Source organism: Mytilus galloprovincialis, chromosome 7, assembly GCF_965363235.1.
Source record: "Mytilus galloprovincialis chromosome 7, xbMytGall1.hap1.1, whole genome shotgun sequence".
Taxonomy (NCBI): domain Eukaryota; kingdom Metazoa; phylum Mollusca; class Bivalvia; order Mytilida; family Mytilidae; genus Mytilus; species Mytilus galloprovincialis.
Window position 1 is genome coordinate 73,846,405 of NC_134844.1, and position 142,718 is coordinate 73,989,122.

The 142,718-nt window shown below is 32.4% G+C and overlaps 4 protein-coding genes and 1 non-coding gene across 5 annotated transcripts; 2 read left to right on the forward strand and 3 right to left on the reverse strand.

Annotated features, from left to right (window-relative positions):
- The first annotated feature begins 13,037 nt into the window (after window positions 1-13,037).
- Window positions 13,038-29,155, forward strand: LOC143083635 (uncharacterized). The gene is made up of 9 exons (XM_076259911.1): window positions 13,038-13,708; window positions 14,434-14,615; window positions 15,391-15,467; window positions 16,426-16,503; window positions 21,079-22,240; window positions 23,078-23,361; window positions 24,613-24,808; window positions 25,481-25,818; window positions 26,992-29,155. The coding sequence occupies exons 1-9, from the start codon at window positions 13,470-13,472 to the stop codon at window positions 27,763-27,765; spliced, it is 3,330 nt and encodes a 1,109-aa protein (XP_076116026.1). The 5' UTR covers window positions 13,038-13,469; the 3' UTR covers window positions 27,766-29,155.
- A 21,803-nt stretch (window positions 29,156-50,958) lies between these two features.
- On the forward strand, window positions 50,959-60,542 carry LOC143081940 (regenerating islet-derived protein 4-like). The gene is made up of 6 exons (XM_076257577.1): window positions 50,959-51,125; window positions 53,881-53,999; window positions 54,962-55,046; window positions 57,119-57,229; window positions 58,771-58,883; window positions 60,442-60,542. Exons 3-6 carry the CDS (start codon window positions 54,974-54,976, stop codon window positions 60,454-60,456), a joined length of 312 nt encoding a protein of 103 aa, XP_076113692.1. The 5' UTR covers window positions 50,959-51,125; window positions 53,881-53,999; window positions 54,962-54,973; the 3' UTR covers window positions 60,457-60,542.
- Window positions 60,543-67,083: 6,541 nt separating this feature from the next.
- On the reverse strand, window positions 67,084-113,623 carry LOC143083636 (myosin light chain kinase 3-like). The gene is made up of 11 exons (XM_076259912.1): window positions 113,473-113,623; window positions 97,809-97,888; window positions 96,005-96,098; window positions 90,808-91,011; window positions 89,007-89,148; window positions 79,976-80,175; window positions 73,015-73,167; window positions 70,734-70,779; window positions 70,178-70,264; window positions 68,220-68,299; window positions 67,084-67,359 (listed from the first exon to the last, which is right to left on the reverse strand). Exons 2-10 carry the CDS (start codon window positions 97,852-97,854, stop codon window positions 68,246-68,248), a joined length of 1,026 nt encoding a protein of 341 aa, XP_076116027.1. The 5' UTR covers window positions 97,855-97,888; window positions 113,473-113,623; the 3' UTR covers window positions 67,084-67,359; window positions 68,220-68,245.
- Trnap-cgg (transfer RNA proline (anticodon CGG)) lies at window positions 83,072-83,143 on the reverse strand. Its single transcript has one exon. It is a non-coding gene; the product is annotated as a tRNA-Pro (tRNA).
- A 14,243-nt stretch (window positions 113,624-127,866) lies between the features above and the next one.
- LOC143083637 (uncharacterized) lies at window positions 127,867-140,216 on the reverse strand. The gene is made up of 6 exons (XM_076259913.1): window positions 140,026-140,216; window positions 138,734-138,868; window positions 136,897-136,976; window positions 134,740-134,837; window positions 129,953-130,002; window positions 127,867-128,515 (listed from the first exon to the last, which is right to left on the reverse strand). Exons 1-6 carry the CDS (start codon window positions 140,143-140,145, stop codon window positions 128,387-128,389), a joined length of 612 nt encoding a protein of 203 aa, XP_076116028.1. The 5' UTR covers window positions 140,146-140,216; the 3' UTR covers window positions 127,867-128,386.
- Window positions 140,217-142,718: the final 2,502 nt, after the last annotated feature.

The window sequence follows — 142,718 nt, forward strand, 5'->3', positions numbered from 1 at the left end:
AAACATGTCAGAGTTATCTTTCTCTGCACTAGTATAATAGTATTTTATATTTTTATTTGTAGCGTTGTTATTTGAAACTACCGTTATTTGTTTTTGAAGTCCTAAGACCTCTAATTAACAACCCTTACACTATTTACAACCGAGTGCTGTTATATGATGCCTTAGGCTACTTCCACCCGGTTTTAAATATGTATTTGACACACCTTGCTTAATGTGTGTCATACCACATTATATTTACACTTAACAGATTTAAAAGGCAATACCAAAACTGTATCTGAAATAAGCAGCTGGATCGTTATTCGTTATTCGATATTCAATATAGAAGCGGATGCTAACAGTCGGTTTCGATTTTCAAATAAATTAAAAATCAACAAAAAATACATGTATATAAAATTTGATAACATTCAAAGCATGTTTTTCATAGGTAACTGGAGTGAAAAGATACATAGAAAATCGTTTAACGTCCCCTTTAAGCTGTCGTAAATTCTCGTTGTCCTCGAATATAGACCATTATGTAAGTTGTATATTTGTATTTACACGTTGGGTATGGTTGTCCTGCGAGAGAACGTTCTGTGCTGGTGATTCGGTCCTGACGGGTGCTGGTGATCAATGAAAAAATGTAAACAAAGACGAAAATGATGATTTTTGACGTTTTCACTCATAAAAAATGGAAGAAAACAGTTGAGATTTTTCAATTTTGTTTCTTATGGGTTCCTATGTAAACCATTAAAAAGTTGACCCTTTAAACTGTTTCAGTAAGCGTAACACAAAAATGCTCATTTTCAGAAAATCAAGAACTGAAAAAAAGAAACAAAAATGCTCATAAAGTCCGCTTTCTATACCGCAATCCACAGGCCAAAACTATTTTGTGAAAAAACATTGCAATTTATTAAAATTTAGCATTTTCTCAATTTATTCATGTCCTGATACTGTGCTGGTGGGTCCTGTCATTGTGCTGGTGGGTCCTGATACGGTGCTGGTGATTTTGGATAAGAAGTTGGTCATATTTGAAACAAATGTTACAAAATCAATAAAATTGGGCAGATAATTGTTGCCAATAGGATCTATGACTCCTATTTTAGCTCTTGTGCATCCATTTGGCTGTTTAATATGTGTTTTCAAATGATCGTAACTTTTATTACATAATTACATAAAAGGGCAACATCTTTCGTCCAATATCAGATAACAATATATAGTATCTAAAATAAGAATAGTTTTATTAAGATATTAAATGCCCCTTTCATTGATGCTTCAACAATGATCAAAGCCCATGCCGCATAGACATGTTTGTTAGCGCTCCGCATACCCCTCCCCACTTCTACCCAACCAACCCTTCTCATTTCCTCCTTCATTGTTACAGTGGTGTACTAGTAACACAACAATTTATCACATAAAATAATAACACAAGACACACATTATTGAACAACGAATGCTCGCAGGTACTGAAAGCTAGTTCAAAGCCGCATTTTCAACACAATGAATTGAACACATGTTAAAAATTCCACAATACTATATAATTCATTTTATGTGTCAATTTGTTCGAAAAAAGTCGAAAAGAAGAGAGTTTTTTTAATGTCATGATTATCTGTCGCTTTCTAGATCTATGCTTAGCATTTATTTCAGATGACATGGACTCCTCACCCTGGTGACCCTGCTGCCTTTCATAACTTTATCCGTATACATATATTAATAGATAAACAAAAGGCTGCAACTGATATTTTTGTATTTTTAAAAAGTGATTCGTTGTAACGGGAATATTTGTGGTGAATGGGAACTGTGTGGGTCAAAATCTTAAATTGCTTATACATGTTGCTGGACCCAGTTTCTTTATCTGATCTGAATTTTCTGAAATGTGCAAGGTAGATAGACATTTTGATTTTTTTTACTCGGTAAGTTTTGCCCTAATTGCTTGAACTTATGCAATATTAAAGCCGATTTCAATGAGTGTGAAGACAAAGGGAATATCTTTGGTTATCTTGCTTGCTGAACAGAAAAGTCATTGTTAGGTTATGTAAACTACCCTACTTTAAGAGTAGACTAGTCTGGCAAATGACACATCTTTCTGTCTGTAGGACCAGGCTACTTCGAAAGGAGGGTAGTATACCTTACCTAACAATGACTTCACGGTTTAGCTAACAAGCAAGCTAACCAAAGATATTACCTTTGCCTACATTCTCAATGGAATCGGCTGTAACTAAAAACTCGAATACATTTTAACAGACAGTGGTCATGTTTGTTGATGAATATTGTATTTTCTAGATTCACTCTTGATAAATCATTTGGTAACATTTGGTCAAGTAATTTCAGAAAAGATCTTTTTGTAATTGCGGACGCCAAGACAATAAATGAACATCACACGACCCCTCTACACAGGTGAGCTTATATATTATCTTATAGCGATTCGGGTTGATAACCAGTTGAAATTAAGCCAGTTTTTTTTTTTGTGTGTGTAGCTTTGTATTGTTTTGAACTGTTCAGGCCACAGAAGGGGTCATAAACCATACACGAAAAGATAAAATATTAGTTTAAACATATTTATTTATAGTGGATTGGGAAACAAGTTTTGCAACTTATATTAATCCCTTTCCACTTGGCGGGTGCGAGTGCTGCCTTGTAGCGGCATTAGCCTACTCTTTTTTCGAAATCTACAAGGGTGTCTTTAACGTGATAGATGGAAACAAAAATGTTTGATATATCTGGCTTTAGATTCGGTTTTTTTAAATATAAATTAAGGCTACATTTTAATATAATAATACTTAGAATTCACAATATAAAAAAATGTAGAAAAAAAATGGATGAAGTGAAATATCTTAGTAAAGAGTCATTACTACAGAGATGGTGTGTTTGACACACAAAACTTAAAAGCTTAGTGATATTATCAATATTAGAATAAAAGTGTATTTTAGTTGGGTATTTTTTCCATTTACTCATTTTCAAATATAATTATGGCACATTTGATTTTTATTCATAAAAATATTTAAATATAGAAAAGTAGGACACATTGTTCACTTCCTCCCCCGTAATTCTTTATCAAAAATATTTATTTATTTTGGAATTTTGAAATGAAAAAGCGAAGACATCTTAGTTTTGTTAGTGTTCTCTAGGTGATCTCGTCTTCATTCTCTGACATATTCTAGTCTGCCCTTTCATAAAATAGTGATTTTTTTTAGTGTTCTATCGAACTTTCGAAAAAAAAAACCTGATAACCGTTCAGACAAAAAATTATGTTGAAAAAATCTTACAGATACAGCAAATGATTCTTAATAGCTATAAAATACATTTTTCTTTTAAAATACAACTTTTAAATCTTACGGGAAACTATTCCAAGCTTAAAACTTTAACTGTAACCTCACTCTTACTTATCCCCCCCCCCAAAAAAAAAACAAACAAAAAAAACCCAAACAAACAAACCTGCAATACAATTGTCATTCTTATAGTCAGCACTCAAACTCACAAACAAATGTGTTTTAAGCTGCTAAAGACATATGATTCAAACGCTTAGAAAGTCCTTTGTTCTATATTTTTGCTCTCCATTTTTATGCAAAACCTTTTACATTTTTATTTTATGGGTTATTGTTGAAGGTCGTACGATGTTAACACATACTTCCTTTGGTTTCTTATGAAAATTTGTCCATTGACAACAAACATACCACATCATCTACTTTATATAAGTATTGTATAAATTACAACGTATTTTGGTGATCTTGCAAAATGATCGTAATCCCGAAAATCGTAAACTTATTTTCTTATCTTAAAAGGGGGCAAAAAGGGTTCCTTTAACAGGCCAATAAATAAGATTACAGTTAATGTTAAAAAAATAAAAAAAATAGGGGTATTTTTTCTCTCATAATAACAGTAAACAGATTCACAACAATGTCAATTTCAAGAAAGCAGACAACAGTTAATTAGTCAATAACAGTACAGCATCAATGATCTTGAATATATGCCACTTTTAACTAAAATATAAAGGCTCAGAACCAGGACATAGGAGCACAGAACCAGGACCGTTTTTCTTATCACCAGCACAGCGTCAGGACAATTCCGTTTAACGAACTTGCACGACTTTTGCAATATATTATTGTTGTAATATACTTTGCATGGTACTTATGACGCATCAGAGAAAAATTAAGCAACAAAACAGTCGTTTTATTGCCGTTCTGATACAATGTAAACAAACCAACCAGCACAGAATCAGGACCCACCAGCACCTGACAGGACCAAATCACCAGCACAGAACGTTCTCTCGCAGGACAACCATACCCACCGTGATTTAAGTTATATATATTTCGATAAATAAAACGACATCAAATATGTAATTTGATATTTTATACATTGTACAAAAACCAATGAGAATGGAAATGGGAAATGTGTCAAAGAGACAACAACACGATCATAGAGGAAACTCCAGCCGAAGTCCAATGAGTCTTCAATGCAGCGAGAAACTACAGCACCCGGAGGCTTCCTTCAGCTTGCTTCCTAAACAAATATGTATACTTAGATATTGTAATCAAATACAAGTCCTGTAAGTAAATCTCAGACTCAATTCAATACGTTCAAATCCACCAAATCCATCAAGTATCATCAACCATACTTGATATTTACAGTTCAAAGAAAGAAATTCAGTAGTAAGCTCTCTTTTATAATTTAAAAAAATGTTTGTAGAAACATGAATTATTGTCATTGGAGAATAAACTAACAAATTAGTTATTGAGTGTTGTATAATTGTCTTTTGGAGTATTCATAACATCTCAAATATCTTATATAGTTTATAACATATAGTTTATAAAATATCTTATATAGTTTAACACTATCTTATATAGTTTAACACTATCTTATCTAGTTTAACACTATCTTATACAGTTTATAGTATATAGTTTATAACAGATATTTTAAATTAGTCTAATAAATTAAATGAGATATGTTATATAGTTTAAAGTTTCCTTCGGACGTTTTCTTCTCTTTGGTTGAGATGTTGTCTATAGTGTTGAGTTTAGAAAAGAACCAGTTCACCTGTTATTTAAGACTCTCACATTCTATATACATTTTAACATGTTTAAACAAATATAAAAAAAAACTTGCTACTGAAATCTAATAAATTTGTTAATGAGGAAGTGATTAATAAACATTGAATAATAAATTACAGAGTTACAATGGCAATATAAAAATTCATAATCTGCATAATCAATTTGACAAGACAAAGACTGCTACAAATCACATTCGGCAATCCTCGGTAGAATCCGCTACTCTCTAGCAATCTCCCATGCAGAGTTGTCGGTCCTTGCTCTATTGAGAGAGAGCAAGGACCGACAACTCTGCATGGGAGATTGACTCTCTAGATGAGGGTACGGAATCGGCCGAGTTAAGACGAATGCTACAAATCAATAATGCATACCTTGTCAATATGATTGAAGTAATTTAATTTCTGTTTACATGTGAAAAGCTGTAGTTTCTTTTCTTTCATAGGTTACTCTTCTTACATTTTCAAAAATGCGTCGGGGTTAAACATAGTTTTTAAGGTCTCAGCCCTCCCCTATACCTCTATCCAATGTAGCAAAACAATACGTACAACAACACTCAGTTCAAAAGAAGTCCGAGTCCTATGTCAGAATAGGTAACAAAAGAAACTAAACAAAATGACAATGATACTTGTACGACTTTGCCCCCGCAGAGCTATAGAAAAACAGTACATTAACGGGTGTTACACGGACTCTTTTTAGATGATACACGGACTCTTTTTAGTTGTTACACGGACACTTTTTATGAATAGAATCACTCGTGCATGATCAGTAAGTTCATGGGCACTTTACCTTTCAATTAGATTTGAACTTTTTGGTTCACCGACTTATTTCCTGTCTTTTTATTGAACAAAATATTTACGTTAGCATCAATATCTTTTTCAAACATTTCCAGTAAAATACTATTTCATATCAGTACACTAGGGATTAGACATTTAACTTCAAAAGGGGGGGTATGGTTTTCTCCTAAAATAGATATTTTGATCCCAAATTTTATGAGAAAAAAATTATTATGGTCAAGCAGATGACAAATTAATGTTTTCCTTTATTCCTGATTTTTCGAATACCGTAAATAGTGCTAATTTAAACAAAAACATTTGGGTGATTATACTAAAAAAAGAACATACCTTCCCCTTTATGAAGCAAAATATTCGGTCAATAAATGTTTTCTTCGATATATGGACATGAATAGTATTTTGGACAATGCTGAAAGTAAAGAAATGATGATACTGACGTGTATATTTCAATAAAGATAAGACAGGAAATAAGTAAATAAAAATCAAATCTTATCAAAAGATAAAATCCCTATCAACTCACCAATGCACGATTGCTCCTATAAAAAGCGTTCATGTAATACACGTCCAAATAAGCAGCAAATCTAGAAGAAAATCATTCAAGACCTATTCAACTTATGTCATCAATTTTGGGCGGTAAGCTGCGATTGGATCATAATGTAACACGTGTTTAAATCCCGATCAACACTATTGCAGATCTAGAAACGAGCATGAATTTAAAAAAAAATTAAAGTATATGCCTGAATATATATAATATTAAGACAAAATCCATTTTTTCATAAACATTTCATTCACTAATGAAGTAGGAAATTCTTTTTTTTTATATATTTATATTGTTATCGAATTTATATCAGTGGCGGATCCAGGTCCAAATCCAGGACAAAACAGAGGGGTCCAATTTTATGTTCCCATTTAAATGCATTGATCGTCCAAAAAAGGGTTTTTCCAACCCCCGGACCCCCCACCACTGAATATTAAATTCATGTATTTGGCAACAAACGCTCGATTTTTACGATTTTTTTTAAGGGGGAATGGGGGATGGAATGGCACATCCTGCATTTCTTCATCAAAAATAAAGATCACAGCCTGTTTGTTTTAAAATGAATAAGCCCTCCCCCCCCCTTTTTCCCCCGCTTTCCGTTTCATCCATAAAAATCAAACTTTATCCTACATACCACTAAAATATTTCTTTGATATATTACTTTTTTACAAAGTTGAGTTGCATTCTAAAAAGTCTTAAATGTGTACAACATTCATCTTACTTGACCTGACTACTCGTGCAGAAAAACTATCCGGCAACGGTTGTTACCGGCCTGTTTCTTTGTTACCTTTGTATTTTATCTAATACATAAATCAACAAAGTCTACAAGAAGTTACTGACATGCTAGCTCCAGACCGCAATTAAAGTGATCGAAAGATAGTCTTCATCATATGAATATACGTTATGTATCAAATACAACTTACATTTAAATATTAAGAATGAACACAAACGCGGCCATTTCCATTGAAGTCGGAAACCGTCTAAAATAAAACTCAAATGGTAAAGTTCTGAAGATTTCAGTAAAAAGCATGACTAAATGATGCTAGTACCCGATATGTGTGCATAGTATTGTCAAAACTCGCCCATATTTATGTAGCAGAAGTATTTTACTTTCCGATAAACAGCTGAAAGTTTACATTTTAACACTTTTGTAAAACTGCTAAATGTTGGGTCAAAAAGCGGTCTTATAGGGCCTACTCTCAAGAAATTCTTTCAATATGTTTCAAAATGTATACTAAGGTACTTAGGGACAGGATAATTTATTTTAGTACGCCCCTTTCTTTTTCCAAAATCCCTCCCCCCCCCCCTCAATTATTTTCAATTATTTTCGTGTTTAACAGTTTAATATGAACATAACTACACTAGAAATAACTTTTATTTGTTTCTTACTATCAATTTAAAGTTTACTATTCACAGTGGTCACTAAAACATTTTATAGAGAAAAGATATATTTTTCTTCTCGAATTCTAGGAGTAATCTTTCTAATTTATCGGGCATTTGATTTCATTTGGGTCTTAGGTCATGAATCGTTTCCTCTAATTTTCTCTGTTTTAAGTGTCATCATTTTAAATGTATTCGACGTTTAGCGACAGAACGGATCAGTTTTGGTCGTCGTCGTATTTTGATTCTTAATTTACGGAAGAACTGTATGGGCGACAACTCTTAAGGAAAGCAGAGTCTGTGACAAATCATGGTTGCATACCTTGCCAGTATCATTAAAACACTTTTATTTGAGAGTATATCAAAATTCTTGATAATGATATAAAGACAAAAAGACTTTTTAATAAATACAATAAAGATAACAGTTTTGAATGACTTAAATGCGCCAAAAAAAATAAAAGACTTTCGCGGAATTTTATTTTATTTTTATTTTGTTAATTTCTCTGAGCTCTTGTGCATTACTTCTTTATATTATGCATCCGAATAAAAATAATAGGTATTTTGTCTTTTTTTAATTGCACATTTTAAAACAATAAAATTGGCAGATTTTCATATGTATGTCTAGACTACACAGGAACATATATCCTTGCACATTACTCTAAAATCATGGTTGCAAATTTTTTTTTAAATGTTTTTTTTTTTTTACGGTGTTACATGTAAGATACTTGTGGTAGTTGTACATTCTGTTAATTTGTTTATGATATTCTCGTGATCATGTCTTTCATTTTGCCAATGTGCTTTGTCTATATGCCTTTGGGTGTTACTTCGAAAACTTGTTTGTTGCACGTCTTTTATTTTCGCTTTGAGTTTTATCTATATATGCATTTTTTAGTTTCTTCGTTACATATATGACGTTCCTTTGTACTTATACATCCCGTCATTGTATTGTTGTACTGTGGTAGGTCTGTGTATTATTATCTTTATTTGTTTTCTAATATGCTTGATCTTTATGTTATTTTGTGTTTCTTTGTTACAGGCTTGTATGTTTTTGTTAGTGATTGAGGTAGTGGCACAATGTTAAACTGCCGTATTTTTATTTTTTTACCTGTTAAGTCTGTTTGTTTTGTTGGTGCATCGTTGTCAATGTGGTGGAATTTGGTGCGGTTGCATACATGTGAGCAGTTAAGCTATCTAAAAAACAGTTTCTACATAAGAAAATGTCTGTATAAAGTAAGGAATATGACAGTTGTTATCCAGTCCGTTGATGTGTTTGAGCTTTTGATTTTTCCATTTGATTAGGGACTTTCCTTTTTAAATTTTCCTCGGAGTTCAGTATTTTTGTGCTATTACTTTTTGATTTGTGAGTATTACAAAATAAGTTATTAAAATATCAAGGCCAAATGACATATTGATAAATAAAAGAGCAATTACAGTTTAGTTACTATATCCATAACAGGCAAACATATTTGTTTTGATGTTTTAAGAAATTGAGAATGGAAACGGGGAATGTGCCAAAGACCCAACAACCCGACTAAAGAGCAACTAACAGCCGAAGGTTACCAAGGGTCTTCAATGCAGCAAAAAAAAAATCGCATCCGGAGGCGTGTTTCAGCTAGACCCTAATAAAAAATTATACTAGTATATTGTAGCGATCCAGGGGTGACTAATCCAACAGAAAACAAAAATGTAATATCTAAATTCCAACCACTTGGAAAAGAATAAACTCAAGACTATTTCTGACAAGATTATACTTTTTAGGTTGTTCTCCTGCTTTGATAAAAATCCGGACAATCAGATTATGCATGCGTATCCTGGTGAAAAGAACATCAAACAAGTTTCCATTTTTATTTAGTTTTATATACTACAACTCATCATCAAATATGTATTCCACAATACAATATAAGTAAACAGTAATTACATAATAATAAAATTTCTAGCACCTCTCTCAACATCTCTCAACCAGTCTCAGAGCTCCCAAAAAAAATGTCGGAACTCTTATCTTTTGAAAATTTGTCAATTCTAAATAAGGTACACCAAATGCATTATTAAATGTGTTGAAATTCGTGGAAAAATAGCAGGTTGTGATCTAGTCCCACATAATACTGTGTGTATTAAAATATAAAAATTTGTACTGATTTATATGTGAACTTTTACATGTTTGAGTCTTGCTATATAAATTACTAATTTAACTAACATTTCTATAAATATAAAGTTTAATAATTTCAGCAGAAGTTAATCAGAAACCTTTTCTGATTTAGATAAATACGTTTAGGAAAAAGATTCTTTATCAGTTCAAAATATGTTTAATAACTATAAGGCGCTTCCTGATATAGATACAAAAATGTTGTTTAAAGAAATACTTTTCAAGTCCTTCCTTATACAGTATTCCATAAAATCAAGGCAACTAACAGCCGAAGGTTACCAAGGGTCTTCAATGCAGCAAGACAATTCCGCATCCGGAGGCGTGTTTCAGCTAGACCCTAATAAAAAATTATACTAGTATATTGTAGCGAGCCAGGGGTGACTAATCCAACAGAAAACAAAAATGTAATATCTAAATTCCAACCACTTGGAAAAGAATAAACTCAAGACTATTTCTGACAAGTCTGAAGTCTGAACATTTATTTGTATGACTAGATTATAGGTTGTTCTCCTGCTTTGATAAAAATCCGGACAATCAGATTATGCATGCGTATCCTGGTGAAAAGAACATCAAACAAGTTTCCATTTTTATTTAGTTTTATATACTACAACTCCTCATCAAATATGTAATTCACAATACAATATAAGTAAACAGTAATTACATAATAATAAAATTTCTAGCACCTCTCTCAACCTCTCTCAACAAGTCTCAGAGCTCCCAAAAAAATGTAGGAACTCTTATCTTTTGAAAATTTGTCAATTCTAAATAAGGTACACCAAATGCATTATAAAATGTGTTGAAATTCGTGGAAAAATAGCAGGTTGTGATCTAGTCCCACATAATACTGTGTGTAGTAATATATAAAAATTTGTACTGATTTATATGTGAACTTTTACATGTTTGAGTCTTGCTATATAAATTACTAATTTAACTAACATTTCTATAAATATAAAGTTTAATAATTTCAGCAGAAGTTAATCAGAAACCTTTTCTGATTTAGATAAATACGTTTAGGAAACTGATTCTTTATCAGTTCAAAATATGTTTAAATAACTATCAGGCGCTTCCTGATATAGATACAAAAATGTTGTTTAAAGAAATACTGTCAAGTCCTTCCTTATACAGTATTCCATAAAATCAAGGCAACTGCCAGGTCCTTCCTGAAACAGTACCTATTTTAAGATTACTGTTAGATCCTTTCTAACTGTTATCGAATTTAAATATGGTTTCCAAACCTTATGGAAACCGTAATCCCTAATTCCAAATATTGCCTATTTATTCCTTTTTAAAGTAGAGTGTTAAAATTGCAAACATCAAATAAATAACTATTAAACAGATTAACTTCAATATAAACTCGAACTATTATAACTAAACCATTGCCTGCAAAATCCGTAAAATTAACTAAAAAGGTTTGAAAGTATTTGCTACAGTTCTTAAATTTAACTTAACATGACTGATGAGATCAAAAGATCAAAATCTTAAGAAAGCCCGGCTCCTAAAAGTCCACTTAAATAAGGTTTAACTTTAAAAACAAAAAAAACATTGTTTTTACCTTTCTATATTAAATAACTATAAATTTTGTTAAAGTAAATTTGGAATTTTTGTCTTAAATTAACTTGAATCAAACATGATCTGCCTTAACAAGCCAAAGTTTAAATCAAGACTAACGTTTTTAGCGTTTTTAACGTCACTGTTGGATTTTGTTGGAAGTTGGATTTTTAGAGATTGGAACGTAAGAAATTACCGCGGAAGTTAGATTTAAAGAAAATAATTATTTATAAAAAATAATTCGTAAATTCAAATAAAATATATTTCTCATCTTATTTTTATATAAGAGCTTCTACTGTGTTATTTTATTCAATTCTCCTTGGCAACAATAAATAAAGTTACAACTGCGCCACCGGAAGTAGAGGCTTGTCTGTGAGAACAAAATATGTGTGTGTTAACGGCTGACAAAATTACAAAATTTGCCGCTAAAACAACTTGACAGCTTATAAAAACTATGTGAATACTTTATATACAACTCATGGATATACGAAATGCCGGTGAGTACAACTGTGAAAGCGTTAAATTAAAAATCGAACTAATAATCATCAACGATTAGCTTGATATCTTATAACTACTACGCATGAGCAGGAATTTACACATTCATTCATAAAGATCAACACTCAGAACAGGTGCTCGTAATTTACATTTCATAGTCTACAATGGAAAACTTCATATAACAACGATTCAATCAAAAAATCTGATATCAGGAATCACATTTCTTCATACAACAACCACAGTTTATTAACAACACGCATAAAAATATCGTTTTTCTAACAGTAACACTATGTGGATTGACATCAGCACATGTTTAAAAATGCAAATTAATTTTGGAACGAGGCACTGGTAGCAGACGACACTTTAGCCTTATATAACAACATGAAGAAGGACAAAAGTTTCAACAATTTCAAATGAATTAACATGGAAGTTATGTTAAACAAGAGTTTGTGATATAATACAGATATTGGGAAGTATGTGATGCCACTTTATTTTTGTTAATAACAGTTTCAAAGATTTAAACTGTGAAAAGTTAAACTTTATGTGCCATGAATCATTCAAAATGAGAATATTACAGTGATGAAATTTTCTAGTCAATAATAAAATTAAATAAAATATGTTTTATTTCTGTTATGTCACTGTTTGTGTTCTAAAATGAACAATTACAAAAAGACTGGAAATACTTAAAGCTGCATGTCTAAACAACACATTTCATATGGTGAACATTCAAATAAATAACATCATAAATCTATGCACAATTCAAAATATACAATTCATCCACTGCGTGTACTTGTCATATATTACACATAATAATATCAACAACAAAATTCTTATATAAGAATAAGTAGGGGCTGGTGCCTTACATTTTGATAATGACGTCATACTTAATCCGAAATATATAAAAGAAAATAACATTAAAAATCGCACAAGACCAACAAATAATAGGGGCTCCTGACTTGGGACAGAAACAACAATTAGGCGAGGGTAAATAATGTTGAAAATATAGCAAGTTATATGAACAACAAACCGATCAACGTCAGGCCAAATATAATATTCATAAATAAAGGAAAGAACATACTAGTTTCTGTAAACCATACGCTATATCTATAGCAGACTTAAGTATAGTTCTTCCTAAGGACCATGCAGTCGTATAACAAAGGGTGGTAAAGTAAAAATTTCCAAATTTCTTTATTTTTGGTTATTGACTTCCTTTATTATTTTTAGAAATACAAACAATTTTTTTTTTCTTAAAAATGAGGTTTGTAAAATTTTTTGGTCTAAACTTCCCATTACTATCCATTCCAGAGTACTATAAATGCATAGTAATGTGACCCACTTTTTTCATTTCCAATTTTTTTTTTGCAACTGTTAATAAGAAAGTTATAATCTGTATATATAAGAAAAACAATATTTTTTTAAGTTTAAAGAAAAAAAAGTAATGATAATGATCGTGAAATATGAAATATAAGACCTCAGAATATTGAATTAATCATCAGTGAAATTATCCCAATTACCTCCCTTAGAAGAATGTTTACATAGAGGGCGATGTTTTAATGGCTGCCAATGTTGATAAACAGACGACACACTGCCCATTGCAGAAGTTTGCTGGGGGGAGGTGTGGGTTTTCTGCTACATTTTCTAAAGATGAAGAACATGTGAAACTTTCTGAATGTACCAAAAACATTTCAAACCATTTAAAGTTTTGCAAGTTGCCAAGTGGCCACCAATCGAAATGGGAGGCAGACGTATCCAGTGAAGGACATCTCATATCATACAGATGTGGACTTTTTAGGTAAGAAAATAATAATTCTCACTTTGAAAAACGTTATAATTAATGTTTATTACTATCTCCTTTCAGTTAATGCTCTTAAGATTTTTTGAACTTCTCAAAAATAAAAATGTTCCCCTTTTTTATAGATAGTAATATTATTAGTAAATATATATACTTTTGTTTATGCTGATAGTGATACCTGTTATAGGCTGTGTTACATGTATGAATAGTAAAAAAAATGTCGGCTTAGAATGGTTTAAATTCTGAACATAAATAATTAGCAGCTGATATATTGATAAGCATCTGCAAGAATAGATAGGAAAAATATATTTATAACTACATTTGTACATGTACAATGTAGCATCCATTTAAAAAAAATTAAAACGTGCAAAACAATTTTGTTTTCGTCTACTTGCATGTAAAACATGAACCTGAATGTAGGGATAATAACTATCCTTGATAGACAAAATGAGATTTATATTCTTGAATCTAGAGCAAATTTGGAAGAATGTTTACATTTGCATGCCTAGTGACCAGGTGACCAACACATGAAGAAAGCTAAATGATGTTTAGCATGCATAACATGCGTAATGAGGTTGATAATCATACTACAGGTGTTGTTTTTTTTTGTGAACATGAAACTTGTCCTCAACATTCATTACAGTAGTACAAAATGTAAAGTTGTTGTTTTTTAATGCTTAAGCCAAGTTTAATTTTTCTTTATAAAAAAATATTTGATATTGTAGCTTTCAACCAGACTTGAAGGTGTGCCCTGTACATAGGTACAATTTAGGGCTGTTATGGAAACCTTCAAGGTCCTGTGCCAATCCAGACCATAAAGGAAATAAGAAAGTGACCAAAGTGGTGATAACAAAATTAAGCAGGAATTTATTCAGCAGAGAAGGCATCTTTATTCCTGTTGGAGCAGGTAAATTATATTCAAGTTACATTGCTGGATAAGTTAAACTGATTATAAATCAGACCAGTTATGAATGGTTGACTGCAAAAATGGGTGATACATGTACATTTGAAGTCTAAGCATGGTCTTTGTACTTTGACTGAATTGGAATACATGATTTTTTCTTATCATACATGTAACTGTACTTTACTGTCTTCTTGATAAATATGATAAAGAATTGGTTAATGAGGTTTGATGTCCAGTAGCAAATATGACATTTATATCAGGACAAGAACATGTTTACAGTTAATCATGTTAGTTTGTACTAGACTGACAAGCATGACATTTTGAAATGGATTTTTAACATCCTGAGAGGCTAGGAAGCAACCCTCAAACCAAGACTACAATATAAATATAAGGAGGTGTAGAATAACTAACATTCAGACAACTATCAACCAGAGTTTAAATGACTCAAAGATCAGCAGTTTAAAGGTCACATAACAGAACCATTTTATTTGATTTAGTTAAATACATGTTCAAGTTTTCCCATTTTATTCCATTAACAATTTCAATATGCTGAAAAAGGATATTTCAGGGGCTCTTAGAAATTGGTATTGTATATAATACATGTATAATGCAGATATTTAGCATAACTGTTACAAAAAGTTTCCAAAGGAAAAGTGAATTGTAACTTTAACAACTGCAGAGTAATTTATTATATATGTACAACAGTTGTCTATATCATATATATTGTATAGAAATTTAGATGCATTAATGAATTTGTTTGCCTTCATGTATATTTCAGGCTTATGTAGTTCATGCTTTGTAATCTTAAATGGAAAGTACAATGAGGAGCAGATAGAACTAGAAAATGTCAGTCCAGTAAGTTAATAAATATTTGTCTACCATAGAACAAATTTTTAAAATTGCAATATAATCAAAATATATTCATTTTGTCTGTTTGTTGTGGCATAGAGGACTTTTACCTCATTTTCATGGTCTGTCACTAATTTAAAAATACTGGTTGAATTAAATTATTTGTATGGAATTGCAAAATGTAATGTACATTTTTGTTTGGTAGAGATCATTTGACCTTGACCTCCTTTACCTTGATCATTGATTATGTTTATTTGATGTTGGTAGAATAACCTTTTAACAAACAACCCAATCATAATCAGTCTACACCATTAGCCACTAGAATAGTAAAAAATAAAAAAAAAGAAGATGTGGCATGATTGCCACTGAGACAACTCTCCACAAGGGACCAAAATGACACAGAAATTAACAATTACAGGTAACTTTACGGCCTTCAACAATGAGCAAAGCCCATACTGAAGTTAATTTGGAATGGTACATATTTGAAAAATTTTAGTTAGACACAAACACAAAATGTCAGAATATAGCCATTGTTTGTCTTTTGGCTATACATGTATAATGTAGTACATGAAATTGGGAAATATTTTTGTGTAGACTGCTTGGCTTGGTTAGTAAAGTAAACAAGACATTTTAGTGTGTAACACTTTTGTAACACTAATTTTTTTATCTATTTGACCACTAAGTACTGCTTGCCTGGTCAATACTAGCATAGCAATCTGGTTTTTTTTTTAAACCTGGTCTTTAAATAATTCTCTTGTTACAGACTGAGGTAGTTATGAATGATTACAATTTTCTAGAAAAGTCTGATTATTATTTGAGAATTTTAAAATGCAAGCAATCTAAAAAAAAAAAGGGGGGGGGGGGCAACATAAGACCATGGCATAAGTGGTAGCTTACTTATTTCTACTCTTTGACTTTAAACAATATGTATACACATAATAATATTTGAAATTTTATTTTGCAGGACTGTATTGATAAAGAAGAAGAAGAAAGTTTAGACCAGGATTCTGCTTTATATTTACTGAGACCAAGGAAACAGAAGGTAAACATAAGAACAATAGCTGTCAGACATGACATATATGCCATAAAGAAGTATTTGTTCATATAACACAATAGCAAGCTCCTGAAAGTATGAACAAAAGGATAAAAAAATAAAATCAGCTTATATAATCAATTCCTGAAAAATCAAAATAAAAAGGAATTTAAAAGAAAAAATACTAAGAAACAAATAAACAAATACACTCTTGGCCTTTGACATATTCAATACGGCTGTTCCTGGTCTTTGCAAGGTCAAAAATCTTGTAAATTGTTTTAGGCATATAACCATATATGTTCAAAATATAAACTTCATTCTTGGTTCCCATTATATTGTGCTCTTTATCATTATTTGTCACAAATTATTTAAGCTGTATGATTTCTTAGCCATATAGGTTCTAAAGTAAAGGCTTTTAAAAAAGTAATCATTTTGAAAATATAAAAATGAGAGAAAAAAATTACTATTAATGTTACATGTACATTTATCAGAGGTAAAAACATGATTTGCAACCTACAATCTAAATAAAATCAACTAGATATTTTAAAGAAGATGTGGTATGAGTGCCAATCAGATAATTCTCCATCCAAGTCAAATTTGTAAAAGTAAACCATAAAGAGGCTGTATTACTGTCAATTCCTTGATCTAGTACAGTTCTGTGTCAATCACAACACTGCTGTCATATTTATATCACAATTTGGCCAAATAACCATAATTATTATGTCTGTCCATCTTTTCCTGACCAATCCTTTGTCTGACCAAAAACAGTTTCTAGATATTGTTTGCAAAAAAATTATAAGAGAAAGCATTTGGTGTAGTAAGAAGAGCATACAAATCTTAATTGTGTTGTCAGGATGGTCAATTTGGATTTTAGAATGCAAACACCATTTAATTCTGGTTTAAATTAAGAAATAATGAGCTATATTTCAGAGTCCATTAATTATAATATATATATGAAATTGATTCAGATCAGATTAGATAATAAAGAAATACATTTATGACGGTGGTATAAAAACTTTAAATAATAAATACATAGTATTTCTTTATTATTTAAAGTTTTTATACCACCGTCATAAATTTTATGGCCATATACATGTATTGGTATCACATTGTCGTCATCAACATCAGCATCATTTGAAGAAACTAAATTTCCTGACAATAACTTTCGTTTAAGTGAATTGATCTCTATTAAATGGAAACACAAGGTTTGAAACCACAAAAGGAAGGTTGGGATTGATTTTTGGGGTTATAGTTCAAACAGATAAGGAACAAGGGGCCCAAAAGGGGTCAAAGTAAGCATTATATTCTAAGTTTCCAGACAATTACCTGTGTGTAAGTGTATGGCTCTTTCTGAAATTGTACCACAAGGTTCCATACCAAAAAAGGAAGGTTGCATTTGATTTTGGGGGTTATGTCCCATACTGTTAAGGAATAAGGGGCCAAAAACAATACTTTTCTTATAGTTATACTTTCAACTTTGTATAAATTGCTTATTTCTTGACTAATTTCAATGGGGTTTTGTTCTTAAATTCATGGGGTTCTTTAATTTGCTGAATTTAACCGTGTTTCAAGTTTTAGAATTTGGGCCTATTTTAAATTGGTTTACATCAGGTCCAAAGGGCCCAAAATAAAACATTGTTTGATTTCATTCAAAAAATGAATTATAGTTGTTTCTTTTATATGCCGAATCAAACCAAGTATTTTGATTTTTAATTTTGGGTCCTGTTTTTGAATTAATCTACATTAAGGTCCAAAGGGTCCAAAATTAGACTTAGTTTGATATTAACAAAAATTGATTTCTTGAGGTTCTTTGATATCCTTAATCTATACACGTAATTAAAATTTTGATTATGGGCCCAGTTTTTAAAAAGGTCCAATTAGGGGTCCAAAATTAAACTGTTTATGTGTTTGATTTCAACAAAAATTGAGTATATGGGGTTATTTGATATGCTAAATCTAACCATGTATTTAGGTTTTTTCATTTTGGGGACCCGTTATCAAATTGGTCCACTTTCAGGTAAAAAGGACTAAAACAAAACTTTGTTGGTTTTCATAAAAAATAAAATTTTGGGGGTTCTTTGATATGCCAAATCTAACTGTTTTTATACGACCGCAAAATTTGAAAATTTTTTCGTCGTATATTGCTATCACGTTGGCGTCGTCGTCGTCCGAATACTTTTAGTTTTCGCACTCTAACTTTAGTAAAAGTGAATGGAAATCTATGAAATTTTAACACAAGGTTTATGACCACAAAAGGAAGGTTGGTATTGATTTTGGGAGTTTTGGTTCCAACATTTTAGGAATTAGGGGCCAAAAAGGGCCCAAATAAGCATTTTCTTGGTTTTCGCACTATAACTTTAGTTTAAGTGAATAGAAATCTATGAAATTTTGACACAAGGTTTATGACCACAAAAGAACGGTTGGGATTGATTTTGGGAGTTTTGGTTTCAACAGTTTAGGAATTAGGGGCCAAAAAAGGGCCCAAATAAGCATTATTCTTGGTTTTCGCACAATAACTTTAGTTTAAGTAAATAGAAATCAATGAAATTTAAACACAATGATAATGACTACAAAAGGAAGGTTGGTATTGATTTTGGGAGTTTAGGTCCCAACAGTTTAGGAATTAGGGGCCAAAAAGAGACCCAAATAAGCATTTTTCTTGGTTTTCGCACCATAACGTTAGTATAAGTAAATAGAAATCTATGAAATTTAAACACAAGGTTTATGACCATAAAAGGAAGGTTGGTATTGATTTTGGGAGTTTTGGTCCCAACAGAATAAGGGGCCCAAAGGGTCCAAAATTAAACTTTGTTTGATTTCATCAAAATTGAATAATTGGGGTTCTTTGATATGCCGAATCTAACTGTCATGACTGTGTATGTAGATTCTTAACTTTTGGTCCCGTTTTCAAATTGGTCTACATTAATGTCCAAAGGGTCCAAAATTAAACTTAGTTTGATTTTGACAAAAAATGAATCAGTTAGGTTCTTTGATATGCTGAATCTAAAAATGTACTTAGATTCTTGATTATTGGCCCAGTTTTCAAGTTGGTCCAAATCGGGGTCCAAAATTAAACTTTGTTTGATTTCATCAAAAATTGAATAAATGGGGTTCTTTGATATACCAAATCTAACTGTGTATGTAGATTCTTCATTTTTGGTCCTGTTTTCAAATTGGTCTACACTAAAGTCCAAAGGGTCCAAAATTAAACTTAGTCTGATTTTAACAAAAATTGAAATCTTGGGGTTCTTTGATATGCTGAATCCAAAAATGTACTTAGATTTTTTTATTATGGGCCCAGTTTTCAAGTTGGTCCAAATCAGGATCTAAAATTATTATATTAAGTATTGTGCAATAGCAAGTCTTTTCAATTGCACAGTATTGCGCAATGGCAAGAAATTCTAATTGCACAATATTGTGAAATAGCAAATTTTTTTTTAATTAGAGTTATCTTTCTTTCTCCAGAATAGTAAGCAAGAAATATCTAATTGCAAAATATTGTGCAATAGCAAGATTTTTTTTTAATTGGAGTTATCTTTCTTTGTCCAGAATCAACTTAAATCTTTGTTATATACAATATACAATGTATATTCACTTTTTACTACCAACTGATAAATTAAAATAATCTTTACCATTCAGTGATAACAAGCAGTTTTTTTACTTCTTAATATTTTATGATGTATTTAAATGAGTAGTTATTGTTGCAAACTCCATTAGAAATTTTAATTGAGATTAGTTTTGGAATAAGGGAAAGGGAGATGTGATTAAAAAAATTGGGTTCAATTTTTCTCATTTGAAATTTCATAAATAAAAAAGAAAATTTCTTCAAACATTTTTTTGAGAGGATTAATATTCAACAGCATAGTGAATTGCTCTAAGAGAAAACAAAAATTGTAAGTTCATTAGAACACATTCATTCTGTGTCAGAAACCTATGCTGTGTCAACTATTTAATCACAATCCAAATTTAGAGCTGAATCCAGCTTGAATGTTGTGTCCATACTTGCCCCAACCGTTCAGGGTTCAACCTCTGCGGTCGTATAAAGCTACGCCCTGCGGAGCATCTGGTTTTTTTTATGTTTTAGTTTTGTTTTCAAATTGGTCGACTTTAAGGTCATAAGACTTCTTTTGATTAAAAAAAAATAGAATTCTTGGGTTCTCAATTATTATACCACTGCTGAAAAAAGTGAGGTATACTCAGTCATCAATACTGTTTTATCTCTGGCTCAATATGTATGTCCATCCCATGAAAATTTATTGTCCAATCTTTCTCAGGAACTACAATATAAGGATTTCTGAAATTTGGTTTCAGAGGTTATATAAGTCAGTTATACTGTGTGATGTGATTTGAGATTCATCACTCAACAACTTCCTGTTTACGAAAAACTTGTATAATTTCTTGCACATGATAGCTATATATATAGCAAAGTTGAAAATTTTCATCACATCTTCTCATGAACTACAACACAAGGATTTCTGAAATTTGGTTTTAAGCTTTATATTTAATATAAGTCATCTATTACTGTCACTCAACAACAGAAGATCACACTTTCACTTGTTTTTAGTTTTTTTTTCTACATTTCAGGGTGATCATCAATCTGAGTTATTTGATATGGATCAATCTCAATCAACAATAGAAGATTTTGATTCTCAAGTGTCAAACTGGAGTGATGCCTTAACCAAGCCATCAATTGAAAGTTTAAATGAGGCTTTACAAATACTTGGAAAAGGATCAATCAGCCCTTTGAAGAGCCAGCTTAAAACTCCAATAGATGATGCAAGCAGCAGGACAGTAAGGCTGTATAAAAGAAAAGCAGTTCAAGGTATTGATGCATTGATTGAATGTATAGCACCAGGCCAAAGCAGTAAGCTTTTCAAGCATATAACTTCACATGTCAGTAACAATGAAGATACAGATAGTCAGCTGACTCAAATGATTGTAAAGCTTTATAACAGTTCCGATAAAAATAATGAGAAGTTACAGCTGCTCTCAATGATTGCAAATAAATACTCCAAAACACAACTGCAGAATTTGATACCTGGACTTACAGTATGGCGTATAGATCAAGCCAGAAGGCATTTTCAGTTTTATAATAATGGGCCTGGCAGTTTCAGTGTTGATGCAAAAGAAAAACTGCACAGATTGAGAATGGATCCTGTTAAACTGGAACATGCTCTGGATTTTTTTTTTGATCATCAGTTTATACAGGTGTCATCATTTGGAATGAGAACAGTGAAACTAGAACAAGAGACTGTATCTATTCCACAAGTCATAAGAACCTCATGTAACTCTGAGTTAGTCAATATGTATATAACCATTTGCAAGGAGCAAGACTTCTCTCCACTGTCTTCTTCAACACTTTTCAAAATTTTATCTTCATGTTCAGCTGCCAAAAAGACAAATTTACGTGGACTTGATAATATTGCTGCAGATGGAAACACAGCATTTGACCTTTTGATTAATGTAACAAAAGAATTGGTAAACATGGAGGTATTAGACAGAGATGATTCAGATGAAATATTGTCAAAGCTAAAAAAAAGTAAAATCTACCTGAAAACAGACTATAAGCTTCATGTACAAAAGAACGATAGATGTGCTGATCACTGCATTAACTGGGCATTAAGTGATACGAAGGAGAAAGAGTATGCTGTAGAGTGTGACCACCTTCATGATCTAGTGTGTGACAGATGTAACCTGCTACCTGATGTCTTGCAAATGTTGATCGACAGAGTGAATAATACTTCAGGTAAGTGAAAAGTAAAAAAAAAAAAATATTGCTTGAGTTTCAAGTACACATGACTTGCAATGACTTACTGAAAATTCTGAATTGCTTTTATTATGGCAAAAATGTGACCAGTTTAAAATTGTAATAATTTAAAATCACAGTTTGATTTTTTTTATATGAATTAAACAGGATTTTTTTCTCAATATCACAAAAATTTAAATAGAATTTTAATCTAAAATTACAAAATCGCAATAATAAATGCACACAGTAATTCCTGAATTTACAGTAACACTGATAGTACATTTACACACAAGGGGAAAAAGAAAAAGTCACTATCACTGAGGGTTTTGATGGGGTTAAATGATTAAAGAATAATGCCCTTAAGAAATGAAGATTAGAGATTCTAATGCAACAACGTTTGTAACGTTCATTTTGATTGGATAACGTCACTTATTTACATGGCATCAATTGACAATTGATGCTATGGGACGTACGCGCAAGCGCAGAGGATATATGACAGATTTTAAATACATGTTTTAACGTTGTTTTCTGTCAGTTTCATTAGAATGGAGATAACAATATTGTATTTTAAGCTCTGACGGCATCAATTGGGGATTTGATGGTTGCAAATACCTGTTTACTGTCTCCTCTAATGGGTCGCCAGTAAACTTAATTTGCGACCATCAAATCCCCAATTGATGCCGTCGGAGCTAAAAATACAATACAGTTATCTCCTAAATAACGGGCAAAAAAAATGAAGATTAGAGAAAAATGCTACTGGATTTAATGAAATTTTTGGTGTGTGTGAAGAACATATCATGTTAAATTTAATTTTATATATGGATCTCTTATCAACAGAGCTAACCAATGAAGACAAAGAAGAACATTTAAGAGATGTTGAGGCATGTAACTACAAGATAGAACTTTGGAAAGCACATTTATTGAAAACTGTAAACCAAGATGAAGCTAGAACCAAAATTTTTGATGATCTGAATGAAACATCTGCTGTAATTGTTATAGACTGGGCCATGAAATTTCTACCTGCACTACATAGAGAAAAGATGACAGACTTCTTTGGGCAGAAAGGACTATCATGGCATGTTGCTGTGGCAATTTACAAAGATTCTGAACAAAACTTGAAGGTATTATTTATACTTGTACCTAATGTGATCTTTTTTAGGAATTACTGTAATATTGTTTTTGTCTATGAAGAAATAACATAGGGGGTAAAAAGGTAGATTTTGGCTTATAACTCTGAAACCAAAACATTAAGAGCAATTCAGACAGGGGTTAAATTGTTTTGCAAGTCATGAATTAACTGCCCTGATATTTTCAGATGAATCCGACAACTGGTTGTTGGGCTGCTGCCCCCGAATAGGAAATTTTTAAGGAAATTTTGCTGTTTTTGGTTATTATCTTGAATATTATTATAGATAGAGATAAACTGTAAACAGCAATAATGTTCAGCAAAGTAAGATCCCCAAACAAGTCTACATGACCAAAAAGGTCAGTTGACCCCTTAAGGAGTTATTGCCCTTTATAGTAAATTTTAAATAATTTTGTAAATTTTAACAAAATATTTTCCTCTGTAACAAATGGGCCAAATTCATTATAAATTGAGATAATTGTAAGAAGAAAGAATGTTCAGTAAAGTAAGACCTACAAACACATCACCATCACCAAAACACAATTTTGTCATGAATCCATCTGTGTCCATTGTTTAATATGCACATAGACCAAGCGAGCGACACAGAGCCTCTATTTTTATGTTATTTCGAATAGACTGAAAAAATTATACAGTCATTCCTGATAATTTTATTCTAAATTCTATTTAAACCGGCTAAAGTCATGAAAAAATGTGGATGACGTCCCAGTCACATGACATAATTATGTCGATGAGATGATCAACAAAACACGGTCAGCCAATCAGGCGTTACATCCAAAATTAAATTATTTGTAAATGAGAAGTATTGTGAAGTATACATGTTCCATTGAATCAATAAACTACTCCTTAAACTTTTGTAATGCAATACAAGTACTGTAAATTTCAAAGAAATCATTTGGTGTTTTTTTTTGCAATCCTTCAAAAACTGATAAACCCTACAAAATTATTTATTGCAATTACAGGAAATGCTTAAAAAAAGGCAATTACCAACATTAAAGGAATAAAAGTGAACAAACATAAGTTCAAAAAAAGTTAGCTTGTAGGAAGTGATCATAGAGGCATTCTACAAACATTTCAATTTATATATCATCAGGGAACCATTCTATTAAACTAGTGGACATCACATGTTCTGGGAATAAAACAATAAAATCATAATTTAATTTACAACCAGTCACATTAAAATATTTTATAGTCAATAATAATTATAATTATGTTCAATATTTTTCAGCATAACACGTTTGTCCATTGCTTTCACTCTGTGAAGCAGGATTGGTTTACAGTTGCATCAATAATGGAACACCTAATTTCTCATATGAAATCAGTCATAAGGTCATTAAAGGAAGTGTCTGTTAGATCAGATAATGCTGGTTGCTACCATTGTGGTCACTTCTGGTTGTCGTTGAATGGAATAAGTGAACGAACTGGTAAGTGTATTTGGGTGTTATTGAACAAAATTTGTATATGAATTACATCTTATGGCTGTTACAGATTCCAACAGAAATATCGGGAAATTAGGCACTGAATGAAATTAATTTTGTAAGTTAAATTATAATGACATGGGTAAAAGGGGTCTTCCTGTTCTATCTGAGTCAATTAGCCTGGTCACTTCAGCTATAATATCTCTAACCACTTGGATTCAACTCTATAAATGTGCATGTACATTTGTAGTTGTGTTGAAGATAGTATAATGTACATTTTGTACTAAATAGTGCTAAATTAGGACTGTCACATGATCTTTATTTCATGGTTCATTGATGTTTAGGTCGAACTTTGTTGAGGTGAAGTTTATATAACCTCAAAAACTAAGTAACTTTTATTCAGTATATTGGGGGGGGGGGGGGGGGGGGGGGGAGAAAATAGTGCAAACATTCTTTTTTTGTAAATACTTTCCAAAACAAATTTTAAAAAAAAGGAGTTGGTAAATGTTTTTGCATTTTTTGTATGTTATAGTTTTTGAGTGAAAGGATATTATTTAGATGTGCATGGCACATAATTATTTATACACCTCATAAATAACTAAATGACATTCCATGCTAAGCTCATACTTAACTTCAAGAATATGAGACATAAAATATATAAACCCTTTTATTTTTCAGGTGTTAGGATCAGTAGTTATAATTATAGTGAACGACAGTCAGGAAAGTCATATTGTGATAGCAAGATAGCTCACATGAGGTGCAAGATGAGGACGTATGTAGCTAGTGGTGGCAACATTCAAACTGCAAACGACATGAGAGCTGCAATTTGCAGTGGGAAGGCTGTCACAGGATGTCAGTTAGCTGTTGCAAAAATAGACACGTCAAAACATGAGATAAAGAGTCATAAATGGAAGGGTGTCAGCCAAATAAGTAACTTAAAGCTGCATGAAGATGGAAGCATAACTGTCTGGAAAGCGTATGACATCGGAACAGGAAAAACAATATCAAAAGAAGAGGTAATTTTAATATTTGTAAATGTCCAAAATAAGTAGACACAAAGTTATTCATTTACCTGTTTATATCAGCATTTATCTGTTGTCTGAGAGAAGTCAAATCAAACCAGGTCATGGTCATATAAAAAAAGATGTGGTATAATTGCCAATGAGACAACTCTCCACAAGAGACCAAATGACACAGAAATTAACAACTATAGATCACTGTACAGCCTTCAACAAGGAGCAAAGCCTATACCGCATAATATTATTAATTCGTATATTTTAACAAATTTGATTTGTTTAGGGATAGTCACATGTTAAACTATATTTTCGAAGGTATAGAGAAAACAGCGGATAGCAAAACGCATATTGACCTGCAAAAAGCATATTGCACGGTTATTTTTAGAACATCTAAAAACCAATATACTTTGTGACGTCATGTAATGAATTTCAGGATATTGTTTAACGTTTTAAAACACATGATATCTGTGATCCATTATTTGACGTAAAAAATCTTCAAGTACATAAGATGTAAAAAATAAAACCAAGTAAATGAAATAACAACTAATATGTTGTTATTGTCAAGGAGACAATGTAATATCTATAAAATTCCAACAAACATAAATGACGATTTTGATACAAATATGATCAGAAATTAATAATATAACAAATATAGCCTTTGTATGAGGTCAAAACAGGATATATCGACCCAAAGAAGTATATCGACCTCGGACTTCGTCCTCAGTCAACATACTTCTTTCAGGTTAATATATCCTTGTATAGACCTCACACAAAGACTATATTTGTATAGTATTGATATATATATATATATAATATGTAAAAGACTTAACCATCATGAACTTCAACAGTTTATTTATAATATTAATTGTTGATAGTTGACATGTACATGTAATTGTACAAATGTGAAGTATCAACATATTCATACTTCATATTTAGGTTTTACCCTTACCATTCTGTACATAAAAGTATATCCAAAATTTAAATGATTCTTGTTTTGTGTTTATTTGGGGCTTAATGCTATATTAGTAGATTAGAACTTAAACATTTTCTGTTGCAATTAGTTTGAGGTTCAAACTTAGTTTAACTGGACTAAAAGGGATCTGTGTCCCATGACACAATCTTTATGTATTTTAACTTCATTTACATATGAAATTACATGTATATTTGTTTTAGTTGCAGACATATTCCTGTGAGCAAAAGAGTACAGATATCATCATTGAGGAGGATTTTTCAGGTTCTGAGAAAAGTGGAAATATCAATACTAGCAGGAAGACTAACCAAAATGACAATCAACCTACAGATCTAGCTTCAAGTGATTCTCTATGTGAAGGAAATCCAGTGATAACAAATGAATCTTCTTACATGTTTAAGTGCCCAGTAACAGGATGCACTAAAATGTATATGAAGCACCATTCACTAGAAATTCATTTGTTACTTGGAAGGCATGAATTCAAGTTAGAAAGGAAATCCACATATGATGAAATCAAAATCCGTTGGATACAATTATGTAATGATGTATCCACAGATGTAAGAACAACCTCTGAGGGAGCATCTACTGGAATTCAGTCCAGTCCCCTCACTACTTTGTCAAAGGGATGGGCCTTAAAGAAAGACAAGAAAGCTGTTAGATTTTCCTCTGACTTAAAGAGTTTTCTCGCTGAAATGTATGAACATGGAGAAAAAACAGGTGAAAAAGTAACAGCAAGTGATGCTGCTGTGAAAATACGGCAGGCTAGGTTGCCAGACGTTACAAAAAGATTTCAGGTGAATGAATACCTTGATTCATCTCAAATAACATCATTTTTCTCAAGACTAACTGTAGCAGGAAAAAGAACAGAAACAAGAACCGCTAAACTTCTTGTAGACGTGGTAGATGATGAGGATTTAGAAGCTGTTTTAGCTGAAATTGAAAATCAGGAGATAAGAAACATTACTATGTCTGATTGAATGAAATATTTTAAACAAATGTATGATGAAGTATTATTTAGAGACAATATTTTTGAAAATGTGGTTTATTCATGTATTGCTCTTATGGTTCTGCATCTTAATCTCCACTTTATTTTTCATCTATCTGTCTAATTGCCAATATTTATTACTGATAGTATGGGTAGGATGTTTGTGAAATTTCACACAATTATTTACATAATATTGATGTGCATACAGATACATGTATAACATTTCAATGAAATTTGTTAATTTATTTTTGATAAAATCAGGGTTTTTTTTAAATACTTTTAGTAAAGAAAAATCCATTAGAATATAGGGGATGCTGCAGAAATGTTGCATATTTGTTTGGAGCAATGATTTTTTTTTAAAAATAAGTCAGGGGTGTAGCTAGACTAAAATGATGTGTACTTAACACCGGGGAAGAAGTCATTTGGAGAGGAGCTTGGAGTAAATGGTGCGAAATCCTGCATTGTCACAATTTTCTTGAGCTTAAAAGTACCTCACAAAAATCTTAATTTCACAAGTAACCAGTCAAAGTTTTGAAAATGATTGAATTTGAAAAAAAAAGTTATTTAGAGATAACTAATTTCTAATGAGTAGTGGGTTGTGTTTGATATCCCAACTTCCAAAACGTATATGTTATAATTGTGGTCTGACAACTTGAGGAATCGGCCATCTTAATTGTTTGCATCAGCAACGTAATCATCATGCTGATTCTGTAAATCAAAAGACTACACTAGTTTTCAGAAAGGAATATAGCTACAAAGTGATAATTTACATATATTTGTAACATACCTTTTTAATTTTTTTTTATTACTTTAAGTAGCTTTATTCTTACTAGATTTACCATACTTTTATTTTTGTCAAATTCCTGATGTGTACTTAACTGGGTTTTGGCGTATGGGTTACAACGCGCCTGTAAGTAAGTTTTGTTTATAATAAATCATCATTATTAAACGGAACTATTTTTGTGCTATGTGGTTATTTCAAAAAAGATATATCAAATTAATAACTGTCAAAAATAGAAAGTTTTGATAATTGGGGTGTGGGTGGGATTTGCAGTAAAATGTATTTCATTTGTTGAGAAAAAAAAACATCTTTCTGGGGTACAAGTACAAAATAAAATGAAATTCAAGTACTGTATGAAATGCTAGTATAAATTAAGTTAACATTTTTTGTGTCAAGAATTATATTCTAGCTACCACTTTTTTTTTCAAATTGGTGCACATGCCCATATACATTTACAAACATATAGTGCTTTGATTCTTTTAAGTAAACTTGATATTTATATTAAACATATCTGGTGTCATTTATAAAACCTGATTTAGTGATACATGCATATGTATATGTTAATAGAATTTCATATTATAAAAGATCAAACTTGACTTAAGTTTCGTGTTGTTGATTTTTTAGAAGTATAAGTTAGAGTAATATGTTTGAGACGCTGTAGTTTTGGTTCTTATAAGCAAACTAAATTTCCATGTCTATCTAAATTAGAAATATGGAAACTTTTTTAGACACACCCCGACCAAAGAGCAAAAAACAGCCTTATACCATTAATGTGTCTTCCAAAACAGGTTAGAAAACCCTCTTGAAAACTGTGTTCAGCAAGCACCAGAACAACAATATATATACTAGTTCAGCAAATTAGGCATCACACTAAACTCTGAAACATATTAACATGACTAATGAACCAATATCATTATAAAACACAATAATAACAAAGGCTAGATATTACTGACTTGCAACAGGCGCAAAAATGTGGTGGGGTTAAACATGTGTTGTGAGATCTCAAACCTATACCTCTAGCATATGTGGAATAAACAAATACACAGATCTATTTGCACAGTAAAACTTATTTAAAGAAGGTAAAGTCCAATGTTCAAATGGGTAACAGAAGAAAATAAACAATTGACAATGATAAACACCAATTATAATATGACGACCTATTATCGTCAACCAGTATATTCAAAGTATATATCTTCATAAAGCACAAGCGCATAAATACACAACGTGTCACTTATTTATCATGATTTAAAATACTACTTGTAGCAGATAATCTAAATTTTCAACATCAAAACCCAGTTTACATAGGCAAATACTCAGATACAATGTAGTTATTTATCTCTATATATTCTAATGCCAAATAAAAAAATCCGTCCATTTCAATTTATGTTGAGTGGTAAATTTTCATTAAACGAAAATCCAGAGAAAAGATGTTATCAACTGCATGGCTAGGAAACAAGGTGACATTATTATGTACGTTTTGGTAAACAAAAAAAACAAATGTAAACATTGGGCATTTACACTAGAAGAACATATATGAAAATAAAAAATGTTTTTATTGAATAATATAATATTGCTTATATTATCATAAGTTGGGCATTTATATTCATATTATACCCCTTTGCTCAAAGTAAAATAAATGAATAGTGCTGTTTCAAATTGTCCTCCTCCCCTCCCCACCCCCCAAAAAAAGAGAACTCTCTTTTCTGCATTACATGACGCTGTTGCAAATTGACCCCCCCCCCCCCAAAAAAAAAAAATTTTTTTTGACCCCCACCCCCCTTTTTTCAAAAGATTTTTTTTTTTCAATTTCTAAAATAGTAAGGAGAAAAATTGTTTTTTTTCTATATTGTGCTTATACTCCAGGTTATCTGTGGATTATATATGTTTAAACTGGATAAAAACTGAAAAATAAGGAAAAAAATACCAAATTTGAGCCAAAAGTGAAACGGAATGAGGAACCATAAGACATGATTATCATTACTTTTTATTCTGTAATAATTCTAATCTCATTCTGGACCTTTAAAAAAAGTACACCTATTTCGTTTCCACGGTTGCAAAAAAAAAATTCAGTCTTTTAAAAAAATCACATTTTTTTCATTTTTGAGCTTGTTGCTATGGTGCTGATTTCGTTGCTATGCAAATTGTTTTATCTTTTTTCATTATCATGAAATAATTTTATTCAAATAAATCATTAATACACTTCTTTTAAAAAATACACTGTGTTTTATTGTACTCTTTTTTATATATCTACCAGAGCATATTACTTTCTATCTAATTATTACATCATTTTAGTGGTATTTTGAACCTCAAAAGTGTGTTAACATTGAGTCTTGTTGCTATGGCAACGCATGGGACAAAACAAAAACCACTTGGCAGAAAAAAGTTTTTTATCATATACTACAATATGACAATTGTTTGGAGTGATTTTGAAACAACCCATTTACCACCCCCTGCATGGTCCTTACGAAGAACTGTACTTAAGTGTGTATATCAATAGTAAAACTCGAAAACATCTTCTATAAACCACATGTCCTATGTAAGGACATCATATTATATAACCAACTATAGGTAGAATCACAAGTTCTGAAATATGTGCTCAGTCTATTGAAGAAGCGAATCGATAAAAACTTTTCTTATAACACATAGCGATATTGTCTAATTTCAATTGTATATATACCTGCCAGACATTCCTATTCGGAAAATGTTGTTTTCGAAAAACGAAAAAATAAGAAAATACTAACTTTAAAACTTATTGTTTAAATATAAACATCAATTGAGTCTAAATATACATTCAGAAGTTAGTTAGAAGCAAACGTGTATGTCCGTGTAAAATTTAAAGTGCTATCTTTTTTTCTTATATACATAGATATACAAATGCTAATAGTTCTAATATCAATGCGATACTTTTAAAATATCATAGCGGTGTTTTTGTTATATCAATATTAGTACTTATTAGTATAAATATTTGACTGCTGTACCCATATTTTTACAATTTTAACTATTATATATATAAAAGGAGATGTGGTATGATTGCGAATGAGACAACTGTCCATAAGAGACCAAAATGATAATTTGGTCTTGTTCACGCATCGTTGTAAATATGACAGAATTTGATGAGACTGTCATACACGTGAGAGGTTTAGCGCTATAAAACCAGGTTCAATTCACCCTTTTAAAATTTGAAAATGCCTGTACCGATGGGGTTTAATAAACATTGTCGTAATCAAATAGCTAAGTATCAAAATTATTGTTCACAAACTCATATAACATTTAGCAAATTTTATAATGAACGCACCGAAATAATATATATCTGATATGCTCGCAACGCACGCATGGAAGACTTTCTTTATTGACAACAATGAAACTAACTTGTGACAAAGATGAATCATACTGTCCTCGTTCAGATTGATTCGACAAAATCTGATCTGTACTTTTGAATCTCCCTTTTTTATACAAATTAGACCGTTGGTTTTCCTGTTTGAATGGTTTAACACTAGTATTTTTTGGTTCCTATATAGCTTGGTGTTCGCTGTGAGCCAAGGCTCCGTGTTTAAGGCCCTACTTTGATCTACAAAATGTATAATGGTTTACTTGAAACAAATTATTACTTTGATGGAAAGTTGTCTCATTCGAATTCGTGCACCATCTTCTTATATCTATAAATCTTTAAAATTTCCCCTTATTAATAACTGCCTTCCAGTCCTCCAAAAACGTCATTTGGGTGCTGAATCTTTTGTAAAGTGCAATATGAACTAGCATACTTCTAAAGCTTTAACGGTAACGACAGTTATGATGGTACAAGAACGATTAAAATACCAAATAAACTGCACTGAACGATCTAAATTTATAAATATAGAAAAAGATATATGCACATTTCTAACGTCAACAGACATTTACATCTTATTAATTTGTTTTCTCTAAACATTTTTTTAGTATTCAGTGAAGAAAGCGATTTATAACAAGCGATACGGATTGTTATTTTGCACCAAGAAATCTTCGCGTATTTATACGATCGATTACTAGTCAAAAACGAAAGTCAAATCTCTGTGGCAACAATACATCGGAATGCCCTTACGGTCATCGCGATGTAAAAGAGCTTCCACGCGGCGAGATGATTATGTTCATAGAGATATCGATTTACCAACGGGAAAATTCTTTGATATCCAAAAAGAACTGTTTTCCTTCTCAATATTTTTATTCTATGTTAATAATAAATACATTTTCTGTTAGACAAGATTTTTGATTTTCAATTTATAGTCTGAGGCTACTCAGTTGGTATCTTTAAACTTCGGGACATCAGCATTTGTACATTTTAATTTTTTTGGAATATTTGTTTTACCATTTGAAAATTCATTGTTTTTGGAGCTGTTTGAATGAATGTTTTTTCTTTTTCTTTTAAGTAATGATATTTTTTGTCTATTTCGATATTACCCATGTGAAAAGGCCATAGCAGTGTGACCTCAAGGGCGGATCCAGCCGTTTTCAAAAGGGGGGTCCAAACACAAGATAAAGGGGGGGGGGTTCCAACCACATGTCCCCATTCATATGCATTGATCGGCAAAAAAGGGGGGTTTCCAACATCCGCCCCCTCCCCACCTGGATCCGCAACTGGACCGATGTTAGAATCTAATAGGTCGGTAAACTATTTACAACCGCATTTAAATTCCGCCATTGGATCATCACTTCAAATAGAATTAGTCGGTTAAACCATGTGATTGAAAACAAAAGACTGAACAGGTTGTTAACACTTTTAACTATCAATAGAGTCAAGCAACATTTTCGAAATGATAAGTTCATGTAACCGTTAATTTTGTTACAGATACGAAATTTTAGTGATATTGATCCTCAAACATTAAGCCGGTCATGAACTAAGTTTGTGAATTATGTTTGCGGTTTTCTTGACATGCATTGTAACGTGTCATCGTATTCATTTTATATTAGAAAACTATAGCAGTTATATTAGAAAAGTATCGCATTCATAAATTTTTGATATGAAAAAAACATCGCTATGATATAAGACAAACATCGAATTGATATAATAAAATATAGCAGTATCTTTGACTTATAGGTGATTTTGGCTTAGCAAACAATTGAATTCATCTCTATTGCATTCCACTGAATTTGCTACATGATATTCATTGGATGTGTACATCTACAAATGATAAATCGTGCATTTATGTTTCATTTATTCAACAATTCAATTTTCTCGTTTAAATACACCTTGTTTTTTATTACATAAAATAATTCATGGAAATTATACAGCAGACGTATGTCGTGTTAAATTTCACCCTGTTTTACGAAAAGAGTCATTACTTTATACCGAGAAATCTGCCTTTCTTTGTACAAATGCTAACATTCGTCTAAAATTTCCCACAATGCAACTCGTTGATATTATTAGTTACATAGTGTGCTAGTGACCTAATACGGTATATATGGGGTCAGTAAATTCCATATGGGGATTCGAGCTATTTACTGACCCCATATATACCGTATTAGGTCACTAGCACACTATGTAACGAATTTATCTTACCGACTATCTTAACGTGTGAAAGTAAGACTAGTGATTCTCAAAATGAGCAAGTCTTCAATACTGTTAGCACTTAGAAAATACTTCCATTGATCCTACAAAAACAGATGCCAACAATAACGACTTGTAAGGTTTAAATGTGTTTTTATTTCAAACTTAATCATCAATTTATTCGTCTGTTGGAACTTTAAAGATTTTTTCTCAGTACCGTTTTGTTTTTTATAAAGGGACATAACACCATTACTAACCGTGTATGAAATAAGCCCCGCCCCCTTCTTACCTAATAAGGAATATAAAGGGACGTAACTCCACTACTAACCGTGTATGAGATAAGCCCCGCCTCCCTACTAACCTAATATCAAATATACACGGTTTGCACGCGGACGCTTTTAACCAATCATATTCCTGGAAATGTATAGGAGGTAAGATAAAAGACAATATCGCTCGTTGATATAAAAAAAGTTTATTTATCGATTGGCTTCTTCCATAGACTGGTGCTGTATACCTTGTATCATCAACAGACATTTCATTTCATAATCAAATAATAGAATATCAAAAATTAAATTACTCATTGCGTTGATATACGAATTAAAAGATTTCATATTTCACAGAAAAAAATATCATTACCCTTTACATATACATTTATTTTATTGACTCTTTAAAAGAGACATGTAAACATTTGCTGACTCTTTTCATCAAATAAGATATTCAACAATTTGTACTTGTCTAGACTATACTATTTGTAATTTGTAGTTGTAACAAGTGCAATGTCCGAATGTATATTATTTGCATAATCAATTTGATAAACGAAGAAAAACATATCATGTTACAAATCATATTTGAATTCCTTGTCAATATCATTGAAAATATTTAATGAGCTTTAATTCACAATTATAACAAAACACTCTATAAAAATATAAGGACACAATGATATACTACTAAATTAACGAAAGAGCACAGTTTCTGTAAACAATACTCAATATCTGTATCTGGCAAATACGTTTGTTATAATGATCAATATAAAATAAGAAGATTTGGTGTAATAGACACATAAAAAATATTAGACAACAATCAACCAGATACCAACATATATAGACGCTTACAACTAGAAGTCACCGTACAACCGTCCACAATGAGCAAAACCCATACCGCATATTGAAGCAGCTATAACAGGCTTTCAAATTTATTAAAAGAATGGTGAAAATTTGTGTAAACCACTATTTCCTATCCGTTATGGCACAATACATTAGGTTTTTTTTTTTATTTTCTTTAAACCCTTACTATAAGTAACAAAAAAGTAAAATCAAAAGGAACCAGGCTTATAATTTGATATTTATTGACAATTTAAGACGCGCGTTTCGTCTACATAAAACTCATCAGTGACGCTCAGATTAAAATAGTTATGAAGCCAAAGAAATACAAGGTTGAGGAGCATTGAGGACCCACAATTCACAAACGTTATACAAAATACAGCTAAAGTAATATTTGCCTAGGATAAGAAAATCCTTTTTTTTTTATCTTTTATTTGTTTTTCAATAGTCAGGATTTTACAATACCCCTACAATCACCACCTGACTATGGTTTTTGGGGTAAATATTGAAAGTTATATACAAGACTATCCATTTTGTTTTTTTTTAAATTTATCTTCATAATACAAGAATATAGTATTTAAAAAACAATCATAATTTTGTAAACAAGAAATTTATGAAAATGACAATATAAATATCATTCATGTCAACACCAAAACACTGACTACTGGGCTGGTAATACCTTCGGGGACGAAACATCCACCAGTAGTGGCATCGACCCAGTAGTTTTGATAGTTATCAAAGGTACCATGCTTATAATCTAATACGCCAGACGCGCGTTTCGTCTACACAAGACTCATCAGTGACGCTTATATATATACACATACAAACATAAAAAAATGATTAAATCTTTAAACATGTCAAATAAAGGCAAAAGTAGTATACCGCTGTTCGAAACTCATAAATCGATTGAGTGAAAAAAAAAATCTGGGTAACGAACTAAAACTGAGGGAAACGCATCAACTATATGAGGAGAACAACGACACAACAATAAAATGTAACACACAGAGAAACGATATATGATAAAACTATTGCCATATTCCTGACTTGGTACATAATGACTCAACACATAATGATGATAAATTCTACATATAGCATCATTTTCCCCAATATAAGGAAAAAATATTGTTTCGAAGGATAAAGGAAATATCAGTTTCTGTAAACCATACTCATTATCAATATCTGGCAAATATTTTTGTATTAACATAGAAAATGTTAAAAGAATGATCTTCACTTAACCCCATGTTCTTTGAATGCAAGCTCAACATATTATATTACTGAATAAAGTATGGTTCAGAAATATGTGGTCTATACCTTGTATCATCGACAAACACTTTTTGTCAAATAGGAGTACTAAAAATTGTTTGAACCACTACGTATACTAATTTGAAGACTTGCTATTGTATATCATAATGATTATTCAAGATTTTACATGTACAACATCAAAAAGTACATATTTTGCATAATCAACTTGAAAATCGAAGAAAGTCCGTTACAAATCATATTTGCATAACATGTCAGTAGCATTGAAGTACTTTATTGTGCTTTAATTTACGAATAAACCAACAAATTTACAAACATTTCAGGACACACTCATATATTAATAAAATCATAGAAGGATAACAGTTTCTTGAAACTATTTTCATATCTATAACAGGCAAAAATATTTGAATCGATGGCTAAACATGGAAACAGCATTACACAACTTCTATAAATCACATCTCGCTGAATGTAAGGTCAACGTATAATATCAATAAATAAAGGAAATATCTCTGCTTAAGAATTCCTTTGTGTATACGCTATGTATATCTACAGTGGAGATCACTTCTAACCTCTCATTAGAACTGTCAGAATAGTCTGTCATAGAACTGTTCTAACCTGTCCTAGAACAGTTCTACCCTAGAACTGTTCTAAGTAGAACTGTCAGAATCAGTTCTTGGTAGTACTGACTAAATCAGTTCTAGGTAGAACTGTCAGGATCAGTTCTAAGGTAGAACTGTCTAAAACTGTTCTAGGTAGAACTGTCCAAATCAGTTCTAACCGTAGAACTGTCAGCAGAACTGACTAAGTCAGTCAGGACTGTAGAACAGTTTTAAATGACGTCACTGCAGTAAGGGCACTTTAGAATTTAGAAGAAAAAATTAGTTCCAATTACTTTTACTATTTAATCATGTTAATAGCAGATTTTCTATATTTTTTACTGATCAAACGTTATGAATGTTCGTACAAATATCGAAGTGGATAGAAAGGTTATCCAACTCATCGGAGAAATATTTTTATAAGATTGTATATAAACATCGTGGTTTACGTTGCTTCGTTCCCCGTTTTTAACAGTCTCTTCCTAAAAATAACTGCATTTAATTCATGGAATTTTAATCGTAATTTGCCTTGTTTGCCTTGGATTTACATTCATGATTTAAGATTCTGTTTTGACAAATGTTCAAACGAAAATTGTACAATGGATGAATTATTGGATATTAATGAAAAAAAGTGTGGTTTAACGTAAAAAAAAACTATGTACATTTGCTCGGCCATCTTATCAATAAGTTATTAACGATTATAAATGATATCTGGGAGTCTGGAACCGTTACGTCAGAAAAATATACTCGATCTGATTATGAATGAAACATTTGCCCCTGGACGTTAGGCTACAGACAAAATCAATCAATTTTCGTTGCCTTCTTCAAATGATATTAACAGTATACATTTACTATTCCAAGAAGAAAACTTCTCATACATGTACATGATGTACTTTTCAAATAAAGTATATGAATCAGTCATGTGAGTGTTGGATGATGCTGTTGAATAGTTTTGTTTAAAAAAACAAACCGTCACGAACTACTGACTTAAAAAGTCATTTTAGTGACGGTTCATTATTATTGATACAGAGAGGAAATAATGGCACGCTAAATTGATGTGGAATTTTTTTTTAGATATGGTATACATTGTGTCCAAAGTTGGTGTCATTTTTATCATACGATCCGTCCTGACCATTGGCGGATCCAGGGGGAGGGTTCCGGGGGTTGGAACCCCCCCTTTTTTGACGATCAATGCATTTGAATGGGAGCATATAGTTGGAACCCCCACTTTACTCTAGCTGGGTTGGGAACCCCCCTTTTTAAAATGGCTGTATCCGCCCCTGATGACATAGAAATATGGCGCCTAGAAATATTATTGGTTTACAATGAGGCTATATATATTTACATGATAAAGTGTAATGTTCAGTTTTGCATGGTTGATGCGGTCAAATAATTTTGTTAAAACGACTCAATCTAATATATCGAAACTACTGAAATTTGTTTACGATTCAATATTTTGGATAAAAAGAGGACATGCTGGTACTCTAAATTGATGTGGAAATTTTTTTGTAGTCAATGTGTTCATTGGTGTTCCAATATTGCTGTCATTTGAATTATACAATCCATCGTGATATGTAACTATAAGTGATTTACTATGCGGCTATGTATTTATGTGAAGATTTACATAATAAAGTGCAAATATTGTCAGTTTTGGTTGATGCTGTCACATATGGTCAGTTTTGGTTAATGCTGTCAAATATGGTCAGTTTTGGTTGATGCGGACAAATAATTTTGTTATATGAGTCAGTCTGAGATATTAAAACTACTAAAATTAGTTTACGATTCAAAATATTGAATAAAAAGAGGACATGCTGGCACTATAAACTGATGCGAGCATAATTTTGTAGTCATTGTAGAACGCATCAACCAAAACTGACCATATTTGCTCTTTTTTTATGTAACTCTCATATGCTCATAGTCGCATAGTAAATCTGTAATATTTTTATGTAAGGATGGATTGTATAATACAAATGATAGAAATATTGGAACACAATGCTTTTTATTCAAAATATTGCTAGTACTATAAATTGAGTGCAAACAAAATTTTGAAGTCATTGTTTTCCAATATAATTGCTGTCATTTGTTCAATACATCCTTGCCTAAAAATATAACTGGATTACTGCAGTGTGCGGCTAAATGTATATAGATTTACATGATGAAGAGCAAATATGGTCAGTTTAATTTAGTTATTACATTTGGTTATTGAGGTCAGATAATTTTGTTATACTAGCCATCCTGACTCCCGTAATGACAAATATAAAACAATTCAAATAATAACCCCCCCCCCTTCCCTAATACTAACGGCCTAATTTATGTACAAAAAATGAACGAAAAACAAATAATATATGTAACACATCAACAAAAAAAAATCACTGAATTACAGGCTCCTGACTTGGAACAGGCACATACATTCAGAATATGGCGGGGTACGAGTTGGTAAAAATAAGATACGACTTGGTGGAGTACGAGTTGCCGAAAGTACCAGTTGTCGTGTACCTGTTATCTTCATTAAAATCTGAAATAAAACCGGCAAAATAGCAAAACTCTATATAATAATCATCGCTATTTTGCCGAAAGCTTATATTTAGACAAAGAGTTCTTTTAAAAAACTTATAAATCAATTCTAGCCATAGAATTTATAAATCAATTCTAGCCGTAGAATTTATAAATCAATTCTAACCGTAGAATTTATAAATCAGTTCTAGCCGTATAATTTGTAATCAATTCTAACCGTAGAACTGTTCTAGAAGTAGAACTGTCTAAAACTGTTCTAGGGTAGAACTGTTAGGATCAGTTCTAGGTAGAACTGTCCAAATCAGTTCTAGGTAGAACTGACCAAATCAGTTCTAGGTTAGAACTGTTCTAGCTAGAACTGACTAAAAGGTGTCAGGCTGAGAGTTCTACGTACTGTCCTAGAACAGTTCTCCTGACAGATTCTGACAGATTTAATGAGAGGTTAGAAGTGATGTCCACTGTATGTATATCTTCGAGAGGACTAACACTATTTATTTTAAGCAGATCTTAAGGAGCATAAGAAATTGAGTTCTATGCTACGTTTACTTTTTTTATACTTGAGACACACTATCAAGCATAAACAATTAAAGAATGGCGATTAACCAGATAACCAGATAAAGTAGTAATATTTATTTCGTTGTCGCTTATTTCAGCTTTTGAAATACATGGTAAATGGAAATACTATTGCATTTTTATATCGAAAATCATAACTAAGATTATCCTAGTTTTATCATATCTAACAATGTAGAAGATGTAGATCAACTACTGCATCAATAGCCTTTTAACATTGAATTAAACGTTTTGAGCTCAATCCCTCATGTGCCAGCTACGCTTGACTCCAAATTTTTCACTAGGACTGTCAGTTTTACATACCGCATGTCCATAGTCAAAAGCCACGATTAAACAAAATAATGTTGAAAGTGGAGCTGAATACCAATCAGACAATCACATTATGTAGAGAGGTAAACGTATTTTCAACAACGACCCTTAAAACGTAACATCGGTTACAATTGAATGCACATTTTATAGACATTGAATAAAGAATTTATAATTGTTTTTTTCTGGTTTGAAAGACTTCACGCAAAGGCAATAATTAGCTGATGTGAAATATATTTTTAGAAGTGCAAATGTTTAACTTAAGATGAAAGATTTTGCACGCCTTAACAATGTTTGCATATTCAGTAAAATTTAACAAAACAAAACACCGTATGTCAGGGAAACGGGAAAAAATTGGGGTGAAAACAGATTTGAGAAAAAAAAATTGAGGAAATTTTTTTTGGAGGAAAATGTTTTTTTCAGGAGAATTTTTTTTTTAGGATAAACAAAGTTTATAGCTGGGGGCCTTTTATAGCTGACTATGCGGTATGGCCTTTCTTCATTGTTGAAGGCCGTACGATGACCTATAGTTGTTAATGTCTATGTCATTTTTGTCTCTTGTGGACAGTTGTCTCATTGGCAATCATACCACATCTTCTTTTTTAAAGTTTTTGTGTTTCAATTTAGACTTATAATAGTTTTCTAAATCTGAAAATCGAATAAGGAAAAAGAACCGGAATAAGGAAATGGAAACCGAACAAGGAATGAAAATCAAAAAAGGAAATAGAAACCGAATAAGGAAATGAAAATCGAATAAGGAAACAGAACCGAATAAGGAAACGAAAATCGAATAAGGAAAAAGAAACCAAATAAGGAAATGAAAATAGAATGAAAAGAACGGGAAAACAAATTCGAGAAGAAAAATTTTGAGGAAAAAAAAATTATTTGGGGAAATAAAAATTTCAAGGAAAAAAAATAAGGGAAAACAAATTTTAAGGAAAAAAGGAAACGTATCAACTATAAGAGGAGAACAACGACACAACAGAAACACAACATTAAAATGTAACACACAGAGAAACGATCTATGATATAACGTTTACCATATTCCTGACTTGGTACATAATGACTCAACACATAATGATTATAAATTCTGCATATAGCATCATTTTCTGCAATATAGAAAACAAATATTGTATTGAAGGATAAAAGAAAAATCAGTTTCTGTAATCCATACTTTATATCAATATCTGGCAAATATTTTTGTTTAAAAGATGCCACAAAACCAGGTTCAACCCACCATTTTTTTCTTTAAAATCTGTCCTGTACCAAGTCAGGAATATGGTCATTTTTATATTAAAGTTCGTTTTTGTATGTGTTACATTTTAACGTCGTGTTTCTTTTGTGCCGTTTGTTTCCTCTTATATTTGAGTGTGAATTCACATTATTATAAGACGTGTAACGGTACTTTTCTATCTTAAATTCATTTATTAAGTTTTTATGTTATATTTGTTATTCTCATTGGATTTTGTCTAATGCTTAGTTCGTTTCTGTGTGTGTTACATTTTAATGTTGTGTCGTCATTCTCTTATATTTAATGCGTTTCCCTCGGTTTTTGTTTGTGACCCGGATTTGCTTTTTTTCTATCGATTTATGAGTTTTTAACATCGGTATACTACTGTTGCCTTCATTTAAAAGAATGATCTTCCATTAATCCTATGTTCTTTTACACCACTGGGTCGATGCCACTGCTGGTGGACGTTTCGTCCCCGAGGGTATCACCAGCCCAGTAGTCAGCACTTCGGTGTTGACATGAATATCAATTATATGGTCATTTTCATAAATTTTCTGTTAACAAAACTTTGAATTTTTCGAAAAACTAAGGATTTTCTTACCCCCAGGAGTAGATTACCTTAGCCGTATTTGGCACAACTTTGGAATTTTGGGTCCTCAATGCTCTTTAACTTTATATTTGTTTGGCTTTTTAACTGTTTTGATCAGAGCGTCACTGATGAGTCTTATGTAGACGAAACGCGCGTCTGGCGTATTAAAATAAAATCCTGGTACCTTTGATAACTATTCTTTGAATGCAAGCTCAACATATTATATTACCGAATAAAATATGGTTCAGAAATCTGTGGTCTCATCGACAAACACATTTTTTGTTAAATAGGAGTACTAAAAATTAATTTTTGAACCACTACGTTTACTAATTTGAAAGCTTGCTATTGTATATCATAATGATTATTCAAGATTTTACATGTACAACATCAAAAAGTACATAATTTGCGTAATTAACTTGATAATCGAAGAAAACCAAATTCTGTTACAAATCATATTTGCATAATATGTCAGTATCATTGAAGTACTTTACTGAGCTTTAATTTACGAATAAACCAACAAATTTACAAACATTTCAGGACACATTTATATATTAATGAAATCATAGAAGGATCAAAGTTTCTTGAAACTATTTTCATATCTATAATAGGTAAACATATTTGAATAGATGGCTAAACATGGGAACAGCATTACACAACTCCTATAAATCATATCTCGCTAAATGTAAGGTCAACGTATAATATCAATGAATAAAGGAAATACCTCTGCTTCAGAATTCATTGGTCTAAACGCTATGTATATCTATGTATATCTTCGAGAGAGGACTAACACTATTTATTTTAAGCAGATCTTAAGGAGTATAAGAAATTGAGTTATATGCTACGTTTACCTTTTTATATTTGAGACACACTATCAAGCATAAACAATTAAAGAATGGCGAATAACCAGATAATCAGATAAAGTAGTAGTATTTATTTCGTTGTGGCTTATTTCAGCTTTTGAAATACATGGTATGTTAGATATAGATCAATTCCAGTAAAATACCAATGAATCAAATTTCATGCAAACACTGTACCAATAGGATGAATTAAAACAACTCACTCACAACAAAGGTCAAGGACGACAGTAGTCCCGTCGATTCCTGAACATGTATAATGTAGATTTTACATAAATACTAGTGTAATACACATGTTACATGTGTAAGATTGCACAATGGACCAAACATAGAAATAAATATACTATTGCATTGTTGTATCGAAAATCATAACTCAGATTATCCTAGTTTAGTCTTATCTAACAATGTAGAAGATGTAGATCATCTACTGCATCAATAGCCTTTCAACATTGATTTAAACGTTTTAAGCTCAATCCCTCATGTGCCAGCTACGCTTGACTCCAAATTTTTCACTAGGGCTGTCAGTTTTACATACCGCATGTCGATAGTCAAAGGCACGATTAAACAAAATAATGCTAAAAGTGGAGCTGAATACCAATCAGACAATCACATTATGTAGAGAGGTAAACGTTTTTTAAACAATGACTCTTAAAACGTAAAATCGGTTACAATTAAATCCACATGTTATAGATATTGAATATAGAATTTATAATTGTTTAATTTCTGGTTTGAAAGACTACACGCAAAGGCAATGATTAGCTGATGTGAAATATATTTTTAGAAGTGCAAATGTTTAACTTAAGATGAAAGATTTTGCACTCCTTAACAATGTTTGCATATTCAGTAAAATTGAACAAAACAAAACACCATATGTCAGGGAAACAGGAAAAAATTGGGGTGAAAACAGATTTGAGAAAAAAAAATTTGAGGAAATTTTTTTTGGAGGAAAATGTTTTTTTCAGGAGAATTTTTTTTTTTTAGGATAAACAAAGTTTATAGCTGGGGGCCTTTTATAGCTGACTATGCGGTATGGCCTTTCTTCATTGTTGAAGGCCGTACGATGACCTATAGTTGTTAATGTCTGTGTCATTTTTGTCTCTTGTGGACAGTTGTCTCATTGGCAATCATACCACATCTTCTTTTTTAAAGTTTTTGTGTTTCAATTTAGACTTATAATATTTTTCTAAATCTGAAAATCGAATAAGGAAAAAGAACCGGAATAAGGAAATGGAAACCGAACAAGGAATGAAAATCAAAAAAGGAAATAGAAACCAAATAAGGAACTGAACATCGAATAAGGAAATAGAAACCGAATAAGGAAATGAAAATCGAATAAAGAAATAGAAACCGAATAAGGAAATGAAAATCGAATAAGGAAACAGAACCGAATAAGGAAACGAAAATCGAATAAGGAAGCGAAAATCGAATAAGGAAAAAGAAACCAAATAAGGAAACGAAAATAGAATAAAAAGAACGGGAAAACAAATTCGAGAAGAAAAATTTTGAGGAAAAAACAATTATTTGGGGAAATAAAAATTTCAAGGAAAAAAAATTAAGGGAAAAAAAAAATTTAAGGAAAAAAGGAAACGTATCAACTATAAGAGGAGACCAACGACACAACAGAAACACAACATTAAAATGTAACACATAGAGAAACGATCTATGATATAACGTTTACCATATTCCTGACTTGGTACATAATGACTCAACACATAATGATTATAAATTCTGCATATAGCATCATTTTCTGCAATATAGAAAACAAATATTGTATTGAAGGATAAAAGAAATATCAGTTTCTGTAATCCATACTTTATATCAATATCTGGCAAATATTTTTGTTTAAAAGATGCCACAAAACCAGGTTCAACCCACCATTTTTTTTTTCTTTAAAATCTGTTCTGTACCAAGTCAGGAATATGGTCATTTTTATATTAAAGTTCGTTTTTGTATGTGTTATATTTTAACGTTGTGTTTCTTTTGTGCCGTTTGTTTCCTCTTATATTTGAGTGTGAATTCACATTATTATAAGACGTGTAACGGTACTTTTCTATCTTAAATTCATTTATTAAGTTTTTATGTTATATTTGTTATTCTCATTGGATTTTGTCTAATGCTTAGTTCGTTTCTGTGTGTGTTACATTTTAATGTTGTGTCGTCATTCTCTTATATTTAATGCGTTTCCCTCGGTTTTTGTTTGTGACCCGGATTTGCTTTTTTTCTATCGATTTATGAGTTTTTAACATCGGTATACTACTGTTGCCTTCATTTAAAAAAATGATCTTCCATTAATCCTATGTTCTTTTACATCACTGGGTCGATGCCACTGCTGGTGGACGTTTCGTCCGCGAGGGTATCACCAGCCCAGTAGTCAGCACTTCGGTGTTGACATGAATATCAATTATATGGTCATTTTTATAAATTTTTTGTTTACAAAACTTTGAATTTTTCGAAAAAACTAAGGATTTTCTTACCCCCAGGAGTAGATTACCTTAGCCGTATTTGGCACAACTTTTTGGGAATTTTGGGTCCTCAATGCTCTTTAACTTTATATTTGTTTGGCTTTTTAACTGTTTTGATCTGAGCGTCACTGATGAGTCTTATGTAGACGAAACGCGCGTCTGGCGTATTAAATTATAATCCTGGTACCTTTGATAACTATTCTTTGAATGCAAGCTCAATATAATATATTACCGAATAAAGTATGGTTCAGAAATATGTGGTCTATACCTTGTATCATCGACAAACACATTTTGTTCAAATAAGAGTATTACAAATTGTTTGAACCACTACGTATACTAATTTGAAAGCTTGCTATTGTATATCATAATGATTATTCAAGATTTTACATGTACAACATCAAAAAGTACATATTTTGCATAATCAACTTGATAATCGAAGAAAGTCTGTTACAAACCATACATTTGTATTTGCATAACATGTTAGAAGCATGGAAGTACTTTACTGAGCTTTAATTTACGAATAAACCAACAAATTTACAAACATTTCAGGACACATTTATATATTAATGAAATCATAGAAGCATCAAAGTTTCTTGAAACTATTTTCATATCTATAACAGGTAAACATATTTGAATAGATGGCTAAACATGGGAACAGCATTACACAACATCTATAAATCATATCTCGCTAAATGTAAGGTCAACGTATAATATCGATGAATAAAGGAAATACCTCTGCTTCAGAATTCATTGGTCTAAACGCTATGTATATCTATGTATATCTTCGAGAGGACTAACACTATTTATTTTAAGCAGATCTTAAGGAGTATGAGAAATTGAGTTATATGCTACGTTTACTTTTTTATATTTGAGACACACTATCAAGCATAAACAATTACAGAATGGCGAATAACCAGATAATCAGATAAAGTAGTAGTATTTATTTCGTTGTGGCTTATTTCAGCTTTTGAAATACATGGTATGTTAGATATAGATCAATTCCAGTAAAATACCAATGAATCAAATTGCACGCAGACACTGTACCAATAGGATGAATTAAAACAACTCACTCACAACAAAGGTCAAGGACGACAGTAGTCCCGTCGATTCCTGAACATGTGTAAAGTAAATTTCACATACATACCAGTGTAATACACACGTAAGACTGCACAATGGACCAAACACAGAAAAAAATAGACTATTGCATTGATACATCGAAAATCATAACAGTTTAAGATTATCCTTGTTTAATCTTATCTAACAATGTAGAAGATGTAGATCAACTACTGCATCAATAGCCTTTCAACATTGAATTAAACGTTTTGAGCTCAATCCCTCATGTGCCAGCTACGGTCGACTCCAAAATTTTTATTAGGGCTGTCAGTTTTACATACCGCATGTCGATAGTCGAAAGCCACGATTAAACAAAATAATCATGATAATGCTGAAAGTGAATCTGAATACCAATCAGACAATCGTATTATGTAGAGAGTTTAACGTTTTTTAAACAACGACCCTTAAAACGTAAAATCGGTTACAATTGTGTCCACATTTTATAGATATTGAATATATAATTTATAATTGCTTTTTTTTTTTTTTGGTTTGAAAGACTACACGTAAAGGAAATAATTAGCTGAATGTGAAATATATTTTTTAAAAGTGAAAATATTTAACTTAACATGAAAGATGTTGCACGCCTAAACAATATTTGCATCATTAGTAACATTGAACAAAGCAAAACAACATATGTTGCTAATGATTTGTTTACACCTACAACATTCCTCGGTTGAATACTTTAATTGCCTGTGTTATTTAAGTAGCCACTTCGTTTAAAAAGTTATCTTATTATCATTAGGTCTGCTATTACAGAGTGTGGTAAGTGTTCATTTATTTTCATAGAAATGAAAATACGTCTGATCTGAAAATGTCAGCTTTTGTTGTTTGTCAATGAATTTAAGTTGTTTGACACAATTGATACTTTATTTAAATTGATGGTATATGTATTATATATAATCCATTGTGTAGCTCGTGGAATATGATGAATATTCCCAACTCTACTCCTCGACGTAGACGCAGTCATGGTCATCGTCATTATACATCACCTGCTCTGCATGATGTATCTATTAATGATTTGCTGCCATATGAATACAAGCGGTTAGATACCTTAATTATTACTCCTTTCAAAACATGTGTTTCTGTTGTGTCGTTGTTCTCCTCTTATATTTGATGTGTTTCCCTCAGTTTTAGTTTGTAACACGGATTTGTTTTTATCTCAATCGATTTATGCATTTCGAAAAGCGGTATACTACTGTTGCCTTTATTTATACCCTCTCGACATTTACCAAAGTGGAAATCCTGGATAATCATATGTTTGTTATATGTTCTTTTGGAATTGCAACCAAAGACAAAGAACTGGATCTTCCATCACTGTATTGAAACCTAAACAACTTAAATGTCCTTACAAACAACGGTATATTTCTGGTCTTCCAAGTGCTCCACGAAACATTTTTATCTAAATTGATAACATCTGTTTTATCAGTAATCAAAACTTGACTTCAAAGTTATTGTGAAACTGCCTATTCCAGAGGTGGCGTTAATCAGATACTCAAAGATCTTGTACACACAATCTAAGACTCTTTCATCTTGCAGTAGTAATAAAACTTTTGACTTTTCTTACCGATTCCAAACTCAAGGACAAATTGAAAGAGTTGGTTTTGCTGTTTTTCATAAAAAGGAAAGACCAATGTAGATACAAGTATCTATTCTTAAGGAGGGATGCATCCTACTTTGTACATGATCACTCTGATTCAACAAAATATTTTCTGAAACTTAAGTTATCAAGATGCTTGATTTCTTGATAGACAACATATTTGTTACTTTTGGAGGACATGTTTTTGATCAGACTGTCGGCATTCCAATGGGAACAAATTGTGCTCCTCTTCTTGCCAACTTGTTTCTTTACTAATCTACATAGGAAGAAAGATAAGAAGTAAGCAATATCCCTTAATTTTACCTTTCACTGTAAAGATAATGTTCTCTCACTAAATGATTCAAAAATTGGTGACTTTGTTTAACGCATCTATCCCATCGAACAAGAGATAAAGGATACAACTGATACAGTTAAGTCGACCTCATATCTTGACTTACATAAAGTTACGACAAAAGAAATGATTTCAGTTTCCCAATTGTGAACTTTCCAAATCTAAATAACAACATTCCTGCAGCGCCTGCATACGGAGTATATATCTCCAATTGATACGATATACCCGTGCTTGTATGTGCTATTATGATTTCGTTGATAGCAGGTTGATGCTCACAAGAAATCTATTAACCCAAGAGTTCCAAATGGTGAAAATGAAATCATCCCTTCGTAAATTATAAGGAAGCCATCACGAGTTGGTTGACTACTATGGAATAACCGTTTCACAGATAAGATCGGAAATGTTTCTCACGTCGTATTTTCACACCTCTCCCTCGTGAATGTGACCTACCAAGTAGACTATTTACCGGTATTGTAATAACATAAGCAACACGACGTGTGCCACATGAAAAGCAGGATCTGTTTACCCTTCCGAGCACCTGAAAACACCCTGATTTTTTGGTGGAGTTTATGTTGCTTAGTCTATCGTTTTCTTTGTTTTTTTCATGTGTACTATTATTTGTGTTTGTCTGTTTCATTTTTGGCAATGGAAATTTTCAATCTATGAGGTTGACCGTCCCTCTGGTATCTTTCGCCTCTCTTTGACTTCCAGTATTATTCACTGTTGTCAAATCTAAAGTTTCTCTATTTTGTTAACAATTTCTGTTTGTTTGATTTCAATGTATTTTGGTTTATGTACTGATGGTATCTGATTTCATTGGTTTGTATAGAAAGTTGATTTGACTCTTTCCTTTTTACACCTTGGTAGACGATGCATTATTTTCTGAACGTTCCATGATTTATTTGATTGTTTACAAGTGTTTATACTGAAATAAGAAGATGTGGTATGATTGCCAATGATTCTGTCCACCAACATTATCCACCACAAAAAAAAAATCCATACCGTATAGTCAGCTATTAAAGAATTCGAAATGAACATAAGTCAAATTTGACGTGTTTCGTGATTTGATTTTGCCATGTAGTTATGTACTTTTTTATTAGATTTTCCTCTGATTTGAGTATTTTTATGATTTTACTTTTTACATTAGAATTCTTTTACTTATAACAAAGATATAAATAAGAATAAAAAAACTCTAAGACTGATATACATGAACTAAAGTAGGTACATTGAAGAGAACTCAGGAAAAAGTGATTTTGAAATAATCCTACAAAATTACATCACAATGATTTTTTTTCTAATAAAGCGGACAGAAAAAAAAATAATTCAATGCATTTGTTTTAAGCAGTGAGTAATATGAAGTTGAAAAAAAAGTCAAATTCAAATTTCAGCAACAACATATAGTACTGTTCTAGGTATCCCTGAAAACAATGCAAATTCTGAATCAACTCCATCCTCAAGCATACATGTAAGCTGTCTTTTTAAAATACTAAACCTGTCTGTTTGGCTGTTTTCGAACTTATGTTTTAACATATTTTAGGAACCTGAAGCTTACAGTCAAAATTTATCTTTTAATGCATTCAAGTAAAAAAGCAAATGTTACTGAGTGCCAATTCCCCTCTAAATAACCTTGAAAATATAATCAATGTTTACAAATTGCCGTTTCAGTATTACAGTATCATGATGAAATTTTGTTGCTTGATTGTAATCATCCTCTGCACAATTCATGTTTCTACTGGCGAAAGCAAGTATTCTTTATGTTTTATGTATGAAATAAACTCATCATAGATAGCAGGACTAAATTTTGTATATACGCCAGACGCGTGTTTCGTCTACAAAATACTCATCAGTGACGCTCGAATCCAAAAAAGTTCAAAAGGCCAAATAAAGTACGCAGTTGAAGAAATGCTTGTATCAAGTCTGGAATATGACAGTTGTTGTCCTTCGTTTGATGCATTTTTTCCTTGATTTTGCCATTTGATTTTCGAATTTTCCGTTTTGAATTTTCCTCGGATTTCAGTATTTTTGTGATTTCCCTTTTTACTACTGTTGCATTTATTTAGTTACCGGTATCTGGATATGGGCCAGGCTGAATCTAAGACAATGAATGCTCCCTTAATTTAAATTCGAGTAAAATATATAAATAACTTTATCTAATGTTTCTTTGAATAAAATCTATTATATGAAACATTCACCTCACGTTAAAAATAAAATTCGGTTATCATGAGAGGTTTGGTTTCCAATTGATATGAACCTATTTTACTTTCCATAAACTCATTACTGCAATGAAGAATTTAACTTTAAGAGTATGACTAAATCAGGTTATTTTCCTAATAAAAGTTCTTATTGTATAATGCAGAGATTGGAGCTCATAATGTCACATTGTATTAAGAACTTTACTCTTTAGGACTTACTCGAAATTGTCTTGCTTCAAATGGGACATGTGGACAGAAAGGTCTTACTTGCAATGATACGTTTGGTAAAAATTGGATCAAAAACGGAAGATGTTGCAATGGAGGACCATGTTGTAAATGTAAGTAGACACATAAAGCATGATCGATAGTTCTTGTCCCTTCTATTCAAAAATGAAACATAGGCAAAAGATCATGTTGTAAAATAAAATTAAACAATTTAAAAAGTAGCATATTGTAATAAAATTCATAATATTTAATAAAATGTGTAGATTTAGCTAACAAAGTGCTTATATTTGTATAAAGTAACATTCGTTTATAGTGGAAAATTGTTTAAACGTTAAATAAGCTTCAATTAAAAATTGCTTGCTAGTCCATCTCTGTGATTACTATTAGATAACTCTGGCTAATTTACCAATGAATCTATCATGAAGGGGACTTTCATTTATAGTCTTTTTCAAAAATGATGAACGGTTCTTTATATTGGTATGTAATCATTTTAAACGTTTCAAATTTATGAAATTATATTCGTACATCAATGTTTTTGATACACCAATAACAAAAAATAAAATATACTGAATTGATACATTTTGTAATAATTCAAAATTATATCAGAAACCTATACTAAATTATAAAATAATGAACTTGTTAAAGGGAAACAATACTTGCATAACTTTTTTTCGAATCAGCACATAATTCAAGGAATGTCACTCTTGCGTACAAATGAAACATCAGTATAGTTAATTAATTGTGAATTCGTGCTCCACCTTAAATGAAGATTCTAAATTATAAATATAACCAAAAGTTGTTAATCTATAGGATAGTGAAGACGGATGAAAGCTAACCGACTGTAGAAAATATTTCTTTGAAATTTTTTTTAACTTCCTCAGAAAAATGCTCGAGCAATTTGACTTTCAAAGCTCATAATTAACGTTTTTACACAATATTTTAATAAAGTATTTGAAGATTATTTTCTTCTCAAAGTGTAAGACGCAATGAAAATCGTATGCTTGCATCATCTTACCAAAAAACAGATTTAAAAGTCCTGAACATTTCGACATATGTTTGTTTATTTTCATCAATACCAGTTTGTAAACAAATCACAATTACATGTTGAAATCCGACTAAATACTTATATCCCGTTATCGTCAGGTAAATATGCTATAAAAAGCAATATATTATTGTCTTTGAATAAAACGTACATAATTGACACCATTTGTCAAAGTATGTTAACAACAAAATATAATAAAATTATTAAGGTGCTCAAACAATGGCGATATAATACACTAATTTTTACACTTTTATGGAAAAAAACATGGGCGATAATGTATACACTTGCTTGAGAATTAATTAAATTGGAGTCATCATGATGGATACACCAGACGAATATAATTGAGTTGCAAGAAGTTAATTTCTAATTTCGGCTAAGTTTCAGAGATCAATGCCCGTAACGTTATAAACATATTTTTGAAAATAACGATTTAAACACGTCACGATTTGTTTTATGTGATCTTGAAAAAGTTAATAAATGGAATCATTTAGCAACTAGTCCTATTGTTGCCTACTTTTTCTGCAGTTTCGCCTGCGTGACAGATTTGTAATGTGATTCTTATGACCAATCTCTCGGTTCGAGACAACAGCCGACATGCTCTTTCCCAATAATATGTTTACAGTATGTTGTACAACTTTTGGGATAAATTATATCAAAATAATTGAAAATATCATCTGCTCTTGTTCAAAATATGGACAATTTGAACAGTTATGTTAAAGGGATCTAGAAAACTTTAGACAGCTTCTGAAATTCTTATTTTTAACCATTTTCAGCTGAACCAAATCACTACTCTTGAACAAAAACTTCGATATATAAACTTTAGTCATATCATTTTTATTAATTAAGTCTAAAAATAAATATTTTACTTAATATACATATCGATAACGCAGATACAAATACATGTAGTTTCAAAGCATGTCCACTTGACATAGTTCTTTTGTTTGTTGCTACTTAAAAATGAAATATAAAAGAATTTGAACATATGTATTCGTAATCTGACATTTAAATGCCCAATTAATTTTTTCTTAATACCAATATTAGGCAAAGTGGTATAGAGGGTAGAAAATCAAAAGTTTGAACAGATTCAAAGTCACCAATATATGCATGCAATTTCTCAAATACTTCCAACGAATTTTGTACACTCCAAAAGTAATTAATTCCACTATTTTCAAAGGCCTTCTTTGAACAATTTATTATCAGGTGTTTGATTGTACCAAGTGTACTTATAAGTAGAATAGACAATTTAGTACTGAAACAATGGCTTGAAGATGAAATTAATCTATATTTGTAAGGTGTTTTGTGTAGCTTCGGAAGCCATTCCATAGTTGGGACTTTCATTGTATTGGGTTCTGCTTGTAAAGAAGTAGCTAAATATTAGTGTTTGTTACAGATGTCTGTTTCTGAAAATGAAGTCATTTGGAATGTTAACCCACATATATTCTGCAATGAAAAAACCATAGATACAAGAGGTAAAACTCAAAGTTGCAACACCTGCGGCATTCTCTAAATTAGCCAATCCCGTTGCTGCATTTGAAATTTCACGAAATCTGATGACGTTTGTGGAAAAATAGTTTCACCGCGGTCCAATAGTTGGAAAGTATTCACCGGTCCAATAGTCCGACGCTTACAATTTAAATCAAATAATTAAAATGTTGTGTACTTATCTTATATATACTAATATCATGTGTTCCAACTAATAATCAACTCATATTGTGTCATATTAATAGTTTCATGTGTTCCAACTAATCATCAACTCACATTTGTGTCGTATTAATAGTACCATGTGTTCCATTTAATAATCAACTCATATTGTGTCATATCATCAGTACTACCATGTGTTCCAACTAGTTGCCCTGAAGGATACATCATTTCAAATGACTTAACAGCCAGTACTAATTGTTACTTCTACAGTGGAGATAATAAGCAGAACTGGACTAATGCTTTGGTGAGTATATTTTATCTGATATCAGATAAGATAATAAGTAAAATTACAAAAAAAACTGAACTTCGAGGAAAATTCAAAACGGAAAGTCTGTGGTAAAATGGCAAAATCAAAAGCACAAAAAACAACAAAAGAATAAACATCAACACCTTATCAGAGTATGTTTGATCTGAGATTATAAAAGATGGTTCACGAAATATTTACAATCAATTAATTGCAAAGCATCAATTATTAATTGAGGCATATTTGTTGCCGTTTTAAAGACCTTCATTTGATACACGACGGGTGCCACATATGGAACAGGATCTGCTTACCCTTCCCGAGAACCTGAGATCACCCCTAGTTTTTGGTGGGGCTCGTTTTGTTTATTCTTTAGTTTTCTATGTTGTGTCGTGTGTACTATTGTGTGTCTGTTTGTCCTTTTCATTTTTAGCCATTTTATATTTAAAAAAATCTTAAAATCTAATCCTACACATTTTTACACGAAGATAATTGATGGAGGTACTTACAAAGTCTAAAATACTTCCATGTCTAAGAGAAAAACTCACAAATCGAAAAAGCAATGGCTAGAAAAAAATACAAACAGACAAATAGACAAACAATAGTAAATAAAACTTTATATATTAAAAATAAAAACAATGCTCGATAACCCAACCAAATACTTGAGGTGATCTAAGATACTCCGAAAGGGTAAGCGGATCCTGCTCGATATGTTGCACCCGTCGTGCTGCGTTATCGTGCTTTTCTATTTTGAAGGCATCAAGTAAAATCAAATCAACAATTGTTGACGGTTGCTATTAGTCATAACTATTTTAAGCGAAAACAAAACACAGCAAATATAAGAGGGATATAACTTAACAACACAAACACTGAACTACTACAAAAACATAACGTATAATGGTATATTAACTAGAATTATGATATAAATGCAGATATTAGATATGTTTCTTGTTTTGCAATTTTAGAATATATGTAGGATGAAAGGTGCCTACCTATGGAAGCCAAATACCGCAGCAGAAGCTATTGCTGTTAAGAGTACGACGGGTTTCAGTAAGGAATGAGTTATTAAGTAATTTGTTATTGTGCAATGTTAAGTAGATATAGAAAGATGTGGTGTGAGTGCCAATTGGACAACTCTCCAGCTAAATAAAAATTTATAAAAGTAAACCATTATAAGTCAATGTACGGCCTTCAACACGGATCCTTGGCTCACACCGAACAAAAGGCTATAAAGGGCCCCAAAATTACTAGACTAAGTGTAAAAACATTCAAAGTGAAAAACCAACGGTCTATTCTATATAAAAAACGAAAGACGAAAAACACGTATGAATTACATAAACAAACGACAACTACTGTACATCAGATTCCTGACTTAGGACAGGTGCAAACATTTGCAGCGGCATTAAACGTTTTAATGGTACCAAACCGTCTCCCCTTTTCTAAAACAATAGCATAGCATCACAACATAGAAAAACACACGATAAAATATCAATTGGCAGGCTTAACTCAATCAAAAAACGTACATTAACACACTATGAACGAATAAATTTGATCTGTGATATCTGTATGCAAATGCACAGTTAATAAAATATTAGGGACAGACATTCAAGGATAAAAAGCAAACAAACAAGTTCAAACAAAATAAGTGCATTGTTGTAATTTAAAGAAAAATGACTATTCATTGACAAACACATCGGTTATTACTTGTTCTTAGTAAGCGTGTAAATTGTTCTGAATCCGTTTTGATTCGTTATTCTTTAAATAACATGTATCGAGACAAATATTATTTTATTGGCAGTGGGCAAAAATGCCATAATATAGCAGATAAAGATTTAGTTACCCTTTTCTTTAAAATAGTAGGAAAACTGTACGAACTTCAAAGGAGCTTTAATAATTAATAGAAGATGCAATTCAATTACGATATATGTTTGAGTTCATATCGTTGAATGTATCCTACTACTTACAGTTGAATATCTAAGCTAATGACAGTCTTTTTTTAATGTTGCAGTATGATTTAAAAAACTCAAAAATCTGGAAAAATCAGTATTGGACGCGCAATTACTTAGTATGTTTGAAGTTAAATGAATCATCGCGGAAAAGGGTGGGTTTTTTTGTAACAATTGGGTCTACCATAACAACGTCCGACCACCTTCCCGCCCTTTACAATATTATGTGCCGGTGTTGCATTTCATCCGATTGAAAATTCTGATTCTAGTTTTGATAGAACTACTTCAATAAAAAATAAGTACGTTAACGTCCCGATCCACATCACCCAAATCATACTTTCGTAAATCTAGAACCTATATTTAAACTACATCACCTCTGTATCGAAGGTTTTCAAAGGGGATGCGAAATTTCAATAAACAAATTAGCCATAACTTCGCTAATAAAAGCTCATAATCCTATCTGATAAAAAAATTGTGCAACTAAATAAAGCCATTTACAAACGAATCTCATAGCAAGATCTATTGATTCAACAGGCTAAGTGTCTTCTTCCATCAGAACCCATATTTAAGCAGAATTTTTCAATCGTTAATATGTGACATAACCAGTCACCGAATTTCGGGATGTCGGGATTTAAATTTATTTAAAATCAGGACCTCGTGATTTCGTGTTTTTGAGCCCGGGATTTCGGGAGCAGACCCCTCATACCCCCCCCCCTTTTCTCAGTGCAGACAACTTATACACTGATTTAAATGTGTATAATAACTCACCGAAGGATTTTTTATCCATTTACATTTCTAACTGTTTTGTCTGTTTGTTTTGGTCCCGCATCGTTGTCAATATAATGGAATTTGATGCGACTGTCATACAAGTGAGAGGTTAAGCTAGCTATCAAACTAGATGCAATCCACCTTTTTTTTACATAAGAATATGTCTGTACCAAGTCAGGAATATGACAATTGTTTTCCATTCGTCTGATGTGTTTGAGCTTTTGATTTTGTCATTTTAAAATGGACTTTCCTTTTTGAGTTTTCCAAGCAGTTCAGTTTTTTTGGTGATTTTACTTTTTACTGTTGTATTAAAATAAATAAACTCTAGCAAAATAAAATTATCACTCATAATCGAACATTTAAAGAAAGAAAAAAATTGACAGTGATAACAAACCAATTCTTTTTAAGGAGACAATCTAGAAATATGGACAGGTCTTTATAGTCCTACAAGTGACGAGAACTTTGAATTTGTCGATGCTGGTGGTGCTTTTACATTGGATACTCTCCCATTTGGATTACGTAAGTGTGTCCTTTTGAGATAGTTATTAGGTAGTAAATTATGACTGTAATGGGCTCTTTTGTAGGGTTGTTGTCTCTTTGACATATTCCCCATTTTGATTATCAATTTCATGATTTTTTATGAATATTTACCGAGTTTGCAATTACATGAGCAACACGAAATATATAGGAATCAAACAAACACTGAGAGAATCGAATGGTCAACAATGAACAGGCCGGTTGCGTGTACTACCATACATGCATAATCCATCGTGCAAATTCATACTCAGTTCAAATTCCCAACCGGGAAAATGACGAAACCGCTGAAAAACAGATTGGACGAGTATTTTGTTATTTAAAGATCAAAGATTACAAAGATATCGCTAATGAAGAGGTCCTCTACTGAAACACTGGTGCAGATAATATGTAATTAGAACTATCCTGCCAGTTCCTATACTGATATACTTGTGCAGTTTATATGCAATTAGAACACTTCAGCTCGTCCCTCTACTGAAACACTGGTGCAGTTTATATGCAATTAGAACACTCCTGCTCGTCCCTCTACTGAAACACTGGTGCAGTTTATATGCAATTAGAACACTCCTGCTCGTCCCTCTACTGAAACACTGGTGCAGTTTATATGCAACTAGAACACTCCTGTTCGTAGCTCTACTGAAACACTTGAGTGGTTTATATTTAATTAGAACACTCCTGTTCGTACCTCTACAGAAACACTTCAACGGTTTATATGTAATTAGTACACTCCTGCTCGTCCCTCTACTGAAACACTGATGCAGTTTATATGTAATTAGAACACTCCTGCAAGTAAATTCTGTAATATTGGTCGAGTTTTGAGAAAGAGGCTAGATACCAAAGGAGGCTTCAAACTCATCAGTCGACTATAAGTTGACTATGTCATGAAACAAAAACAAAAAAACTAACATCAAAATAAACACAACATTATAGACTAAGACGGAAAAACACGAACTCTACCAAAAATCCGTAGGTGGAGCCATATTCTGTACATATGTGTCTGTCCAAAGTCAGGAGCCTGTCACTCAGTGGTTGTCGTTTGTTTATGTGTTACATATTTGTTTGTCGTTCATTATTTGTACATAAATTAGGCCGTTAGTTTTCTAGTTCGAATTATTTAACATTGTCATTTGAGAGCATTTGATATTTGACTATGCGGAAATGGCTTTGCTCATTGTTAAAGGCCGGACGGTGACCTATAATTTCTTTTTTATTTGGTCTCTTGTGAAGAGTTGTCTCATTTGCACCATACCACATCTTCTTTTTTTATACATTTCCTTTTTATGAGTTTCCAAGCAATCGTGATTCATCAATGATTTTCTATTGAGTTGTTTTTATCATGACCTTCTATTCAGTCGTTATTTATCATTATTTTCTATTATGCCTGAACCAGTCAGGAATAATAAAAATTGTCTCTCATTCGTTTGGTGTGTTTGAAATTTTTATTTTGTAATTTGATAAAAGGCCTTCTGTATTTTTTTTTTTTTTTTTTTTTGGTTGTTATAATGTTATTTCACATTGATTTTCAGGTGATACAATAGATAACGACGACTGTGTGGAATTTCAGTTAAGAGGTAATCACTGGAGCTGGGATGATGATCCGTGTCGTTGGACACACCACTATATGTGCGAATTTCCAATGGTTAGTATGAACAACCTTTTGGGAATGTTGTTTTTAGAAAACTGCATACCTTTTGTAAATATCAAACCGAATCAATCAGAATCAAGTACGCGCATTTAAACTGATTTCAATTCTAATTTCAAGATGGCCGCCGGGAAGAAATACTGAATATGATGTCTACCCTTCTGATATGCTTAAGGACACTATAAAGAACGGTTGTGCCAAATCCTATGTGTGTATTTGCACGATAATGTCAAATCCCTGTACCAAGCCTCCACACTACATGACGAAAAATCATACACATCGTAATATTATTTTGTGTATTGTGTTTTTTGGTTGTCGTTTTTGTTAAATAGTACTTACGACAAAATTTAAATAAAACATCATTGCATAATAGAAAAAAAACCTTCACTGGAAGTTTTCTAATCAAACATTCGCCTTTCTTTTCTTGTGTACTAGCTTGATCAATCATGGAACCTCAACTTTCCAAAATATTCTACAGAAACACCAAATAAAAAAATGATGGTGCGTTGGAACACCTAAGATATATGTTTATGACTCAGCACATTTTCCTGCAATGAAATGTATGATTTTTTCTACAACTGTCAAATTCAAGGGCACATTTTTTCAACCCTTTTTCATTTGTAACCGGATGTGACGTTCTGTGATTTGTTGGTATGTAACCTATTACATTAATCAAATAACTTATATTAAGGATAACTAACAATTACAAAAACAAATCCTTTCATGTAATATTTTTGTGAACAGTTGCATTTTGCGTCTGTGAAAATAAAAAAGTCGAAAGGAGATTTTACGAATTCCAAACATATTGAAGCCACTGCTGGTGGAAGTTTTGTCCCGGAGGGTATCACCAGCCCAGTAGTCAGCAATTCGGTGTTGAAAGAAATATCAATTATTTGGTCATTTTTATAAATTTCCTGTTACAAATCTTTTCGAAAGACTAGGGATGTTCTTATCCGAGTAATATATTACCTTAGTCGTATTTGGCACAACTTTTGGAGTTTTGGGTCCTCAATGCTCTTCAACATTATACCTGCTCGGCTTTATGACTATTTTGATATCAGTGTCATTGATGAGTCTTATGTAGACGAAACGCGAGTCTGGCATATCAAATTATAATCCTGGTATCTTTGATAACTATTTTGGTTATAAGATTCGGGGGAGAAATTCCATAACAGCAAAAGATATAGAACAGCATACAAAACGTATAAGAAAACTAATTACAATACAATATACAATATGCTTTATTTAAAAAAAAAACTCCGCCACATTGACATCTGAAACAAGAGGTAAAAAGAGGTAATTAACATAAAACGGAACGATATATGATATTTCTTACGAGTAAACAGATCCTGCTCAACGTGTGACATCCATCATATTAATTATATGTTATTGATTCAGACGTTGCAGCGGTATATGCCATCGATTGGAATAAGTTTTCCAGTAAATTTTAGTTTGATTAAGTTGACCAAGCATTTAATTTCAATTTTATCATATGATCTTATGATATGTATTTTACTATATATATAGACTAATCTTTATCATGTCATTTTTTTAGAAAACTTGTCCGTAGAAAGAAACGTGGTATATATGGTTGTCATTATGTTCTAATGGATGGAGATTTCTTCTTCTTGGCGCCAAAAAAAAATTATAATCAAATTTGTGTTGTTTATTTTTTATTTGTTTTGGCCTTGATGGATCAAAAGCAGATATTCCTAGGCTCTCTTAAGAATAAGGAGATGTTGTATGATTGTCCATGCGACAACTGTCTACCAAAGTTCAAACCAAAAGTGGATGCTTGCCATAATAGACAACTGTAGCGCTTTCAACAATGTGACAATATCCGTACCGTATATTTAGCTATTATAGGTATCGATGTGGAATATAAAACAATTCAGATGAGAAAACCAATGGCTATTTTGCACTTCCTATCATGATTTTCTTGATAGAGGGTTACTGCTCACAAGGAAGCTATTAAACCAAGAGTTCCAAATGGTGAAGTTGAAATCATCCCTTCGTAAATTTTACGGACGCCATCACGAGTTGGTTGACCGTAATGGAATAACCGTTTCACAAATGATATCGGATATGTTCCTTACGTCGTAACTACAATCCCCTTCCCTTTCATGAATTTGACCTACCGAATTAGACTATTTACCGGATTTGTAATCACATAAGCAACACGACGGGTGCCGCATGTGGAGCAGGATCTGCTTACCCTTCCGGAGCACCTGAGATCACCCCTAGTTTTTGTTGGGGTTCGTGTTGTTTATTCTTTAGTTTTCTATGTTGTGTCATGTGTACTATTGTTTTTCTGTTTGTCTTTTTCATTTTTAGCCATGGCGTTGTCAGCTTGTTTTAGATTTATGAGTTTGACTGTCCCTTTGGTATCTTTCGTCCCTCTTTTGAGCATATTTAAAAAATGTGATAAGATTGTAAACACCATCGATAATAAATTACAAGTAGTTTCATGGTTTCTTGAGGCGGATTTACTGCACACATGGCACGTAACATATGGTTTCAAATCGACAAAAAGCAGTGAAATAACACAAATACCTAACACCAAGCAAGAAACACAACGGAATTAGGTGGCAAAATCAAAAATCTAACACAAGAAATGAATAGAAAATAAATTTCATATTCCTGACTTCTGACAGACATTTCATGATGTAGAAATGGTGGATTAAATCTGGTTTAATAGCTGACTAAACTCCTCACTTGAAAGACAGTCCCATTGAACGCCATTTTATTGACGACAATGAGTGGGTGCATTACTTAAGTCATACGCATACACACATTTATGTTTTTATATCCATCCGCATTTTTATGCCCTGCAATCACAGCATAGGGACATTTTATTTTCGTCGATCTATAAGCCTTTCTGTCAGTCTTAGTCCTTCTCAGTTCTTGCTACATTTGTTTGGTTAGGATGGGTCACCAGAAGGTTACAGTAAAATCAACTTAAATATAATAGTAAGCATATGTCTATCGTCATGATAATTCAAACGAAAGCAAATTGAGTAAATATTTTTGATATTTGAACAATATTTATATTCAATATCACATTGGGTGATTCTTTACGTAAGCATGGCCATTTCATTTCATCTTCCATTTATATAAAGATATTTGACATGGAATAATGTTGCCAAACTTTTGTAAATTAAGCTGGCCAAAATAAAATACCAATTCACTATGCTGAGTGACAAACTCGTACGGTTCTAGGACATGCGTGTAATATGACATTTTATACGCCGGAATCAATGCTTCGTGGAGAATCTCTTAGTTCGGCAATTGTAAAGTTGGACTAGGTGAAATATCAGGTACCCTACTATATGCTTATAACTCGTACAGGTCCAGGGCATTAGTGAAAATGGCCATTTAAGAGATTTTTTATAATTTTCTATAGATTGAGAAAAAGAATTTAATTTAATGAAATTAGCTTGTTTTTTATTCAAATCATTCAAAAATATTTGATAGATTCATGTGTAAATAGTTATCAAAGGTACCAGGATTATAATTTAGTACGCCAGACGCGCGTTTCGTGTAACACAGTTTGACCTCCAAAACGTTGTCTCAAATTTTTCATATTGTATTTCATTTTCTTATAAACCTTCAATGACGTTTGCAACTTCAATTCATAAGAGATCACTAAATGTAATTGGGTATGATATTTGTTCTATTGATAATTTGGGATATCTGAGACACCCTTTGGAAGATAACTGGTCAAGGAACAACATGTGTGATATCAGGCATATAGGGGCACCCATATTGGAGCTAAATTCATTTAAAACTTCTTTATCATGACAAAAATGAATGTGACAGAGTTCATCAAGAGATTTCTAAAAGACAAAAAGAAAACACCTTGCGAAATTCTTTAATTTTTTTCTTTTATATATATATTGATGATGTCCTTGTACTTAATAATCAATATTCCAGCCAATAATGGCATCTCATATATCCCAGTAAACTTTAAATTAATAAGGAATAAAACTGATACTAGAATGACTGTTTCATCTTGTTCATACCTTCATCTGTTTTTCAATATTGACACAGATGGACGACTTCACAGTCAAATTTATGACAAACCGGACGATTTCAACTTCCCAATTATCACGTTCCCATTTGTCAGTAGTAGCATAACCGTCGTGTGGTGTTAACATATCTGAGTTGATAAGTTATGCTCGAGAATGTTTGCACTATAAGGACCACATATACAGGAATATACTCCTTTAGCAGAAACTGCTCCAACAAAGTTATAAAGAGAAAAGATTATAAATGATACACCGTAAATTTTATGGACACTACACGCATTAGTTGATCCATACAATGTGGCTTTCTCTAAATTAACTAAGGACATTTTACAACGTCTCATATAAAGGTATGTTACGGAACATGATCTATTCTCGAATATGAGTGTTTTCCTGAGTGTGAATTCGCATTGATATAAGACGTGTCACGGTTTTTGATATCCAGCATGCATGTAATTGGTTATGATGATGTATTTGTAATTCTGATCGAATATTGTTAAATGTTTCATTGTTTGAAGTTGTAGCTCCAATCTTTTTTATTCGTATGTTAAAGTATACAATTCTATAATTAATCACCAAGTTCAATTGTAGGATTTTAGTTTAAAGCAATAAAACGTACAGGATTTTTTGTTTGTTTCACAGTTGAATTCAGAAGCATACCTAGATAGCTAAATAATACAATTAATCATAAAATTACATTGTAATTGTTATAAAATACATCACATACCTTATCTTGATATACATTTTATATATAAATTATTTGGAAATTTGCATGTGACGGCACTTTTGTTGCGTCGATCTGGTGGTGTGATAGACAATGAGTGGTTCTGTTTTGCTGTTTTATGTGCTGCCCTAGGTTGTTTAACGTGTTATTTTTTTATTCTGTGGTTATACTTCGCTGTTGATATGAATATCAATGGTCTGGTCATTTTTTTTTATAAATTTGCTGTTTGCAAGGTTATGTATTGTTCTAAATACCAGGGATGTTCTTATCCCAGGCATATTTAACCTAAGCCGTGTTTTGCACAAAAGAGGGACGAAAGATACCAAAGGGACAGTCAAACTCATAAATCGAAAACAAACTGACAACGCCATGGCTAAAATTGAAAAAGACAAACAGGCAAACAAAAGTACACATGACACAACATAGAAAACTAAAGAATAAACAACACGAACCCCACCAAAGACTAGGAGTATCCGTGTTTAGCACAACCGTTTTGAATTTTGGGTTATTAATGATATTTAACTTGTTATTAGTTTGGCTTTCTGACTGTTTTGATCTGGATGTAACTGTTGGGTCTTAAAATGTAATATAATGTATATCTCTATGTTGACATGTTATGATATTATTTCAAGGTGACACCAATTGCATTTGTTTGCGCCTATTTGACGTTAGGTGGAACCTGATGTTTAGTAGTTGTCGTTTGTTGATGTTTATAGTTTCTCGTTTTTATATTAGATTACACCATTGGTATGCCTGTTTGCATTGTTTTACACAGTCTAGTCATTTTGATGCTTTCTATAACTTGTTTGCTGTGAGCAAAAACTACGTGTTGAAGGCTGTACTATGACCTATAATTGTATATTTTGCACACATTATGACTTGGATGGAGAGTTGTCTCGTTGTCACTCATACCAAAAACCACTTACCTTTAAAATGACATGCTATGTAAGATAGGAGACTACTCCGACAAATCAGCGGATTAAAGACAAATGACAAATGGATGAATTGCCCTAGTTCAAAGACATGTTGGCTAAAAATTGATATGAATAAACATTTCTGCTGTTTACACAAAACAACATAACGCAAGATGTCTATAAATCAAGTGCACATGGAAACAAGTGGTTAAAACTCTCTTGTCTTCTAAAAAAAATAAGCAAAGGATTGAGAATGAAAACGGGTGATGTTTCAAAGAGACAACAACCCTTCCAAAGTCCAGAGTCACCAAGAGATCTATAACTCATGAAAATTCAGCACTTAAGGGCGGACCTAAAGTAGACGAAACGCGCGTCTGGCGTACTAAATTATAATCCTGGTACCTTTGATAACTAATTAAACTGCCTCCTAAACAATAACGATCACTGTCCGACTTTAGAAACTCAACGTTAAATTATTCTTTTAAATTCCCATTTAGTCCTGGTATCTATAATGAGTTTATTTTCAATTATGCATTTTTCTTGAAAAAAATCATGATTAACATAATTCATTCATCACTTCATTGTCTAGGTATGCACTGAAACCCTGTTCTCCCCCTTATCAAAAAATGTGTCACCGTAGAATGTAATGACTGTCTGTAACTAACGCGAATTGTTGAAATGTCAACCAATACTTTTGAGTTCTGTTTGTACCTTCTGATTTTGCCTTTATCCCACCAATTTCAATATCTGTTTGCAATTATGCAGTTTAAACTTTAAGGCTTTAAATGTTTTTTTCTGAAGTCAATTCTTTGGCATTTTAGTTAGAATAGAAAAGCATTGGTTGTCAACCAAAAAAGGGGGTTCCAACCACTGGACCCCCTTTTTTTGCAATCTCAACTGTGACATAACTTTGTTTTGATTTTTGTAGATGTGCTTTATCCTTTTGAGGTTTGGTGTATGGATTCACATATGATAATACCATATCTGCTTTAATTAAACATATTAAAGGATCAATTACAATTATGCAGGAATGTTTCAGAAGAGCTTTTTGAAAGCATAAATGTAAAGAAATGTAATTTTTTTATAAGGGAGGATACTTATAGCTGGTGTTATGTAGACTTTTAATTAAGTGATATAAAATTAAAGACTTATAGTTAAATGGTCAGCTAATTTTTGAAATGTGGATAAATGATACATGTACAGATAATAAAATATTAGTTTATATTGTTTTGGATTCTTATACAAACACAGATAAATAATTACATGTATGTATATAATTAGGTATCAGTTGTTTTTGGACACCTTGACAGTAGAATCACTCGTTGTCGTTAAGCTTCTCAGTTGGTGTCACTGCGGACTTCAGAAATGTAAAATTGACAGCTTGCTTTGATGGAGTTTGAGACTTTTCGGTTGATTCGTGTGTCCTCTGGTCATTACCTGACATGAATGAGTTACTAGCTTTTGAGCTTGACTTTGATCACTATTTTATTTTACTGTTTCTTTATTTTTTCTTTCTTATGGATAAGCTACGGGATTAATAATAGATTGCGACTGTCCGTTGTCATCTTCACATCCAATAGTTGATACACCTTCACGCTCAGCATCTGATGAACCTTCGCGTCCGGTAGGTGATGCACTTGCACATGTTGTAGCATTATTTGTGTTGCATCGGTGCCAGTTTCAGATTCGGAAGTTTCATCATCTGCATCACATGTTTCATTGCTTTGTTTATTGTTTTTATTATCTGATTGTTCAGGTACGTTTGAGAAAGTATCTTTGGTAGATGCATTTTGTTTGTGTCCTTTTTGTCCGAATGACCTACATACCCAATAATTTGTACAATCTTTTGTTAGATGATCTTCCTGCAGACATTTCGAACATTCCTTAGTTCGAGAGTTGTTCATATGCTGTTCACGATAGATGATGGTGGCTCTATATTTGCCAATGTGAATGAATCGTAGGATGTGATCTGTTAGCGGTCAATCAAAAATTATGATCCTGTCCCCTGTTAGGCAGTTTGTCAGCTTGCTGTTGTTCGACTTTCAACGTATTCAAAATCGTGTCGCCTGACATTTTTTTATTCACATGTCTAGATTTTGACAAAGGCAAATAAATTCGACCACGATGTTTCAGTTTTACTTCCTCGCCTTGATAAAAATCTACCGTTAGGTGAAATCATCCAATGTTCATGTTTTCATGCAGACGATATCGTACTGATCCCAACGCATTGGTTTCTGGCGTTATCGCGTGATGTGTATGCGTAAAATCGAACAGTTACACGGTATTTAAAACGTACGATCTTGGAATTATAGTATAGAGATAATCCAACAACCATTAAACATTTTTGCATAAATATCTATTTCAAAATCTTGTATGCATCACAAAACATCGAAATGTAAAATGAAATTAGACAGGGTTAAACGGACTATCTTGGAGTGAAGGCCGTAAACTGTTATTTGGATGGAGAGGTGTCTCATTGGCACTCATACCACATCTTCCTATATCTATAAAGTATAGAGATAATGCAGCAACCATTTAACATTTTTGCATAAATATTTATTTCAAAATCTTTTATACATGAAAAAAAAACATCGATATATTTCCATTCACAGTCAGTCCAGTCAAAAGGCCCTTTTTCACAGATTCACATTCAAATAATTATAATGTTCAGTATACTGTGTACTGTGTTCGTCGTAGAGGCCGGATACACATTGTACGTGCATGTCACGTGGTATACATCCACGTGACGCATGTCACATGGTATATATATCCACGTGACATATGTGTCGATTTCCTGTATTTAAATAACACTGAAAAATTAAAACAAAGAAATCATGTTTACAAAAGAACAATCATAACTAAACAATGTGTTTATATTCTAAAATGTTTTTGTCATTTGCTTTGTGTATTTTTTGGTGTAGAGTAAAATTTGTAAAACAAAACACCAATCCAATTGGACGAAAAAACACAATGTGCAAAACTATAAACAACAAAAAATTACCTAACCTGCCGTAAAATAAGTGCAATTTCAAGCATTATTTTCTTTAACTTGGAACTTACAGCGATAAAGGTTACATAAACGTGACTAAATCGACGCTTAAAGTCAGCATTCCATCCACAAATTTGCTTATTAAGTCCTTATGAAGTTTGAAAAACGTTTGTTTGTTTTAAATCTTATCAATCGACGAATTTTCAACTAACTCAGTTACCCGTATGCTCCAAGCCTAAATTTGACTTGACAAGCATGGCATCCTGACCCAATATCGTCTTTAAATCGGAAAGTTGGCTGTCGAGCAGTGAGTATGGATGTCATGCATACTGTGTATGCAACATCTTTAATTTCAGTACAAAATAGTTTCGAGTTTATAAATTACACAATTGAAACATGACATGGGAGCTTGTCCTTTATTGAAAAATCGAATTTTGATATTTTGAGGTATTTTGGAGTGTATGGCATTGTTATGTTTAGGTGTTTCATCAACGTAAACTGGCACGTTTCGTTGACGTAAACTGGCTTGTTTCATTGACGTAAAATCCAAGGTCGTCTTTTATTTTATTAAAGACACGTACAATTCTATTAAGTTAAACAAAATGAAGATTGAAACATCATCTTTTCATTCAAGGACACTCTAAGGTTAAGAATAAAAAAAACAGCTTTAACTATGCTTACCGTATCATGTACGATATCTTAATCAATCAGACTAAGTCTACGCCCATTCTTTTTAACGCAAGCATTGCATTGACAGCTCTCTAAAAAGAAAATTGAAAAGTAGTAGTTGTTTATTGCAATGTAAATTGTCATCATTATTACTCTTTGATTTCTCCCGAGAAGCATGAAACAGATATTAAAAAATCAGCCTGTTTGTCAATTTAGTGCGTAAACAAAAGTAAAAATAGACATAATGACATCTTAAAACATTACAGAAATATGATGGAGTGACCAGAACAAAAATATAATGTAGTCTTCTAACTGGTTCAACATTTGTTTTTTCAATGCATAAAAAGATTTTTTAGAAAATGCAAGAAAAAAAGTAAATAACTATGTTTTACGACTTATGTGACCTTGATGAATTCGATTGCGCAAACAATGTGGTTTATATTATTTCCAAGGACTATAACTCTGCACAAAATCAGACCAGAACAAAATTCGAGCTTGTACAATGTACATTGTAAATTTTTATGATATAATTTTACACCAATTTTTAAATCAAAATCTTCAAGCATGGCATAAAAAAGTTGCGGGAAACAGATAATTTAAGTGAATTGTTTGCGTCCAAGGACCATAAAGTTCAAACTAAGTCTCCTCATGATCAAACTGTATACCAATTTTCAAATTATTTTTTCAAGCATGGCAAAAAAAGTACAGAAAAATGACTATTTGAGTTAATTTCTAAGTCCAATGACCATTACAGTTACTCTGCACAAAATCATCAGACCGGAACAAAATTCATACTTGATCTGTAACTTGTAATGATAAAACAACACACCAAAATTAACATCTTCAAGCATGAAGAAAATTGCTGTGGAAAACTGATTTGTCGTACTGACAGATGGACACAGACGGACGGATTACAAACCTAAAATCCCCTTCGACTTCGTCGGGAGGGAACTAATTAGCAGAGGGTCCGTAGTTGACCTGTCGCAGGCAATTGTTCTAAAATCCTTTGTACCCTCGTTTATGAATGGCCATCCACATTTCCCGCCTGTATTCCCGATCGAACTTTTATCAAGTGTGAACTGGGGTAAATGTTTCGAGTAATTCAACCCGGGTTCGAATCTGGTGCATATTTTTATAGTGTGAACACGGTACTAGCTTGCAGAACCTACTTTTCGTATTAACTGTTATTTTCCAGCTTGAAATATTTGCCACTTGACGTAAAGCAAACAATATCTTTTCAACCAATCAATTGATATGATTTGATGAGGAATTCTTCCTAATCTTAAGCATGTGCTGAGTTCATTATTAACGGCTAATTATGCTTCTAATTATACCCCTTTGACTGGTTTTGACATATTGTTTTTTTTTCTTTTAACTTTTTTGAGTCGGATTCCTTTTTCGAGTTTAGTTTTATTTTGATCCTGTTTGACGTTTGAGCATCTCGTCATCATTCGTATAATTGATTTTTCGATATATTGGTCTCGAGCGTCACTTATGACCCTAAATGTCTGGTAAAGAAAAATAGGTACCGTTTATGTTATTTCAAGAATATTATGTATAATAATAGTCACGCAATCATGTTCAAAGGGAGACAATTCAATCAGTTTCTCACTGAACACATCCAGTATAAAGTAAGACAATATCGCGATTTTTAACGAACGAATGACTAGTCTGTGAAATTATTGCTTAAGTAGGTGTAATGACCTGTAATATTCAAGTAATGTCCGACTTTCTTTTTTGACAAATGATAGTTGTGCTTAATCACAGGAACACATTCACCAATAAAATTGCGAATACACTTTGTTTTATTACATCATAGACTTAAAGCTTTCAAATATTTTAATGATACATATGATCGCCAATAAAATGGGTTTTTTTTTCCAAAATTAAAAAAAAAAAACATTGTAAATAGAGCAAATCTCTCCGAATGTATTGTTTGAAAGTAAGACCAATTTGCCAAAAATTATTACCTGCCATTTTCTCCGATAAACAAACTTTCTTAAACGTTTAGTAGACAGGGTCCTCTGTACAGCTTTAGTGGCCCTTTGGATCTGTTTCTGAAATGACACAGTGATAACTTAAGAATTAACTGAAAGAAGGCTCTCTGACCCGAACTTCCATGAAGTTAACAAGTTTGGTTTAATCAAATTGAGATTGTTTAAATGGAGATCTAATTTTTCCATAATAATAACAACTAAAAACCACTTTCAAATTTCACTTTTAATATTCTTTTTGTCGAATTCAATTCCATTCCGAAGCTTACAAAACATTGAATACATTGTACGTCTGACAGTGGCTGATACAGGAGGGGAGGGGTCCAAGATTAAGAACTCTATTTTTGTTTTACGACCAACGCTTTTGACTGGGGACTCTCCACGCCTACCCACCCATCCCCATCTTTAAAAAATAGCTAGATTCGCCCCTGCGTCATTATTACAGACTAACACGATCCAATTCCCCAATACAGTAATCTTGAATTAATTACGAACATGTTTTCTCTGAAGATAAGAAAGATAAAATACTCACCCTTAACCATTTATGTTCAAGGCACTCTCTGCAACTCATTCTTTTACTGCAAGAAAGGAACAAAATTTGATAATTATGGGTCTTGATAATATCAAAAAATGATATACAGTAAAGACAAATGCGTTATTCGGTGTTAATGCGAAACAGTCGCGATTAGGTTCCTTAAACATGTATAGTGTAAATAACTTTTCTACTGACGTCACACATTCGCATAAACAACATTGAAGTTTGGATTTATAGTACCAATCTGACTGTAACTTATTAAACCAGGTTTAATCAACCATTTTCTACATAAGAAAATACCAGTACCAAGTCAGGAATATGACAGTTGTTATCCGTTCGTGTTTGAGCCTTGAATTTTGCCATTTCCTTAAGAACTTTCCGTTTAGAATTTTCCACGGAGTTCGGTATGTTTTTTATGTTTTCCTTTTTAGTAATTATGAATATTTGTTTTGTCAAAGCCTTTCGTTCCGATGTTAATTATTATTAACAAGTGAAGCATATCTGTCTTTTTTTTATTGCCATGGTACATGTGACTAAATGATTGATTTCTTTGACAGAATCATTTTTTTAAATTCTACTCCATTGATAAAGTCTTCAATTAATTGTTTGGCGTGATCGTCAGTTTTGAAAGAATTTCTATAAACATCACCCGTCTTTTTTAGCATGCAAGTGATGACGTAGTCGCGCTGGTACATCTTAAAGTGCATGCAAAACATCTTATTAATAAGTTCTAAAATTTCCTGCAATAAGTTGATAAACAAAACAAAACACGATAACAAATATTGGCAAAAAAATAAGTCATGGAATTTATGTTAATTTGCTTTCTTTTTTTATTTTAATGCAATAGGCGCCGGAGGAGATTATAGATTCTTTGTTTCATTGAGAACATTTCTTATTTACACTGTAAGTTTAATTTCATTAATCATAAAACATGTATTGATGTAAGTAAACAAGATATGGAATATAAATATAAGAATGTAATCACTTGAAGAATAAAAGATCTGATAATTATGCATGTCGCCATTTTTGTTTAAAGAGTTGATAATATTACATCTGATTGGGTTTTTATGTTAAAGCTTTTGGTATGAATTACACGTAACATTAAAATGAATTCGCTTTTATATTTGTTAAATTGATAACAAAGTTAATTAAATATAATATTACTCAATATGTTTTCTAATTGCGTCAACAAATATGTCTTCAATGTTAGAGAGTTTTCAACTAAAACATGTATACTCAAAGCATGATACATGTAAGTATGCTAAATATGCGACATAAATAAGCTTTGTTATGCTTAAAATTAAAATCTGATGGTCTTGTAATATATTTTAGAAGTTAATATGTATACAATTAGCGTCATTAAAACGAGGAGGAATCTAGTTCGTATAGTTTTAATCGAAAATCATTTTTTATACGTTTACTAATAACGCAAGTGTCACTTCTGTTACTAGATCTTCTGATTCTTCCGGAGCAATCAAGTTCTATCCGGTTTTTGTTACGATTTCAGTAATCGTAGTGTTTGTTTGGACTATTAATCATTCGTTACAACTCGGCCGATTCCGTACCTTCAAAAGTAGCGGATTTCCCCGTGGATTGCCGATTGGACTATTAATGTTCTTGTCCTTTTTTATTGCCATGAAGATATCTCTCCTTCATCACCTTACATATGATTTGGACTTGTTATCAATTGAAATTATGCCAGGTATCTTGATACATTAACAATTGTCTTAATTTTAATTTATTACAGTCCTTGAATGGTGTAAAATTTCCCAAAAAACGTGTATGGTGCTCGTATGGTGTAATGGTGTATGGCATGTGGTGCAATGATAGAAGGTGTATGGTGTAAGGGGAACGTGTAATTTTTTTTAATAAATAAATAATTTTGTAGTCGCACGCTTCCTTTGAAATTAAATTTCATCATGGTGTAATGTGTATGGTGCAAAGGTGTATGGTGCAAAGGTGTATAGTGCAAAGGTGTAAATGTGTATGGTTTAATGACACAGGGTGTATGGTGTAAACCGTGTATTGGTGTATGGTGAAGGGGGTAATGGTGTATCGTGTTATTGGGAAATTTACATCATACAAGGCCTGTAGAAGTATTGACTACGTGTATACGACGATGAAGTAAATTAATTATCTTTTTGAACTCATATTTCAAAATTCTACAATTTCCAGACACCTACATTTCCTCTGTTTTGGGTTGTAGATTTTTTTATTATTATACATTGTTTCATTCTCTTTTTTTGACACGAAATAGTATATGGCTATAGACAGGTACCTTGGGTCTTTTACTAAAAGGTTTGATATAAAATCTTTGGCATCGCTTGATATACACTCGAACTCTTCTGCACTAAAGTCCCATTTCGCTGTCGTTATATTGCAAAGAGTTTCTGGTTCCGTTGTTCCTTGAAAGGGGGATAATCCTGATAATCTAAAACACATGAAAGAAAACTCAGTAGAAAATTGATATTCTTTCATTTTTGCTGAAACTCATACTTTTTTATGGTTTCTTATTACATAGGAGAATTGGCCAAAAAAATGTTACCTGGTATTATCTTGTTCGGCAATACGACCTTCAGGTATGCTAGTAGAGCATGAGTCTTTTTTTTTTTTTTTTTTTGCTTTGTTAATTGTTTTAAATTGGAATGAGTAGACTCGGAATGAATAAATATGGGATGTATAAATACGGGATTAAAACAGTTTATCCACGTCTGGGTGGAATGAGGATGTGAAATGCGTTTCACCATGTTCAAATGTTAAATACTACATGAAAGAGCACTAGCTAGGACTCTTTATAATGTAAAAATATGCCTCTTATTCAACAAATCTTTCCATCACATTGCAATATCTGCTCTTTCTCCCGGTAGACCTACAAAATGTATTTGTTTCATGTGTGACTATTAGACGTGTTAGGAAAGTCGATACTACTGTTGGCGCTCGTGTTGGATGGAAGGTGAATATAAAATGATTTGGGGACCAACTCTAAAAGTACAAATACTTAATATTTTTGTTACCTGTATTGGCGTGTTTGATACTGCTGAAATCGTTTTTTTTAAATACCAGAAAATGTTTAATAAATTTATTTTTAGATGAATGTATATCAATCATGAGAATAATCTTCTTTTTTTATATATATATTATATATTATAATCAAGCGTCTTTGATAAGATAACTTTTCTAGTGATTTTGATTTTAGAAATAAAAAAGTTTGCAAGACATTAAAAAAAAAGAAAAAAAAGTTAGCCTCAGCTGACATTGTTTCTCGTAGTTGCAATCTCATTCCCTATAACGGGCTTTCCTTAATGAAATTTAATCTACCCTTCTTGCCCCCGGCTCATTGCCATCGTGTAAAATAACACTTGTCTGCATGTCCGATTCAAATGAATTTTATCATCTCGTCAACAAAATGGAGGGGGACTCGTGTAACGGTACCGTCTTTCCGTTCTTCCGTCCGTCTTTCCATCGCTACACCCTTGATAAAGGATGGTTGAAAGATACCAGTGAGGCATTCAAACTCATAAATCGAAAATAAACAACACCATAGTTAAAGAAGAAAAAGACAAACTGACAAGAAATAGTACACAACCACCACATAGAAAATTAAAGATTAAGCAACCCGAACCCCACCAAAAACTGGGGATGATCTCAGATGCTCCGAAAGGGTAAGCAGATCCTTCTCGACATGTGGTACCCGTCGAGTCGCTCATGTTAGTGTAAAAGGGAACAGGATTTGGAACATATCCGCTATCATCTGTGAAATGGATATTCCGTATAAAACGGCCAACCAGCTCGTGATGGCGTCCGTAAAATTTACGATGGGATGGTTTCAACTTCACCATTTGGAACTCTTGATTTAATAGCCTCCTTGTGATAACGTCATAGTTCGACATATATTGACCTAACTTGGCATAGTTCGACATATATTGACCAAACTTAACCCGTATGAATATCTAGAACCCAATTCATTTTCAAGTTAATAAGTCAACGGTAAATTGACCACCAATTGTTACACCATAACATAAGCATACTCGTGTGTATCTTGATCACGCAATAAGACGTGTATATAGACATTCAGGATAGTTTGGAATGTTATGGAGAAAGCATTGGAACTAACTAAATCAAATAGTTGAATTGTGTGCTTTAACTCATTTTCGTATTAAACAAATGCTTCCCAATCATACAATGATTATGCTTTTAGGCAAATGAACACAAAATCCCAAATTTGCATCTTTAAAATAAATCATCAAGCAATTATCTGGTGTAACAGGGGTCTTGTGATTTCCAAAATAAATTGTTTAAATCTTTTTTCTTTTCAAAATCGTTCCAGAATGAAAGTCAAACGATAGTTTGTTTCCATTGGGAGATATGGCGGGAATAAAACTGTTGTTCCTTTTTTTTTTGCAAGAATTTGTTGATTCTGAAAATCAGATAAAAACATGTCACCCCTTTTTCCATAAAAGGTAAATATTTGCCTCATTTTTTTTTTATTTTTTTTTTTACCTTTTGCATTCCGTAATCAAATAATTGAAACTACATGTATGGGTTATAATTATCTTCAATATACCACGTAATTGATTTGAAATTCACATTTAGAAATTAATTTTGGGTCTTTGAAAAATGCTCGATTGATTATTACGAATACAATAAATAACGTATTTCAGTGGTCATACAGGTAATAAAAAAACGATAAAGTATTTATACTTTTGGAGATGACCCCCAAATCATATTGTATTCATCTTCCGTCCAACACGAGCGCCAACAGTATAGTATCGACTTTCCTAACACGTCTATTTATAAACTTGTTCTCGACCTTTAATTTGTATAATATACGGTAGTTGCCAACTTGCCACTGGACGTTAGTGAAACACGTATACAATCTATGCATGCATTACATTTAAACGTGATAGAAATATAGATTACTCGCGTTCCGCTTGTTAAAAAAACCTTGCTAAAATGGGATGTCCGGGTTTTGTATATATTTAAAGCCCTATCGTTTGGAATAACGACGTCCAATCCGTTGCCTCGTGTAGGGCGAGTTTCACGCTCTCTGTATGTTAAATAAACTATTTAAATTAAAACGTTTATCGTCCAGTGGCAAATATTGTATGCATATTCACGAGAGGAACAGATTTTCAATCTAAATATAATAGTTAGGCCATGATAAAGTGTTTGAAGTGCCTCTGGAAAATACAAATTTGTTGCATGGATAGGAGCAAAACTTTTGCCATGCATCAAGCACGCGTAAGTTGTTATCCAGGTTCGTCTACGTGCACTCTTTATTCTCGGATATCGAGGTAAACATCACCCTTCCGACTGGACGTCCACAAAAGGACTAAGTTCACATTTTGACAAATTATGGCATGATATTTCAACTTTGATCATTATCAAAAAATATCGAAGAGGCCACACATTGGTTCTTAAAGTTTATTCAATTATTAAATGAAATTTGTTGATAGGAGTGCATTCATTTATTAACTTCTATTCGACATTTGGTTTCCTATGGAGAGATGTCTCATTGGCAATCATATATATCACATTTTTAAAGTATAAGCTCATTTAAATTGTGTCAAATTACGATGTTTTTCTGCATTTATAAATCGGTCCTAAAAACTTATAAAAAATTTCACCGCAACCGACGGTAAAATTATTCTGTCACCAAAAGATACCAAGGTTTAATTAACTTAAGTCCCTAGACACGAACTGTTCATGAATCAGAGGTTGCTGCCAGAGTCGAGAATGCTTAAAATGCTATCAATAAATATGAACAAATTGGGCATAACTGATATTGCAACAAAATTCAGTAGTATCAACTAGTTTTAGTAAATTTTGTAGTATTTTGGTTAGATTAAAAAAAAAAATTTGGAAAAATTATAGCCCTTATATATACATGTTCATTTGTAACATTTACTCTTTATTTTATTCATGCTGTTGACGCCATGTTCAAAAAGTAGAAAGTAAATGAAAGAAATGAGAATCTGTAAGTTCGTGTTCAGGTTTCAAAATGCCTTCAATAAAATTACTTTTATTTTCTAATTTTAAAACATAAGTATAGATATATTCTAATTGAATTTAAGCTTTTTTTCTTTTAGAAAGGATAAGTAAGCAATGCTTACATGTGGTTTATTGAAATGTCAGTTCAGATTAGATGATTGAAATAGAAAAGATTTTTTTCAATTAAATTTAACTTTCAGTAAACTAAATTGATAAATAAAATGCCCGACAAAAGCTGATAAGTGCCATTTTTGATCGATTACAAAATTTCTCATTAAAAGAATTGTAAATTTTGACATTAAATTTTGGCAAAACGATGAAATGGATATAGACCGAAATATGATTCCATGATTGCCTGCATGTAACGATCTTGAATAATGTCTTTCAGAAAAAGACGTATGCGTATATCGCCTTTTTCATGTTTTTCGTTAACATGTATACCTTTAACACGGAGCAAAAGTACACACACATACCACCGCAATTTCAAGATTTACCCAGTGCCGGTTTGAAAATTATACTTTTTATATTATATGAGCTACAAAAAATGTACATGTATTCACATCTTTGCTCTAGGTTAAAAGGACGCACTTTAACATATAATGGTTTACTTTTACAAATTGTGACTTGGATAGAGAGTTGTCTCATTGGCACTCATACCATGTCTCCTTATATCTGAATCACAAGTTCAAAATGGGTCAAATTTTCTGTTACAGCCGAATATTTTTGTGTAATATATTTTATTTCGTTTGAAATTAGTGTTTTCTCGTTTGCTCTTAGTGGTAATTATTTATAGATGGGAACTAGTATAACCAGTTCTGCAACAGTATGTACTATTTATAGAGTTTGATGTCAGGTGTATAATGCACGAGGAAAGTTTTGGCGGTTTCTACGGGTGGGATTTAATGGTACTATATAAAGTTTGGCATTTAAATGTAATATTATCGAAGGTGCTCGCAGTTGCGTCGAATTGAAGTTGGTCACATTGGTAAATTGACAGTTGCTGCTAATCAGCCTATGTTTATTACATACGTACAGGCGTTGGAGGTATTAACCGAGGAAAAAGAAAAGATGCGAATGAGAAACAATGTTACTCAATTTATTTCACTTGACTGGGCGGAGTTTAACCGTTTCGCTCATAATAAACCATTCCATCTATAGGTGTTTTAGGATAAACTCATCAATGAAGTGTCCAGTTATTCTTTTGTAAATTCATTTGATGGCAGTGTTAGGTGATTAGAAATCAGTAATAATTATAACGGCAATCATCCTAATCACACACATCTTTAAATAGACTGTCCTTATGCAAATTAAAACGTAAGCTCCGCCCGATCAGTTGAAATGACATTGGTAATATATGTCATGGATTTATATGTCAGTGGTTTGAATCGAAGAAATATGTAGAAGAAAGTAAAATAAAATATTGTATCGCAATAGAAAATGATATGTTACTGCGAGCAACTAATCCTATATCTGTGTTTGTTTTGTTTATAGCCTATTGAATTTAGAGATTAAATACTTCAAATTCGGACGAGCAGGGCGAGGGAGAATTTAATAATTATTAATCTGTTTGTCGTTTTCTTTTTAAGCCATGACGTTGTCAATGTAAAAAAAAAGAATATGTGGTATGATTGCCAATGGGACAACTCTCCACAAGAGACCAAATGTCAGTTTATTTTCGATCTATGAGTTTAAATGTCCATCAAGTAGCTTTCGCCCCTCATTTAGGAATCTGCATTTTTTTTTAACTAAATAGTTTTTAGGCATTATCGGTGAAAAGTACACGTTTTTGTACTTTATGTTAGATATGATTGTTTAAGTACATTTTGATGTCAGATAAAATGATATTGACTCGACGTACTTGATACAAAATTAAAAGTTTTTTTATCACAATTTTAAATTTAAAAAAGAAGATGAGGTATGACTGCCTATCCTATCAGACATCTTCTTCCTAGAGACCAAATGACATAGTAATTAACTACTATTTTTAAAAAAGGCTCCGAAATAAAATGTAAAACGATTCAAACGAGAAAACTTAAACGGCTAGCTTAATTCAGGTGCAAAACAATGAACGAAAAACAAATATGTAACACATCAACAAACGACAACCAATCCCCTGACTAGGGACAGGCACATACAGAATATTGAGGCTTTGAATTATCACTATTTAAGTGGTCGCTCAACATTCTTGGATAGCGGTGGGACAGAACAATACAAGAACTGTAAAAAAAAATTAATAAACAAACAACGCATATGATCAAAAGCAACAAACAACAACCACTCAATAACAGGCTACTGACTTGGGACAGGCACATGTATAATGTCTGGCTTTGGTTTTAACATTTTTGCTTTCTTTTTGTCCCACAATATTTTAAGTCTTAATAAATCGAACAAACAGTTAAGCCTGCTAGTATGTGTAACTATAAAACTCTTCTCTCATGCAAGTTGGTTAATATCGATGTTTAGGAACTGTAAGACCTTAGTTTTGGTCCTTTCGCATAATTTATATAGCTGGTTTTTTTTTTTTCTAAAATTTGAAAAATCGGAAGTAGCTGTTACAGTAGTCAGATGACATTGAATGTTTTTATTTACCGATCCTCCTCTTATACTATTTCATGTATATCATTCTTTAAATACTTTGATAGAAAAAACAAAGGATACTGTTTACTAACCCATGACACAAAATCAGTACAGACCTTCTAAAATTCAAAACTGACCACACGCACGATACATGCACGATACACGCACGGTGAATGCACGATACACGATACACGCACGATGAGCGTTACATGAAGGATTAACGCAAAATGAATGATGAATGATGAACGCACGATACACGCACGATGCATGATGAATGATAAATACACGATACACGCACGATCGATACAAACACGATACACGCACGATACACGCACGTTTTTGGCTTTTTTTTTAATTTTCCTGATAATTGGATATCTTTCCAACGAACACATTGAAGGAATAATGGTAATATTTGTTTGTCTATGGAAAATTAACATCAAACATGTGGTGCACACTGAATAACCCACATAGTGTGTTACTTAAAGGTTTACACCACAATATTTTTGTTCAAATAGACAGAAAAAAAATTCAGTCATTCCATGTTACTTAACTTCAAATTCAAATTTCAAGATAAAAAAAAAACGTTGAAAGTATGAGCTAATAGACGACAAAAATTCAGCCAATCAGAAGACGTGTTACATTAACAAGTAAATTATTAATCTTAAACTTACAATATGTAACATATCACACCAATGCTCCACATGTCTGTTGATGGGTAAACAGGGTCAAAGTTTACAACTTCCGGAGCCATAAACTCCGGCGTACCGAATAGAATTTTCAATTCACTTTTCGGATTGTACTTTCGTGCCAATCCGAAATCTATAATTTTTATTCTGTTCCCTTGTCTTGATAAACAAAGAATGTTTTCAGGCTGAAATAAAACATGAATGCAAAATTAAAACATTCCACTATAGTTGATGTGAAATCAAAGTTATGTTTTAAATTATTTTCTATTTATAGTTATTTTCCTAATACATTTAGTTTAAAGGTTTGGTTGGCTTCCTTGCTTTGTTTTTATAAATGTTTCCTCAAGCATTGTAATTCAGATTGACATTTTCAATCGATACTAAGTAGATATTAGGGACTTCAGCTAGAATAATGTCTTTGGATGCTTAGACCAACATTTATCCAAACAAAGCAAGCAAGCCAGTCAAACCTTTAAACAACATGCATTAGGAAAATTGCTCTAACAAAGGTATTACTCAATTTATTTCACTTGACTGGGCGGAGTTTAACCGTTTCGCTCATAATAAACCATTCCATCTATAGATAGGTGTTTTAGGATAAACTCATCAATGAAGTGTCCAGTTATTCTTTTGTAAATTCCTTTGATGGCAGTGTTAGGTGATTAGAAATCAGTAATAATTATAACGGCAATCATCCTAATCACACACATCTTTAAATAGACTGTCCTTATGCAAATTAAAACGTAAGCTCCGCCCGATCAGTTGAAATGACATTGGTAATATATGTCATGGATTTATATGTCAGTGGTTTGAATCGAAGAAATATGTAGAAGAAAGTAAAATAAAATATTGTATCGCAATAGAAAATGATATGTTACTGCGAGCAACTAATCCTATATCTGTGTTTGTTTTGTTTATAGCCTATTGAATTTAGAGATTAAATACTTCAAATTCGGACGAGCAGGGCGAGGGAGAATTTAATAATTATTAATCTGTTTGTCGTTTTCTTTTTAAGCCATGACGTTGTCAATGTAAAAAAAAAGAATATGTGGTATGATTGCCAATGGGACAACTCTCCACAAGAGACCAAATGTCAGTTTATTTTCGATCTATGAGTTTAAATGTCCATCAAGTAGCTTTCGCCCCTCATTTAGGAATCTGCATTTTTTTTTAACTAAATAGTTTTTAGGCATTATCGGTGAAAAGTACACGTTTTTGTACTTTATGTTAGATATGATTGTTTAAGTACATTTTGATGTCAGATAAAATGATATTGACTCGACGTACTTGATACAAAATTAAAGGTTTTTTTATCACAATTTTAAATTTAAAAAAGAAGATGAGGTATGACTGCCTATCCTATCAGACATCTTCTTCCTAGAGACCAAATGACATAGTAATTAACTACTATTTTTAAAAAAGGCTCCGAAATAAAATGTAAAACGATTCAAACGAGAAAACTTAAACGGCTAGCTTAATTCAGGTGCAAAACAATGAACGAAAAACAAATATGTAACACATCAACAAACGACAACCAATCCCCTGACTAGGGACAGGCACATACAGAATATTGAGGCTTTGAATTATCACTATTTAAGTGGTCGCTCAACATTCTTGGATAGCGGTGGGACAGAACAATACAAGAACTGTAAAAAAATATTAATAAACAAACAACGCATATGATCAAAAGCAACAAACAACAACCACTCAATAACAGGCTACTGACTTGGGACAGGCACATGTATAATGTCTGGCTTTGGTTTTAACATTTTTGCTTTCTTTTTGTCCCACAATATTTTAAGTCTTAATAAATCGAACAAACAGTTAAGCCTGCTAGTATGTGTAACTATAAAACTCTTCTCTCATCTTTAAATAGACTGTCCTTATGCAAATTAAAACGTAAGCTCCGCCCGATCAGTTGAAATGACATTGGTAATACATTTGATGTATAAGTCATTTCACCTATTTGTGAAATGTTGGCAACTTTCAATGAAATTGTTGATAAAAGTTATTGAAATCGGGAAAGCTATATTTTCTAGGTTTGTGTTTATGTTTCTACTTTAATTTAGTATTGGCCTCGCCTATAGGTATCAATGTACCAAATGAAAATCAATGGGCGCAGCCATCTTGGTGAAGGGAACATGACATAGAGAAGAAAAATGGTAAGTCTTTGTGATTGGTTGTTATATTAAATGGATATTTTTTTTCTGGAAAGCCTCTTTAGTATGAATACAGTTAAGCATAGTTTTCTTGTAAAATTATTATTAGAATTTTTTTCACTAGTTGAGGTGAAGTGCTAAAAATCAGTGACATTTTTCTGCGGGATTGTCATGCGTTCTTGACAACCCAAAAATTCATCCGTAATATAATATAATTTTTTGTGTTGTATTTTGATGACAATAAATTGTTCTTTCTTTTGATAACACTATCAACCACAAAATTTCAGATGTAATTAAACAAAAGGCTAACATTGTCGGCAATGGAAAACTATATAGTACTTTTATTCGGCGAGTCGGCATCATCAGTAAGAAATTTACCCTAGTCCGTTTGTGCGTCCGTTCCGACGTCTATCCCTCGCAATATATAATCATAATAAAACATTATCGTTTTCTTACACAATTTATCCTGACTGTATCTTAAACGCTAAACGGTCGGAACGAACACACTTTTTCCTCACGAAGGTGAACCTAATGTTGTAGGAGTAAACATTTGTGACAGGCAGACAATATGTAATGTCAAAGCTGTTTAATGAAGCAAAATCCACCGAAGCCCAAAAGAGTAACATGATCGAGACCATTTATATTCTAGTATCCATGACAACACTATGGTAGGAAATTTACCAGTTGAATGAATATACTGTACATGGTTGGAGACTCTCTTTTAAGTTGTATCACGAGTAATGAATGTCTATAGCCCATTTTGCAGGCTGACATTGATGAGGACGGGAGGACCAGATGGGTAACGATATTACGCTGCTTGTATATTTGTGCGTCCGTGATTCTCTAAATTGTGGCCTTACATCATTGGTACCTCAGTTTTGCGATTTGATGTTTTATGAGCGGATCCTTTTGCCAAAAATTAGGGCTCGTCCGGGAGTCGAACCCGGGACCTCTCGCACCCGAAGCGAGAATCATACCACTAGACCAACGAGCCTGACACTGCTTAGTGAAATTAAATAGATTATAAATAATTTCATATCACATAGTACCAAGACAGTGAACAAGTATTCCAATCTCTAGAATATGTTATTTTCATTGACAAATTGTAGCTATCGATTGCAAATTAAGAACGGTTTCTATGTGAGAGGAATAACTAAAAATTAAAGTTTACACTAGATTTCGAATACAAAAGAAAGACGACATATGTTAAAATAGCGTTTGTCTGCCGGCAGAAGTTTATAAGTTATCCATAAATTAGGTCAACTGTTGATATGCCGGAGCTGCAATGCTGTGCCGTTGATTTCCGCCATGGTTTTAAGCTTAAATTCACACTTAGATCCCTAAGGTTTCTATTTTTGCTGTCTTTAAGAGTCCAATTTTAAATGGCATCAACGTTCAAACAGTTTGCTGTCTGTTTTACTTGTTTCAAGATTACTACAGTTAGTGTCAAAAGTTGTTCAGCACTACTGGTCCAAATGGTTAAGTTGTATCAACTTGGATTGGTAAAGTTATGAAATTAATGCCGGTATGCCGAGTAGTCCGAAATTTGAAATCACTGGGGTGCTTCTATTAAAAAGTTGTGGAAGCACTGAGACAACATGAATCGGACATGTCACATAAATTCCTCATATGCATGGTAGGAAAATATCTTATATCTTGTGAAGTATTCCAGAGAGAGAGCGACGGAAGGAGAGAGATATATATTTGTTATAACAATCATTATAATCAATCGTTGATTTAATGTTTTAACAAGAAAGCTAACTGAAAGATATTCCAGTAAAAGGATCAAAAGTAATTTACGCTGAATCATTTCTGCAGAGTTATCCGCTGAAACAATCCGATAACAGAACCAGCATACATATTTTGTCTGTAAATTGCAGGATGCAATAAACCCCACTGATTTAAACAAAGAAAAATACCCCGACGAGGTTATGATCCAAATTTTTGACTTTTTGATTGACCTATTGATTGTTGTGTTTGTCAGATTAGTTCCCGAATAGACAGTCATTTATTCAAATGGTTCTAATTGTGTGTCTCTAAAGGCCTCTTTGACTATATGGCTATAAATCACGTCTTGATGTCTTGTCATTCAATATCCCACATTTCTTTGAATATTTGCATCTCATATATCATAGCGAATTAGAGATAAAAGGATACTAAAAGACAAGAAGGATGACGTAACCGGTCACTGTTATTAAATAAAATATGTTATTCAAAAAATATGAACAAAGTGTCATGACTATTATTTAATCTTATTTCCATGAGAAAACGATGTATATGTCCTTGCTGCAATTTTATTATACTATTTCTAAGAACATTTTCCCGCAAGACCCAGTGTAGGCAATAGAGTCAATAACGTCGTAAAAGTCAGCACTATAGATTAAAATGGAACCGGATTCGTTACCAGAATTGTCACTGAATTGTGATGATTATCGTGAAATCGATTCATTTTAAAAAGATTTCTAGGTGACGCTTAAGTCGTACTTGTGTAACAGAGGTTTCTCAACATCTTACGAACGGACGAAACTCTACGAACGTATCGTTATGGAGCAGTAATTTTGTTATAATAAAATCCATAATAAATGTCTTCCGATACTGCAGTGTGTTTAAAAGACAACAGTAAACAACTCAATATCCTTTTTTTGCAACCTTGCATTTTATTGTTATCATTAAACATCCGTGTTCCAATTTATTTTCTGTTGTTGACTGATTCGTTTTCTTACGTCGAGTTCCGTTTGTTGACATGTCGTATATATGCGTTCGATTTATCTCCCTTATTTATTCAAAAAGAACATTTTTTTATGTCCTTGATTAAAAAATCAAAACATCTAGTTTGCAATTGGTTGATTGATTGTTTGGTGTTTAAAGTTCATTGGAAAATATTCCATTCACTTCATTGCGAATTTAGCGTTTGATAAAGGATTGATAAGTGATTGAGTAACACAACTTTAATATATTTCATATATCCACACGTCCCTGCTATGGGTCCAATTGGTTTGAGTTACTATGAGTTTCATTCTTTCGTGTCGGAGAGTATCTTGGATAGATACGTCGTAACATAGCTTTTTTATTTCTGATATTTATTGGGAATCAGTTTAAGAAATTTAAAGGTGCACTCTATCTATCGTTAGAAATAGAGTTTTGTGTGTTTTTGTTGAAATTATGAGTGCTACAGACCTAACAAATCTAGAAGTCGCATAGTTATCAAAATATATATATCTATATATTACACCCCTAACTAAAAAGAAAAATGAGAAATATGAAAAACAGAGGAAATATGCACAGTATGCCATAGAAGCTTAACGGAAACAATAAACAAGAAAAAAAAATATGTATATACTTATAATTATACTATAAAGGAAGCTTACACACATATAATAAGAAAGGCCATGATAACAAAAAAAGACACAATATATAAGTTTAAATATGTATTTCAATATTTTCCTTTATTTTTCTTGTTAAGTCTACCAATTTATAACAATATATAAATAAGAAGAGATCATTTGGATTTTAGTGGTTGGGGCAAAGAAGTTATCCCGGAACTTATTGGGATGTTTTCTTTTCAAATTTAAATCGAAAGGCGTTCACTTCTAGATTTATTTTACCTCATGTCCACGAAAGAAATTTTACCGTTAATCAACTTCTATATATCTAAGATTCAAAAAGATTCTTATCCCTTTCCATCCACAGATCTATATTTACCTTTTTCACATATACTAAATAGTGATGTTGTCATCATGTTTATTAAAATTTCTTGTACGATTACTGTCCTTTGATTAAATATTATATATTCTTCGTTTAAATTTATAGATCAGTAAGACTTTCAACTGTGTTGATTGAACAGTAACTTGTATATTATATATTATATAATATCAAATAAATATAATATGTGTTTGATTCAAAATGTTTTTAAAAAATCAAGCATGCATATTTTACATATAAAAGACATTTCAAAGGGAAGAAGAGCACAGCCGATAATCCAATATTTTAAGATAAATTACTGCTCCCTCTTTTCTCGTTACGGCAAGTTACGTCAAGTTAGGGCGATTTTCGTTCGTTCGTAAGATGTTGAGAAACCTCTAGTAAACCACACATGTATCTTAAACGTTAAACATGTTAAACGGTCAGAACGAACGCAATTTGTCCTCACGAAGGTGAACCAAATGTTGTAGGAGTAAATATTTGTAGAAGAAGGAAGGCAATATTTAATATCAAAGCTATTTAATAAACTACACCTGTATCTTAAACTTTAAACGGTCGGAACGAACACAAGTTTTCCTCCCGAACGTGAACCAAATGCTGTAGGAGTAAATATTTGTAGAAGGAAAGCAATATTTAATATCAAAGCTGTTTAATAAACCACACCTGTATCTTAAACGTTAAACGGTCGGAACGAACACAGTTTGTCCTCACGAAGGTGAACCAAGTGTTGTAGGAGTAAATATTTGTAGAAGGAAAGCAATATTTAATATCAAAGCTGTTTAATAAACCACACCTTTATCTTAAACGTTAAAAGCTCGTTCCATTTGACTAACACTTACAAACTAAGGTGATAAAAGATCATAAAACAGTACAAGTCAATTAACATTCCTTGTTAGTAATTAAAACATTATCAACACCATATGTTTTATATTAGACCAATCAGAAGTGATATCTATTTCCTGAATAGTAGACAAACAACTAGCACCACTTCTTAAGTGTTGATTCTTCTTAATTGATATTCTTAAGTATTCGAATAGGTTGGTAATTGCTATCGCGATGAATTAACAATGGCAGCTTGTCTTTTTCTAAGTTTAGGTTGTTTTGATTCATGCGATATGAAAAAAATGAAACATGTTTCATATCTGCCAGATATTTTTTATCTAAAGGTAAAACAATACTTAAATTATATAAACTTGGATATTAGAAACTTACATGAATTAATTTTGACAGGAGTTCTATTTTGAGATGTTAAAGCACGATTTTACATCATTTTAGGATGTTACGATTATTTAATTTATTTATGCGCAAGATTGGATCGTTTAAAAATATTATCCGCGCATGAACAAAAATGTAGGCTTACCGTTAATGGGGTACCACAATACAAATGAATGATTTTTATTGATTGTGTTATGGTGATTTACGTCACTTTTATAACTGTTGGCCCTATCAAAGCGATCAGTTTTCAAATCAAGAAAGACTCAAGGGGGACTGGTACATAGTTGGCAATACCGATATTCGCCACAAAAATTGGCAATCAATCTAGAATTTTTCATAAGTGGGGGCCCATCCCCCCCCCCCCTTTAATCCGCCTCTGTATATGGTCAATAATGATCGCCGGTGGACAACGACCGGACAGGATAAAACTTATTTTATGAAGGAACTTTCTTTATATATTAAAAGAGAGTGAAGTTTTATACATATTTTCTTAAAAATATGTCGAATCGACTAAATCATGAGCCTGTTATTCAGTAGTTGTCGTTTAATTGTTGCTGTGTAACATATTTGTTTTTGGTTCATTATTTTCTTCATAAAATTAGGCCGTAAGATTTCACGTTTTCTCGTTTGAATTGTTTTACATTTGTCACTTTTATAGCTAACTATGTGGTATGGGCTTTGTTTTTTGTTTAAAGCCGATCCGTTGTTAATTTCTGTGTCGTTTGGTCACTTGTGAAGAGTTGTCTCATTGGCAATCATACCACATCTTTTTTATATATTTTAGTGGTATCAGCTCATACAGCTTATATACATGATATATTGAGGTTTTTTTTTTCATCATATGTTAGACTTTTGATTCTGTAGTAAGTTTACATTTTTTCGACAGGTTACCTTCTCTGTGGTTGGACATCCTGGTACCCGGTTAATTTCGAACAATTTAAAAAGAAAAATTGAAATCGAGCTGACAATCGGTACTATTACTGTTTTATGTGTTCTATGCAGGACAAAATCATCGGAAAACAGTTTTCGAATAATTCTGCGCCCTCAAGCAGCCTATTATAGCCTATCATTAATGTAGCAATCGTAGATTCGTCGGAATTTGGGTTAGGGAGCTACCATTTGATTTTTATGTGGGGGCTAGGATGAAATTTGAAAAAAATAGGCAGGACAGGAGTTTTGAGTAAAAACAAAGGCAGGATGAGCAACATGGTAAAAAAAAAGGCAGGATGAGCAACATGGTAAAAAAAAAAAGGCAGGATGACAATTTGTGTAAAAAAAGGCAGGATAAACTAGTAAAAAAAAAGGCAGGACCGAATAGAGTAAAAAATAAAAAGGCAGGACAGAGATTTCAACTAAAAAAAAAAGCAGGACAAAATTTTTCATCCTAGCTCCCCCCCCCCCCCCATAAAAATCAAATGGTAGCTCCCTTACGGAAAACAGTAAAGTTATCTCCCAATATAGAACGTTTTATTTTTGTTCTTTTCGGTTGCTTTTAATAGACCAAAAACTGGAATGTCCTATCACAGATCCTGTCGAAAAATTATAAAATAATCTGGAGTCAAAAGTAAATTATAGATTAAAATATGAAAATAGTATAAAACCAATCACTACATTGTGCATCTCTTATGCCAAACCAAAAGTATGTGTGTTTACTGTACCCCTACCTACCCTAATTGTTATCCCCTACCCTAAAGTTTTTTGGGTCATTTTTTATTAAGCACTGTTAAAGTCACAACATTGCTCCAATAGACTCAAAGTAAAAAAAAAAATCCTAAATAGTTACTACCCTATTTTTATCAGCATGTGAGCATGTGACAGTAAACACACATACTTTTTGTTTGGCCTTAGCCACTGCCGTAGCTTTCAAACAGCAGACACTTTTACAATAAAAGAATTCAAACTTTACTGGTTTTTTTTTAAGTTTTTACGTCATAACTAACCTTCATATCTAAATGAAGAATGTGTCTGGAATGCATAAAACTAACACCGTCACAAATCTGGCGCATGAACATCACGGATGCTTTTTCTGTCAACACGAAATCATCGTTGATAACTCGCTCGAACAGTTCTCCACCTGTAACTCTAAAGAAACATCAATCAAACAATATTGTATTATCAAAACTTTGGCAGTATTATTGTTAAACAATACTCGAAGGGTCTGGATGGGGTTTACAGAAAAAACGAATCAATTTTAGAGAAAACGAACCAAATCTACAGGAAAACGGATCAAATCTATAGAAATACGATTCAAATCTACAGAAAAATGGATAAAAAATAAAGAACAGCGAAAAATAGTATAAAAAATAAAGAATCCGGAATAATGGTCAAAAATTGAAAAGAAGAGAAAAACATACTTTAAATACAAAAGTACTTAAAAAAAAACAAAAAAAAAGGTATAATACTCAAAACTTTGGCAGTATCACTATAAAACTGTACTCGAAGGATGTTGATTGGGTTTACGGGAAAACGGATCAAATCGACTAAAAACGGATCAAATCTACAGAAAAACGGATCAAATCTACAGAAAAACGGATCAAATCTACAGAAAAACGGTTCAAATCTACCATAAATCGGACCAAATTTACAGAAAAACGAACCAAATCTTCAGAAAAACGGTTCAAATCTACCATAAATCGGACCAAATCTACAGAAAAACGGACCAAATTTACAGAAAAACGGTTCAAATCAACGGTAAAACGGTTCAAATCTACGGTAAAACGGACCAAATCTACAGAAAAACGGTTCAAATCTACCATAAATCGTACCAAATCTACAGAAAAACGGACCAAATTTACAGAAAAACGGTTCAAATCAACGGTAAAACGGTTCAAATCTACGGTAAAACGGACCAAATCTACAGAAAAACGGACCAAATTTACAGAAAAACGAACTGAACACAAAAAACGAAGAAAAAAAGGACAAAACTAAAGAATCGTGAATAATGACAAAAATAGAAAAAATAGAAAAAAAAACACTTTAAAATAAAATAGATACAAAAACGAAGGACCCCTATCAAGACCATCATTAATTTTTATACTTTCTAGAGCAACTTTCCACCTGCCATTGTTAAGATGTATCCATCAAACAGCAGAGGCTAATCAACAATTTTGGCATATCAATTAGTCTTATACAAATATAAGAAAAATGTGAGAACAATAATGTTCATTGTTATCTATTGTAGTATGTGATCATTGCCTGTTGTTAACGCTTAGCAAGTACATTGTAGAAGTACATTAGAGGATCAATACGGGAGGTCCTTCAATTCTGTATTTCGTTCATAACTGTTTTTTTTAACCCTAAGTATAGAATACCAAGCAAGCGAAATTAGCTGGCAGTTTATGGCATCGGCAAACGTGTTGCATCCTTGAAATTAGGCGACAAGTCTTTGTCTATAAGAGAACTCGGAAATCGAGTTAAGTCAGGATATAGTAGGAATCAAACATATAGAACATATAGAACAACATATTGTGACTTTTTGCCTTCTATATATTGTCATGGAAACAAGGGACTATATACATGATATACTTTCAAAGAATGGAAGGTGCTGTTGTTTGGGTTTTTTTTATTAACTATACAAGTGTTTGGGTAAAAAAGAAAATGTAAAATAACAAAAAAATACAGAACTCCAATGCAAGAACAATTCAAAACGGAAAAAACCTTATCAAGCGGCAAACGTACTTATAGCTATTTTAGCAGTCGTGTAATCCTTATAGTGTGTAAAATTTAGAAAATAATACTTACAACTCTGTTACAATACAAAATGCGCTTTTATTTTCAAACGCGTCATAAATCTGTAATAGTCTAGGGTGCTGGAGACTTCTCATGACCTCCACCTCGTTTGTAACATCTTTACGTTCTTGTGGTCCACTAAATTCTATAAACTTAGCTGCTAACTGACGCCCAGAACGCTTCTCACGGCATGGTTTTACTTCGCCAAACTTCCCTCTGAATAAAATTATATGTATATTAAATGTTAGAAGATCTTAGAAAATATTGTGTTTTGACATACAAAAAAGAAAAATGAAGTATGATTGCCAATGACGCAACTCTCTGCAAGTCTTAGAGACGCTGAGAATTAACAACTATAGGTTATCGTACGGCCTTCAACAATGTGCAAAGGCCCCGAAATGACATATGTAAAACTAACGTCCAATTTTCGTGCAATATGATATTAAAACAAAAAATAAATATGTAACATAGCAACAAATGACAACGACTGAATTACATGCCCCTGACTTGAGAGAGTTACATACAGAAACCAGATGATCCACAGGGCGCAGCTTTATACCAGAGTTCGAACCCTAAACAGTTGGGGCAAGTATGGACACAACATTCAAGCTTGATACAGCTCTGAATTTGGATTGTGATTAAATAGTTGACACAAAATAGGTTTCTGACACAGAATGAATGTTGTCTAAGAATTTAAACTTAAAAACTTAAAAAAAAATTAATTGGGCATTTACCAATATCAAAAATCTAAATACATGTCTAGATATCAAAGAACCCAAATAATTCATTTTTTGTTGAAATCAAACAAAGTTTAAATTTGACCCCGATTTGGACCAACTTGAAAACTGGGCCCATAATCAAAAATCTAAGTACATGTTTAGATTCAACATATTATCAAAGAACCCAAGAATTCATTTTTTGTTAAAATCAAACTAAGTTTAATTTTGGACCCTTTGGGCCCCTAATTCCTAAACTGTTTGGACCAAAACTCCCAAAATCAATCCCAACCTTCCTTTTATGGTCATAAACCTTGTGTTTTTAAAAATTTCATAGAATTCTATTTACTTATACTAAAGATATTGTCCCAAAAAACTAGAAAAATGCTTATTTGGGCCCTTTTTTTATCCTAATTCATAAACTGTTGGGACCAAAACTCCCAAAATCAATTCCAACCTTCCTTTTGTAGTCATAAAATCTTATGTTTAAATTTTATAGATTTCTATAAACTTAAACTAAAATTATAGTGCGAAAACCAATGTGTCTTCGGACGACGAGACGATGACGACGCCAACGTCATACCAATAAACGGCTGCAAAATAATTTTGCGGTCGTATAAAAAGCAATAAAAGATTTTCAAAAAACCATATTCAAATTTAACTATTTGTAAAAAAAAATGAGATAACAGTAGGGTTGAGCGGTCAAAATTATAATGTCACTTTATGGATAAAACCAGAGGATTTCAATGTCAGATCTTTCATGATCCAGTCGTACAAAATGTATTACTTGACCATTTTTACTTATTTTTTTTGTGTCCGAACGATTGTTTTGTACAAAGCAATCAATATATAAACTTTCCTAGCCGATTAATATCGATATAAAAAGGGAACCATTTCATCTGCATTGCGCCTCATCCTCATATATGTATGTATACCTGTAATGTATGTTTGTATTTGTGTATAATAATATATTTTGTCAAAAAAGCAATGATTTTTCTTATTTGTATGTTTTGACAGTAGAAGTGCTATTCTCTTCACACGACATATATCATCATTATTTAAGATTTACCTTTAACGTTGTGATGTTTCTGTTTTGTTTATTAGATATATAGATGCAAGGTTTTGCCATTATATCATCAATTATTAGTAATATTTCATCTACGTTATGATTATATCATTAACACAAATTGAGCACGTGCTAGAAAGATCCTTACAATCAGGTCAAATTATGTTCTATAATGAAATCATCGGCAAACTTTACGCTGGATGATGAATTTTCTATTTCTTACGCCATTTTATCAAGCAACATGTGCACTCTCAAGGGTTTATGGTTATAAAGCCGTTAGTTTAGTTTGGTTAAAACATATTTATCTATAGTGGATTGGGGAACAAGTTTTACAACTTATATTAATCCCTTTCAACTTTGCAGGTGCGAGTGCTGCCTTGTAGCGGCATTAGCCTGGTCTTTTTCGAAATCTACAAAGGTGTCTTTTACGTGCACAAAAAATTGGCTCTGTCTTAACACATTATAAAGCCGTGGGTATCAATGCATTGATGCATGTATGGCCGAGTGGTCTTATTATTTTATCTATTCTATAACTAGCCCTTCAACACTAAGTGGGTTCGTGTTGCTTCAGTCTTAAGTTTTCTATGTTGTGTGTTTTGTACTATTATTTGTCTGTTTGTCTTTTTGGTTTTTAGTCATGGTGTTGTCAATTTATTTCCGACCTATGAGTTTGAATATCCATCTGCATGATATATTTCGTTCCTCTTTTACAAGTTCGAATCAAATATTTTTTACTAGTATTACAAGCTTTCTAGCTGAAGATCAGAGGTTATCTACGGGCACTCCGCGGCTTCCTACACCAATAAAACTGACCGCCTCGAAAAAAAACAATAGGGCTGAAATTCGCGTAAAATACTAAAAACATTATCAATAAATACTACATTGTAGATAACTGAATTTGTTTTATTTATGAAGTTGATTTTTTAACGCAAAGTGTTCATTCGATTTATTGCTATAACCATTGATAACCAATTAATTTTTTGTTTACTTTTCCTCGCTAAAAATACGATATTTTTTTTCAGTTTGAAAATGTTCAGTTAAAAAAATATAATGTCTTGGTGATCTCAATAATATTCGTGAGAGGAAGAAATGTTCGTTTAAGGATTATCAGATTTCATTTTTTATCTTTAATATGTCAAAATATTTACATTGAATTTCGAATGGGTGATTGTAAAACGTCCTGTAGCGCCAAGTATACATGAATCCCCCCCCCCATAACCCCCTTTCCCCCGTGCATATACCTGCTTCCTTGTAAACGTTTGATTTTACATTTTATCCTTTTGGATTTAATCAGCTCTCCAACATTATTTTTTGGGGGGTTTTCAAATATATTGGCCCCAATGATCACTGAAGATATAGAGATTATCGAAATGAGCATCTGGTGCCATAGGCGGATCCAGGGGGCCCTGGGGGGCCCGGGCCCCCCCCCCTTTCGTGGGAAAAATTTGGTTGATTATATAGGGAATCACTGAAGCATGACTGGAGCGCCCCCCCCCCTTTAGGTCAGTCAGCGCCCCCCCCCCCCCCCATTAGGCAAAGTTCTGGATCCGCCACTGGGTGCAAGAAAATTAGTCCCGTTAACCGTTAATGTTATTAAAGATACAAAATGCTGTTAGCAATACAATGCACTCAAGAACATGTGTATATCCTCATTGATAACGGTAAGGTTTAAATCTGATTTGTTAATGACATTGCACACTTAAACATCCCATATTTTCTTGAACTTTGCAAAGTGGTACTAGCTAGTATAATCAAATGAATGGATAAAATCTGTTAACGTAATTCTTTATTGTCTCTGAATGTATCGAATGCACCCTTGGCGACTAATTTTTATTTCAAGAGAGAGGTCAAATGTAACACATTCAGTCCGTATGCATTTTAAACAATAAACAAAATTCATATTGGAAACATTTTTTAATCTGTAGCCCTTTTCACAAAAAATCGTAAGTGTAAAATTTATCGTAAGTCTAAAATATTCCTGAACAAATCAACTAAATAGAATCTAGAATGAAATTCAAAACAGTGTGGCTGTGGCCATTGATTGACACATTAAATTCATCCATTGACTGGGACAATTTAGGTGAACGTTTGTATGTAACGATCACTGCTCACTATGTACTTTTTAAAGACACTTAAACTATGGGGTCACCAAAGGTTCTCAACACCTTAATAAAGTAATTCGAAAAATTAATCAGAAATAACACGATGTTTTGATTTATAACAATTATATAAATCAAAACATAAAGGTTATTCCTGATTAATTTTTCGAATTATTTTATAATTAAAGGCGTTAAGAAACCTTTGGTGACCCCACAGTTTAAATGTCTATCGTAGGTACGTTGTGAACAGTGGTCGTTACAGACAAACGTTCACGTAAATTGTCCCAGTCAATGGATGAATTTAATGTGTCAATCAATGGCCACAGCCACACTGTTTTGAATTTCATTCTATTTTCATTATAAGATTAATTTTACACTTTAAGATTTTTTGTGAAATGGACTACAGGTTTACACCATACAGCAAATTCAATGACTATAATTTTCTCTTCACAGCAATATCCCGTTTGTAGTTTTTTAATAGAACTTTCAATTAATCTATAGTTGGTCTGTTTGAAAATGATCAAACTAAGTGTACTTAAACCTCCCGCGCTATGCAATTCCGACATGCTTGAGTTTGGGCCAATGACCAATTTTGCATGAACTGTCATGATTAATTGGGGAAAAAATAGAAAAAAAAAGCTGACAGCAAGGGGAATTCATACATATGCTGGCAGCATTTCATAAAACATATGGATGCGTCAATTATTGAGTTCCTCTAAGTGACACTTTTATTTGGAATATTCGCACTCACATTTATACATTCTATAGACGTCTGGTTATGTGTCACGCGGTACGCACTTAACCCGTAAACACCACGTGATGTGCTACGATATAAACTTTTTGTTTAAAGGCTATTTGCAATTTTTTGAATTATTTTCGCATTCCTGGCTTGAAACTTATATTTATACAGTACAATGTGAAGGAATCTCGTTCAAAATTGACTACATAATCATTGAAAATTGTCCAGGTCAACTAAGCAAAGCCAAATTTAACCTATGAAAATATTACAACGGAAACTGTTCGTATTAAGAGAAAGTTTGTAAAAGGTTTTTACTATAATTGTTCCTTCTTTTGAACAAAATAATATAAATAAAAGTTGAATTGAGTTTTTTTTTCATACGCACTTGGCACAATCTATGCAAAGTGACGTTACTTATTTTGATGTTTTTCATTTTTTCAAGTACATACAAATGTATCTCAGGAATAATTACACCATGATGCATGGTTACTTTTCATTCAAAATTGATCAACTAATCAGAAAATAAGCGACCTGTCATTGGGTAATACCTGTTTGAAATAAGGTTCATATAAGGACAAGAGAGCCTTACCTCCCAAGTAGATTATTATGGATATCATATTCATCAGTCACCCATTTTGATTTCTTCACAGTGACGTAACGTGGTTCAAATGGTGGTTCATCACCTGAAATGTACAATCGAATGGTCAAATTGTTTACATGATACACCTTCTCAAAATTCAATCATTATGCTACATGTAGATTTAATAATGTGACGATTTCGAAGCTTTTTCTAGACTTATATGGCGATTCCAAAACGAAGCTCGCTGGTCATGTTTTGGAATTTTAGTCAGATTTTCGGAATCCTCTGATTTTATCCATCTGCATGCCTTAACAAATTTTGCCCGGTGACCCCCATTTTTCTTTTTATGATTATTTCACACGCATTATGATAAGCTGTCTGTTAATTATTTTGAAACTGAGAAGCGAACTCCCTTAACTAGATCGACGGAATTTCAATTTAATTTTTTTAATGACTTACCGGTATAGCAAGGATTTATATAGTAATAAAATGGCTTCCTGTTTCGTTTCATATAAGTTGTGGTGCGTTGTCAGATGATGAAGGTGAGAGGATTGTTAGAATGCTGAAGCTGATCTTTGACTTGTCTTGTGTCAAAAATCTCGTTAGTGGTTTTTAGTCATAACTTAGGTTTTTTGTCTAGGGTAGTTACTGCTTTGGTGTTTATGGCTTATCTTCGATAGTCTCTTTTTATTCGTGACTTTTCTAGACGTATGACGAGATCAAAACTTGTTCGTCTTATGGCAATATTGAAATGTTTCTAGACTCATTATGCATGGTTATTGAAACTTTTCAAGACTTATGTCAATATTGAAATTATTCTACACTTAAGGCAATATTGAAACTTTTCTAGACTTATGACAATATTAAATCTTTTCTAGACTTATGGCAATATTGAAACTTTTCTAGATCTATGGCGATATCAAAACCTTTTTTTTTTTTTTAGACTTATGGCGATATCAAAACTTTTCTAAACTTCTGTCGATTTCAAAACTTTTCTTTACCTACTGCAATTTCATTCTTTATTTTACTAATGGGGTATCAAAGTTATCTAGATGTCGATTAAGAGACGGACATATTGTTAAGGATGTTCGCTGCTCAGTTTCAAAATAAATAACTTTTCATAAAACTAGTATGTATTGACATGATTGATAGGGAATGAATTGATGAATGCAAAAAGCAAAAAAAAAATAGGGGTCAATGTTCTTGTTTTCGAGATATTAGCCATTGGAATTTTGGCTGGAAAATGTTCTCTTTTGATTTTTCCGATAGCTTTATCATTGACCAGTTAAAGTTCTCAAATACTATTAGAAAATAAATAAAGTTTTATAAGACAAATGACTTATAATTATACATGTTAAAGATTTATAAAAAGAAAAATGGGGTTCATGGGGATTTTTTTTTAAGGCATTCAAATCGATAAAACCAGAGGATTCTGAAAATCTGACAAAAATTCCAAAACACGACAAGCAGACATCCTTAATACATTATTGCCTTTTGTTAAATCCACGTGTTGACATCTGAATGTTATTTGAATTTTGGTAGTTGCACTGTGAGACATTGGTCGCATAAATCACAGCAATTCAAATGATGGCTATATAAGGAGTCGGGTAAAGTACCCGATTCATAAGCTAGCTTTCTCGTTACTGCCATCCTTTTTTGATATATGATTGAAATGTGCATTTAACTGTGTTTTCGTTCAATTTTTTCCGTTATAACTGAGTTTAATGCTTTGTCGTAACTTTACATTTATTTATTTATTTTTTCTATTGGTGGTCGGAATGAGTTATTTCCCTTGAAGAGTTATCGTACTTACCACCTGCTGGTTCGGTTTCATCTACAATAACACGGTGACTAGTCATATTCTAATACCATCTATAACTACCATTTAATAATCTGTAAACAAAGAAATAAACACTCAAAATTTAAAAAAAAATGCAGTGGTGGAGCTCATCGAAAGGCTCTTAAGGTGGTATTTCCCTTCAGTCTTTATTAAAACGAACAACATGGCAACGAAGGAAATTTAAAGACACTTAAAAGGGTTTCAAGTTGCAGGGATCACCGAACGGCTCTTTTCCATGTTTTCTGGTTATATTTGTACGGTATGAGCAAATGAAATACTGTGAATTCATTTATTTTCGTGGATACAATGTACCAATTTCCTTGGATTGAAGAAAACTTTTTTACATCAAAATACATTGCAACATTCAATCAAATTTTAGTATACTGTGGATTCATTATGTTCGTGGGACACTGTACCAATTTTCGTAAATTTCGTTGTTATAGTTGAACCACGAAATTAAATGTTTAACATATAACAAATTTCATATAGTCTTATATACAGAATTTAGAAAAACCGCGAAATCAAATATCCACAAAAAACGGAAATTAGTACCCACGAAATAAATGAAATCACAGTAATGAGTACAGGATTAAATCCGCCTATGTATTGTTTGTAGCGAACAATGCTTGCGCAAGCATTAAAACAAACAAAACAAGCAAGCCAATCAAAGTCTTAATATGTACAAGCATCAGGAAATTAGCTCTTAGCTTCATTACAGTGAAATAACAGTTGTTCTCCATCTGAACTAAGTCAGACATATACCCTGTCTGGCTTGTACCGTGTAACACTATCAGGTAAATTATATCGTAGATGATTACACTGTAAACATAGTGTTTAGATCTTTATAAAAAGACAATTGTAAGCACATATTTTGTGCACTTTTTTTTACATGTTTTGGTCTGATTGCGCATATATACATGTATGGCATAATATATTATATACGAAATACTACTAAGAGAAGTTTTTCGTCCATTTGATAAATGCGGGTCAACCTTTGAGTTGTAATATCTTTGAAGAAAATGCCCAAGACGGTCTGAAGTCAACAGCATTCCTGTTTTTAAAGACCTAGGATTGACAAAAAGTCAATTATGAGGATACCGACTTTGAAAAAGGGATGGGGGATAAAACGTGACTCTTCCAATTGTTTTATCCTTTTTTTTGGAAGACAATATTAGTTTCTTTTCAAACGTAATAAATTATGCCATAATAAGATTACCCACTTCGTCAATTTTGTGCGCTGTGAGTGTATAACCCTAATAAACAGGCAAAATAATGGTTAACTTAAAACAGTTATTTAATTACAAATATCTTCTGTGAACCGAACTGTTTTGTCTTTGGAAATCGTTTAGAGATTAAGAATACGACTTAATTTAAATTTAAGAATTTGTTATCTGAAAATGTGTTTAATCGCATCTACCAACTCGAAATATATCAACCCCCAGCTGCTTATCTTTTTTTTTCAAATACATAAACCACAAAAATTATAAAAATGCAAATAGGTATTTAAAATAACAACGTTCATTCCTGATTTTTTACGGCAACGACAACGTGCCGTAAAAGCACTACCACCATGACCACGTGACTACCAGTGTGGTTTTCTGGAGAATTCTAAATATTTGGTAATCGATCAAGGTACATGAAAACTTCAAATGCCTCAAATTGAAGTTTTAAAGGAATTTGGTTACCATATGTCTCTCATCAATTCAGCATGTTTACGATACACGTAGAAGAAACTGCGCATTAAAAAGGTTCAATTGAAAATGGAACATCTGTATAAGATTTAATTTATTCTTCATAAAGAGGAAGCTAAAGACAATTAACTTCACGGCCGCTGTGAGACAATGGTGAAACACAGGTTGTTGGAGTTATTACATAATTTTTATCGGAGCGTATTCTTTTAACAAAATCGAGCAGTATTTTTTGCCCCTCTAATCTAATGTAACATAATCAAGAACAGTATAAGATTTGTCGATATTCTATTTTCATGGAGCGTAAACTGCAGCTAACTTTTTTTTCAAATTCTTAATTTACACTAAGCATGCTTAGTGCTGATTTTGAATTTCACGATAAAGTATCATCCTTAACAAATACCAGATTAGAAAATCGGTCAAACAAGTTGCACGAATACACAACAAATATGTATACACTAGTCAACAAAAGAAACGCTACACAAATTTAAATATGAATAACTGTTAAATGATCCAATGAAAAACATTCATTCACCATTCGACTGTCATACAAGTGAGAGGTTTAGTTAGCTATAAAACCAGGTTCAATCCACCATTTTCTACATTTGAAAATGCCTGTACCAAGTCAGGAATATGACAGTTCTTGTCCATTCGTTTTTGATGTGTTTTGTTATTTGATTTTGCCATGTGATTATAGACTTTACGAATTGATTTTCCGCTGAGTTCAGTATTTTTGTGATTTTACTTTTTACTAAGCAAATGCATATGATTAAAAGAATCTGACCAAATTTGAAAGTTAAAAAATACCGAGTTTTTTAACACATGGGGCAAATTCATTTTGCAGAAGATGATGATAAAAGTCTGCACTTATTTCGAAGATGAGAATCAAGTATTTACATACCTGCAAAGGCATTCTAATTTCAAGCAGACCATGTTTAATTTTTTTAATTTTAAGTTCTAATATCGATTTTTAATTTTTGTAAAAAATACGATTTTCGAAATAACAAAAATTCATCAGAATTATTTTTTTGCATTTTTTGCATGAAATCTATGTCTATAAAGAAAATAACACTCTGTAAAATATAGACCAATTGGACAATTATTTACCTTAGGACAGTGTATGATTTCATTATATACGTGATATATGGAAAATACATTGCCTTGTATCGTTTCTTGGGGTGTTTAGTATATTACACCTTCAGGGCGTGTGTTTAATTTACATCAATATATTATTTATTGCCAATGAAGAATGGTATTTTTCAAATTTTGTATAACCGACTTTTGACTTCAAAGTATATATATATTTGTTCGTCGGGTTACCTACTTTGTGATAGTAAGATTGTTTGGTACGATCAACTAAGCATGCTGAAAGAAGAAAAAAGTTTTCAATGCGTAAAATTTTGGGGGAAAATTAAACGTTTCAGGATGATTTTTCTTAAACATAATGCAATGAATCCCCCTCCCTCCACCGATTGTAAGCTTGGTTTATTTCTTCGTACTCGCTAGTGGATAGTTGTCTCATTGGTATAAATCATACCAGATCTATTTATTTTTTTAAAGTGAAAAATAGTCTATAATAGACCATACGATGTATTTATATGGAACGCCATCACTGCCTTATAAGAAGAAACTACTATGACATGATGCAAATGTTGCTTACATGATGTGAATTTTCCTTTACATGATGTGATTTCTTCTTTACATGATGTGAATTCTTCTTTACATGATATGAATTTTTCATTACATGATGTGAATTCTTCTTTACATGGTGTGAATTCTTCTTTACATGATGTGAATTCTTCTTTACATTATGTAAATTCTTCTTTACATGATGTGAAAACTTCATAACATGATGTGAAAACTTTATTACATGATGTGAAAACTTCATTACATGATGTGAAAACTTCATTACATGATGTGAAAACTTCTTTACGTGATGTGTTTCATTACATGATGCGAAACTTTCCTTACGTGCTGTTAAAATAAAAACCCTTGTATTTGATGCGAATACTTTAGTATATGATGTGAATATTGCAGTACGTGATGCTAGAAAAGCATTACGTGATGTGAACGTCGCCTAAAGCCTCGGTCACACCTTACCGGATAGCACGAACGGACGTCTACCGGATGAAAATAAAAGTTGTCCGTTGACAAAATTGTTATCCGTTGCATGGGAGTCCGTTGATGTACTGACGAACGGACGCATAAAGGACACACACCGGATATGATGCAACGTACGAAAAACGGAAACGTACCGGACAGAACAGATATCGAACGTACATCCAACGGACGAAGTCCGCATAAAACGGACACCTAACGGAAGCGTAGCGGATAAAACGGATGAACAAGACTAAACGGAAAAATTAAAGGCGACAATAATAATACATGCAGATCGTATATGTATTCGAAAAAATTCTGTGTAACTGGTTTGGTTTGTTCTTCAAAATGCCGCAAATGGGTAGTGTCTGGCCTGCATAAGAGCTGCTTGTCCTTACTTAGATCAAACGGATGAAAATAAATGTTGTCCGTTGACGAAATTGGTATCCTTTGGGAGTCCGTTGATATACTGACCAAATAAAACGGACGCGTAATGAATGCATAACGGACACACACCGGATATGCAACGTGCGAGAAACGGAAACGTACCGGACAGAACAGATGTCGAACGTACATCCAACGGACGAGTACCGCGTAAAACGGACACCTAACGGAAGCGTTCCGGATAAAACGGATGAACAAGATATAAGGGAAAATTAAAGACGACAATAATAATACATGTAAATCGTTTCTGTGTAACTGGTTTTGGTTTGTTCTTCAAAATGCCGCCAAAGGGCAGTGTCTGGCCTGAATAAGAGCTGCTTGATAGTGAAGACGTGCCCTTAATCTAAGATCGATCATGAATTATAACAATTCACGAATCTCAATATGCATTGCCATGCAATACTCTCAGAATGCTGGTCTGTGTCCACACTTGTTATCTCTGTCTTTTACTTCTTAGCCGTTTTTTATGTATTTATTTTTTTTTAAGTTTACATAAATTAATAAATGAATAAATTTGAAAGTGAGATATGAAACAAAGTAAGCGAGACAATTGTACATGTTCCGTATACTAAGTAGCTTCTGGATGTAGGAGAATTATTTTTTGGTAGGGGTTTGCCAACATTGCCTCTCAAAATTACAATTTTCATATAAAATTCACTTGAATTAGGTTCCTATATTTATATACATAATATATTAAAAAAATTACTTATACTTAAAAACAAAATTTAAAATATGACACGACAGTGCTTATATAAGCTCTAAAAAATTGAGATAATTTCATGCGTCCGAAGCACTTTTCAAGATTTACCTATATTCGGAACGCTCAAAGCAAAACCTTTGATATCCGAAGATGTATAAGTACCGAAAAGGTTGAAGAGCTATATAACAAAAATGCCTAATATAAATAGCTAAATTCATCTAAAGTCAACTTTGCCTGAGGGAGTTGAAACCTTAGTTTCTTAATAATTTCAAAATTTATAAACGGACAATTTTAGAAAAGTTTGTTAAATCATAAGAGTACCGAAGTACTGACTACTGAGCTGATGATACACTCGGGGACTGATAGTCTCTAAATGTACACTCATAATTTACAAAATTTTATATACAATTCCCTTTAAAATGCATTTAAATACCACAATAAGTCATTACTATATGATTTTCAATAGCATATTTATATAAAATATGTAGAGCATACCATTACCCTTAACAGTTATCTAATCATAATGTATTTTAATATAGAATTTCGTATAAAAAAAGAAGGGTCATTTGATTTCTATATAAAATCTAGCAAAATTATGACCTATCTTTTTGGCACATCCAATTCATATAGATATCAAAGTTATTCAATTTGGTAAACTTGAATAGCGAAAAGTGAGAAAAAAAGCCACTATTCACTTTTCATGAATTTGAATAGTAAAAAGTGTAAAGTGTCTGGTAATAAACTTAAGAAATGACGAACAAAATGACTGATATTACGTTATAATTTAATTTTGGATGTAACGTGTCTTCTGATTGGCTGACGTTATTTTGTTATGAGCCCATAGACATAATTTAGTCATGTGACCGTGACGTCATCAACGTTTTTTCATGGTTTTCTACGGTTTAAAATGGAATTTAGAATGAAATTATAAGAAATGACTGTAATATTTTTTCTGTCTATTCGAAATAACATAAAAAAAGTGGTGCACTCTGTTAAATAACCCGCTACGCGCGTTATTCAGTGTGTACTAAATTTTTTAATGTTATTTCTTCATAGACAGAAAAAATATTACAGTCATTCCTTAATTAATTTTTTTTCAAAATTTGAATTACATCCGCTATGCCTACTTTTTTGTGCCTTTTACATTCTATAAACGCCATGCGTAATAACTTCCGAGAGGTCCCGTGTTCTTATAAAGATGTTTTGACATAATGAAGTGTTCACATAACGTCATATATGTTTCTTACCTCGTAGTACCATTTGACATAGAAATACGACATAATGTTTTTTTATCATAACGTCAAGAAACTTTTAGATTAGGTAATGGAGTTTTCACATCATGTAAAGAGGAAATCACATCATGTAATGAAGTTTTCACGTCATGTAATGAAGTTTTCACATCATGTAAAGAAGAATTCACATCATGTAAAGAAGAATTCACATCATGTAATGAAGAATTCACATCATGTAAAGAAGAATTCGCATCATGTAAAGAAGAAATTACATCATGTAAGCAACATTTGCATTATGTCAAAGTAGTTTCTTCCTATAAGGCAGTGATGGCGTTCCATATATTTAACAATTACACACTATTGTTATTATTGCGTAATTCAATCTTACTGGTACAATTATACTGAATGACACGTTTATAAAATTCTAGATGAGGGTCCTTCATTTCTGTATTTTTTTTATTTAAAATAGTTTTCTCTATTATTTATCCCCTCTATAATTCTATATAATATATAATTCAGTACCCAATTATTTTCACACAAAGGATGTAACTTTATAAATGTAGATAATTCAATGCAGTTTTTTTGCACACATATTTACTGTTTTATTTTTTTGAAATTGACATTGTGGACCAATGACCTTCACTAGGGTCACAAAGTCAAAAGTCAAGGTCATAAATAGCGAATATTTATTTTATTTTTGTCATATTTTTACTGAGTTGTATGTGTGTTTACGAGCTTTTCAATGCATGCTATTGGAACATATATTTTACATTACGAAAAGGAAAGACCTCTCGATTGTTCATTATCATTTTAATTGTTCCTACTGTATATTATCTTCAAGTTTGATATAGACACAATCATACCTGTCAACTGACCCGTATTTTGCGGGTGTGACCCGAGATTTTAACAATTCTGATGGATCACCCGGGACACTCCCCCGGGAATTCCGAAAATGACCCGCTTTCACCTGGATTTCTAAGTCTAAAGAATGATTTCATAAGTGATTTTTCTTTAAAATACCGGCAAATTCGTAATTCTTCCATCAACAGAAGTTCAGCTACCTGTGTAAACTGTCAAATTAAGTGACCCATCAAGTGCATGGCTTCACATGACAGCTTTGGTGTCAAACACACTGTTAATTAACACCAATTACCTTAGCTTTAGGTCGTTAATAAATTTCACTGTTGTCACGTTTTACAAACATTTTTCAACTGAGTTACTTCCCCTTTTTTGTCACCATTCAAATTTGTTCCTTGTAGTTACGTTTTTTTTGGGGGGGTAAAAAAGATCAAATCTACTACAAATAGAATTTAAATACATATTGAAATATAACTTTTCATTTAATTCATACCTTAATACAATTATAAAAATAAAGTTGAAAATAATTTTTTTTCATCTATACTTCCTTTAACTGTTTAACTTTATTTTACTATACTCTAATTGTGCATATATTTCACCTGGAACAGTTAATGTGTTAAGACTGTTTAGCCAGTCACAATTTTCTAACCAGATGCTCCGCAGGGCGTAGCTTTATACGACCGCAGAGGTTGAACCCTGAACGGTTAGGGCAAGTATGGACACAACATTCAAGCTGGATTCAGCTCTAAATTTGGATTGTGATTAAATAGTTGACACAGCATAGGTTTCTGACACAGAATGAATGTGTTCTAATGAACTTAAAATTTTTGTTTCTCTTAGAGCAATTCACTATGCTGTTGAATATTAATCCTCTCAAAAAAATGTTTGAAGAAATTTTCTTTTTTATTTATGAAATTTCAAATGAGAAAAATTGAACCCAATTTTTTTAATCACATCCCCCTTTCCCTTATTCCAAAACTAATCTCAATTAAAATTTCTAATGGAGTTTGCAACAATAACTACTCATTTAAATACATCATCAAATATTAAGATGTAAAAAAACTGCTTGTTATCACTGAATGGTAAAGATTATTTTAATTTATCAGTTGGTAGTAAAAAGTGAATATACATTGTATATTGTATATAACAAAGATTTAAGTTGATTCTGGACAAAGAAAGATAACTCCAATTAAAAAAAAATCTTGCTATTGCACAATATTTTGCAATTAGATATTTCTTGCGTACTATTCTGGACAAAGAAAGATAACTCTAATTAAAAAAAAATTTGATATTTCACAATATTGTGCAATTAGATATTTCTTGCCATTGCGCAATACTGTGCAATTGAAAAGACTTGCTATTGCACAATACTTAATATAATAATTTTAGATCCTGATTTGGACCAACTTGAAAACTGGGCCCATAATAAAAAATCTAAGTACATTTTTGGATTCAGCATATCAAAGAACTTCAAGATTTCAATTTTTGTTAAAATCAGACTAAGTTTAATTTTGGACCCTTTGGACTTTAGTGTAGACCAATTTGAAAACAGGACCAAAAATGAAGAATCTACATACACAGTTAGATTTGGTATATCAAAGAACCCCATTTATTCAATTTTTGATGAAATCAAACAAAGTTTAATTTTGGACCCCGATTTGGACCAACTTGAAAACTGGGCCAATAATCAAGAATCTAAGTACATTTTTAGATTCAGCATATCAAAGAACCTAACTGATTCATTTTTTGTCAAAATCAAACTAAGTTTAATTTTGGACCCTTTGGACCTTAATGTAGACCAATTTGAAAACGGGACCAAAAGTTAAGAATCTACATACACAGTCATGACAGTTAGATTCAGCATATCAAAGAACCCCAATTATTCAATTTTGATGAAATCAAACAAAAGTTTAATTTTGGACCCTTTGGGCCCCTTATTATGTTGGGACCAAAACTCCCAAAATCAAACCCAACCTTTCTTTTATGGTCATAAACCTTGTGTTTAAATTTCATAGATTTCTATTTACTTATACTAACGTTATGGTGCGAAAACCAAGAAAAATGCTTATTTGGGTCCCTTTTTGGCCCCTAATTCCTAAACTGTTGGGACCTAAACTCCCAAAATCAATACCAACCTTCCTTTTGTAGTCATTAACATTGTGTTTAAATTTCATTGATTTCTATTTACTTAAACTAATGTTATTGTGCGAAAACCAAGAATAATGCTTATTTGGGCCCTTTTTTGGCCCCTAATTCCTAAACTGTTGAGACCAAAACTCCCAAAATCAATCCCAACCGTTCTTTTGTGGTCATAAACCTTGTGTCAAAATTTCATAGATTTCTATTAACTTAAACTAAAGTTATAGTGCGAAAACCAAGAAAATGCTTATTTGGGCCCTTTTTGGCCCCTAATTCCTAAAATGTTGGGACCAAAACTCCCAAAATCAATACCAACCTTCCTTTTGTGGTCATAAACCTTGTGTTAAAATTTCATAGATTTCCATTCACTTTTACTAAAGTTAGAGTGCGAAAACTAAAAGTATTCGGACGCCGGACGACGACGACGACGACGACGACGACGACGACGACGACGCCGACGCCAACGTGATAGCAATATACGACGAAAATTTTTTCAAAATTTGCGGTCGTATAAAAATAGTTTAAAAAAAAAAAGAGCTAGTCATATTTGAGGGTGAAATACTATACATATAGAACGAAGTAGAAATGTGAATAATAAAATGAACCAAAGAGGAGAAAGTGTCACAAAGTTATCAAAAGCTTTTCAAAGTGCAATGAAATAATGATTAATAAAGTGAACATGTTTTGGAAACTTTTATTTAAATTATAAAAAACGTGTCCCCTAATTACTGAAATTCAGCTCGAAAAAGTTCGTACGCATTATGACCTGAGATTTCATTCTTCAATGCAGGTCATGACCTGCATTTTCATAGTCACAGGTTGACAGGTATGCACAATGAATGTATTATAGGAAAATACATAGATTTTTATGAGCGTTTCTTGGATTGTTTGATCATAAGTATCACGTTTCCGGCAATAACTATTAAAAAAAATGTACTTTGTTCTGATTTGGCAGTACACAAGGCCTGAGAACACATTCATGTCATAGTGCATTTCTTTAAAACAATATTTATAAATTAAACAACTCGCACACGTTAAATCCGTATACGATTTTGACAAAGTTGTTTACTACTTTAAAACAAATTATATCAAAATTATAAAATATTCTATCAAGCTCTTACTCAAAATTAAACATGGACAATTTTAATATGTAAAATTCATTTTGACAGCTTTGACAAATATACTTTTTTTTGTCTTTTTTAACTGGTTCAAATCACTACTTCACATAACAAATTCATACACCAAATATGTTTTAATACATGTAATTTCAGGCCCTACTTATATATTGACTTGCTAGTCTATCCATTTATTCATTCAACAATAAGAAATAGATTTGGAAGATGCGTAGAAAAAAGTACAAGCTATGATACTCTGTCAACACTAAGGAATATTTGTTGTCCACGGTCAACCAGTTAAATTACTGATCAAAGATTGGTAGATAGCAGTATCTTGAGAAAAGAACATATTAATAAGTCTTTTGGTAAATGTAGACTTAGTTCACATCACATCATATCAAACTTTCCCTGTTTCCTTCTTTTAAGAGCTAATTTCCACTCTGGAATATTGCCATAAGATAAATAGTGCTTGTAAAATGCAAAGAACATGTAAACAATTCAAGCTTAAACGCTAGGAAGGCTAAATGAATATTCTTGTAGATTTCTGATACGAATCATATGTTTCACAACAAAATGAACATGTTTAGATTCAGTTCTTATTTATCTATTATTTTATCATAATCATAATGATATTAGCGGAATTTCGTATTATTAGTGTCTGGTGTATTCTATATTCATTTTATTTTTTTATTATTTTTTTCGTGGTGGGGGTGGTCATTTGCTTGCAACATTTTTCATTTTGTTGCTAATTATTCGTCATTGTTTAGCCTTGCCTATTTTTCTTCATTTTTGTCACATACTCTCTATTCTGAAACCCCTTAAGTACCCTCTAGCATGGCTCAAAGCAAACGCATGCACACATGCAAGAATGAATTCTCAGAATCTAGAAATCATATAATGGGTCATTACCGACATTGTGATATCATTATGAAATATGATATTTTAATGCGACTTATACATGTGCTGAAGCACGCCTCAAGGTGCGGGAGTTTCTCGCTGCATTGAAGACCCAATGGTGGCCCTCGGGTGTTTTTTATTGTAATATTTTATTATTATTTTTATTTGTAATGCAATGTATAAAAGTATTGTTATATATATGCTTGTATCAATTTACAGCACGTTTGAAATGCAATTGAAAATTCATAATCATTTTTCTTTAAATAAATAAAAACTCACTTTATGTATATGCATTTTCATGTAAAGGACCTAGAATAGTGCTGTAGTTTTAATTGGAAGTTGACAGCATCGTAGTTGGTGAAGTGTAACGATCCAGTACTCTCCCCACCACGCCTCTCACGTGGGGAAGAGATGACTGGGCGATTACCCTCGGGTATGTAGAGAAGTTGGCTTACATCATCGTAGCTAGTCAAGTGAAACGATCCAGTACTCTCCCCACCACCCCATGCAAGTGGGGAAGAGAGGACTGGGCGGCTACCCTCAGGTATGTAGAGAAGTTGGCTTACATCATCGTAGCTAGTCAAGTGTAACGATCCAGTACTCTCCCAACCACACCATGCAAGTGGGGAAGAGAGGACTGGCGTACCCTCAGGTATGTAGAGACGTTGGCTTACATCATCGTAGCTAGTCAAGTGTAACGATCCAGTACTCTCCCAACCACACCATGCAAGTGGGGAAGAGAGGACTGGCGTACCCTCGGGTATGTAGAGACGTTGGCTTACATCATCGTAGCTAGTCAAGTGTAACGATCCAGTACTCTCCCCACCACGCCATGCAAGTGGGGAAGAGAGGACTGGGGTAACCCTCGGGTATGTAGAGACGTTGGCTTACACCATCGTAGCTAGTCAAGTGTAACGATCCAGTACTCTCCCCAACACACCATGCACGAGGGGAGGAGAGAGCTGGGTGGTAAACCTTGGGTGGGGACGTTGGTTTACAGTATCAGATTTGATTTGACAATTTTAATCTTATGCATATTTGAGGAACTCAATGTGCAAAATTAGCTAAGTGAGTTCAACGTTTAATACACTCGAGACACATTTTGCTTACTTTCAAATTGGTGGTGTTTTAAAACGCAGTGTTTACTGTTTTCCCCATTTTTTCATATTTTGTGATAAATTAGACTTCAAACTTGTTTATCATTTCTTTTATTGACTAGTGTAGTTATGAAGAGGCATATCTTGTTTTATACTCATCATATATATTGCCAATGAGAAGTTCGTTGCATGTACAAACCCACAGCAAAAATATTGTTATTGACATACATGTATTGTCAGTGGTTGAGTAATAAAGACACATTCCTGCATGTCCTTCGGTGCCGGATGGATGCATGTAGTTGCTAACCATGATTACGATTCCACATCTCCTTATTATAATTAATTCAACACATTGAGGATTTTAGCTTTATAAAAAATATATGTAAACAATAGTTTCTCTGTTTTAAATAATAAAATATAGAAGACGTGAACAATTTAAATGGCTGCCGAAATGGCTAGTTGGACCACTTTCTTGGAAAAAAAAACATGTTTGTTTTTCCTTTAAATTAATGTTCATATTCTATACTATTAAACGAGAAGACCTCATTTTGTGTGTCGCTTCTCTTTCTTCCACAATAAATCAATCATCATGCCTCTGTGTCCTATAGGTAACATGCATAGTCGCATTTGTCATCCATTCTTCTGATTATTCAGATTGCGTTATTTTGGGAGAAAAACGACAAAAAAAGAGTCCGGATATGATTTCGTCATCAGACAGACTTTTAGTCATAGATAAGACTTCCGGTTTGAAACATGCACAAATACAACCAATCGTATGATAGATAACAAAAAATAAATAAGCCAATCAGAGCGTTCTCCATATCATGGTGTTTAGATCGCAAGGCCCAAAACTATTATACCTCCTTATAGAGGACAATTATTTTTCGCGTTTATCTACATGTAAACTACGATTATACTACTTTAATATATTGTCTAAGAGACTCTCTGTATTCTGTCTACTGTTTTCTTTGAAATGTTTACTATTGAAGGGGTCATACCAGTTGCATATATATTAAAATAAGTAAAACATGTGACACAATAACAACCAATCGTATGACAAATGTATGATAGATAACAAAAATGAAAAATAAATAAGCCATTCAGAGCGTTCTCCATATCATGGTGTTTAGATCGCAAGAATCATATTATACCTCCTTATAGAGAGGACAATTATTTTTTCGCGTTTATCTACATGTAAACTACGATTATACTACTTTAATATATATGTCAGGGACTTTCTATGTTAGTATAGAAAGTCCCTGATTCTGTCTACTAATTTCTTTGAAATGTTTACTATTTTTAAAAGGGGTCATGCCACTTGCATATATATTAAAACAAGTAAAACATGTTCAACGTCACCTAAAACTACCTCGATCAAAAACTTTAACCTGAAACGCGAAAGACGGACGAAGGACGACCGAACAAACGAACGAACGCACGGATGTACAGACTAGGAAACATAATACCCATAAATGGGCCATACAAATTTATTGTTGAAAGGGAAAATAGTGATTTGGCAAAAATGAAAGTAAGGTAGAGATTAGGGGACCTTTTTGGGGGCGTCGGGATCGGGTGTTTTTAAGCTCCTGATTTTGAGATTAATCCTTACATGATCCGGGAAAATATTTTTTATTGATTTCGGGATTTCGGGATATGAAGTTTCTTTAAAATTCTACATCTCGGGATTTCATGGTTTTAAGCCTTGGATTTCGGGATCAGGATCCCTCCGACCACCCCTCAAATTAGCCTTAGTCGGTCTTGGTCATTTATACAAGATTCATATCCTACCATTGGCATGTTAATAAGGCTCTCAAAAGAAAAAGCACTGATGGATTGTCCTAGAAGCATATTTTATTAGACTAATAATGGTCTATATGTAAGCAGTTACATTTATTTCATGTTTGAAACGGTGCAAATTTTTAATTTGATTTGACTTTTACCAAAAGAAGTATTGTAGCAAAGGAGAAGAATAATTGTGGTCTGAGGCCATAAACACGAAATAATTGAATTTAACAGAAAGGAAACATATATCGGACTTTGGAAAAAGGGAGAGAGCTTTTCATACCTTTTATGAAATTCTCCATACATCATGTACATAATATCTTTGACAAAAAATCATCCTACAATAGTTCACAAGCTGTATATGCCCGCGATTTCGCGGGTGTGTTCTAGTAGATTTTGAAACAAAGCAAATACACCTCCTTACATATGAAAAGACATATCAACGGTCTAACGTCAGACTCGTCAACTTGTGATCATTTATAATTATCTGTTTTATTTCTGTGGATTTGTTCTTTTACTCAATACGGTCTTTGGAATTTAATGTCCTAATAAATTTCTGACAACCGTGTCTGATTGGAGTAAAATAAACTACAAAGACAGCCATAAATCATGATATATCATGTTTTAAGCGTGCTCGTTAATATTGAGTCACTGATAAGGTCTTTGCATCGGAACTAAACACATTTATTCTAAAAACAGTTGTTGGCATGACACGGGTTATGTTCTTCTCCTATATGTTATGATGGTATGATACTAAACCCCTAACGGGAAGGCAAGGATTGTGCCTGATGTTCATATGATGAAATCATAATCTTTCAGTCAGTTTAATTGAAGTCTGGAGCTGGCATGTCAGTTAACTGCTAGTAGTCTGTTGTTATTTATGTATTATTGTCGTTTTGTTTATTTTCTTTGGTTACATCTTCTGACATCAGACTCGGACTTCTCTTGAACTGAATTTTAATGTGCGTATTGTTATGCGTTTACTTTTCTACATTGGTTAGAGGTATAGGGGGAGGGTTGAGATCTCACAAACATGTTTAACCCCGCCGCATTTTTGCGCCTGTCCCAAGTCAGGAGCCTCTGGCCTTTGTTAGTCTTGGATTATTTTAATTTTAGTTTCTTGTGTACAATTTGGAAATTAGTATGGCGTTCATTATCACTGGACTAGTATATATTTGTTCAGGGGCCAGCTGAAGGACGCCTCCGGGTGCGGGAATTTCTCGCTACATTGAAGACCTGTTGGTGACCCTCTGCTGTTGTTTTTTATTTGGTCGGGTTGTCTCTTTGACACATTCCCCATTTCCATTCTCAATTTTATCTCTATATTTGTTAACTCGTAAATATAAAGAAACTATTAAATTTCAGTTTTCTTACTTAATATCTATGAAAACGTTCAGAGGTTTATAGTTCTTTCACTCTACTCGCGAGCTATCCATGTAGACAGTAGCTCACTACTTCTAATCATAAATTCCATCTGATGGAATTCCATTCATAAAAACGATTACAAGATAAGAAGAAAAGTCAGACTGGCGACCGGAACGGCCAATGTAGTTCTAATATAAATTAAATCAATAAAAAATAAACCTACCTCTATTTTTATCATGAAATTGGTCCCATGTCGTAGAATCCAAAGCAATGAAGTGTTTAATGTGCTCTTTGTTGTGTAATGAAATCGTAGTAATGTGTGTAGAGAGAATTATCTTCTGCTACTGTCTTGATATTATGCACGTGCTATCGCCATGATCACGTGATCAGAACCATTCCCAAAGTTAATTGCAGACGATGAGAAGATGCCTCAACTTCTGTCCAAAAACAACAGAGATGCTCAACAGATAAACACTTAAGAATCTGTTAGTAAGTCTTTGATCAATAGTGTGTATTTGTTCATTTTGAAGGAGTTATAACGTTTTGTAAATTATTAATTTTTAGTTTCGGAAATCATCAAAAGGAATTATTGTTCTCTTCGGTTCTCTGAGTGCAAGAGTGAATTAACAATTGACAGGATGCCGAGTAGGTGTTAAATGCATGAAATCAAATAAAACTTCTAGAAAAACATAATATTATGAGATCATTATCTGGAAATCCACTCGAACAGTATAGTTATTAAAGTTCATTACATAGCCTTTCTTTGTCAATTGTACTACTGGTAGACAAAGATAAACAAAGAAATATTATACATCTTATGAAAGCGATCCTCAACTAGACATGAAACTGATTATTTGTGTATAGAAATAGATAGCGCGTATACTTTCGGTTGAGATGGGGATGTCAAATCCACAGCATCGTGTAAGGAGGAGATTGTCATGCTTAACAAATAAAGGCAACAGTAGTATACCGCTGTTCAAAACTCATAAATCCATGGACAAAAAACAAAATCGGGATAACAAACTAAAACCGAGGGAAACGCATTAAATATAAGAGGAGAACAACGACATAACACTAAAATGTAACACATATAGACAAAATCCCACGAGAATAACAAATATAACATATATATATAACATCAAAACCAAATACATGAATTTGGGATAGACAAGTACCGTGACACGTCTTATCGCAATGTGAATTTACACTCAAAAATAAGAGAAAACAAACGACACAACGTTATAATGTAATACACACAGAAACGAACTATAATATAACAATGACCATATTCCTGACTTGGTACAGGGCATTTTTAAAGGAAAAAATGGTGGGTTGAACCTGGTTTTGTGGCATGCCAAACCTCGCACTTTTATGGCCATGTGAAATATAACATCAAAATGACAACACAGGACTACAATATAAATAAATTGGAGAACATTAACGTTTGTTTATACGTTGTTGGACTACTGTAACAGTTCTTTGAGGCTTTTGGGGTGATCTCTATCGTTATGATCATTGTTAAGAAAAAACTTATTCAATATATGTACCTTTCAAACAAATAAACATACAGTGTAGTATATTAAAGACTTTAAATATTCGTTCTAAAAAGAAGCGTACCGGTGTACAAGAGGACAACATATTTGCAAACATTGTTTAAATCGAATTATTTTCGTTGTTATTTTTTCAATTGGTTTCGAACGCAAGTGATTGAAATATATTCTTTTCTTTCAAGAACAAAAAAAAATCTAAATCCAAGATTTCATCTCATTTGTGTACCTTATCTTATATTAATATGATTATATGAAGCATTTAGTCTTACTCCATCGACTAATCAATATGTTATATTGATTAATTATTGGTGTTTTAACTCCACTTTTGGGCTATTTCGTGCCGGTCAGTTTTGATGAGTAGAGGAAGACGGAAACCACCAACCTTTGATAGGACAACTGAGAATCCGAGTCAATTAAGATAAGAGTCAAGTGCACCTGCACGAGCTGGGATCGAACACACAACCTCAGTAACACTAGCTGTTGCCTGATACATATAAGTGATTACAGTAATAGAATTACTTCGACCACTGGGCCACCGAGGCCCTTTCAATATGTTATAGACGTTGCGCACGATATTGGTGTCACTTTGGAAATATGGGTTAGAAGGTGGGTTATTCAAATTCAAGCTCTTATCCTATACAATAAATATCCATGTTATGCATATAATTCGAAAGGAAATAAACCACAGAAATCAATAACATAGATGATTTTGTGCTTTGTCTATTCTTTAATGAAAAACTTTGCTCATTTCGATGCCTATAACGTTATTTTAAGGGTGTCCCGCTGTTACAATTTTGTTTTATGCGAGTCTTTAAAATCCCAGTGCGGATTCATTAGTAAGTAGAATGGTTAAAAATTTTGCAATTGTTTTGTATACATTTAACTTAAAATGAAGTAGCAGACGTTTTTAACTTTCAGAGAAGGAAGATCGTCAAAAGAGTTTAAATAAAAAAGAGAAAAAATGTCCCAATTAGCTGCTCAACCCGTAATTTTTTTTTCTGTCTTCACTTTCATAAGATATAACGGACGAAAATGGGTTTTAATGATATCAGAAATATTATACATGTCCCGAAGAAGCTATCTGAAGTCATCATTAAGTAACTGCAGTCTTATTTTAAAAACATCGCAATTTTTCCCGTGTCCAATAAAATGTCCCGATGGACAAAATAACACAAAGAATAATTCAGAGGCTTTTTATCAAACGAGATTCTACTATATCTCGATTTTTTAACACCTATTAACTGATATGAATGGAAAATACATTTAATTTCCTATAAAATGATATGATATGTACTTTTGTTTGAGTTACAGTTAGAAAATCCGAAACGATCTAAGATGTCCAATGAAATGTGCCCGTAACCGTAATTTGACGTTCGCGTTATAATAACGTTAAACAGTATACGAATTTTCTTGCATATTTGGCATAACATAATTTCATGTTATGGTCTGATCTATATAAAATAAAGTTCTCGTTTAATATGCATTAAAATACAGATCTGCATTAATTCATGCATATAAGATGTCGAAATATTTAACTCGGATATTTCATTAAGACAAGGTCCCGGAGGTATAACAAAGAGATAACTTACTAATAACCACACTCCCACTTTATAAAAGCAAGATACATTGAAAAAGAAAATGCGATCAAAAGTGAGATCTTCTTAATTATCCTCCTAAGCCAGATATTATCTGTAATTCCTAGCGTTGTTATTGAAAGATTCGAAGCTATACACATGAATGAAAATTCTCACAAAATATTTATGAGAAAAAGTACACCTTAGTCGTGAACATTTCAGTAAAACGTGCTATCATTTTTTGTCGCATCGACTCATTTAACAAAACGTTTTATCAGAGAAATACTTGTATGTCTTAAACATTTCAGTATAGCTAACGATGATTTTTTATCTACTGTGAGTAGAACAATTCTTAGTCATCTACCTAGCAATTTGTGTTTGAAAAATAAGGTTATTACATTTAGAAGTAGTGTGGCAGAATAAAGATTATTTTCTCGAATCTCCAACAGAATTGCCTGGTACATGAGCATGTGATGAAACTAGTATATTAAAATTGAAAATTTTCTTTTACCATAACTTGAGAAAGAACGAAAGAGAGAGAGTGCGAGCCTGAGTAGTTGTCCGACATATATATGATGGATGGCACACAAACATGTAGCAGCTAGCTCCAAGGTATTAATTAACAGACACTCCCAACTCATTCTAGAAAAAAAATCAACCAATCAATGCGGTGTAAAGTAGATCTTTCTTTCATCTTCGCAGAACGCCACAAAACATAGCTTGAATTTTAATTTTTACATCGCGATGACCGTGAGGGCATTCCGGTGTATTGTTGCCATAGAGATTTTACTTTCGTTTTGACTGGTACCTGATCGTATAAATACGCGGATATCATCGAGTGCAAAATAAAACATTTCTTATCGCTTGTTATAAATTCACTTCTTCAATGAATACTCATAAGAACAGAAATTCATAATACGAAAATATTATGTCGTTACAAATATTTATATGCATTAAAAAATGCACACGTACAGAAAAATTGTGTTAACGCATGCGGAAGAATATCACAAGAAAGTTTTTTGGGAAAATATGAATGTCTACTCAAATCCAATCTATTGATAAAATCGAATTGTTATAGAAGAGTGTCCACCATGCACTTGTACTTCACTTTTATTAGAATCGTAGAATAGAATGATATAAAATTGGATGGAAATTATACATACATGTAACTGCTATATACAATTATTAATATAATATATAATAACAAACCAGAGTATACGTATTTGTATCACCACAATATAATAGATATTAAAGCAGTGAAGTTGAATTCCTTGTCATTTATTCATCATCCACACACGAACTTGTCTCAGAAAAAATATATCTCTGTACATAAACCTTAGTTTTCCGGTATAGAAATGTGATTTTTTTTCGGAGACAAGTGCTTGTGACCATCCACAAGAACTTGCGGTCATCCGAGGTTCAGTACTTCAGTACTTTGATTATACTTTTAAAACAATGTATAAACGAAACCAAAAATTTGAAACCGAAAACATAAAAATAATCAGATGAATGTCAAAGGAGATTTTGTGTAAACCGATACTCAGTTATATGTTGAAAATGGAAGCGCGGAACCAAAAATATTGTATAGTATTAAAAATGCAGGAAATGCATTTCTGACGGTCCATAGTTGTTCGCTTGAGAAACACTGAACTATGTAAACATGCACATATAGCAGTTACTTAAAAAATCACATCTAGTAAAAAAAAAGTTGTATTATTCAAAATCGGATTTCGACCTGCTGGTTATCTGTGATGTAGGTATTGGTCTGTGTAAAAGTTTTCCATACTTTGCCAAATTCTATAACTTCAAATATTTAAAAAAAAAAAAAAAAGTATTGATTGCCGACCCTTTTTTAAAGCTTGAGTTTGTGAAAAAGCAAAATATGTTTCCGAAAGCAAAAACAAACAATACAGAATCACGGTTCTCATTTTCACAATAAAGTAGAAGATGCGGCCGTATAAGACCAATTAATAATTTCTATATATGCAAACAACAATGAGCAAAACCCTTACCTTATAGTCAGCTATGAAAAGCCCCGAAATGACAAATGTAAAACAATTCAAACGAGAAAACTAACGGCCTGATTTATGTGCAAAATGTGTAAATTCCTACATAACATGAATTTTCTTAATTATTTACCTGGTAAAACAATCCTGATTTAAAAAAAATAATCAATGAAAACGTTTTTTTTTAAAAAAAATTAATTTAGACCCCGACCAACTTTAAATTATTGAAAGTTGGCGACGGCAGAATAAGAGCACGTATTTCTTTTTCGATGCACATTTTATAAAGTTTTTTGTTAGAGATTTTTTAAATAATGATATAGTTCACATTTTCCATAAAATCGGGATTGTTGTAAAGATTGTGGACTTACTTATACGTTAAAATAAATAATATGAATTATAATGTAATTATAAGTCAAATTAAATAAAACCAAATTCTTGGACTTTTATATTAACGTTAGTATACAGTATAATAGTCCCAGGATTAAAGTGTTGATGAAATAAGATTATGAAAAGAAAAATAACTTGCGATATATATACTACCTACATCTTTCACATAATCAAAGACAAATCAAGAAGCATTTGAATATTAATTGAGGGAGCGAAATTACCAAATTGCAACAAACATATATAAACGTGTAATTGGGGAAAAGAGACAGAAACAAGAAACGAAATATTTAAAATTTCACTAGCAAAGATAGGAGACGTCTTCTGGCAGAGAGAGCATTGCTTAATTTTAAGAAATAGAAGAAACTGATTGTTGAAGGCCTATAGTTGTTAATTTCTGTGTCATTTTGATCTCTTGTGAAAAGTTGTCTCATTGGCAATCATACCACATCTTCTTTTTATATATTTAAATCATTTTACAAGACATCAAATTGTCATTTTGTGCTATTGTTGCAGACAATTCTTCGCAAAAATTAATAATTGTTCATGTATCTAAAATTTTGTTTTAATTCAATGGAATTTTGCATTTGCACCGGCTTTAAAAAATAAAACCATATAAAGAAGCAACATCGAACATCTCTTTACTTTAAGCGGCATTTTTACATGAGTAGAATATATGGTCAACGTTTGAAACTTTCCGTGGAACAACGTCAAAATCGTCGTTTTATTAGGAACGTCGTGTAACGCTGAGTGGCACCAATACCGTGCGTAACGTCATAACGATTGTAGGTAACTCAGGGATGTGGAAATAGTAGATGTCCGGACAGTCCAAAAATATCCTGAAATAAATATGTTCAAACTTCATGTACTAAACACCTAATTTCTTTAATAGCCCAACCAGGAGGAACAAATGAAAAAACAAATTTCAAAGGAAGCAAAATTTCGACTAATATTTGTTCTTGGACAATTGAAAATTTTGATATTTCTTCTTTCCTGGCATTAGGCAAGATCTCTAACACTACGATATGCTCTTAACAAAGTTACCATAAATTTTAATCAAGCGGTTCTCGAAGATGTTACTTATACCAAAATCCATTGTATACAAAATTCAATACTAGTATGTATGTTATTTAAATGTTATTACAGAATGTCACTGTAGAAGTTCAAATTTATGTATAGAGAATTCATTTTAGAAGAGAAAAAAAAACGAAAATGTACATTTGCAAATTATTTTACTCGATACCAACATCCAATATTAAATTGCAAAATAAGCGTATAACATACTGTGAATTCATTAATTATTCGTTGATACCAATTTTCGTGGGTTCCGTGGGTACATGTGAACCACGAATTCAAAGGTTCAACGAATAACATGCAGAGATGGTCAAAACCACGAAATCAAATACCCACGAAAACGCAGATTTAAAAACTTCCTCAATCTACGAAAATTGATTCCCACGAAAATAAATGAATCCACAGTATACATTTCAAAACTACATGTAACCCTGTAAATTATTAATGCATTACTCAAAACGAAAAGATGAGACAAGATAGAACGTTCATTTTTATATATGATAAACACGGGAACTATTGTTTCTATTAGTTTATTGATATATATTTGGTTATTAATTGATTATTAATATATACATAGTTTTTGCCAGCAAAAATACTCGTCTTTGATTGTTTGGCGATTTGCACAGCTAGATTAGTTACTGTAATATATAGTATCTCGGTTATTTCTATGGACATGCACAACAAGAAAACAAGATAATATCATTACAGTTGCTAATATGTGTGCCATCTGGGTGTATAAGATGCACAAGATTTTACACGACCAAAAGAATATGATTATGTTTTTGTATGTACGATTTTTTTTTTGTCATTCCCTGAATTGTCCTTTGAAGTTTTAATATGCACCTTGTTGGATGACTGCTTAAGATCCAGCAGCAAATTAATATGCATATTCAGAACGAGATAATGTAAATGTTGTACGAATATTAAACCACGCTGAAGTACGTCCATTATTCAAAATTCAATAATGAATAATGAAATAGTTCACTATTCACTATTTTATGTTGAGTGAAGAAAAGTGAATAATGAAATAGTTAATGTTTCATTATTCAATTGCAAGTTAAAGCGGTGAATAGTGAAATTAAAAAAATGACTGTGACACTTACCTATTTCCTGTATTTCTAAATTCTAAATCTAACAAATATTCAAATTAATATCAAAAAAGAAAAACACTCTTTAATTTTTTAATTTTATTTTTTAATATAGTTTCGTGGGATAAACTAGTGGGTTTTCCTAACTATTTTTTTTTAACTATATTTTTAACAACTTATCAAGTACGTTCAATGAATCTACTACCCATAAACAAACACCAACATATTTTTATGATATAGAAGTACCTTTTATTTCGTAATCTTATAAAAGTCCCAGCAGATGTGTTTTTTTACCCTGAGAAATGTTTGTTTCACCCTCAGCTGCCACTATATGTTATGCTAAAATTGAAAGAAAAAAAAATGTTTTCGACTTGTCGCTAAAAAAATTGATTGCTTTTCGCCAAAAATTCTATAAGATTATCTTATGTTGTAATTAGGTCTTTGAATAGAGTTTTAATTTGGCAAAAATGTCGATTTTGTCATCAGCAAATTAAAACATAACTAAATTTGTATTCTTTTCAAACGGGATAAATAAATTACACACTCACCTTCATTTTTCATATATAGAACTACACTCCTAACTATCCTACTGCCTGGCGATGCTTTATTTTCTGCATTAAGAGATGTTTTCTTTGACTGTCAATGACGTTAACATACTAAATTCCTGAGATGTGTTTTTATAAGTTGATATTTTAGTCTCTAATGTATGGTTTGTTTTTATTATTAACTCTTTTGGGGCTTTTTAACTATAGCTTTCAGTAACTGCGAGTACTGAATCGTACTTTCGTGTTAATAATTTAACCTGTTGATACAATTTACAATGTTTGTCATTTATTTTTTACTCTTTTTTTTTTTTTTTTAATTATATCTCGTCTTTCTATTTGTTATTCAATTATACCAACTTTGATAAGTTCTTTGATAAAAGAGGGACGAAAGATACCAAAGGGACAGTCAAACTCATAAATCTAAAACAAACTGACAACGCCATGGCTAAAAATAAAAAAGACAAACAGAAAAACAATAGCACACACGACACAACATAGAAAACTAAAGAATAAACAACACGAACCCCACCAAAAACTAGGGGTGATCTCAGGTGCTCCGGAAGGGTAAGCAGATCCTGCTCCACATGTGGCACCCGTCGTGTTGCTAAAGTGTATGGTATTACTACAAATGTTCACTCCTGCACTCGTACTTCATTACTCTACAAAATTATTTTGTTTGCCTGTATAAATTATTTTATTTGGCGGTATTGTGTTCAAGGTTTTCATCGTTATATCATGTACATGTACATGGCGGCATTATTTTATTGATTTTGTATTTGCATTGTGTCATAGATCAAAGATTATTCGTTCAGTTTATAACTTGTTTGTTTTCCTATGTCTTTTAATTGAGTGAGGCCATATCAATTGATATTTTATAGTGTGTCTTGCAGATGATAGCCTACTCTACCTAGCAATCTCGTCAAAGGATGACTGCAAACATCTACAAGAAGATCTCGACAAAATGGTAAAATGGACAAAAATTTGGCAAATGATATTCAATCCTTCAAAATGCTATGTCCTTACAATAACCAAAAAAAGGAAAACCATTAACTTCAACTACAACATCAATGGTCATATCCTGGAATCAGTTGCATCAAACCCATACCTAGGAGCTGAACTCACCAACACCATGTCATGGGACAAACAAGTTAACAAAGTTGTCACCAAAGGAAATAAAGCACTAGGCTTCATACGAAGAAATGTTGGATCATGTCCAGAGGCAGTTAAAAAACAAGCCTATCTTGCCCTTGTCCGACCGCACCTTGAATACGCTTGCAGCGCATGGGACCCTCACCTACAAAAACATATTTATCAGATTGAGATGGTCCAACGCCGTGCAGCACGCTTCATCAAAAGCAATTATTCAAGGGAGCCTGGAACAGTAACAACTCTTCTAGAAGAATTAAATCTAACACCACTAGAAATAAGAAGAAAAGTAGCACGTATAACACTCTTTCATAAAGCCATCCATGAAAGAGTTGCTATACCTATTCCAACACACATTATAAAACCAAGAAGAACGTCGAGACTCCACCAACCGAACACTAAAAGATATGTACAAATCAGGCCAAACAAAGATATCTACAAATACAGCTTTTTCCCTAGGACCATCAGAGACTGGAATAAACTACCAGATGAACTATTAGAGATCGAGAGCAGTGAGGAATTCAAGACCAAACTCACCAAGCTCCTCTGTAGTGGCTAGCAACACAGACAGTCGATACTGGTAGAAAATGTTTTTAACCTGCACCTGTATATAAATTCTTAGCACAATTTTGGAACCATTGTTTGTAAATATAGAAGTTTATTGTCATGTTGGAGGACGTCAAAAGTTCAAACTATACTTGAGTGATGGGTCGAAGTACCCTTTTCAAGTGACGACATAGCTCCGCTATGTCGTAGATGTAGATGTAGATGTAGATGTAGATGTTGTGATGTTGCACTATTATTCACGGTAAGGATGAAGGTTGGTACCTGTCTTTTAAACCCACTGCATTTGTTTGCACCTGTTTTAAGTCAGGAACCTGATGTTCAGTGATTGTCGTTTGTTGATCAGGTTCTTAATTTAGTTGGTTTTCCTGTTTGAATGGTTTTACACTAGCACTTTTTTGTCCCTTTATAGTTTGCTGTTCGGTGTAAGCCAAGACACTGTGTTGAAGACCATACTTTGACCTATAACGGTTTACTTTAACAAATTATGACTTAGATAGGGAGTTGTCTCATTTGCACTCATACTACATCTTCTTATATTTATATACAAACTTAGACAAACAAGGTATTAAAGAATAGCATTTTATTTTTTCAAATTATCTTTCTTAATCTGAAATTCAATCCAACTGTCCAAATAAACTTTTTCTTTTGTAGGTAATTCAGGGGCTGTCAGCTGTGGTTTTGATACTTTCGATGTGTTTGATGATGGTATTACTTCTCCCGGTAAACTAACATCCATGTTTGAGTTGGCTGCCAACATTATAGTCATACTTTGTCTTGTTCTAACACCCTTCGCTGCTTTGGGTCTCAATCTTCTGTCCAGTGTATCAATTGGTCCATTCAATACTTCATCAACGGCTTTTTCAAATATAGCATCACATATATTTATATCGCTGATAGTCTCCTTTTCGTTGGCCTCTTTTGTTTCTACTACTTTTCCCTGAATGTCGCGTAAACTGATTGTCTCCTTTTCGTTGGCCTCGTTTGTTTCTCCTCCTTTTCCCTGGAAGTCACGTAATCGATTCATGTTATCTTTGGCGGAAGGTAGGTCATCGTTGATGAATTCAACGTTATTAAGAAGTGGTGTTGGATTTAAATCGATACAAGGCTTGTTCAAAGCCGTTTGACACTTCCTTTCTTCCATGGAGAGACGTCTGCTCTTATTCTGATTATTTTGAGAAATTACTGTTGTGTTACTTATAACATTTGATACAGAAGGTTCACTAAAAGGTACAACTCTGTTCTTATTAAATAGGTTTCTAAGTCTTTGCACAAACCTTATCATATATATCTCTTTTCTTTGTTGCTTCTTGCTTGATTTACATTTCTTCCCACAATTAGCTCCCATTTTTTATGCTTCAGTATTTCACGTCGTCAATCTCATGCAACAAAGCTTTGCGCTATCCCGAAATGCTCGCTGTTGCTGCACGCTGACGTCGACTGCATTGTAACGTAACTATAGAGGATGCGCATCCTCGTTGAAGACTGGACGGACAACGTCTGAAGGGACAGGGGGGAAAGATTCTGTGGCTAAATTAATAGCGTTTAATTAAAACAAATAATTATATTATATTTTTTATAATATTATAATCATAATACAATTAAACAATTTAGAATGAAACCCGCCCCCTCCCCCATCCATTAAAAGGGAGGAAATATCAAACAAAAAAACAAAATACAAAAAAATATATATCAAAACATAAAAGATAATTTTTTGAAACATTTAACTTTTTTTTAATTTCGGCTTATAACGTCTCACTATAGAAGAAGAATATTTAATACCAATTATGGGCCCGAAAGGGATAAGCATTAGGCATGACTTTTGAGAAAATCGGATATCAATCAGCGTTCAATGACACTTTGTGATATGAACGTTCTTAAATAAATATTATCAAGTTTTTTTTATAATACACAATGGAAGTGTGACTGTTTTTTTTTTTTTTTTGGTTTACAAGAATATAAAAATATTTATCATATACTTAGACTTAATAATATATGTTTTTTACTGTATGATAATACCATTAAATTAACGTAAATTCCATATTTTTCGAATTGGTCCTTATCGGGCTGATATGAAAAGTTTATCACATGCTTCGATTGTTATCACATGCCTTTCCGTAACGTTATCGCATGGCATTCCGGTGATACTCGGCAAATTCCGGAAAATACACCTCAATGCTACGTTTTCAGTGAAAACCATTACAAAGTAGTGTACAAAACAATCATCTGGATACTGGAAAGTATATTTCGTGAAATAATAAACAAAAAAAACAACAAAAAAAATAAAAAAAAAACAATTTATTAAATAAATGCATTGTTTAAAAGTTTCAAACATAATTTAGAAAGTTACATCAAAAAGTTGCCAAACAGTGTTCATTATGTGTATTGTTAAGTTTTGTTGGTTTTTGTCAATTCGTCCATATTAAAATGTGTTTCTTCTTTGTTGAGGCAAATGATAGAAAAATTTCATATCGAATGTACTAAATTTGGGGTCCGACGTCCGTGAAATTTTCAATCTTCGAACTTCTACTACAGAACCACGTAAAAAGATCAATATACGAATCAGTTATTTTTCTCCATTGTTGAAGCATATGATAAAAAGATCATAACATGTCATTTTTCATATCGCATGTATTATCAGCCCTCGGTCAATATCAGCCCTCGAGCCATGTGGCTCTTGGGCTGATATTGAACCTAGGGCTGATAATACATGAGATATGAAAAATGCCATGTTATAATCTGATAATATACTTTGTACATATAAAAAATTATATTTAAGTCTTCCCTGTATCAAATTACATTCTAGTATTACTTTAATAAGTAATTTAAGTAATATACGTTGCGGAACCAATTGACTATTTATAAATTGTTATTTGGATGGAGAATTGTCTCATTGGCACTCATACCACATCTTCCTATATCTATATATTAATACCTTTTGTACCTCTATTAAAAAGCTTTCGAATGAGGTACGAGGTATATTTGTGATTAAGAACTGATGGGTAGCAACAGTCCATTCCATTATCCAAAATATCCATTCCATTATTTTTAATAGGCTATTTCTTAATTTTCACCCGTATTTTGCCATTTAGGTCCTCCGTAACCACTCTAATGGTCATTGCGGCACAATCGACACGTTATATCTGTATAATCAAGGGATGAAGAATTTGAAATAAAACTCGACAGCGTAGAGTATTTCAATTTTGCTATTATGTTTTGATATTTATGTCGTCCATACATTGAACGCCAACTGTATCTGCATTCCTGGCAAGCTTTATTAGTATCCCATTTTATATGTAAATGATAAATAATGACTACAATTTTGTAGGTTATCACTTATGTGTTTTGTGTTTGTTTGGCTCATATGGTTGTATTTTGCCGCAATAAAATTTTTTTATATGTGTTTATAAAGTTTCGTTACGCTGTGTATCAGCAGTCCTAATACGCTATAAGTATGTGATACTTGTTTCAGATAACTGGGATGTCTCGGACAAAAAGCCTTTGTTAGTCTTGTATGATTTTTAATTTTAGTTTTTTGTGTATAATTTGGAGTTTAGTATGACGTCCATTATCACTGAACTAGTTTATATATATATTTAGGATTCATCTAAAGGACGCCTCCGAGTGCGGGAGTTTCTCGCTGCATTGAAGACATATTGGTGACCTTCTGTTGTTGTCTGTTCTATGGTCGGGTTGTTGTCTCTTTGACACATTCCCCATTTCCATTCTCAATTTTATTTAAATGTCAAACTAAGCGTCTTGTAATTCTGACGTCTATTTTGTTTTGTTTACAGGAAGTACACCACTAATTCATGGCCCATTGCTTTCTATGTTAAATTCCTCCATTTCAAGCAGGCACACCTCTTTCATTTTAAGTTCAAATAAAGTGCATGTCAAAGCAACACTTTATGGTGTTTTGTACTGAAAAAATCAACATACCTTTAATTGCATACAAGAAAGAACTGGTTCCCGGAACTTCTGATGTACTAAAACAGGTACTTCAGATCTGACAAACAGACTAAATGTACCCTCTTTTTAAAATTTGGTGCAGTTCTTTTAATATTCAAAATTTTGTTCTACAATGATCACCAGTCCTTCAGCTTTCATTCGATGCCAAAAATACCTAAATATTCTATATATTTTGAAAGTTACACTCATGCGTAGGAACTATTTTGTGTTAAATATGTACTACTTTCTGGTATGTGCTTTCTGGCCGGGCCCGAATTAGTGGTGTTACACCTACAGAATACTGTGATACTTGTTTTTGTCTCAAGAGATATTTCCTTTTTAATATTTTTCTATCCCTCTTTTTCACTTTATTCATACATGTATGTACATTTATGCACTCTATGATCTTTTCTCTAGCGAAACATATCGTGAAAATTTAATTTTATGGTGGGATTTTCATTTGAACAGCTATCCGCAATATATATGAGCTAGCGTATGGTTTTCAATATTTGAACACTGAGAAAGCCATGCAATACATGTAAATTGCAAAATGTATAACAACTCAAACAAGAAAACTAATGGACAACTTTATGTACAAAACAATAAAAGATAAACAAATATGATACAGCAAAACACAATATATATAATAATTGAATTGACAGGCTTTAAATAAGTATAAAGCAGACACAATATCAGACAATCTGGACGGGTGTCCTTCCTTTCTTTATTTTATTTCACTTTTTTTATATTATTTTTCTTTTCCTTTTATTTGTTTTGCCCAAATGTCTTTATTCCTTATATTTAAGCACCTTATTATTTTATTTTTATTTTAAATTTGTCTTTTTATTCTGAACTGTTTGCATGTTGTTCTCAGTCCCGTGAATCCCATCCAGACCCTCATGTTATAAAATCACGAAGTGCATGTTTGAGTTATAGATTTACAAAAATTAGGAACCAACTATCCTGTCTTTTCTACCTCCGTACAAAATTAAGGAAGAAAGAATTTACAATGATCATCTGCAATGTAGTTATGGGCAGACGTTTTATTGGTACATAACTCTGAACTCCTCGTCGTGTTACTTATTCTGAGTCATTTGCTATATAATTCAATTCATATTTACAAAAATCTCAAACTCAATCGTTTTCTATCTATAAAACCTTAACGTTGCAATTGTACACGTATGACACAACGTCACAATGCACCTGTTCTTTCTAAAATTTCCCATATTCGTGTAACATTTATAAAACGTGAATACATTCAAAACGAGGCTAATAGATTGTGCACGTTTCTGTATCGCAATGGTAGTTCTCGTTCGCAAAGCAGTGTCGTTGATACCTGTGGATCCTGTCTTACTATAAATTGGCGTGTTCCAAAGTCCAGAGCACACTGAAAAAAAGAGAATAGATATAAATGAACGTTTTTTTTTAATACACCTCGTTGTGAGAACTTGTCAGATGTAAAAGATAAAGGATGTGTAAAATAATGGGTTAACATATTATATATATATATATAAATATATATATGAAGATGTGATAAGAGTGTCAACTTCATGGCACAATCCTCCATCCAAGTCACAATGTGTAAAAAGTAAACCTTAAAAGTCAAAGTACGACCTTCAACACGGAGCCTTGACTCACATTGAAAACCACACTTTAAGGACCAAAACATATGACTAGTGTAAAACTATTCAAACCAACGTTCTAACTTATATAAATAACGAGAAACAATTATGAACCACATCAACAAACGAAAAGCACTATACAGGGTCCTGACTTAGGGAAGGTGCAAACAAATGCAGCGGACTTGTTTTAAACGTTTAAACAGGTGCCAACCTTCACCCTAACCTAAATGTAACATCACTACATAATGTATGAAGACACATGTGTACAAGTTAAGGTAACGATCATTCATCTGTAGAAGGGGTCTTCAAGTTTGAAGTTAAAATATTACTAGAAGTTAAAATTGTTGGGTAAACAAATTGCCGAAGACAATAAATTGAGGAAAAAAATCTTTATAATCGTTTTTTTGGATACCTTAAATTAGCACACACATAAACAACACTCTATTAAAATCTTTTAATATACCAATTGGACACTAACTTAGCTTGATCCTTTGCACTTTCCTCTTCAATTAGCTAACTTATCAAATCTAATCAAACTGTATATTTACAGTTCTTCAACACTAAATTGTTCTAAATTAATTTATATATATATAAAGTATGTTCTCAATCAAAGTTTATCTACCTCATCATTTTCTGTCAAATTGACTACAAAATGAATAAAGTGTTAATGTTATCTGCCAACTTCAGAAACATTTTTGATGGGTGGTACATGTACTTTTAATATCAAAGAAGATTGACAGGTATACATTTCAAATGGTAGAGGTTCTATTTTCGTGACGATTTTTATACCCATTTATGGGCATTATGTCTGTGCGTCCGTTCGTTCGTTCGTCCGTTCGTCTGACTCGTTTCAGGTTAAAAATTTTGGTCGGGGTAGTTTTTGATGAAGTTGAAGTTTAATCAACTTAAAACTTAGTACACATGTTCCTTATGATATGATCTTTCTAATTTTAATTCCAAATTAGAGATTTTTCCACATTTCACGGTCCATAGAAATATAACAAATGATAGTGTGGATGGGGCATCCCTGTACTAGGGACACATTCTTGTTGAGAACAGTAGCGACATTAACAATGGCGGATCTAGAAATGTTCCTTAGAGGGAAGGGGCAGTGACGTTTTAATATTTTCATCGAAATGTTTGTTCCGTATGTTTACATGTTATTACTGATACATGTTCAAGTTACATGTACATGTAATTACCTCTAGTTGCGTGAAGAAATCCAGTCCAAGAACTAAGTCGGGTACATCTCCTATAAAGAAAATAATACAAAAAATAAGATTAAGTCGCTAAACATAACCCAGTCCAAGAACTCAATATTAAAAAGAGATGTGGTATGATTGCCAAATAAGACTATTATCCACAATTACTGGTACATCTCCTACAAAAAAAAATAATAAAAATAAAATAAGTTCCAGATCCGAAACATTATGTAAGTGAAAGTTAATCTTAGGGAATCTGTAGTTAACAAAACCCAAAGGTATTCACAAAGGGAAATTAAATATTTGCTAGTCCATATAACAACCTTTTTTAAATTTGGTACAACTTTAGAGTTATACATTGTCCGTGCATCATGTTTAACTTGGTTTTGCAACTTTTTTTTTCGAGCGCCATTGACGAGTATTACACAGAGTACAACTCGCGTTTTTGATATCAGAGGTTTTGTGTTTTGTTTATAAAGCTTTGAAACAAACAAAGTAATCGATTCTTTAATATTCTTATGGCAGTTATGATATTTATCCTGAATACCTTTGGTATTACAGTAAATTTACTTTACTACATAAAGGTATATTTTTTATCAATAAGAACTCAAACGATTGATATTCCTTTGGCGGGGTTTCCTTTCGTAGTTCGTTTCATTACAAGTGGAAATGTTCCTGGAATTAATGCGCAGCATTTCTGAACATGCATGGACCATATGTAAAAAAAAAAAACGCATGAAAAATGTAATTCTACAGTGATCAAGTAATTATATATTAAAAATTTGTTATATTATATATATCATATTATAGTTTGATTATAATATAATTATCGACATTTAAACGAAATGTTGAAATAACAATGCATATATTAAACGAAAAGAAGTAAGAAAGATAATCCATACAAAAATGTTCTAAAGAGGATAGATTTCCTGTATTAAGGTAAAGAAAATATTACCACTAGGATATTTGAGAAGGGAGTGTAGGATAGACCCACTGACAAGCATCAACAAATGAGAGACGGAAAATGTCAAAGAGATAATAAAACTCAAATGTCGAAGACAAACAGAGAATACCCTGACATGTGTTGCGTAAAAAGGGAGGATGCGCAGTAGTGCCTAAAAACAAAACCATTACGCCTTTTTGACCGTTCCCCATGATGCCCCTGAAAGTCTTTAATTGATGTAGCGGGAAATATGTAGCCGAATTGTTGAAAAATATATAAAAAAAAAAAAAAAAAGATATGGTATGATTGCCAATGGGACAACTCTTCACAAGAGATCAAATGCCACAGAAATTAACAATTACAGGTCACCGTACGGCCTTCGATAATGAGCAAAACCAATACCGCATAGTCAGCTTTAAAAGGCCCCGAAATGACAAATGTAAAACAATTCAAACTAGAAAACTAACGGCCTAGTTTATGTACAAACAAGAATGTGTCCATAGTACACAGATGCCCCACTCGTACTATAATATGCTAGCTATATATAGTAGACCGTAAAATTGGGGTAAAAACTCTAACTTGACATTAAAATTAGAAAGATCATATCATAGGGAACATGTATACTAAGTTTCAAGTTGATTGGACTTCAACTTCATAAAAAAATAACTTGACCAAAAACTTTAACCTGAAACTTGCACTATCATTTTCTGTGTTCAATTGACCGTGAAATTGGAATTAAAACTATGATTTGGCATTAAATTTAGAAAGATCATATCATAGGGAACATCAGGTGTACTAAGTTTGAAGTTGATTGGACTTCAACTTCATAAAAAACTACCTTAACCAAAAACTTTAACCTGAAGCGGAACAGACGGACGAACGGACGGACGAACGAACGGACGAACAGACCAGAAAATATAAAGCCCCTCTACTATCGTAGATGGGGCATAAAAATGAACGAAAAATGAATATGTAACATATTAACAGAATTACAGGTAGGAGGAGCAGCCACAAGACAGATGAGATGAGACAGTGACGACGAAGAAGCAAAAAAAAAAAAACGCAACCAAACAAACAAGAAATTACGTAGAAAAATATTATTCAGAAATACGAGCGTAACCATGCTAACCAAAACTCAATGATCCTGTGTGAGAAGCAGTTTCTGTTTCATTTTCGGAACTCTTTGATCAGAAGCTTACAATGGAGTCAAATAATCGGAACACCAAACATATGCTAATGAAAACCTTAAGCGGTGTAGTGCTCACAATCTAATTAAAAACCGATGTCTCATCGCTCCCGTTTTCTGATATGTCGCGTGGGAGATCTAACGAAACCCGGTTTGAGGTCACATGTGAGTGAACTAAAAGTTATGAATTTATAATGATATGCAAATGAATTGACGACCTATATATATCAATAAGCCAATCAAAAAAGTTTATGAATTCTTATGACTGACGATTTCTTTGTTAATAAAATGAGTTACATCCCTTTACTTCACGATATATTTCAAGATCGTGGAAGACTCATTTTCATTGGTCGAAAAAGACACACCTACGAGGTCACTCACATATGACCTCAAAGCGGGTTTCGTTAGATCTCCAACGCGACATATCAAAAAACGGGAGCGATGAGAGATCGGTTTTTAATTAGATTGTGGTGCTCAAAGTGTACTTAAATTCGTATGCTATATATACATGTACATGTATGTGTCTTAATTAGTGAATAGCAAACTAATCATTTAAAAAACAAGTTGCTTTCTTTAAAAAAAAGAAAAGCAATACATGAACTAACTGACTGCCGGGTCCCCAAAAGATTGTTGCTGAATTTGTGTTTGCTTTTGAATTGAAATAATTGACTGTGAATAGAAGAAGCCAGTTGAACGTATATATTTACAACTTCTATTTGAATAGTTATTTTAAAGCTCGACTATTTAATATATTACTCGGGAATGTACATATTTTTTCCGATTATAACCCATTGGCAAATCCTAATTTCTACTAACCGGATGACTTATGCAAATTGCACAAACCTATCGCAATATAAATTAATGCACTCAGTTTGCTTTATAATCTGGAATTCTGGATGCATTCATTTTATCTATCATATTTTTATATTTTGTTTCCTAAATGAATGCCTTTATATTCTCAACTCGTATTTGAAGCTGTCTTTACTCATGGTAGATGTTGTATGCCTGTTAAACCTGTGGCATGTAATTGATTGGGACCTCTTATGAAGAGACTTATTTTGGTCTCATAAAGCATCTCAAATTTTAAGGATTTCCTGATTTTACTTAACTCAATTCAAACATTATACAGAGAAACTTAGTTTTGCCAAAGAATTTCTTAATTCAGAAGTTTATGAATACCTGTACACACTTTCAAAATAACCAATTTATATAAAAAGGTATTTAGATATAAAAAACGCCAGACACGAGTTAAGTCAACAAAAAAAGCATCAGTGACGCTCGAATGAAAACATTTAAAAGGCTAAATACATTACAAAGTTAAGGAATCTATTCCGTGGGTAGACAATCCTCAGCTTTTTGAAAAGGTCAAAGTTTATAATAGAACAGTGACTCAAAAAAAAAACAAAAGAGAAACAACTCGAGGTCAGAATACCGTTAGTAATGATGGCCGTGCTTGAAAGTCACATGTAAAGCTCTTTCTGCCGTGTCCTGAATTTAGATAACAAAAACGAAAATAAGCTTCCAAGAGTGAATTTAATAGTAGTGCATGCAAGTAGTATTTTAGCGCACGAAATAAATAGAAAGGATCTCACTGATACTCAGGAAAAGAAGACGCATTTGCGTCATCCCATATCTTAATCTTATAGTTGAAATCGAATGTCAAACGGCCTACATTAAATGTTTTGACTCCGGATTCATTGACATTTTATCCGGAATTTTTGAGAACGCAAACCGATATTTGTAATTAAATTTTGTTGTAATTATTGTAAATTATTTATACGGTTGTTGTGGGCTGCAAGGATTTAAAATCATGCTTTATGAATTGAAAACACACAAGTATTTTTTATTCACGACCGTTTAAAATTTAAATATTTAATAAATTGATCTTACTTTCCGTTTTATGGATATATTACAATACAAAAAAATAAATAATAATTACTCATAAAACATAAAAACTAAAATGGTATGAAATAATTAATGTAGAAATATACACATTTTTTTGGTAGGATGCAAGAATTTATTTAGATTTAATTTTTATGTTTCCTTTACAAATGAATATTTAAAAATACCAAAGCAGAGTATCTTGTCATATAAAATACTTTAATTGCAACTCTGAAAATATTCTGATTTCAATCATTGTTAGTTTCTCCAGAAACATAAATACAGTATTTATTTTGTATATATTTGTTTGATTCCGATTGAATTAAATTATTTTGATAAGAATATTATCTTTCCGTTTTACGATCTAATATTATCTTTCTGTTTTCCGATCTAATATTAATATTTTAACCAGAATGTTATCTCCCGTAAGTCTAGTATGATGAAATACACAGTATCCCGTGGTTAAATCTTCAAACATAATAAGTTTACATGTTATCGAGACAACAGAAAATACCACGTTATAAATGACCCAGATACACACAGTGCACAGTGGTCGTTTTAAAACAAATATAATTGCGTCGTCAAGGGCCATCAAGGGACCATATCAAAGACGTAGATAACAACCTGTTAAGACCTGTATAAATGACCAAAAACTTTAGAGACGTTCCGAGAATTTTATTCTGACTTCCGGCCGAGAGATATCGAGTGGCCCATAGACACATCCAAAACTCGCCAATATATAAGCATGAACCCCTCATGCAAAAAAAAAATACTTACCGCGAATAATGAAGTCAAAATGAATGAGTCTGTTGTTTATTACAAATGGAACACCTCTGGCCATGTCGTATGCTTGGAATGACGCTTCCTCGAAGAACCTGTATACAATGAAAAAAAATGTCTTGTGGGTTCAATTTCGAAGAACCTGTACAATTGAGAGGAAAAAATGTCTTATGCCCAAGGTATATGGTATTGCCTATTGTGTCATAACTGGTAATTCTCTAAAAAATTTAACTATATTGTACTTTTGTGGAGGGACGTCCGTTTTAGCTGAATGAGATTTGTGAATACACGACAAGTGCCAACGCCCGTTGGCTGTGTGGGGTTTGTAAATACATGGCAACAGCCGTTGACTGTATGGGATTTGTAAATACATGGCAACGCCCGTTGGCTGTTTAGGGTTTGTAAATAAATGGCAATGGCGGGTTGGTAGTAAGGAATGTGTAAGTTTTAATTGAGTAAATCAAATGAACAAAACAACAAACAAATATAACTATTTTTAGATGTCTGCAAACTGTCGATGAAATTCAGTCAATGTATTTAAACGTAAATTACTGCGCTTCTACTCAAATCAATAAAATACCTCTTAGATAAGACAATAAAAAGGATTACTTACGTAACAAATGTTTTCCTAGCACTTTATTATTTAATACATAATATCTAAAATGAGGATTTGAATCAACTGTTTCAAATAACTTATTATGCAGGTTTACTGTTAATAGACTTGATTGACAAGAAGCAAGCATTTATTTGATTGGAAGAGGGAGTGGTGCTTATATGTCTTCGAAAAAAAGAAGATTAAAAATGAAAATAGTACTTCATAAAATTGTTTGCGCCCGTACAGCTTTTTGGATTGACCTTCACCAAGAACGCGCAAACTGAATCAAGAAAAATTAATGTCAAGGACATATAAATACGTTGAAATGTTACTATCAATATGACCAAAAGGAACACCAAAAAAAAAAAAGACGCATTGAGCAAGGGAGGGAATTGGATCATTAGTTTCTTTATAGTTTCTTAATTTATCAATAGGGAAAATATAAATCGTGGAGTACCGAAGCTCTGACAACTTTGCTGAAGATGAAATTCGGGGACTAACAGTCCACCAGCAGTGGCATTAACGCCTTGTTGGTAAACGGAAACAAACACTTTATAGATGCCGTGCGTCTGGGGCGCCTTTCTGGGTTTACATTCGACAGGAGTGCTCCAACTCAAACAGTTGAAAGTCAGTGCTGTATAAATACTTAGAAACTTTCTGTGCTTCATGACCGAAAGGGACATCAAGTTTAACTCCGTTAAGGAGGTAGACCTTGGTTAAGGGAAATAACTCTTAAAATCATAAGTACGTTTGTGTCAACCATTTTCATAAATATATTCTTAGCTTCAAGGTTACATAGATTATTTCCAATCTGTTTCATGTAAATGCTTAAAATACATTGATTAAACTTGACTTTTACAAACGTACTATAACTGATTTAAAGAGTTATCTCCCTGAACCAAGGTCTACCCTCTTAAACTTTGCCTGAGGATGTTCGAACCTTAGTTTCTTATTATTTGAAAGAGACGAAGAATAGAATAAATTTTTATATGCAGTTTAACCGAAATAATTAATTAAAAAATGACCCGGAGAGATGGGAGTGCATGAACTTCAAGAAGACGTGGATTCGTATTTATACATTCCGCGCAGCCGAAGGGGACGACCTAACCAAGCTTGAGTTCAACTGCCGGATCGAAAAAGTAAAAGCGACCTTACTTCTTTACCTAAGCCGATCGTTGTTGTGGATATCATAATGATATTGCAATGAAAAATAGAAATGAAGTGCGTGTTTTTCTTAAATAATCATGAAATAACATCCTCTTGGGCATCCTTTTCCTGCCTTTTTTTGAAAATGAAGAGTATAGGGCGGCTCGAATCACCTGCTGGTATTGAAACATTGTACGGACGTAAGGAAGAAAACATTATAAAGGTATAGTAAATCGAACTCAGGTGCGAGTTCAGGTTCAAGAAAAAAAAAATCGGCTCGATACAATCGCCGATTGTACCGAGCCGATTTTTTTTTTTTTATGATTTTATGCACAAACAATATATTTTTCCAATCAAAAGGGTGTAAACCCTCTACACACCCTCCTAGAGTTTGAGAATCAACTGGTACTTACAAATCCTGGTAAAGTCTTCTGTTGATGATAGACGATAACACACACGTGTTGATTAAAGCTTTTGCTTCTCTTGTATGGAACTGTAAAGATTGTAAGTTATGTATCACGCATTTTTGGAAGATTTATCGTTAATCTGTGAAATCAATACATAAAATTTTGAAAATTAGATAAATTGGATGTTATATCTTTTCAGTATTCAACTATTCGTAAAATGTGAAGAAAGAAACAAGTTAGAAAGTCACTAACTGCATGTATAAGAAAGATAAGAATTTCAAAATGCAAAAAGATAACATCTATATGCATAAAGCAATACACTGAAGTCTGAAGGTTATAGAGTTGACATATGTTAAATTCAATTTTGCCTTGCAACAAGTCACCTACCACAGAAAAGTTACTTGTTGAAAGAGAACTTCAACATACAGATAGCATTAAACTCGTTATGTACATCGGATTTTATAACATATATCCGCATTACCAACAGACATGGCTGCGTATCTATAAATCCCACAAAGTCGATTCAAATCAAATATATGGATTCTTCATAACCCCTTTTTAACTCTTGATTTCTAAACTTTGGCCTCATTTTTCAGAAACTTATCAATTGGTTTATTCTTTATTCTTTATTCTATTCTTGAATATGTATGAAATATTTGCGACTGGATATTAGATTGCAACAAAAAATAAACAATCATGTTTATTATTTGATTTAGTAAATGTCGTTAACTACATGTAACACGTAACAGGTGTTATTTGTCAAAACAGCTGTTACGGACAGTATAGATTCACCTTTGAACTATCAATGGTAAATTCAATCTCGGTGTAATACTATTTTCAGTGTATCTTACAGTTTAGAAAATACTGCTAAAGTATGAAGCTTCAAAGTTGTCATTGTTGTCGGGGAACCACATTAGTGATAATTGTAAATTTTATACGAAGCAATTTAATACTATACTCTTGGAGTATAATATAATATTCAAAACTCACTACTTATAGTACTTAATATTTAATTATCAAAAGACAACATTTTAGTTTATAATAAAATGGCATTAAGAACATGATTGTGTCCATAGTAAATGTATGCCACATTCGCACTATTATTTTCTATGGTCAGTGGATCGTGAAAATGGAGTAAAAACTCTAATTTGGCATTAAAATTAGAAAGATCATCATATCATAGGGAACCTGGGTACCAAGTTTCAAGTTGATTGCACTAAAACTTCATCAAAAATTACACTGACCAAACACTCTAACCTGAAGAATGGACGGACGGGCGAACGAACAAACGGACACACAGATTAAAAAATATAATGCTCCTAGGTGTTTTCTTCTAATATTTTTGTTCGGTGCGTGATTGTTGGACTATATATAAACTTATTAAGTGCAGTTTGCTCGGTTTTCATCTTTACAGTGCCTTTGAGACGGATTGCTGTTGCAAGACCGACAGTCCCCGGGGGTACCTTTTGAAGTGGTTTCGTGGGAGAGAGTGTTCGCCTCTAGTGTGGTTAGCCGTTGATTTGGATATAATACCTGCTTAGACCAAAAAAATGGAAAACAAATATTTGCTGATTCTATGCTAAGCAATCGGCATTCAGGAGTAAGAACAAAAAACGATCAGCTCAGAATAAGAATACATGTAATGGGTTTTGGTAGGTGTGTTCTTGCTAACCATTACCTTGTGCCATCATCAACATCAAACTTTGTTATTCTAAATAAGTATATGTACATGTATTTCCTTAACCTCGTATAATACGAGTGTCATTTTGCAATAAAGATTATATAATACATAATGGGATATAGTTCAAAGTGTAAAAATGTTTTAAGTATGCTGTCCATTTACCTTGCATTGAATAAATGGTAGACAGAATGCTGTATTCCTAAACTGTAATTGTCTGTCGACAAATTTAGGTCTTCTCAGTGTCTGTATGGTAGGTACTGTAGTAAAGCTTTCCGTTGTTCTTTGTTCCAATGATAACTGTAACACAAAGAAAACAATTCAATCTGATTAAGGGAGCTACCATTTGATTTTTATGTGAAGGGGGGGGGGGGGGGGGGGGGCTTGGATGAAATTTGAAAAAAAGGCAGGACAGGAATTTTGAGTAAAAAAAAAGGCAGGATGAGACACTTGCAAAAAAAAAAGGCAGGATGACAATTTAGGTAAAAAAAGTCAGGATAAACTAAAAAAAAAAAGGCAGGACCGAATAGAGTGAAAAATAAAAAGGCAGGACAGAGATAACAACTAAAAAAAAATGCAGGACAAAATTTTTCATCCCAGCCCACCCATGAAAATCAAATGGTAGCTCCCTAAAGTACAGATTATAAGAGACAAAGCCGGATCCGGAAGTATGTATAGAGGCCACATACACCCCTTTTTAATTGACAAATGAAATCAGCACGCTGGTTTTGATTTGTTTGCAAATATCGGCCAGAAATCTTGTTATTCCCTTTTTTTGAATTGTTTCCCCTTTTAAAACCAATGGATCAGCCGCTATGGATGGTAGAACCTATTCAGAGTTAAAGATCCGAGCCTTCGTTCATTTAAATTTTATTCAGTATATATACTTGGAGTACAAAATTTGTGCTCGAAGTACCGAGTTTTTTTATATTTTTGGTCGATGATCGTGCTCAAAATTTATATTACCGTAAGGTCTGGTATTGAACCTTCAGAATCCCAATATTTATGTCTACGCTGTGATATTATAAATGTGCACATCTCTTGTAATTATTTTGAATGCAAAACTTGTATAGATTAGTTTGCAAGTTCTATTGTTTGCTCTTGGTCATGAAATTAACAATGGGGAGCAGTCTACATGACCAAACCTTTTAATTATCAACACTTTTGGAGGTAGTCGGCTGGAAACCATCCCCCTTTCCCCCTTTGCTTCTTTTCTTCTTATCATTTTTAAAATGAATGTAAACACCGACCAATAAATAAGGAAAAAATTGAGCTATTGTATGTAACCTCCTTCATCTTTAAAAAAATGTAGATTCGCGCATATTTGATAATTTCATTTACAGATGATAATATTCCTATATAAACTCATAGCTTATCGTACATTGTACGTTACCCAGTTTATTATGGTACCTCTGTATATAATTTAGTATATTAGTTTATAGTTTCTAAATTCCTACCGGTGTTGTACTGCTCTCTGACTGCTCCATACTCTCATCTCGTGAAACCGGTATTAGCGGTCTAGGGCGTCTTCGTTGATATCGTAGAGCAGCTTCTTTGACAATACTTCCATCCGCCATGTTTTTATCAGTGGACCAACGCGAAGCATTCCATCAACTTGAGAATATTAGCTATAGTTTTGACACGATGTGATAACCTTTATGAAGTATCTGTGTGATGAAGAGATTTAAAATCAATATTTATAAAGGTGTTTTATTAAGGAAATTGACATCTGCGGAAATTGACTATTTGGAAAACAATAAATGTGCTAATTTGTGTATTGATTAATTTTTCTACAAACTTCCTTGCATTTTCATTTTTTTCAATTTTGACTTTCACAACTTTACGAAAATGTCTTTTTTTCAATAGTTACATTTGCAAATAAAACATTTAAACAAGAATGGAAGGATGTTGATCATTAACATCTTTGATTTACAGAAACCATTAAAAAAAGAATTTACGCCCCACGTGAAATGCTCGAATATCGATCTTTTTTGATTTGTCAAAAAAAGTGGGTTTTTTTCTTCTTCGGTGCGTCGCATTTGCGCATATGTAAATACCATATGAGCACAAGGGAGCAGATGTGAGTTCACATATTTTAATAAGTTTCTAAATCTTTAACAGAAATGGATGTTAATTATTACATTTCAATTCTTTTTTGGTTTTTGTTCTGAATATTTCAACCTTTTAAAATATATAAAGCATCTAACTTTTTGCACTGTGGTATACATGTACGTTAATAGATATTAAAAATTGTAATAATTGTGTTTACAAGCTACCCTACACGTCAAGGTTCATTTACATAATTTCAGGATTAAATAGCAATGAATCCAGTTTCAAAACTTTTGTAGTCGGGTAGGTAGTTGGCATTTGAAATCAACTATTAAACATTAGGGAGCTACCATTTGATTTTTAGGGGGGGGGGGGGGGGGGGCTAGGATGAAATTTGAAAAAAATAGGCAGGACAGGAGTTTTGAGTAAAAAAAAGGCAGGATGACCCACTTTCCAAAAAAAAAAAGGCAGGATGACAATTTAGGTAAAAAAAGTCAGGATAAACTAATAAAAAAAAAGGCAGGACCGAATAGAGTGAAAAATAAAAAGGCAGAACAGAGATTACAACTAAAAAAAATGCAGGACAAAAACATGTGACTTTCAAGCATGTTGCCATTCCTTCAGCTATATGCTAACCTTTAGCTGTTTCTCTTGCATTTTTCCTGTTATGAACTTCGACGTTTCCAAAATGATTATTTTTTCTACCCCAGGAATAGATAACCTTAGATATATTCGGCAAAATATTTGATTTGAAATTTTGGAATTTCCTTTCAGGTCCTTTCAACTTCGTATTTTGTTTCGCCTTTTTAACTGTTTTTATTTGAGAATCACTAATACTGAAATTGAGAATGGAAATGGGGAATATGTTAAAGAGACAACAAAGAGCAGATAATAGACGACGGTCACCAATGGGTCTTCAGCGCAGTTTAGAGCTGTATATAAAAGGTACCAATGAAGCTGGTATGTTACTCTGAAGAAAAAATATAGGAAACCTGTCACATGGTTTCATTTCCCATGGAAATTGGACTTCAAATTTATCTATACAACATCTACCAAGAGTACAAACAGCTTTAATGACGAGTATAGATATAACTGAAGGCATCCAGAAAATAAAATATGAAGATATATGGTAGATACATTTTTTGAAAAATATATGAACCAAGTTTATTGAGCAAATTGAGTGCGTAAATTTAAATTGCGATTTAATTTGTACGATTTTCATCAGACATAAGGTTTGCAGAAACTGGGATTTGCAATAGGATTATGAAAAAAATATGTAAACTCTAGTCAAGTCTTAACTGATGTATATTAAAGAAGTAGTTGTATATTTTGCACTTTTGCAATATCTACACACACTTATATATATAAAAGGTATTTTTGACATCACCATGCATTATCTTATTATAACTACAGCAAATTATTCCAATCAACAACGAATGTTTTGTGATTATTCTGCCTCCTCGGGTTCACGTATTGCTTTTTTTTTAAAGACACAATTTAACTTGTTTATTATATGATGGGGAAAAAAAGTATAAATCTAAACATAACAAATTATTTGGGCACAATTATTTCAATAGATGAAATATCTATAGGAGCTACCATTTGATTTTTAGGGTGTGTGGCTAGGATGAATTTTGTAAAAAAAAACAACAGGACAGGAATTTTAATTTAAAAAAAGGCAGGACCGATTAGTGCAAAAAAAAATTACAACTAGGACAACACTTTTCTTCCTAGCCACCCCCCTTTTTCCCACATAAATATCAAATGGTATCTCCCTATAATGTCAAAAAATACTTTGTCTTACTTTTTTATTATCCCTTCTTTCTTTTTTCGTTTATCTTTTATTCTTAAAGTCCAATTATATTCATTTATTTAGTTTCTTCTATAACAGAATGGTCAATTAGAAAAAATAGCCAATATATAAAAAGGATTGTGTCTGCATGTCAATGACCTTCAGTTAGCCATCAACTTGGTCAAGTACTTAATCAGGCAGAAAATAAAATTCCGTCATATACAACCATTGATTAGAACTGATAAAGTACAGAGACAAGTTGTTATTAAAGAGAATTATTTGTCCGGTCAATAAAGCCGTGTCCAGCTA

What these genes read in the sequence shown, in the direction of transcription:
- LOC143083637 (XM_076259913.1), bottom strand. Translation starts at nt 140,145, where the DNA reads ATGGCGGATGGAAGTATTGTCAAAGAAGCTGCTCTACGATATCAACGA. An exon ending in TTTTGACTTCATTATTCGCG is followed by an intron (nt 130,003 to 134,739) that starts GTAAGTATTTTT and finishes TTTTCTTTATAG; the next exon opens with GAGATGTACCCGACTTAGTT. An exon ending in ATTTCTTCACGCAACTAGAG is followed by an intron (nt 128,516 to 129,952) that starts GTAATTACATGT and finishes TCTTTTTTTCAG; the next exon opens with TGTGCTCTGGACTTTGGAAC.
- LOC143083635 (XM_076259911.1), top strand. Translation starts at nt 13,470, where the DNA reads ATGGCTGCCAATGTTGATAAACAGACGACACACTGCCCATTGCAGAAG. An exon ending in CTTTATTCCTGTTGGAGCAG is followed by an intron (nt 14,616 to 15,390) that starts GTAAATTATATT and finishes TGTATATTTCAG; the next exon opens with GCTTATGTAGTTCATGCTTT. An exon ending in ATTCTGAACAAAACTTGAAG is followed by an intron (nt 23,362 to 24,612) that starts GTATTATTTATA and finishes AATATTTTTCAG; the next exon opens with CATAACACGTTTGTCCATTG.
- LOC143083636 (XM_076259912.1), bottom strand. Translation starts at nt 97,854, where the DNA reads ATGACTAGTCACCGTGTTATTGTAGATGAAACCGAACCAGCAGGTG. An exon ending in CTTTTAGTAAAAGACCCAAG is followed by an intron (nt 70,780 to 73,014) that starts GTACCTGTCTAT and finishes CCTTTCTTGCAG; the next exon opens with TAAAAGAATGAGTTGCAGAG. An exon ending in TTGAACATAAATGGTTAAGG is followed by an intron (nt 70,265 to 70,733) that starts GTGAGTATTTTA and finishes GTGTCATTTCAG; the next exon opens with AAACAGATCCAAAGGGCCAC.
- LOC143081940 (XM_076257577.1), top strand. Translation starts at nt 54,974, where the DNA reads ATGAAAGGTGCCTACCTATGGAAGCCAAATACCGCAGCAGAAGCTATT. An exon ending in TAAGAGTACGACGGGTTTCA is followed by an intron (nt 55,047 to 57,118) that starts GTAAGGAATGAG and finishes ATTCTTTTTAAG; the next exon opens with GAGACAATCTAGAAATATGG. An exon ending in TACTCTCCCATTTGGATTAC is followed by an intron (nt 57,230 to 58,770) that starts GTAAGTGTGTCC and finishes ATTGATTTTCAG; the next exon opens with GTGATACAATAGATAACGAC.